The sequence below is a fragment of the Papaver somniferum genome, chromosome 1 (assembly GCF_003573695.1).
Source record: "Papaver somniferum cultivar HN1 chromosome 1, ASM357369v1, whole genome shotgun sequence".
NCBI lineage: Eukaryota > Viridiplantae > Streptophyta > Magnoliopsida > Ranunculales > Papaveraceae > Papaver > Papaver somniferum.
Genome location: NC_039358.1, coordinates 229,700,872 through 229,845,050, shown reverse-complemented (window position 1 = coordinate 229,845,050; position 144,179 = coordinate 229,700,872). Strand labels below are relative to the sequence as shown.

The following is a 144,179-nucleotide window of genomic DNA, read 5'->3' as shown; positions in this document are numbered from 1 at the left end:
CCATGTCAGCCGCGCCACTGTGTCAATGGAAAACCATGCCAGCCATATCTTTGCGCCAAGGCATGCCAACCATGCCAGCCGCACCACTGTGTCAATGGAAAACCATGTCAGCCACATCTTCGCGCCAAGGCATGCCAACCATGCCAGCCGGACCATTGTGCTAATGGCAAACCATGCCAGTCACATTTACCGCGCCAAGGCATGCCAGCCATGCTGGCCGCACCATGCGCCAATGGCATGCCAAACCCTTAGCCCTAGCCATGCTGGCCGCACCATGCGCCAATGGTATGCCAAACCCTTGGCCCTACCATGTCAAGTCGTCCAAACCCGTGGCCCCACTATGCCAAGCCATCCGCACCATTTTGCCTTGGCCCCACTATGCCACGTCGTCCGCACCATTCTGCCTTGGCCCCACTATGCCACGCCGTACGCACCATTCTGACTTAGCCCCACTATGCCAAGCCGTTCGCACCATTCTGCCTTGGCCCCACCATGCCAAGCCGTCCAAACCCTTGGCCCCACTATGCCAAGCCGTCCACGCCATTTGCCTTGGCCCTACCATGCCAGCCTTCCCTATGCGGCTACCAAAACGAAGGCGTGCGACGATCAACGGACACCCTTCAATCCTAGATGCAAATCCTAGCCGTCCAAGGTCGCCAGAAAATGCATAGTAACCGTTGGCCCAAAACCCTAGTTTTGGCCACGCCAAACCGCGCCAAGCCATGCCATGCCAAATGTGTTAATGGCATGCCAACCACCTTTCCGCGCCATACCATGTCGGCCTTCCCTATGCAGCTACCAAAACGAAGGCGTGCGACGATCAATGGCCACCCTTCAATCCTATATGCAAATCCTAGTCGTCCAAGTTCTCTAGACAACGCATGGTAACCTTTGGCCCAAAACCCTAGTTTTGGCCACGCCAAACCGCGCCAAGGCATGCCATGCCACATGTGCCAATAGCATGCCAACCACCTTACCGCCCATACCATGCCATCCTTCCCTATGCGGCTACCAAAACGAAGGAGTGTGACGAACAAAGTCCACCCTTCAATCCTAGACACAAATCCTAGCCGTCCAATGTCGCCAGAAAACGCATGGTAACTTTTGTCCCAAAATCCTAGTTTTGGCCACGCCAAACCGCGCCAAGGCATGCCATGCCACATGTACCAATGGCATGCCAACCACCTTGCGGCGCCATCCCATGCCGGCCTTCCATATGCGACTGGTGTGATGATAAAGATGCACACAAAACACTTGCAAGTATACAAGGTCAAGATTTGTAATAAAAGGGTGAATAGGGGTTTGTCCACAGGGAGAGGAGCATATAAGAAGTTTTCCTAGGCTAATAAGAGTGGCAATGCACTATGGCAGGCAAGGTTTCAGGCATACAAACAAGAATGCAAGGTAAAGCAATAGAGAAACAGGCTAAGAACCACAGCAGGGAAAGATAACAGACAAGGAACCAAGGCTTGGAAAGTAAAGCAGCAAAGAAACAGCCAAGAAAAGCAGCAAATAACCAAGGCTTGGCAGCCAAGGGCAGGGTGAGGATTATGCACTGACTTCAGTGCACAAAAGCTACAAGGTGCAAGAAAATGAAAGGCAAGAAAAGTAACTGAAATACAAGCATACAGGACTGAAAAATAAAAGTGACAGAGAGGGAATTGGTGGGTAAGACAAGGCTTATGATCCACCTTGTGTCCTAATCAAGTGACATGTTTCTAGGTTGTGTTCATTCCTAAGCATACAACTAGAAATGGAAGAACACCAACTTGCTCACTAGTCTACCCCTAGCATTGGCTGTCTTTTGACAGTACAGCCAATCACAGGCTCTATGAACATTGGCATCTCTCATTTGCACAATCAAAACACAGCAACAGGAAGTAACTATCCTAGCTCATTCACACTTGACAGTGCACAAGGCTTCACTGAGCCTTGGCCTGAAGCTGATTAGCTCATGCTAACCATGAGTAAAACATTCACATTCATCATATGATATAAATTAAACACAAATTGCAACATATCAGATAACTACAAACAGAAGCAATTTTCAACTGTCACTGATAAGCACTGAAATTTGAAATGCATTAAAATTTAGCTCAATTCTCTACTGGCTAGTCCAGAGAGGTATACAGTGTCCTCTACATACTTCATATGACATCAATTTATACCCCATTACCCAATTAGGGTTTTCCCCAATTTTTCCCCAAAATCAGTAGAACTAGGGTTTGGTGAAATTGATTTACCTACTGTTGATGAGATACTTGCTCCATCTCGTCGACCCAATCTTCTCCTGCTTCTTCTCGTTCCTCTCGAGCTCCAACTGATGCTTTAATCATCATTTATATCCCCAATTTCTCACCTAGGGTTTCAGGCAGAGAGATGAGAAATTGAGGTTATTAGTGATGCTAAAGAGATGGTACGTGATGGGTTTAGGTAGAATAGAGTTGGGGAGAAATTAGTGGAGTGATTTGGGGTGAGGTGGTGGTGATGGAGACGGACATGGTGGTGGTACGGGGCATGGCGGTTCTGCAGAGGGGGTGATGGAGGAGATGGTTCGAAGGAGAAAGGGAAGGGTGCGTTTGTTTGAGGTGTAGGTGCTCGGTCGCTAGGGTGTGAGGCGAGTGTATCGAGTTTGATGATCTGCGACGCTGAGCCGTGGGATAGGGAGATGAAAGATCAATCGGACGGTGAGATGAAGTGAAGCTTGTAGCGACCGCTGGATTTTTTTATACAACGAAGTTAACGACTCTAGATGGGGTTAGGTGTTGTAGTGTAAGGCGGAGATATCAAACGTTGATGAACAGCAAGGGAGCGACCGTTGGATTCAACTACCATCTAATCTGAAGGCTTGGAATTTCAGCGCTGTGGTGCTTGGCAGAGACTTCAGATTTTGATGCTCTATGAAGGAGCGACCGTTGGATGCTTCTGAGAACTGATCTGACGGCTGAGAACGGAGGCGCTTTTGTGTGTAGAAAATGAGGTTGTGCGCACCATTCTTCGCGGCTTCCTTGCGTAATTTCTCCTGGCTTTTCACTACTTTTCTGCTCTTTTCGCTCCGCGACTCATCCGAACTTTATTTATTACCTAAAAATGCAAAATTAATTAATAAAAATATTTATTCTTGAAAACAATGAAAATACAGAATATGGGATAAAATGTAGAATTAATGCACAAAAGGTGAGTTAAAATGCCAACAAAAAGGGATAAATATATACAATATTTGGCACTCATCAAATACCCCCAAACCTGAATTTTACTTGTCCTCAAGTAAAACAAAACTAAGGAAATCCTAACTATACCACTGTCGCTGGTCTCTCGAATGCATTTAGCGTATGCACTAAGCCTTTTAAACCACTAAGTGTCCCTAGTGGACGAGTTGAAGTCTCGTGAAGGTTTGCTTAGAACGTACCTACAAAGTTCTAGGTCAAAATATAAGCTCAGATTCCATCAAACGTGACATGTGCAAAACAGTTAAGCTCACAGCAAAATGGAGATGTCAATCTAGCTATCGAAGGCACAATCCTAGCACTGATAACAAATAAGGACATGTGATAAGAGTGTAAAGTGTATCTACACATGTGTAAAGAAATATCTGAAGTCATGACTACTAATCACCAAGAGATAGTTTCTCAGGCTAAGAACTGAGGTCGAAATCTAGCTAGTTGTCCGGACTTTACGAGAATTGTGAATGAGTTGGAGGTATTTCACAATTTCTCGCGTTGTACATCAATGGCATACACCCTTCCTTGCTTATTACAATGAAACAACAAAAAATGACTATTTACATGACTCTTATTTACATTGACTACTCTCTTTTTATTTTTGGAACAAGAGATGATGGAATTGAACAAATACTCGATTTTTTTTTTTTTTTTTTTTTGGTATTTTTCTGATTTTGCATCAAACTCTGGAACATCTCCTCTAGGGTGGACAATCTCTTGTCTGTATTGTGTTGAGGATATGATTGTTGTTGAGAGTTTGATTGTTGTTGAGGGTTTCTCGGGTGTTGATAACCTTGATTGTTCTGATATCCCTGATTGTTTTGATAGCTCTGATTGGGTAGAGATGGTCCTCCTTGAGTGGGTCCTTTTGACCATGAAAAGTTAGGGTGGTTTCTCCATCCTGGATTGTAGGTCTGTGAATAAGGGTTATGCTCTGGTTTCTGAAACATGGCATGTGCCTGTTCAAGCCTAGACTCCTGGACTGCAAGCAACTCTGGACAATTTTGGAATTGATGGTTGGGGTCGTTACAAGCAGCACAAACAGATGAAGCGACATGTTCTCGGAGAGTAGTGGTGGAAGGTTTTGAATTTTTATGTAGTTCTAACTCTTCTAATCTCCTAACTATTGATGCCATGTTTGCCCTACCCTCAAAATCCGCTTCAATCCTAAAAGCCTTTGCTTCGGATGTAGTCTTTCTGGTTTCACGGATGGATTCCCACTGTTGCGTCTTTTCAGCTACTTCAATTAAGAAGTCCCAAGACGCGTCAGCAGTTTTATCTACGAATAGACCATTACACATCGACTCAACCGTTGTTCGGGTGGACACATCTAGACCTTCATACAAAATTTGCACAAGTCTCCATTTTTCAAAACCATGATGGGGACATTGGAGCAATAATTCATTGAATCTCTCCAGGTATCTAGCTAAGGTCTCACCTTCTAATTGCACAAAGCTATTCAGACTTTGACGAATTGTCGCAGTCTTGTGGTTCGGGAAAAACTTTTTGAAAAACTCCTTTGTGAGGTCATCCCATGTCATGATGGATTGAGGCTGTAAAGCATAGAGCCAGGCCTTTGCCTTATCTTTCAGGGAGAAAGGAAAAAGCCTTAACTTCAGGGTTTCGTCGGTCATTTGAGTGAAACGCAGAGTTCCACAAATTTCCTCGAATTCTCTCACGTGGTGGTACGGATTTTCATTCTCAACACCTCTAAAAATAGGAAGCATCTGTATTGTGCTAGATTTCAGCTCATAATGGCCATTAGCCTCGGGTAGCAAAATACAAGAAGGTTGACTGGCTCTAGTTGGGTACATATAATCCTTGAGAGTACGGGGTTCTCCCATTGTTTCTGGTTGATCTGGACTGTCTCCCTCAGAACTTAGAATTTCGATAGGTTCGTCTGGGTTAATTCTAACAAGTCTGTTTGTCTGGTCTCTGTAGGTCACAATCATGTCCTAGTAGGTACCTTAACTAACATGTTGGTCAGACAGAGCAATCGGAAACAATTTGGCCCACAAGGGTTATGAAGATTTGGTTTTGAATGGGTTTTGGTTTAAAGAAGGGGTTTTGTTTTTGGTTTAAAAGATTTGGGCTTTGGAAAAAGAAATTTTTGAACTAAACCTAGCATAAATTATCACAACTCATAAAAGAAAATAAAAACAATAATAATTAAAACAAGCCCATAAAAGAAAAAAGAAAAATAAAAGAAAAATAAAGAAAAAAAAAAAAAATTATTACAATCCCAAATATAAAAAAAAGAAAAAGAAAATAAAAAATTATTACAATCTCAAAATAAATAATTAAATAAATTATTACAAGCCCAAATTTGAATTTAAATGAGGCCCAAGTGGGTTAACTCATGGGTTAGGCTTACTTGTTTTTGGAGGGAAGCCCAAAAATAGGCTTTTAGTCCCCTTTTTAGTTGCACAGCCCAGTTGGGCTTTAGGATCGTCCTAGCAGCTCACGTCCAAGCCCAGCAGCAGCAGGTGTAGCAGAGCCCAGCAGCAGCAGCAACGGAGCCCAGCTGAAGCAGCGAAGCCCAAGAGCAGAAGTTGCAAGCCCAGCAGAAGTTGAGGTTACTGAGCCCAGCTCAGTTGGTTCAAGCTCAGTTCAGAGGTTGCAAGCCCAGCAGCAGAGAGTTGGCTTTGGCTTTGGCTTTGGCAGCAGCAGCAACAGCAGCAGCTGCACAGCAACAGCACCAGTAGCAGCACTTGCAGCAGCAGCTAGGCAGCTTCAGTTGGCAGCAGTTGGCAGCAAGTTGGCAGAAGCAACAGCAACAGCAGCTTGGCAGCAGCAGCTCCACACCAGCAGCAGCAGCAGCTTCAGCAACACTTGCACTTGCAGCAGCTTCAGCAACACTTGCAGCAGCTTCAGCAACACTTGCAGCAGCACATTGAAAACTTCAAAAAGATGGCAGCCAGCTCCCCGGCAGCGGCGCCAAAAACTTGGTGTGATGATAAAGATGCACACAAAACACTTGCAAGTATACAAGGTCAAGATTTGTAATAAAAGGGTGAGTAGGGGTTTGTCCACAGGGAGAGGAGCATATAAGAAGTTTTCCTAGGCTAATAAGAGTGGCAATGCACTATGGCAGGCAAGGTTTCAGGCATACAAACAAGAATGCAAGGTAAAGCAATAGAGAAACAGGCTAAGAACCACAGCAGGGAAAGATAACAGACAAGGAACCAAGGCTTGGAAAGTAAAGCAGCAAAGAAACAGCCAAGAAAAGCAGCAAATAACCAAGGCTTGGCAGCCAAGGGCAGGGTGAGGATTATGCACTGACTTCAGTGCACAAAAGCTACAAGGTGCAAGAAAATGAAAGGCAAGAAAAGTAACTGAAATACAAGCATACAGGACTGAAAAATAAAAGTGACAGAGAGGGAATTGGTGGGTAAGCCAAGGCTTATGATCCACCTTGTGTCCTAATCAAGTGACATGTTTCTAGGTTGTGTTCATTCCTAAGCATACAACTAGAAATGGAAGAACACCAACTTGCTCACTAGTCTACCCCTAGCATTGGCTGTCTTTTGACAGTACAGCCAATCACAGGCTCTATGAACATTGGCATCTCTCATTTGCACAATCAAAACACAGCAACGGGAAGTAACTATCCTAGCTCATTCACACTTGACAGTGCACAAGGCTTCACTAAGCCTTGGCCTGAAGCTGATTAGCTCATGCTAACCATGAGTAAAACATTCACATTCATCATATGATATAAATTAAACACAAATTGCAACATATCAGATAACTACAAACAGAAGCAATTTTCAACTGTCACTGATAAGCACTGAAATTTGAAATGCATTAAAATTTAGCTCAATTCTCTACTGGCTAGTCCAGAGAGGTATACAGTGTCCTCTACATACTTCATATGACATCAATTTATACCCCATTACCCAATTAGGGTTTTCCCCAATTTTTCCCCAAAATCAGTAGAACTAGGGTTTGGTGAAATTGATTTACCTATTGTTGATGAGATACTCGCTCCATCTCGTCGACCCAATCTTCTCCTGCTTCTTCTCGTTCCTCTCGAGCTCCAATTGATGCTTTAATCATCATTTATATCCCCAATTTCTCACCTAGGGTTTCAGGCAGAGAGATGAGAAATTGAGGAGATTAGTTGATGTAAAACGTGATAGTGATGATGGGTATAGGTAGAGTGATTTGGGGAGAAAATAGTGGAGTGATTTGGGGTGAGGTGGTGGTGATGGAGACGGACATGGTGGTGGTACGGGGCATGGCGGTTCTGCAGAGGGGGTGATGGAGGAGATGGTTCGAAGGAGAAAGGGAAGGGTGCGTTTGTTTGAGGTGTAGGTGCTCGGTCGCTAGGGTGTGAGGCGAGTGTATCGAGTTTGATGATCTGCGACGCTGAGCCGTGGGATAGGGAGATGAAAGATCAATCGGACGGTGAGATGAAGTGAAGCTTGTAGCGACCGCTGGATTTTTTTATACAACGAAGTTAACGACTCTAGATGGGGTTAGGTGTTGTAGTGTAAGGCGGAGATATCAAACGTTGATGAACAGCAAGGGAGCGACCGTTGGATTCAACTACCATCTAATCTGAAGGCTTGGAATTTCAGCGCTGTGGTGCTTGGCAGAGACTTCAGATTTTGATGCTCTATGAAGGAGCGACCGTTGGATGCTTCTGAGAACTGATCTGACGGCTGAGAACGGAGGCGCTTTTGTGTGTAGAAAATGAGGTTGTGCGCACCATTCTTCGCGGCTTCCTTGCGTAATTTCTCCCGGCTTTTCACTACTTTTCTGCTCTTTTCGCTCCGCGACTCATCCGAACTTTATTTATTACCTAAAAATGCAAAATTAATTAATAAAAATATTTATTCTTGAAAACAATGAAAATACAGAATATGGGATAAAATGTAGAATTAATGCACAAAAGGTGAGTTAAAATGCCAACAAAAAGGGATAAATATATACAATATTTGGCACTCATCAACGACTACAAAAATGAAGGCGTGCGATGATCAACGATCACCCTTCAATCCTAGATGCAAATCCTAGCCGTCCAAGGTCGCCAGACAACGCATGGTAACCTTTGGCCCAAAAACCTAGTTTTAGCCACGCCAAACTACGCCAAGGCATGCCATGCCACATGTGCCAATGGCATGCCAACCACCTTGCCGCGCCACGCCATACCGGCCTTCCCTATGCGGATGCCAAAACGAAGGCCTGCAACGATCATCGACCACCTTTTCATCGAAGATGCATATCTTAGCCGTCCAAGGTTACCATCTAACGCATGACAACTTTTGGCCCTATTTTGGTCGCGCCTAAACAAAGGCAAAACCCTAACTTTTGTCCGCGCCTAAACCAGGCCATATTAAAGCCATACCGAGCAGGCTTTCATGCCACTGGCTACCAAATGAAGGGTTGCAATAATCAAGGCTACCTCTCCTCTTAAGATGCAAAATCTCGACCGTCAAAGGTCACCAAGCCGACAAGTCTCCCAAGCTCGACTTTCCAGACGACAACAACATGTTATATGTTTTCCATGAAAACACTCGAGACATCAACGCATGTCACAAACTGGGGGATGCTCATTGGGTATTGGTTTGGCGGTTTATAGCGTGCGGCGTACACTACGCCCGTTATAAGAAAGTATCATAAGGATGAGGCGGTTAGTAAATACAGGGAGTAATGGAGAAACGCTTTCTTTTATGGAACATCAATTCCATGCGTTACCGGTTACCACCTCCTCCCATTTATTCACTCGTTTTGCATTTCTTAATGAGACAAGAGTACGTTTCACTTCGACTTATATAAATAGGCATTACCTATTTTTACCGAACAACAAGTTCAGGTCAGGAGCATACAACACTAAGAAAACATTTGATAGCTTTCCATCTGTTAGCTTCCCACTTTCTGATACAAGTTGTAGAAAACAACTACTCTTCCAGAATCAACTGTTCTGGTCTCAACATTTTCTTCGCTTCCCTCCCCAAAACCAACCCTTCTCCTTCACTTTGTGACCGAAGCAAGTCTGGAACGGCCATTTATTGGTTTAGGCCGGATTTGTACAGATTGATCTCTCGAATCTAAAGTACTCCCTTGCAGTACATTGTTTAGGGTTTAAATTCGTTTCTCACCCACACACCTGAAATTACCAAAATCAGCAGAATTCGTTTTCACCCTCAAACAATTGGCGACCACAGTGGGAGATCAATCTCTCGGTTGCACTATCGATTTCCAAATTTCCGATATCACCTTTCACTTCCAACTCCAACATGGTGAAACTCAGATCCGGACCAGCTGCCGAGAACACCAACACATAATCTGTCCCTGGTGTTAACACTACTTCCAACATCATCACTACGCCACCTACTAACCCCAGTAATACCGAAACCACTCCTTCAGGTGTAACAATGTCGATCACTAGGGCCAGAGCCGCTGCCACCTCTAATGTCCATGCGCAACTTGCTAATCCTTGCAGTAATGAAAGCGCTCTTTCAGGCGTTACGCCACCAGTCACCAGGGCCAGATCTGCCGCTACCTCTCCTAACGCTTCGTCAAGCATGGCACCTCCAACCGCCACTAAGACTCCAACTACCCCACCAACGGGACGAGAAACCGGAGGAACCAGAGGAAGCCGACCCTATATCACCATCGTTGATTTAATGGAACGACAAGAGGTTCTCGCTAGAGCCCAGACGAATATGGTTTCGACACATAAAGAAGTACTCGTCTTCCTCAAAGACCTGACAGAGTTGGTGCCGCGTGAGTCACGCCCTCCAGAGCCGATTAGAAACGCCTCCAACACCCCCGACGCTAGCACCTCGGCGGAACGCGTCTCCGGGAACGAGGAGATTCGTGTCAGAACCCCATTAGAAATAAGTCAGCCGTCCAATTTTGTCACACGAGAGGATCTGGAGCAACTTCTCCGGAATCGAATCAATAATGATGAAATAGACATGCATCAGCATCAACCTCCTTACCCACCTGAAATACAAAGGATTCCTCTTCCAAGAAGATACTTCTCTCCTCAATTCACCCTATACGACGGCGCCGGAAATGCACGTGAACATGTCTCTCGCTTCTTGGAGTCCCTAGGATAACATGAATACAATCACGTTCTTCATCTGAGGGAGTTTTCGAAATAGCTTACCGGAAGAGCGTACACATGGTACAACAACATCGCGCCAAACAGCATCCCCAACTGGGATGGCATGGTTACCACATTTTACAAGAAATACTTCTTTGTGTCTGAAAAAGTTACCTTCTCCGACCTAGGAAGGATGTACCAACGGGACAACGAACATCCAAATGATTTCGTTAAGAGATTCAGGGTTCAAGCACTAGATCGTCATGACCCAAACGTGACCAAGCAATAACTGGTGAATTCATGCATCAACGGTATGGTTCCCACTTACCGCGCTTTGCTAGAGAACCTGCGTTTCCAGACATTCTCTGAGCTCCATGAAGCTGCCAGGCGATCAACAACGACAACACCAGCATTATTAGAAAGAGCTAGACCAACCAGAGCCGAAGATGTACGCGAAACTCGCGGGAATAGACGTCTCATCTAGAAGCAGTACAATACTGTTCCCTCCTCTGTGAGCGTAGTAAACGAGGGAGGAAAAAGGAAGGCTCCATCTGCAGACCAGCAGCCTAAACGCGAAGCACCAGGAAGACGAGCAACTCCGCCACGTAAAGCCGCCGCTAAAGCTCCCATGCATCATCACGAAGCTGAAGGAAATACCCTGGATTTCCCGTTTCCCATTGAGAAGGTGATCGATCTCTTAGAAGCATGGATTCAAGATGATGTTATCAGACTACCACCTCCCAGACGCCCACCGAGTGACGCCGAGATGACAAACCCCAAATACTGCCACTACCACAGATTTTTTCACCACCCAACCAGTGATTGCAACAGACTGAAGCATATCTTCAAAGAAAAGATAGAAGCAGGGGAACTTCAACTAGGAAACGATGGAGTACATCGAGACCCACTTCCGCTGAGGAATTGTGGAGTCTCTGGGGACTCCGTGCACGAGACTATGTGATCCATGATGCAGCACGTATGCGAAATTCTCTACCTTTCTAAGGTACAGCGCCAAGATATCTTCACGGCTCTCAATCGTGTCGTGTCGGGCAAGCGTCTTTTTCCCTCCACGGAAGACACACCAAGAGCCCACGCTCTCTCAGCGAGCGGAATCGAAAAGGACAACTGGGGACTGCTGACCCTGTCCTATTTAAGAGGTATTGAATTCGACAACATGCTAATCGACACGGCCTCTGACTTCAACATTGTTACTTTCAAGACTCTGAAATCTGCGATATTTACGAAACAAGAGGCTACCCGTTCCCCATCCGTGATTAAGAACCCGGGAGGGGAAGCCTTGAACACGTACGACTACATTATCCTCGAGATCAAGGTGGGAGACGCTTTAGCGCGTAGAAAATTCCACATTGTCAAAGAACTGGGTTACGACATGATATTAGGGCACGTGTGGGTACTCGACAACCAGGCGGAATTAGGAACATCCCCTCTACCGATGTCAACGCCCCAAAGAATCTCCAACAAATCGTCCCGCGTGCTGCTGCATCGACGAGTTACTGATGGAACCCGGACACCTGGAGATTACCTGTTGGCGCTAACTCATAGATTCCAAACGCAAGTAAGTCTGGTCGAACGATCTTCTTTACAACCAGTCATTTCTTCCCCTATTATGTGATGGAGACTCAGCACGATTACTGGCACGGAAGCTGTCAAGAGATTTGAGTGGGGCGTTGGGACATTCAAACGCTTTTCAAAGAATTTGGAAGCTGTCATCGAAACTAACGAGACCAAGATTCAAACGGTTGCACAACACCCGAAATCGTTTCAAATCGGAGATATGGTGATCAAAGTGAACTTGTTTCAAGTCGGTAAGATGACGGTGAAGATAGATGCTCGGACCGATTCACCCAAAGAAAAACAAGACGAGCCATATCTGGTGGCAGGCGTCCTTTTGGGAGGTTATTTGCAAGCTCATCAACACAGAAAAGCTGGGAGGAGTAATAATTCACTCGCGATGGCTCAAGCTTTTCAATCCCTAAAACGCTGTACTACCCTCTTCCAGCACTCTCCTTTTAGTATTTTCTTCAGCAATTTATCCTTCCGCTTGATATTTGTATTTCCCCAAGATGAATGCACCATTTGTATTCTTCTTTAGGATTTCGTTTTTATTCAAAAATGCATACATTTCTTTCTGAATGAGTTTTCAAATCTCAGAAAAATATACCAAATAAATCCCAAATCATTGAGAAGCCATTAACCATCCAATCACAACCAGAAACACCAACTCATTCTAAGGGAAGGCTTGGGTCTTTCAAAAATGAGAAGTTTTTATTCAAAGACAGAAACCTTAACTAGTCGCCGCGAATACAAGGAAGGTAAAAAAAAAAGTCTGCAAAACGTCAGGACAACTAAACGAAGAATGGAAACAATGAAGAAGAAGAAGCTAGTCATAGAAAGCTAATGTGTGAATTGCCAATGCTTCGGTCAAAGCTTTTTCAAACACTTTCCCCAACAATCTTTCAGACAGCAAAGGTTCCATCCGGAAGCCACATCAACAATAGAAGCCTCAACATCCCACCCAGAAGTCTTCTCAGCAGAACATCATCCGTCTGTTTACCAACATCTGCCTCGGCAACCAACCCTGCGTATGCCACCACTACTTCTCCAATGCCACCGACAACAGTTTCGTCGTCTTCTCCAAAAGTTGTTTCAGTTTCATCAACCGCGACATCATCATCTTCCTCGGAAGTCTCCCCATGAGAAGAAGACTGGTTTTGGTCGGCTCCAAAGTTTCTCCCCGAAAAATTGGAGACATGTCGGTCAGTGGAAGATCCCATTATGCGCTACAAAACCAGAGAAAGGATAAAGGATAGACACGATTTCAGAACGACCTGAGCAAATGAAGGATTCAAGATCATCTCTTATAACCAGCAAAGTGATGAAGTCCCGAAAAGGGAAGCCTCCTACTAGCCGCGGATTGAGGCGTGATATCAGATTCTAATAAAATCGCTTTCTACTAGCGAGGTAAATTAGGGTTTGGTGAGAAAACGTGGAAGTACATGTTTAATACACGCTTGCCCGCATTTGTTACTCTCTGCCGCCAGCACCGAGACTTGGAAAAAAAAAAAGACCGACAAGGTGACGTGAGGAGAAGGAATAACGCCCCCTTTCTACGGGCATAACACTTGCTGGGTTTTGAATAAGGCAAGGACTTCCTATTTGAGTCAAGTAAGGAAAAGAGGCAACCGGGCCCGCGAAGAAAAATCACCATGCCAAGAGCACCCACGCCATTGCCTTGGCCCCACACGCCAAACTGCGCATGCTTTGCCTCACCAAACCGTGTCATTCCTTGCACCACCGTCCGCGCATGCTTTACCTCACCAAACCGTGTCATGCCTTGCACCACCGTCCGCACATGCTTTGCCTCACCAAACTGTGTCATGCCTTGCGCCATCATGCCGCGCCATGACTTGCCGCACCAACACCAACAAACTCGCCAAGCCAGCGTCACGATCTTCTCTAACCCAGCCAAGGTGATGCATGGCCAGACTAAGCCAGCAATTTTCATCTCACCACTCCCGGTCTGCACCACTAGTACAATTTATGCAAGGCTGCCAACACGGGAAGTACAAACTCTCTTTATCTCTCGAAAAAGGTTAGTCAGACTTTCCTGACCATCTTATCATGACTTGTTTTTTCGATTTTTTGTCCTAGCCTGTCACCATCTTTTGCTTACCTCGCAACAATGCTCCTGTTCCGAGCTAAGAAGGGGACTTAATGTTGATGGTGGTTTTTAGCTTAGGGTTAAAATCGTAAAATTGTACATCCGACATGACTTCACTATGACCATTAGCACATTTATTGAATCAATCAGCATGCTTACGTAAGAATTACCGGGGTACCTTTTTTTTACATGAGTCATGTTCCACGACAAAACCTTTAATATTGACTAACATCATCCATGCCAAACCATATTTCTCATGCTATCGGGCCAAGGCATGCCAACGATGCCAGCCGCACCACTGTGCCAATGGCAAACCATGCCAGCCACATCTCCGCGCCAAGGCATGCCAACCATGCCAGCTGCACCATTGTGCCAATGGCAAACCATGCCAGCCACATCTCCGCGCCAAGGCATGCCAACCGTGCCAGCCGCACCACTGTCCAATGGCAAACCATGCCAACCACATCTCCGCGCCAAGGCATGCTAACCGTGCCAGCCACACCACTGTGCCAATGGAAAACCATGCCAGCCACATCTCCACGTCAAGGCATGCCAACCATGCCAGCCGCACCACTGTGCCAATGGCAAACCATGCCATCCACACTTTCGCGCCAAGGCATGCCAACCATGGCAGCCGCACCACTGTGCCAATGGCAAACCATGCCATCCACATCTTCGCGCCAAGGCATGCCAACCACATCTTCGCACCAAGGAATGCCAACCATGGTAGCCGCACCACTGTGCCAATGGCAAACCATGCCAGCCACGTTTACTGCGCCAAGGCATGCCAGCAATGCTGGCCGCACCATGCGCCAATGGCATGCCAAACCCATGGCCCTACCATGCCAAGCCGTCTACACCTTTGGCCCCAATATGCCAAGCCTTCCCCACCATTCTGCCTTGGCCCCACTATGCCACGCCGTCCGCACCATTCTGCCTTGGCCCCACTATGCCACGCCGTCCGCACCATTCTGTCTTGGCCCCACTATGCCAAGTCGTTCGCACCATTCTGCCTTGGCCCCACCATGCCAAGCCGTCCAAACCCTTGGCCCCACTATGCCAAGCCGTCCGTGTCATTTGCCTTGGCCCTACCATGCCGGCCTTCCCTATACGGCTACCAAAACGAAGGCGTGCGACGATCAACGGCCACCCTTCAATCCTAGATGCAAATCCTAGCCGTCCAAGGTCGCCAGACAACGCATGTTAACCTTTGGCCCAAAATCCTAGTTTTGGCCATGCCAAACCGCGGAAAGGCATGCCATGCCACATGTGCCGATGGCATGCCAACCACCTTGCTGCGCCATACCATACCGGCCTTCCCTATGCGGCTACCAAAACGAAGGCGTGCGACGATCAACGGCCACCCTTCAATCCTAGATGCAAATCCTAGCCGTCCAAGGTCGCCAGAAAACGCATGGTAACCTTTGGCCCAAAACCCTAGTTTTGGCCACGCCAAACCGCGTTAAGGCATGTCATGCTACATGTGCCAATGGCATGCCAACCACCTTTCCGGGCCACGCGATACCGACCTTCCCTATGCGGATGCCAAAACGAAGGCCTGCAACGATCAACGACCACCTTTTCATCTAAGACGAAGATCTTAGCCGTCCAAGGTTACCAGCTAACGCATGACAACTTTTGGCGCTAGTTTGGTCGCGCCTAAACAAAGCCAAAACCCTAACTTTTGTCCGCGCCTAAACCAGGTCATATTAAAGCCATACCGATCAGGCTTTCATCCCACTGGATGCCAAACGAAGGGTTGCAATAATCAAGGCTACCTCTCCTCTTAAGATGCAAAATCTCGACCGTCGAAGGTCACCAAGCCGGCAAGTCTCCCAAGCTCGACTTGCCGGACGACAACAACATGCTACATTTTTTCCATGAAAACACTCGAGACATCAACGCATGTCACAAACTGGGGGATGCTCATTGGGTATTGGTTTGGTGGTTTACAGTGTGCGGCGTACACTACGCCCGTTATAAGAAAGTATCATAAGGATGAGGCGGTTAGAAAATACAGGGAGTAATGGTGAAAAGCTTTCTGTTATGGAACAACAATTCCGGGCATTACCGGTTACCACTCCTCCCATTTACTCACCCGTTTTCCAATTCTTAATGAGACCAGAGTACGTTTCACTTCGAATTGTATAAATAGGAATTACCTATTTCCACCGAACAACATGTAGGATCAGAATATCGCAGCAATAATGCCTCAGCGAAATTATTAACAACACAACACAACAGTGTCGCAGAACAACTTCAAAAACCAAATAATAAACGACGTCAGCTAAATCATAAGAAAAATGTGATGGTCCTGCGAAAATTAGGGAGTTTGCGAGATTAACATTTGTAAGGTTGCAAGAATGTCGCAAGCCATATCCGAAAATAAAGGACAGATTAGCTGTCATCCACTATGTAATTCCCTATAAATAGTCGTTCAGTTGTAAAGGAAAAGAGAGAGATCTTTTATGAGTGAGAGGCAAGTAAATAGGAGAGTGAAAATCTAGAGAAGTTAAAAGATTCTTGATTCCTTTATCTTTTCTTGTAAGATTGTTCAAAGATTCATCAATAAAATTAAGATTGTTAATCCAAAAATGAGTTGAATGTTAATGAAATCTTGTGAGGGGTGTAGTGTAGGATTTCCTGCAACTACATAATGGCGCTAGAAACAGGGATGAGGGTTGAAGATTGAAGATTTTTCTAGAAAAAGTTGAAGATTAATATTGTGATTTATTAGAATTGAAGGTAACTGGTGAAAAAACTTACATAATGTCTTACAATTTGTTAGTATTGAAATAATGGCTAGAAGTAGAAATGTATCGGAACAACCGACAACTGCTAGAAGAAGAAGTAAAAGACTTGCTGGAAGGGAGAGAAGTGAAATGGAAGAATCTAGTAGAAGGAGAAATAATGGAGAAAATCAAGTTCAACCGCCAATTCAGCAAACACTGGTACAAAATGGAACAACAGATTATGATAGTGTGAGTATACACACTTGGCAATCAAATTCAGCAGAAGAAGTAGAAGAAGAGCAGCAAACTAGAAACCATTGACAGGTAGAGAGAAATCAAGAAGTAGATGAAGGAATAATTCATGGAGATGAGGAAATTGGAGCGTTAGAAACGTTGAGACGAAGAATACATGAAAAAAGAAGAGCTGAGGCAGAAAAACATGCAAATCTAACAAGGCAAAATCACGAATTGAGGATGGAAAATATGAGACTACAAAGTAGAAAATCGAGAAGTACTACAAGATCATATTCAAGATCCACTAGAAGAGAGATGAGGCGAAACTCACCCATAGTTAATGCTGGAAATAATAGTCGAGAAGAAATACCAAATCCTAATGAAGAACATCGCGAAGATAGAGAAAGGACTGATGATCGTTACGTTCCACAAAATGAAACTTTTGATGATAGGAAAAATGATAGAAATCAAGAGATGGACAACATCAGGGACAAAATAATCAAGCTGGCGAAGGGAATCGAGAGGAAGGAAGGAGAATTTTACATGAGAGAGAAGCTCAAAGAAATCAACAAACGATTGAAGAGGAAATTGAAAGACACTATGCTGAATAAGCACGTTTAACTTGCGAACGTGAAAGATTGAGAGCGGAAATGGAAGAACAAGAGCTTCAGGAGACAATTTTCCAGAATAATCAAGACAATCGAGAAAGAAGGAGTACACAAAACCGGAATAACGGAAATCTCAATGAAGAGTATGATAGAGTACAGAGGAGGGCTGAAAGACAATGAATGGAATTGATAAGAAATGAACAAAATAATAGAGGGGAAAATGAGAGACATCATTATATGCGAATTCAAGATATATATGAGGAAGAGAATCGCAGGAGAAGACGAGATGGGGATGATTAAAAAGAAATGTATAATTTCTCAAGAGAAGAAAGACATGAACGTAGAAGAAGGGAGGCGAAATTAAAGAGACAAATGGATCAAAATTCAGACGTAAATGGACAAATCTTAAAAGAATTGTAAGAAATGAGAGGAATGCTGAACAATAGTGGAGAAGTAGGAAGAAGACAATTAGATGAAGCTATAGAGGAAGTTGCGAAAACTCTATTTACAAGAAAAGTACAACTAGGAGGAATACCCCCGAAATGAAATTTTCCTGCATTAACCACTATTTTTGATGGAACAACTTGTGCAATTCAACACATTAAAGCCTATGTGAGGTGCATGCTACAATGGGAAAATCATGATGCCGTATTATGAAAGTATTTTGCATCCAGCCTAACAGGGGAGGCGTTAAAATGGTTCGAAGGTTTACCAAAGAATACAATAACATCCTTCAATCATTTGCAGACTACATTCCTGGGGGCATATATAAGTAACAATTCTTCGCGACCTGGTATTGAAGACGTGTTTGGATTAAAACAAAGGATTGACGAAAGTTTGAAGCACCTAACTAGAAGATGGAGGACTATGTGTAGCGAAATGGATGGCCGTGTGGATAAGAAATATCTTATCTTATCATTTATCAATGCTATGTTTGCAACCAATCTATTGTATATCCAAATTTTCGGAGTCAAGAATAGGATCACAATGACTGAATTGCGAGAACTTCAGAAAGAATATATTGCTCTAGAGGAAAGGAAAAATGAAATGGAGTCATACCCGGTTGCGAACACCAGTTCACAAACAGCGAATGCAAGCTTATTACCCAAACTAATAAACACAGTGGCGAGCACTTCGCAAGTACAACAAGAAAAGGTGACGGGCAACAATCAACAGAAACTGGTGGCTATGGGAAGCCGATATCAAGAGGAGTATGAAAGATAATGAAATTTCTACAATCGTGGTGGAAATAACAAGATTCAAAGACTCGATCAGACGCAAGAAACTTATGGAGGTCAAAGACAAAACTATAATAGAGGACAAGGAGGTCACAAGGTAGTATGGGAAGAAATCAAGATGCCACCTCTAAATGCAAGTGTGGATAAAATATGGGAAGCAATAATTTTTATGGAGAATATACCAACACCATGGAACATGGGAATGAAACCACCTCCAAACCACAGAAGTCATGAGTTTTGTTGTTATCATCATTTTCATGGACATACTACAAATGATTGCAAAAATATAAAAAGAATTATTCTGAGAATGATAGATCAAGGAAAACTAAACCACTTTTTGGTAGAGCACCCACAATCTCAACCATTGCCGCCACCACCACCAGAGCATCACAGAGTAAACACGGTGAAAAAGAAGGAAACATTCTTCATAGAAGTTGGTGCAAAAGCAAAGAATCTATTCTGTCACTCTATTGTACATTCATACAAGACAATTGAAGATTTTCATGACAATGTTTTGAGTAGAGTGTTCGCAAGATACAATGATGGAAGAGAAATTATGAACATTGCGAAAATCTCGCCACTAGAGGAATGGCAGAAACAGACTATTTCTTTTACCGCAGAAGAAGTCCCGAAGGTGGAGATGTACATGACAATCCATAGGTGGTAAAATTAGAAATTAATCCAAAACCGCAAGAAGATGATAATGATGAAGCTGAAGATTCATGGGCAATTAATAGGATTCTAATCGATACTGGAAGCTCTGTGAACATCTTATTTTATCATACTTATAAAACTATGGGAGGAAGAGATGATGATCTTATACCATCAACATATAAGATATATGGTTTTAATGGTACTGCCAACAAGCCTAAAGGGGAGGTTACTATGCGAATTCCATTGAAGGGAATATCTTCTGAAATCTTGTTATGTGTCGTTGACGTAGAATCACCCTACAATGAATTAATTGGTCGACCTTGGCTACATGGGATTCTAGGTGTAGCTTCAACTTTCCACCAGTGCATCAAATTCCCTCACCCCAGCGGTGTAGGAATCATAAAAGGATATTGGGTTGAAGGAAAGAAATGTTACGAAACTGAGGTAGAATCCTGCGAAGGAAGAGCAAACAAAAGGAAAGTTGGCGACGCAAGATCAAAGAGACACAAAGAAGTGAGAGATTGATGGTGGATGCAATCGAACGAAAAGAAGAAGAAATGTTGCGAAATTAATGCTAGCTCAGAATAAGAAATGGTGAACATACCACTACCAAGGAAGCAGTAGCAGTAAATAACAAAGAAGCAGAGAATGGAAAAGGTAATAAAAATAAGAAATGTATGAATGATTGATTTGTTGCGACACTCTCGAAACAAATAAAATCCTCAAAAATACATTTTAGTGAATGACAAAATTAAGATTGCGAAATGCAAATACGATATGATGATATGCGAGAATCTCGCAGAGATAATGAATTCTACAAAAGACAATCAGAGAACAATCACAAAAGAGAAAGGGTAGAACCTTTATTGCGTACACCCTAGTTCGCGAATACAATTTCTCAAGAGGAAAATGTAAGACCTAAAGTACGTCATATAAGGGGGTACCTGTTAAATGGCTCAGGGAAAGGCTACACCGCCACCGGAACCTGAGTCATGGATATTTGGAGTCAATAAAGCCCATCAGGGAGAGGCACCTTGGATTCTCAGCTTAAGCATATGACTTAGGTTGGGCGACTAAGGTAATAAGGACTCTCCTAAGGAGTACAGAATCTGACCAAGGCTCCGAGGTACACGGTTGAGTCAAGAGTGCCAGGGGAGTCTGGAGCGTACCTTGCCATTCTTGACAAGTCTTGGATTATACTGCACTCGGCCCGAAGAAAACCCCACTTAGGGTGCAGTCTCGTAACCATAAACCCTATAGGTAAAAGGGATAAGAGGCTGCGAAAACAACTGGTTATTGTTAAGACCGGATGGGAGGAGCCAACCTTGTATGGTAGAGGTACGCCTCCTTGAAAGGGAAACCAGAGGGAAGATAACGGCGGCACCCTCCATTAGGGAGCTGATAAGTGTCTTAAGACGCAAATGTCTTGAGGATTTTTACTCGTAAGGGTATTAAGGCTTGTCATATTTGTGCGAAAATCCTGAAGAGGCAATAATACTAAAGAGAGAGATAAGACGAGATCAATGGGTTTTCGCATGAAAGTGCGAAGACGTCCTGCGATTTCGTCGCAAGACGGCAATGTAATGGGGATTTATTTTCGCAAGAATATTTAGGCCTGTGATATTGTCGCAACATTCCTGAAAAGTCAATAATACAAAAGAAAAAGTTAAAGCAAGATCAATGGGTTTTTGCATGAAAGTGCAAGGACGTCCTACGATTTTGTCGCAATGACAAGGGGTGGCATGATAAGACCTTTAACTAGGAAGGAAAAATAAGACCACACAAAAATGAAATTTTAAGAAAGAATCAAAATTCACTTCGCATATGATTGCGAAATTATACAGAAACAACTGCGAAGCTGAGGCACAAAATAAGAGAAATCTGCAAAATCTCTCATTTGGATACAAATAACAGAGGCAAGTATGGGAATGAATGAAATCAAAAAATGTTATTTGTCTCCACAAGATAAATTTACGCAGAAAGTTAAAAATTTATGATTATGTTGATTAACCATATTTCAAGGAAGAATTATCTTAATGAATGCATGTCAAAATAAAAGAAACTTATATATTAAGGAATATGGGGAACCAAGAGAATTCGCAAATATACAAAAAGAATGAATAAATGTACAAGTATTACAGAAGATCAAAAAAAGAAACAAAGACTACTCTTTGTTGATCCATCATCATCTTCATCAGATTTGCTCTCTTCTTCGTCTGCATGAGAACCTTTATCTCCATCAGAACCTTCATCACCATCAGATTCTTTATCATCAGCTTCGCTATCAGAGATGGTTAGACTAGGAATGTTCTTTGGGATCTCCTCCAAGAGACAAGCATAATCAGAGTGAGGAATATTATGGTCATCACAAACCATTTGAATAGTTTGATTGCGAAAATGCAGAACGTTGTTCTCAAAGTTCGCAACAGTGATCTTGATTTGATTCTTTAGTCTAGAATATTTGTCGTTGCGAGAAGAAAGATTCTTTGCGAGTTCCTCTTTTTCAGCTTCAAGTTCCTCAACTCTTTGGCGATATCTACTTTCAGATTCTGCGAAGCATATAGCAATTAATCAGTAACTTGATAAAAACTCGTGAAAAACCAAAGATTAATTAAGGAAAGCAGTTAATGAACTTCTCTCTCAGAAATCATATCTCTAATCAAGGTTGTATGCTTAACTTGGAGACTAACATTTACACCTAAATATTTTCTGGCATGTCTAAGATTTTCGCAGCCCAAGCGAATTAATCCTCATTATTTATAAGGAGACGAGAACGAATTTGGTTTTCTCTCTCGTTAAGCACGGAATTTTGGCGGTTAGCTTCATCCCGTTCAAGTTGAACTTTAAGAAGAATTTCTTGGAATTTCTCCAAAGTCTCAGCACCTTATCATCTATGAGACCTCTAATTTTGGTTCTTAGCTCATTGATTTTCTCTTTAAAATTAAGAAAGAAACGCTTAAATTGATTGGCTAAGCCTAAACTAGATCTATGGTCAATCTCTAATAGGCGAAATTTGGATCTCAGTTCATTCGGAGAAAGGGATGAAATTTTATCATTTGAGAAACTATTTAAAGATTTATTAATATGCTCAAGAAGGGTGTCATTATCCAAGGCATTAGGAAATTTACGAAGAACGGTAGCTTCATCAGAAAGACCATAAATGTCTGCAAAAAGGATCAATCAAATAAGATAAAACAACAGGATGAATGAATGAAGGGAAAGGATAAAAGTAACATACCATAGAGTTAATTATTAGCTTGCTGAAGACTAGAGATTTTATTCTTGTACGAAGAAGAATCAATTTATAGTTGTTTGTTCTTCTCGCGAAGACCTTTGACTTCAGCTTCCAGTTCCTCATTCTTTGTACGAAATTGAAGATTCTTTTTTTCAAGAATTTCGCGTCTCCTCTCCAGATCTGAGGAAACAGCGAAAGAAGCTTTTCCAACCTGCGAGAAAATGTAAAAAGTATTAAACTAGAAAGAGATTTTGATTTACAATAATGAAGAAGTAAAAAGACGAAAGTATACCATACTATTAAGAGAATGCAGGAAGTTGGGAGTCACCGATTTAGAAACTCCGCGAAGAGAACTATCACCATCCAATAAAGAAACATCGCAAATAGTGGCGAGAGCTTTGCAGGTATTATCAAGTTGACTATCTCCCATTCCTTGCCAAGAATCAGAAAAGATGCCAGAGAGCTTAGCCATAGAATATTCAGATGGAGAATCTTCATTTGCAGAAGGGTCACCATTATCCTCATCATCCTCATCACTCTAGGAGTTTTCATGAGAAGGAATATTTGAAGGAGAGGAAGAACGGATTTTTCTCTTCTTTGAAGGAGGAGCAATTGGTTTTTCCCTGCAAAGAGCACCTTTGCCTTTATCAGAAGTCTTCGCAACATTGGTAGGCTCTTCTATTTCAGTGATAACCTTCACACACAAATAGAAATAAGAAATAGAGGCAACAATATATTGTTTAAAATCATAAGAGAATATTTCTTACCTCATCTGTGTATGAACGAAGAGCTAACAAGGTATTAGCCTTCCCAGTCCTGTGGTAGTTATCTTTCAGTTTCTGGATCTGTAGAATGTCGCAAGAATCAACGAACAAAAGGATAAAGATAAATAAAAAAATTTAAAGTGGGCGAAACTCGAAGAAACATAACTATTTATTCTTATCGGGCCAAGAGAATACCCAAGGTTGATAAGTAGCGAGATTCTCAGGAAGAACATTTGACCCAGCAATGTAAGGTCCTTTCAGCATCAAAGGAAAAACGCACCATTTATCATCTTTGGATTGGAGAGGGGTTGCGTTCTTACCAGAGTTCCAAACAATGTCATGCATGAGTATTTTATCTTCATCAATATTATCTTTCCTTTTCAAACGAACACCCCAGCGAGTATTCTCTTTATTCATGGAGATCAATTCATAATTCTCAAAGAAACTCGCTACTGTGTATTTTTCAGCGATTATCTCTAAGTCTGCGAATTTAGGATCCATAAGTTCTTTAGAGTAGATATATCCTTTACCAGCACCACGGTTAGCGAACTCCAACATTAAACGGATGCAATCTCCACTTAATTGAAAGATAGCTCGCGAGAAGTCTGGATGAGCGGGAATCTCATAAAATAAAGGAATGTCAGGGTCATAAAGAGGAATGGGGAGACCTGCGAGAATTTTACCCAGCGAAAGTATGATTATCTGATCACCACAGTGTTGATCAGAAAAAAGTTAAATAGAAAGAATTGATTTGGCACTTGCACCAGGAATGGTAGAAAGTGTAAAACCTCTCTCGTCGAGATCTTTTTGGATTTCCTTAAAAGTTTTCTCATTCTTTTGACCGCTTGGAGGCATATCTGAATATAGAGTATGAAAATGAATCAAAAGTAAAAAGATTGAAGAGGGAAGAATTATAGTAGCAGAACTTACGGAAGAACAATAGAGTTGCAGAGATGAGAGAGTAAAAAGAGAAGAGAAAATAAAAAGAAAATGGAAAGAAGAGTAAGAAGAATATATAAAGAAGATTTTTTTTACTCGAAGAAATAAACACCATTAATGCGAAAAGACGTGAGCGGTTGAAAAGCAGCGGTTACAGAAGACGTGTCAAGAAATAGATAGAAGAAAGGATACGTGTGATAAATGCAGAATATGAAGAGATGGACAGCTGCGGCATTTCTCACATCGTTTTCTACTTCGCAGAGAAGATATGATCGATAAGAGGCAAGATGTAGGATCAGAATCTCGCAACAATAATGCCTCAGTGAAATTATTAACAACACAACACAACAGTGTCGCAAAACAACTTCAGAAACGAAATAATAAACACGTCAGCTAAATCATGAGAAAAATGTGATGGTCCTGCAAAAATTAGGGAGTTTGCGAGATTAACATTTGTAATGTTGCGAGAATTTCGCAAGCCATATCCAAAAATAAAGGACAGATTAGCTGTCATCCACTATGTAATTCCCTATAAATAGCCGTTCAGTTGTAAAGGAAAAGAGAGAGATCTTTTCTGAGTGAGAAGCAAGTAAATAGGAGAGAGAAAATCTAGAGCAGTGGTTATTCTTGATTCTTTTATCTTTTCTTGTAAGATTGTTCAAAGATTCATCAATAAAATTAAGATTGTTAATCCAAAAATGAGTTGAATGTTAATGAAATCTTGTGACGGGTGTAGTGTAGGATTTCCTGCAACTACACAACAAGTTCAGGTGAGGAGCATACAACACTCAGAAAACATTTGCTAGCTTTCCATCTATTAGCTTCCCACTTTCTGATACAAGTCGTAGAAAACAACCACTCTTCCAGAATCAACTGTTCTGGTCTCAACATTTTCTTCGTTTCCCTCCCCAAAACCAACCCTTCTCCTTCACTTTGTGACCGAAGCAAATTTGGAACAGTCGTTTCTTGGTTTAGGCCGTATTTGTACAGATTGATCTCTCGAATCTAAATTACTCCCTTGCAGTACATTGTTTAGGGGTTTAAATTCGTTTCTCACCCACACACCCGAAATTACCAGAATCAGCAGAAACCGTTTTCACCCTCAAACAACTATAAAACAGATTTCATTCAGAAATGAACTCCTGATAAAAACCTATACAAATTAGACTTCATTCCAGAAATGAACTCCATATAAAAACCTAAAAAAACAGACTTCATTCCAGAAATGAACTTCATATAAAACCTATACAAATCATACTTCATTCCAGAAATGAATTCCATATAAAAACCTATACAAATCAGACTTCATTCCAGAAATGAACTCCATATAAAAACCTAAAAAAACAGACTTCATTCCAGAAATGAACTCCATATAAAAACCTAAAAAAACAGTTCATTCCAGAAATGAACTCCATATAAAAACCTAAAAAAAAAACAGAGTTCATTCCAGAAATGAACTTCATACAAAAACCTAAAAAAACAGACTTCATTTATGGAATGAACTGCAGCATCATCATCTTCGTCGTCTTCAACAGCAGCAGAAATAAATTCTTCGTCATTCAACAGCAGCAGCAACATCGAAAATCTTCTTCATCATCTTCGTTTCAATCTTCATCTTCTTTGACAGCAGCAACAATAGCAGATCTTCATCTTTTTCATCATCTTCAAAAGCAGCAGCAGGAAAAAATGACGAAAAAATGAAAAATCATCGTCGTCTTCATCATCATCATCTTCATCTTCTTCATCATCAACAGCAACAGCATAGACAAAAAAGTGAAGAAAAAATCATTAAAAAATCGTCTTCATCATCTCCACCATCTTCAACAGCAAACAACAACAAACACAAAGAAAAAAACATACAAATCTTCATCGTTTCATCATCATCTTCATCTTAACACACCATCGTAAACAGTAGTAGAAGGAAGAAGAAGAAGAAGAAGAAGAAGAAGAAAAAAAAAAGTAAATCTAGAAGAAGAAAAAAAGGAGGTGAGAGAAAATAAATCTGAAAATTATTCTCTTCTCTCCTAATAATGAGTATATATATGGTCCCCATTAAAAGGGTATTTCTGCCACTACCATTTGAAAATTACATCATCCGTGATGTCACCCTAGGACCAAACTATAATATATTTTAACAAAAAGGACCAAACAGATAGTTGACTCAGTCAACTGGACTAGACTCTCTCTAATATATTATTCCTAGGACCATATGGTATTTCCTACTTTGAATATAGGCCCAAATCATATATAGTATCCGGGACCATTGATAATAAAGAACGCGAAATTGGGGGATAAAAAAAGCAATTGGGGGATATTGATTACTTCCCCCAACCCATGGTGTGTGCTAAGAGGTGATTTTTGGGTATGAAAAATACTAAAATACCCTTTGATTAATTAAAAAACATTATGAAAAGACCATTATACCCTTTATCCTAAAACATAAAAATCAAATAACCAAAACATATCCCCCATTCCCTCAATTCACTACCGGCACTCTTAGGGTTAGGTTTTGAAAAAAAAAATCATTGTTCTTCATCGATTCTTCGTCGATTCAAAAATTTCTTCGTCGATTAACCTACCTGAATCATAAACAATACCTCCACGAAGGAAAACAAATGCCCAATCGAACTCAAAATCGATTGCTCAACAAAAACAGGAACAAAGAATTGCTAAGATTGCTCAAGTGCAAGAAGAAGAAGATTCGGAGAATCAACCTCTCGCAACCATTGCTTCTGTGAGAAGGTAAGTGATTTTAAACTACTTTATGAGTGTTTAAATCGATTTATATCAATGGGTTTAAGTTAGAATCGCGAACCCTAACTGAAACAGTTGAGTTTCAGTGAGTACCGGCACTGAAATATGTATTATCCGGTGCCGGTTTTGTGTTCCGGCATTCAATCTTGGATGAATGCAATGCCGTTTCCAACCCCAGATTCACTTAAAACTGAATTTCCTATACCGGCATAGAATTTGGGTCGAAGTCTATGCCGGTTTTTAGTGCCGGCAGTCTTTAATAATAATTCGTGTATGCCGGTAGTGGACTTAAAACATACAGGAGAGTATATGAATTTGTCACCAGTACCGGCATAGATTTTGGGTTGCATTATATGCCGGTTTTGGGTACCGACATTATTTTGTAATAATTCGAGCATGCCTGTAGTGGACTTAAAACATACAGGAAAACTTGAGAATTTTTCACCTATACCGACACAACTTTTAGGTTGATTTGTTTGTCGGTACAAAGTTACGGCATGGAATTGATTTATTTCGAGAGTGCCGGTAGTAGTCTTTTGATATCCAGGAGAATTACATATGACTGCCGGCATTCTCGATAGTCAATGTTCACTGCCGGAACATTTAACCAACATGGTTAGTTTAAGTAAGTCAATGCTGGTACAAAAACTGAAAGTGAGTTGTCTCACATTCATTTCGTGTGCTTATGATATAGGTCAAAAGCCAAGGAAGCTAGAAAAAGAAAAACTAAAGATGCGGTCCTAAGAGAATAAGGAAGGACGGTCTTGATACTCCTCAATCTCTCCCTCCTCGAGGGAAAGATGAAGGTCGCAAAAAGCGTTTGGGGGCTGAGACAAGAGGGATAATTTGGGAGAGTGGTGGTGACCGTAGTCGAGTTGTAATCCATGAGCACGATGATCAATATGAGCAAGATGAAGAGGAAAGTGAGGATGAAGATAATGTGGTTCCTCCAAGTCAATTAGCAAGCCAAAGCGGAGTAGGTGGGCCAAGTCAACAACCAACACAAGGCAATGGCAAGAAGGGAAAAGGAAAAGTGAAAGTTAAAGGTTCCCACCTTCCTCATATTAATGACATGATACCTGACCTTGAACGTGGTAGAATTTGGGGTGAAGCTCCGGAACCGAAAACACTATTTGGATACAAGCACTTGTAGGCTCGTACTATCTATCAAACCTATGTAAGCATTTTTTATCTTGTGCATATGTATTGTTGTCTATTTATGTAAAATATCTTAATTGTATTGTCTCCTAATTGTAGGATCATGAGAAGGTTGTGCGTGTTTGACGAAACCAAGCCGCGGATTGTTGGAAATTGTCCGAGGAATGTGAAGAGGTCCAACAAACAGTAATGGATTCTGGTCTATATACTTTGGTTGAAAATTATGTGAAGCCTGATTCCGTGACTGTCAATTGCTTCGTCGAAAGGTATCATGGTGAAACCGATACCATGCACTTCCCTTTTGGGGAGATGACCTTCATCCCTGAAGATGCTTAGAACATTCTAGGCTTGAGTATTATCGGAAAATCAATTGCATAAGGAGTTGAGTCTCTGGACCTAGAATGGTCGAAGTTGCACGCTCTGACTAACAAGTTGTTTGGTTGGGACTACAAAACTTCTGTGGAGAGCTTTTATGAATCCACGTCTGGTAAGACAAAGACAATCAAGTTGACGCTGCTTAAGAAGAAGTTTGAAAACACAAAGCAAAGAAGTTTGGAGGATGGATGGGACCCTAAACAAATTCGTTATACTGCCGCTGCATACCTGTTATACATCTTGGGCACTACGGTTTTCCCTGACACTAATGGCAACATGGTTAGTGTGAACTACCTTCAGTACTTGGTTCCGTTGGAAGATGTCTATAGGTATTCTTGGGGCACCGCGTTAATGGCACATTTGATGACGGAGATGAGAAGGGCCTCTAAGGCTAAAACCAACCAATTTGTCAGGAATTTCACTCTACTGCAGGTAATTTTGTTTTTAAACTTATGTTATTATGTATATTGTTCACATGTATCCTTATCGTGAACTTGGAAACAAAACTTATTGCTTCACCTTGGAATAGGTGTGGGCTTATGAACACTTCCAAACCTTGTTCAAGGACTGGACCTCCTTGAAGATCAAAGACCTTCCGAACCCGATACGCCTATAGCTAAGAGATACGAGTTCAACAATACTCCGAAGCCCGGTAACATGGGTCGGCTGATCGATATGAGATTTGCTTTAGGCGCGATGAGTACCAAAGATGTTGTGTTCGACCCTTACAAGGAGGTTAGAGGAAACCACCAAGTTTTGAGGTTTGGTAACGTTGCATTCTACCATGGGTCGTTGTTCCACCCAAAAGGATACGTTATGGCCAATCCTACAAATGTGATGTGCCAACTTGGATATAAGAAATTATCACATTTCGAGAAGGACTCTTTTCAACGTTTTGTTTTTGAACTTTCTCGGTGCTTTTCAACTCCTAATCGGTTGCATGTAGAGTATGATCCAAAACTGGATCCAACAGATTGGAGGGATAGGGAACCACGTCGTTTGGTAGATATTAGTCAGTGGGATAAGTGGGAGATTGCGGAAAACGGTGATGAGGTTGATGCCGACTACATGGAAGATTACCTGCAATGGTCACGTCCTTTTGTCGTCCGCTCGGATGACGTCCAAGTTCCACCCCGGAAACACCCTCCTGTTCCAACTCCCGCACAGGCACCACCTACGATCTCCCAACTTAATAAGACCGTTGGATTGCTAGTAAGTATTGTTAATTACTTAGTCGTTTAACGTACACATAATCTTATATTAGCATATATATACTAATTATGTGTTGTATGTATGAAACTAGCGGCGTCGGCTTGTCAAGTTGAGGAAGCCGTTATGTTGCAAGTACGATGAAGGAGAGGGGCTATCCAATGAAGAAGTGGAGGAAGTCGTGGAGAAGCTTGATAAAACTGAAGAAACCGACCCTAGTGCAAGAGATTGGTTCGGGGAAATTAAGAAGAAACCGGCACAAAAGAAGCAAAATACCAAGTGATTAACTATTTAGTTGTGTTTCTTTTTCTGGATGGTGGTTGTTACGTCTTGAACAATTACAAACTTGTTTTCGTTTGTACCTCATGGTTAACTCTTTAGTTGTTTGTCTTGCTTTTAGTTTATGTTACCTGGATTAAGAACATTTAAGAAGAATCCAGTTGTTTGGTTTATGTTGAACATGTTTAGATTTCTAGTGTTTGCTTTATGTTGAACCTGTTTAGATTTCTAGTGAAATGTTATTTTTGCAAGATTTATTTACGACTGCTGCCGGCATAGAAAAGCTTAGGTTCAACAACGCCGGTACTCGTTCCGGCATGCACGGAAATTATAGTTCATTGCCGGTTCCTCATACCGGCAATGAAATGTTTTATAAAACCATACCTGAACTAGAAGATTAAAAATTTCATGTTCTTGTATAGAAATTGGAAGGTACCGGCATAATCGTTTTTCTAACATCTATGTCGGTTTTATGATTTTTTCCAAATTTTCATAGTTGATGATAGACACATTTTTTGTGTCCGAATTGTCCTCACTGTCTCTATTGTTAGTGCTTGATTTTGTACTTATTATGGTGTTTTTATGTTTGTGTAGGTGTTTTTGGAGAAAATACACTTGTGTAGAAAAGTTGCTCAAAAAGTGCTATTTGGACCCCGGAAGAATTAATAAGGGCACCTCAATTACTAAGGGGCATCCCATTTCGAGGGCAGTACTAATGGCACCCCATCAGAGGATAAGGGGAGGTCATCTTCAAGAATTCAAATAATGTGCTTTGGCGGGAAAACTGGTTCTCTTCTGGCAGAATTAGGGTTTGCTTTTTGGATCGGTTTTAATGAGACTTAAACCCTGAAATTGATTTGGGTTGTTCCAATGGGATCAACAGGGATGCTAATGGAGTTCGTTTCAAACAGAATTGGATGGAATCACTGATTTGAGTGATACAGGGCAAGTATTGGGTGTTATTATCAGAATTGCTGGAAGTGATTTGGGAAGGCTTTGGTCGAAGTTTTTCATTGGATTGGGTGTGATTATCCTGTTACGACTTAATAGGGATGGTACATGTGTTGGAATCAATTGTGTTTGGTTAGAACGTTGAGTTTGAAGAAACAGAGAGTCTCGGGTTTTTCTTCTTCTTTCCCGAGTTCAACTGAGGATGGCACGAGTTGTTAGGTGTTCCACTTGAATTGGAAACGTGTTTAGAGCGTGTAAGATTTAAATAAGGAGAGTTCTATGGCCAGCAGACGCGTAAAGAACCTAAACAGGGAAATTATTCTCATGTTACTGTCGTGAAGAATAATGAATTAATTGAAGATATTCTCGAAGATTTCATGGGCCTGCCGAGTTTAAAGAGAGCAAATGACATCAGAGAGAGGATGGAGAGTCAGGGGATAGAATAGAGTAGCACAGAGTCGAAAAATCAAGCTGCAGAGAAATCTGCAGCAGCAGCAGCAGAAAAATACTGAAGAACACGAAGAACAGACTGATAAAGACAGTCGTTAAAAACTGTCGTTCATGCTACAGTGACAACGACACAAGCAAGGCAGACTTATTTGCTACAGAGTTTGCGACACAGAATCGTGGGTATTAGAGCAACAGTAACAGTGACACATCCTCTGTATCGTTCTTTGGTTTGTAACAAATATAATTGTTACAAACCCGGTTTTGAATTATTTCTCCCTTTTCATCATTTGTAAACACCCTTTGAGCAATAATAATGATTTTTGAGCGTATTTCCAACAAAATGATGAGCTAAACCCTATCACTGGGACAACGGAGGAAGCAACTTTTCATGATTGTGGTAAATGAATTAATTCTTTTATTGACTTTTTGCATAGATTTAATTGCTTTATGATTTCTATTAATTATTTGTTATTTTGTTAGATGCTGCATGCTTAGTTTTAAATACTTTAGATGTGTCATGCTTTTAACTTACAAATAATATTTTACGAAATCTATTTTTGTCAAAGAAGTAGAGTCACAACTTCTTTTGTTTGAGCTATATTGTCTAGAGTTAATGACTGAACCATAACAATATGAAAAGTAGTGGAATCCCGCGTCTCAGCGTCTCTTCATCTTGTGACAAATTGTGTATATATATTTTTCCTTATTTTCTTTATTAAGTCTTAAAACAAATTCTCAACAAATCTGAGTGAACGAATCATATTACTACAACATCATTGAAAAATACGATCAATTTTTGGCGCCGCAGACACGGATTTGTTTATAAATTCGTTTTTAGGTTTTATTTTATTTGTTCTTTTTTTACGCGTTTTGGTATTTTTGTTTGCTTTCAGATTTGGAGCTAAGCTAAAGAAAAGGGGAGAAAGTGCTGAAAAGAAAGGCAAAGCAAAAAAAGGAAAGAAAAGAGAAATCCAAAAGGAGTGAAGAAGAAGATTTTGTATATTATTTTATTTTATTTTTTTTAGAAATTGTAATTAGGGTTATATTTTTGTAATCTTTTATTTTTGGACCTTTTTTTTTCTTTTTGGACTTTTATTTTTGGACAATGGACATTTTTTTTTTTAAACCCTACGGAAGGGTAGTTTCAAATATAAACTGCACAGGGAAAGACGGCGATTACGATATCGCCTCGGCCCCTCGGGTTCGTACATGACATAGAAGTTGTGGCCCGAGTCGACTTCAACAGTTCATCCCCCGTCTGGAACGGGAGGTAAGAATTATAAACACCCACGAATCCCCTGTCAGCGGGTTTACTGGATGATTTTGTATGCGTATATGTTGAGGACCTGAAATCGGATTTAATTTTCTAGTAAAGGGCAAGGCCTGGAAAAATCAAGATAAGGACTCGGATTTCATGACTGTTTCCTTCTTTCCCGCCTTAGGAACACGTAACCTACGCGAACCTAAGCTTAAAATACTGACTAGAACGAGACCGATAGGGTAACGAGCTTAATAGGAAAGTCATTCGAAAAATATTGGTTACTCTTTTAAGCATACTTCAAAGTTCATGATGGTTTCTGTTAGTTGAATGCGTGACTGCGCCGCCTTGTAATGCGGTGAGGCCTTGGGTATCAAAGCTCCACGCAGCTTCCCTCGCCTCTATTCAACTTACTTTGACTCGGACTGATTCCAGAGGGGTTTGCTTAAATTGTAACGAATTCCCTTTCGAAGGATTAGAAGCTGGTATAGAAACAATCTAAGTGGAGCCATCATGCTTTTTGTTTACTAGATAAAATAGGCTTGTTGTGGTCGAGTCCGCCTTCTTTGTGCTTGTTTAGAATCCCCTTGAAGTTAGGATCTCGAACTGGTATTATAATAGCCATCACAATGAATATGAATATCCAACTGAACAATATGGACATCACTCTTTTTATGACCATAGTGTGAATAGTGGTTGGGAATGCTAACCTTTCGAAGGTTGTGGGTCATACCCTGGTGAGCCCAATTACTATCCACACGTGCATCATTCTTACGAGCAAGAAGATTATAGTACTAGTTCTTCGTCTCTAGAGGATACAATCAAACTATTGAAAAGTAGTCCTTTTTATGATCCGTCTGTTCCTATTTCTCCTTTAGAAGAGTCCCTCAGGAAGTTAGCTGAGTCGACGCGTAAGTTAGCTGAGACGAATAGTATAATTATAGACGAAAGAACTACAATAATGAGTGAACTTTCTTTAAAAGACCACCTCAAGCGGATAGCTGAGACGAACGAAAGAATTGCTTGAAATTACTTGAATTTCCAATATAGTGTATCCAATAATACCCTTGAGAATGAAGATAGTTATTTTCATAATCAAGATAACGAGGTTAGAATTGGTAGCACTACTTGTTTTGATGAGGTTCGATCTTTTTCATGTTATTATGATGAGGATAGTGTTGATGGAGAATCATACTTATGTAGGAATAGTGATCAGGAAATGGTTACTCCAATTGAGATTTACAATGATAATATTATTTATAATTCAAATCCAAATAATTTTAATAATTATTCACCTATTCAAAAGGACGAGGATTTGACTAGAGAAACCCTCGGTTTAGACGATGTAGAATTTCATGTTTACAAAGCCGATAATGATTTAGAGGAACGAGTTTATTCTGATAATAATGTTTTAGAGTCTAGCGATTTAGAAACAATAATCTTACACGAAGAAGATGAACTCGTAGAGCTATTAAATATGAGTGAGGATGCATCACCTGAGTATAACCTAAAAGAAGCAATTGACCATTTTCAGGATTCTGATGATCTAGAAATTGTAGTTAGTCTATCTAGAGACACCCAAAACTCTAAGTTTGGGGGTGATTATCATTCTCCCTGTGTTTTACCTTTAACTCTTAGAAAGTCCCCTCGTGTAGGACTTGACATTTGTGCCTCAACCATCTTACAAGATTATCTCCATACACGTTTTCCCGAACCTAGTAATGTCTAAAAAGAAGCTCAGTTGCTAGAAACCCATCCTCTGGTTGATGTGGTTAACCCAGACTATGATACCAAGATTGACTTTGTTTTCCCACCAAAAAATTTTCTTCTAATTGTGGGAACATATGATTTTCAGATGTGTCGGTTATTAAGTTTTGAGACTAAACCTAATTACTTTAGGATATTAGGGTCGACACATTTTATTAAGAATGACCATTATTATGGTCAACTTTGTGAGTCAAATCTAATTGACTTAGAGGATCCCCAATTATTCAGGTTGATGTTATGTGCTTCTAAGTTCTTAGTTGAGTTTTTCCAGACTCTAATACCTGAACTGGATCTTAGCTTTGAGGAAATCCAACCGATGAAAACCTTTTATTTAGACCCTTTTATAGAGCATGAACCTGAACCACAACTAGATGTAGTTGTCTTAAGCAAGGGTATGTTCAGTATCTTCTTGGTATGTTGCAGTTTCCTCTTCTTGTGGGTAATACTTTTTGATCCAGATGACCCACAATTATTTCGGCTACTGTTATATGATTCTACGAGGTGACTAATTCTTCCAATGTCTGGCTGAAGACTTTAAACTTAGCGCTTCTTGGGAGGTAACCCATGCTCATGCAACACGGTAATATCTTTCCTTAACTCTTTTCCTTCAAGTGGTAACAGTTTCTCCTTGTTCATGCTTTTAATTTTATCTTTAGAACATTGAGGACAATGTTAGATTTAAGTTTGGGGGTATGGGAGAAACTTTTTAGTTGCAGTATAAATAAACTCCAGAGCCTAGAAATTTATGCCAATTAAGGATAGCACTAACCTATCTAAGTGGATGGAAACATCTTGGTTGTAGGAGCTGAGGAACCAATCTGATTAGATGGAAACATCTAAAGAGTCTATTCATAAAAGCATAGAGCTCAGGTGTTAGAATTAAAAAAAAAACATGGTAGTTTCGCCATATCTCGTTGAATCCTAATCCTTCTGTTTTTTATTTTTTTAAGTGATTTCGTGGGGCAGACGATTCAAGTTGTTACCATTGCTAGGGTGAAATAGGGTGATTGAGATACCAAAAAAAAAAAAAAGACCAGACCAGACCATCAGACCAACCGGAATAAATTCAATAAAGTCGACCACTTGTGCCCTTGTATATGCCAGTTGTGTTGACCTAGAGTTAGGTTTATCGACCACTGGTCCCCTTGTATATGCCAGTTGTGTTGATATTAGTCAGACCAGTATCTCAGTCCATTAGGATAGGTCCATCTTGGCAGAGGCCTTCAGACAGATATGGGAAACACTGTTCACTTTAAACCATCTATCTTTTCTCTTTATCCATCTTCTTAATCTTTCCATGTGATTGGTTGACTTCGGTTATGATGTAGAGAAACTATCTGAGTAGAGCTCTGTCACTTTATATGAATTTTAGTATGCTTGAGTGCAAACTCGTGTACATCAATTGGAATTTCGCATCTGGGTACTTCCTTCTGTAGTCAATAGGTATGCCAACCAAGGAGATTCTTTAGTGCCTTCCAAGGTTCTGCATAGATAGGTAGGGTCTGGAGTAAAGGTTTTGTGGGTACACCTCTGGTAAACCCTCCCGAGACTATAACTCGGTCACTAGGGCCACCTACTGAGTTTGAATTTTCTTTTCTAGAATAAAGTTGCTCGAGAACTAGCAAATAATAAGTTTGGGGGTATTTGATAGACACATTTTTTGTGTCCGAATTGTCCTCAGTGTCTCTATTGTTAGTGCTTGATTTTGTACTTATTATGGAGTTTTTATGTTTGTGTAGGTGTTTTTGGAGAAATACACTTGTGTAGAAAAGTTGCTCAAAAAGTGTTATTTGGACCCCGGAAGAATTACTAAGGGGCACCTCAATTACTAAGGGGCATACCATTTCCAGGGCAGTACTAATGGCACCCCATCATAGGATAAGGGGAGGTCATCTTCAAGAATTCAAATACTGTGCTTTGGCGGGAAAATTGGTTCTCTTCTGGCAGAATTAGGGTTTGCTTTTTGGATCGGTTTTAATGAAACTTAAACCCTGAAATTGATTTGGCTTGTTCCAATGGGCTCAACAGGGATGCTAATGGAGTTTGTTTCAAACAGAATTGGCTGGAATCACTGATTTGAGTGACACGGGGCAAGTATTGGGTGTTATTATCGGAATTGCTGGAAGTGATTTGGGAAGGCTTTGGTCGGAGTTTTTCATTGGATTGGGGTGTGATTATCCTGTTACGACTTAACAGGGATGATACGTGTGTTGGAATCGATTGTGTTTGGTTAGAACGTTGAGTTTGAAGAAACAGAGAGTCTCGGGTTTTCCTTCTTCTTTCCCGAGTTCAACCGAGGATGGCACGAGTTGTTAGGTGTTCCACTTGAATTGGAAACGTGTTTAGAGCGTGTAAGATTTAAATAAGGAGAGTTCTATGGCCAGCAGACGCGTAAAGAACCTAAACAGGGAAATTATTCTCATGTTACTGTCGTGAAGAATAATGAATTAATTGAAGATATTCTCGAAGATTTCATGGGCCTGCCGAGTTTAAAGAGAGCAAATGACATCAGAGAGAGGATGGAGAGTCAGGGGATAGAATAGAGTAGCACAGAGTCGAAAAATCAAGCTGCAGAGAAATCTGCAGCAGCAGCAGCAGAAAAATACTGAAGAACACGAAGAACAGACTGATAAAGACAGTCGTTAAAAACTGTCGTTCATGCTACAGTGACAACGACACAAGCAAGGCAGACTTATTTGCTACAGAGTTTGCGACACAGAATCGTGGGTATTAGAGCAACAGTAACAGTGACACATCCTCTGTATCGTTCTTTGGTTTGTAACAAATATAATTGTTAAAAACCCGGTTTTGAATTATTTCTCCCTTTTCATCATTTGTAAACACCCTTTGAGCAATAATAATGATTTTTGAGCGTGTTTCCAACAAAATGATGAGCTAAACCCTATCACTGGGACAACGGAGGAAGCAACTTTTCATGATTGTGGTAAATGAATTAATTCTTTTATTGACTTTTTGCATAGATTTAATTGCTTTATGATTTCTATTAATTATTTGTTATTTTGTTAGATGCTGCATGCTTAGTTTTAAATACTTTAGATGTGTCATGCTTTTAACTTACAAATAATATTTTACGAAATCTATTTTTGTCAAAGAAGTAGAGTCACAACTTCTTTTGTTTGAGCTATATTGTCTAGAGGTAATGACTGAACCATAACAATATGAAAAGTAGTGGAATCCCGCGTCTCAGCGTCTCTTCATCTTGTGACAAATTGTGTATATATATTTTTCCTTATTTTCTTTATTAAGTCTTAAAACAAATTCTCAACAAATCTGAGTGAACGAATCATATTACTACAACATCATTGAAAAATACGATCAATTTTTGGCGCCGCCGACACGGATTTGTTTATAAATTCGTTTTTAGGTTTTATTTTATTTGTTCTTTTTTACGCGTTTTGGTATTTTTGTTTGCTTTCAGATTTGGAGCTAAGCTAAAGAAAAGGGGAGAAAGTGCTGAAAAGAAAGGCAAAGCAAAAAAAGGAAAGAAAAGAGAAATCCAAAAGGAGTGAAGAAGAAGATTTTGTATATTATTTTATTTTATTTTTTTTAGAAATTGTAATTAGGGTTATATTTTTGTAATCTTTTATTTTTGGACCTTTTTTTTTTGTTTTTGGACTTTTATTTTTGGACATTGGACATTTTTTTTTAAACCCTACGGAAGGGTAGTTTCAAATATAAACTGCACAGGGAAAGACGGCGATTACGATATCGCCTCGGCCCCTCGGGTTCGTACATGACATAGGAGTTGTGGCCCGAGTCGACTTCAACAGTTCATCCCCCGTCTGGAACGGGAGGTAAGAATTATAAACACCCACGAATCCCCTGTCAGCGGGTTTACTGGATGATTTTGTATGCGTATATGTTGAGGACCTGAAATCGGATTTAATTTTCTAGTAAAGGGCAAGGCCTGGAAAAATCAAGATAAGGACTCGGATTTCATGACTGTTTCCTTCTTGCCCGCCTTAGGAACACGTAACCTACGCGAACCTAAGCTTAAAATACTGACTAGAACGAGACCGATAGGGTAACGAGCTTAATAGGAAAGTCATTCGAAAAATATTGGTTACTCTTTTAAGCATACTTCAAAGTTCATGATGGTTTCTGTTAGTTGAATGCGTGACTGCGCCGCCTTGTAATGCGGTGAGGCCTTGGGTATCAAAGCTCCACGCAGCTTCCCTCGCCTCTATTCAACTTACTTTGACTCGGACTGATTCCAGAGGGGTTTGCTTAAATTGTAACGAATTCCCTTTCGAAGGATTAGAAGCTGGTATAGAAACAATCTAAGTGGAGCCATCATGCTTTTTGTTTACTAGATAAAATAGGCTTGTTGTGGTCGAGTCCGCCTTCTTTGTGCTTGTTTAGAATCCCCTTGAAGTTAGGATCTCGAACTGGTATTATAATAGCCATCACAATGAATATGAATATCCAACTGAACAATATGGACATCACTCTTTTTATGACCATAGTGTGAATAGTGGTTGGGAATGCTAACCTTTCGAAGGTTATGGGTCATACCCTGGTGAGCCCAATTACTATCCACACGTGCATCATTCTTACGATCAAGAAGATTATATTACTAGTTCTTCGTCTCTAGAGGATACAATCAAACTATTGAAAAGTAGTCCTTTTTATGATCCGTTTGTTCCTATTTCTCCTTTAGAAGAGTCCCTCAGGAAGTTAGCTGAGTCGACGCGTAAGTTAGCTGAGACGAATAGTATAATTATAGACGAAAGAACTACAATAATGAGTGAACTTTCTTTAAAAGACCACCTCAAGCGGATAGCTGAGACGAACGAAAGAATTGCTTGAAATTACTTGAATTTCCAATATAGTGTATCCAATAATACCCTTGAGAATGAAGATAGTTATTTTCATAATCAAGATAACGAGGTTAGAATTGGTAGCACTACTTGTTTTGATGAGGTTCGATCTTTTTCATGTTATTATGATGAGGATAGTGTTGATGGAGAATCATACTTATGTAGGAATAGTGATCAGGAAATGGTTACTCCAATTGAGATTTACAATGATAATATTATTTATAATTCAAATCCAAATAATTTTAATAATTATTCACCTATTCAAAAGGACGAGGATTTGACTAGAGAAACCCTCGGTTTAGACGATGTAGAATTTCATGTTTACAAAGCCGATAATGATTTAGAGGAACGAGTTTATTCTGATAATAATGTTTTAGAGTCTAGCGATTTAGAAACAATAATCTTACACGAAGAAGATGAACTCGTAGAGCTATTAAATATGAGTGAGGATGCATCACCTGAGTATAACCTAAAAGAAGCAATTGACCATTTTCAGGATTCTGATGATCTAGAAATTGTAGTTAGTCTATCTAGAGACACCCAAAACTCTAAGTTTGGGGGTGATTATCATTCTCCCTGTGTTTTACCTTTAACTCTTAGAAAGTCCCCTCGTGTAGGACTTGACATTTGTGCCTCAACCATCTTACAAGATTATCTCCATACACGTTTTCCCGAACCTAGTAATGTCCAAAAAGAAGCTCAGTTGCTAGAAACCCATCCTCTGGTTGATGTGGTTAACCCAGACTATGATACCAAGATTGACTTTGTTTTCCCACCAAAAAATTTTCTTCTAATTGTGGGAACATATGATTTTCAGATGTGTCGGTTATTAAGTTTTGAGACTAAACCTAATTACTTTAGGATATTAGGGTCGACACATTTTATTAAGAATGACCATTATTATGGTCAACTTTGTGAGTCAAATCTAATTGACTTAGAGGATCCCCAATTATTCAGGTTGATGTTATGTGCTTCTAAGTTCTTAGTTGAGTTTTTCCAGACTCTAATACCTGAACTGGATCTTAGCTTTGAGGAAATCCAACCGATGAAAACCTTTTATTTAGACCCTTTTATAGAGCATGAACCTGAACCACAACTAGATGTAGTTGTCTTAAGCAAGGGTATGTTCAGTATCTTCTTGGTATGTTGCAGTTTCCTCTTCTTGTGGGTAATACTTTTTGATCCAGATGACCCACAATTATTCCGGCTACTGTTATATGATTCTACGAGGTGACTAATTCTTCCAATGTCTGGCTGAAGACTTTAAACTTAGCGCTTCTTGGGAGGTAACCCATGCTCATGCAACACGGTAATATCTTTCCTTAACTCTTTTCCTTCAAGTGGTAACAGTTTCTCCTTGTTCATGCTTTTAATTTTATCTTTAGAACATTGAGGACAATGTTAGATTTAAGTTTGGGGGTATGGGAGAAACTTTTTAGTTGCAGTATAAATAAACTCCAGAGCCTAGAAATTTATGCCAATTAAGGATAGCACTAACCTATCTAAGTAGATGGAAACATCTTGGTTGTAGGAGCTGAGGAACCAATCTGATTAGATGGAAACATCTAAAGAGTCTATTCATAAAAGCATAGAGCTCAGGTGTTAGAATTAAAAAAAAAACATGGTAGTTTCGCCATATCTCGTTGAATCCTAATCCTTCTGTTTTTTGTTTTTTTAAGTGATTTCGTGGGGCAGACGATTCAAGTTGTTACCATTGCTAGGGTGAAATAGGGTGATTGAGATACCAAAAAAAAAAAAAAAGACCAGACCAGACCATCAGACCAACCGGAATAAATTCAATAAAGTCGACCACTTGTGCCCTTGTATATGCCAGTTGTGTTGACCTAGAGTTAGGTTTATCGACCACTGGTCCCCTTGTATATGCCAGTTGTGTTGATATTAGTCAGACCAGTATATCTCAGTCCATTAGGATAGGTCCATCTTGGCAGAGGCCTTCAGACAGATATGGGAAACACTGTTCACTTTAAACCATCTATCTTTTCTCTTTATCCATCTTCTTAATCTTTCCATGTGATTGGTTGACTTCGGTTATGATGTAGAGAAACTATCTGAGTAGAGCTCTGTCACTTTATATGAATTTTAGTATGCTTGAGTGCAAACTCGTGTACATCAATTGGAATTTCGCATCTGGGTACTTCCTTCTGTAGTCAATAGGTATGCCAACCAAGGAGATTCTTTAGTGCCTTCCAAGGTTCTGCATAGATAGGTAGGGTCTGGAGTAAAGGTTTTATGGGTACACCTCTTTTCTAGAATAAATTTGCTCGAGAACTAGCAAATAATAAGTTTGGGGGTATTTGATAGACACATTTTTTGTGTCCGAATTGTCCTCAGTGTCTCTATTGTTAGTGCTTGATTTTGTACTTATTATGGAGTTTTTATGTTTGTGTAGGTGTTTTTGGAAAAATACACTTGTGTAGAAAAGTTGCTCAAAAAGTGTTATTTGGACCCCGGAAGAATTACTAAGGGGCACCTCAATTACTAAGGGGCATACCATTTCCAGGGCAGTACTAATGGCACCCCATCATAGGATAAGGGGAGGTCATCTTCAAGAATTCAAATACTGTGCTTTGGCGGGAAAATTGGTTCTCTTCTGGCAGAATTAGGGTTTGCTTTTTGGATCGGTTTTAATGAAACTTAAACCCTGAAATTGATTTGGCTTGTTCCAATGGGCTCAACAGGGATGCTAATGGAGTTTGTTTCAAACAGAATTGGCTGGAATCACTGATTTGAGTGACACGGGGCAAGTATTGGGTGTTATTATCGGAATTGCTGGAAGTGATTTGGGAAGGCTTTGGTCGGAGTTTTTCATTGGATTGGGGTGTGATTATCCTGTTACGACTTAACAGGGATGATACGTGTGTTGGAATCGATTGTGTTTGGTTAGAACGTTGAGTTTGAAGAAACAGAGAGTCTCGGGTTTTCCTTCTTCTTTCCCGAGTTCAACCGAGGATGGCACGAGTTGTTAGGTGTTCCACTTGAATTGGAAACGTGTTTAGAGCGTGTAATATTTAAATAAGGAGAGTTCTATGGCCAGCAGACGCGTAAAGAACCTAAACAGGGAAATTATTCTCATGTTATTATCGTGAAGAATAATGAATTAATTGAAGATATTCTCGAAGATTTCATGGGCCTGTCGAGTTTAAAGAGAGCAGCTGACATCAGAGAGAGGATGGAGATTTAGGGGATAGAATAGAGCACCACAGATTCGAAAAATCAAGTTGCAGCGAAATATGCAGCAGCAGCAGAAAAATACTGAAGAACACGAAGAACAGACTGATAAAGACAGTCGTTAAAAACTGTCGTTCATGCCACAGTGACAGCGACACAAGCAATGCAGACTTATTTGCTACAGAGTTTGCGACACAGAATCGTGGGTCTTAGAGCAATAGTAACAGTGACACAACCTCTGTATCGTTCTTTGGTTTGCAACAAATATAATTGTTACAAACCCGGTTTTGAATTATTTCTCCATTTTCATCATTTGTAAACACCCTTTGAGTAATAATAATGATTTTTGAGCGTGTTTCCAACAACATGATGAGCTATATTGTATAGAGTTAATGGCTGAACCATAAAAATATGAAAAGTAGTGGAATCTCGCGTCTCAGCGTCTCTTCATCTTATGACAAATTGTGTATATATATTTTTCCTTATTTTCTTTATTAAGTCTTAAAACAAATTCTGAACAAATCTGAGTGAACGAATCATCTTACTACAACATCATTGAAAAATACGATCAGTTGACAGAAAACCGGCACTGTAAGCTTGGTTGCTTCTATGCCGGCACTCTGCTAGTTTTGAGTGTAAATCCATTTCAAACACTCTTTTATTTCATTCCTAAGTAGTCTATTACATTGGATTTGAAACTTTAAATTAAAACATGCTAACAAACATAGAATGGATTACATCTGGTTAAAGATTATCTATTTCCATCCCTTTTCAAAAATTGTGGAACCTTTGAGCATTTCCCGAATTTGTTCGAAGACATCGTCCGGGATGGGGGTGTCAAGGATCATCTTAATTGGTTCTTCTTCTCTTTCAACATATTCCTTTCCCTTCATATAACACCCATCGATAGGCTTGCATTTCCCTTGTGGTTTTCTCTTGACTCTTCTAGTTCAACAACTTTGTCAAACCATTGAAACTCATCGCACTTTGGGTGATTCAAACACCTTAGAAACATTCTTCCATTTTCAGCATCATCATTTTTTGCAATCCAAAATCGGAGTGTCCCATCACAGCTTCTACACTTTGAATAAATAAAAGGACAGTCCATGGCTAGATGAGAAGGTGACTTGCAAATTTGACACTTGCAATGATGACTCTGTAAGAGAAGATTATATTAGTTATGCGTCATAGTAGTGAAGATTATATTGTTAGTAATGTTTAATCTACTTACTTTGCAAATAGAGCTAGATGATGAATCTCCCATCCCTTGTGAAGCTTTAACCGTGCTTGCTTTCTTGAGAGAATGATTTTTTTTATTTGATGGGTGGTTTGTGTAGATTTATCCCAAGGAATGGGGAGTATTATATAGAAATGAATCACCAACGGTCTTATTTTTCAAAAAACTAGCATTTTTTTTTTTAATCTCACAAACGCCGGTGGAGTCACTATTACAGATCCAATGGCGGTTCCCTGTAACGGCATTGATTATTGTTGTAAAACATGCCGGTAATGGTTGCATATTTGGCCCAATCTCTGTAAAGAAATTCCCTCAACAACTCGTAAGTATCTTTATGATTAATTCGACATAATCTACTCGTTTGCAAATTTTATGTAACAAACAAAGTTTGTATCCGCTGCATCTGGTGCAGTAGGACAGCTTGTTGGCCAATTTGCAAAGTTGATGGGTTGTTATGTTGTTGGAAGTGCCGGATCCAAAGAAAAGGCGAGAATATCTATGATACAACGTAAAATGTCTTTGCTCTTTCAACTGAGTTCTCAACTCCTGACATACTTTTCTTGTTTGATGAAACTTCAGGTTGATTTGTTGAAGAACAAGTTTGGTTTGATGATGCTTTCAACTATAAAGAAGAGCCTGACTTGACTGCAACTTTGAAGAGGTCCGCTTCTACATTTATTCTGTGGGAATTTTTATTAGTACCATAAATCGTCATAGTTTAAACATTTTCTTGCTTTTGCTGCTTTCTTCATATCTTTGTTTACTATGTTCGGATCACGTAGTTATTGTCCGGGGACCAAAACGAAGTTCAATTACCAGTGTTTCCGACTCCTAATTTGTCTGAACACTGGTGTGCGCTTTTGTCTAATCTGTTTCAGGTACTTCCCCAAGGGAATTGATATTTACTTTGAGAATGTGGGTGGAAAGATGCTCGAAGCTGTCCTCCCAAATATGGCTCTCCATGGTAGAATCTCAGTTTGTGGAATGATTTCACAGTACAATCTTGAGCAGCCTGACGGGGTTCACAACTTATTTCTTCTTATATTGAAACGTGTTCATATGGAAGGATTTATTGTTACAGACCACTATCACCTTTACCCGAAATTCATGGAAATGATGAAGCAGCATTTCAAGGAAGGGAAATTAGTTTACGTTGAAGATACAGTGGAAGGTCTTGAGAGTGCTCCTGCTGCACTGATAGGTCTTTATACTGGCCGAAGCATAGGGAAGCAGGTAGTCCGAGTCGCTCATGAATGATTACTTTGTGTGTGAGTCCATATTAACCTAAGACTGGATTTTACCATGAGAACAACCACTATGTCGTGAACCAAGTTGCAGTTGATCTTATTATGGTAAATAGTGTCAGCCAATGGCATAGTACCTAACTACTGATTTCTACTATACAATTTAGTTATGGGCCTTATCTTCCTCCTCATTTTTTTTTGTCACTAAACCACCTGTATGCACGAAATCTCTGCTCTCGGCGGGGTGAATTTGCAGTAGAATCCCTGGTCCTGTCTTAGCAAGTACATATACTGCAGTGGTAAGGCATCGGTGATGATACCAGTGACCTGAGTTCGATTTTTTTTTAAATAATACAGATACTCTGCAGTATTAATATGTACTCCCTCCGTTACTTTTAATAGGCTGATTTTGTTTTTAGAAAAATTTAAGGAAATTAAGAGAACTAATCATTGAAAGTAGTTCTCATGACACTTGTAAATAAAAAAAGTGAAGTCAAATGGTCCCCATGACATCTTTCAGCGAAAAATGATCCCATAAAATTGAAGTAACATTTGACATTCCCAATTAGAAAACAGTCTATTTTTTTGAAATATTTATTTATAGAAACCAACCTATTAAAAAGTACGGGAGGGATTTGGTTGTGGTGTTTTCGGATAGGAACGTGTAGTACATGACTGACAAGAAATGGAAAATTTCTGAAATCAAATCTGCAATCCTGATTGCTCATAATATGCTATGCTATATGACCCAAAATCCGCTGACCTAAAATTTTCAGCATTATCCAAAATTAACAATTGCCGAGCAAAATGTTTATGCTTGTGACTTTTACGATTGATTTGTGGTTTTGGTATCCAAACCCTCCCTCTTATCTCAGCTTCATCTACTTAAAACTTATTAGTGTAACTGCAAATCTGAGAAACACGATACATAGGTAAAAAGACAAACGTACCGAAACGTTACAAACTGAAGGCTGCTATATTGCCACGTTACCACATTCATTTTTCTCACTCCCTAGCCCCTTCTCTCCCAACCGGCGAAAACCCCAAGAAGACAACTCCCCAAAAATTTCATCTTTCTGCTTAAATTGGGTTTTTTTACAATCAAATCCAGAAACCCAGAGAAGAAAAGATGATTGTTTTAGCTAGAAAGAAGAGCACGACCTGGATGCGGCTTTGAAAAAGGTTGGAATTTTGAATATTTGATTTTGTGCTCTTGATCTGTTTGTTTGAATAACGAATAGCCTGAGACTGACTTTTATTCCCTCGGAAAACATCATTTATATCTTTAATCAGAAGCCCCAGTTTCTGTTTCTGTTCAGCCATCACGAATTTACAAGCATTAGTGTCTACAATTTCTAATTTGTTTGAATTTAAGTGCGTTTCCAAGTTTCACAATTGAAGTTCTCCCACTACTAATTGGTAATTAACAATTCCTGATCTTGTTTTAAGTACTAAACTGGAGTATAAGCGGTTCTAATATGTGGTTAATCTGTTTTAGTGCAGGGTGCGGAGCTATAAACTAAGATGGTTCATTCTGCAAAACCCAAATAGTTACAGACAATCCTTACTTCATATGCAGTGAGCCTATTTAACAAAAGGTTTGTGAGGTTTCTTGAATTATTACGTGTCTTGGTTTAGACCGCAAATGTAAATGTCGTCGATCACTTGATTCCCTATTTTCTAAATCAATAGTGCTTTCCGATTCACAGAAGCATTAATGATAAAAATGAGCCCCTTACCCTATCTTGTTAACTTATTCATTCCCCTGTCTGGTCCACCATCTTAAACTTAAAACCAAGGTACAAACAAAACAGCGTTTGCACCGGCACGTTACAAATAAAGAGCTATTGTATACACTTGCTATCACCACATTCCTCCTGCTCACCTCTTTCTCCCAAACCCACCAAAGAGAGTAAGGAAAGTAAGGGGTTTAACAGTCCAAAATACAAAGAATTTTAGTTAGAGAGACAAACTAGAATGGGAAATGGAGATGAAATGAGTAATAAAAGAATCATTTTTAGAGATTACATATCTGGGTTTCCTAAAGAATCAGATATGGTACCAACCACTGATGCAATTAAGTCGAAAGTCCCAGAGGGATCAAATTCAGTTCTTTTGAAGAATCTTTATTTATCTTGTGATCCTTATATGAGAGGTAGAATGGCGTCTGATAGCTATATTCCTGCTTTTATACTTAAGAATTTGCTGGAAAATATGCATAATTAGCCTTTGGAAGCCAATCAGCAAGCGGGGCAGATGTCCCACTAAAAGAGTAGGTTGATTTGCTGTAACTTGTCTTGGTTTAACGGCTAGTGGTGATGGGTCTTGCTAATACCTCTGAAGTTTGATATTTAGATTTCATACATTTATACATTCAGTCGGTTGGTTCTCTATTGTTTAGGTCTCCATTGTTTTGATTGCATTTAAGTCATTCCATATGTATGGAACATAGGGATTTTGCTAAAATACCTGAATCCGGAGGGATGCCTATGTGCAACTATTATTATATCCAGTAGAGGAGTTGTCTGACATTCTTTTTGTTTTCTACTGGATGCGCACTTTCAATGAAGTTCTTAATTGCATTATGAATTTGTTGATATTTTCTTTTTGTTGTTACCATATCTTAGATAATTCTTAAGATGAGATAATTTTCTGTCCTATATGTGATACTACAATAAGTTCATGTGGTAGTAAAAATGCTTTCATTTAGTAGTTCAATTTCGTAATAAAAAAAACCCGTAGAGGACTAGATTAACCCTCATTTTTCCTCTTTGGGTGATGAAAATTTGGATACGTGAAACTTAGGGTGAAACGGAAATCTCACTTTCTAGAATTCCATATTTATTTCTATTCTAGAATGTAAAGGTATGGTTCTGTATGAATTTGGACCCTAAAAAGATTGTCTTTTTCCTTATCAGATAACTATGTTATGATTGTTTCATCTTGATACAAGGACTTAAACTTATTCAAAAGATTTTTCCTTTAATTAGTCCTGATCTGTGAACAATTACTTTGCCCACTAATTGCATGTTGGTCAACCGTTTTTCGTTTTGTCGGGAAAGTTGTCATGTGTGTTTGCTAGTGGTATTAGTATGGTAATGCAGTCAGATCGGTTATGGGTGTTGCTTATGCAGGTTGCATACTTAATACCCTGCACAAGTAAATCTTGTCCTGCATAGTGTTGATTGTCAAAGTTGGATCTATATGGCAAGTGCATTTGTTGTTTATGGAAGCCGAATGTCCTAGGTTGTATATTGTTATATCTGCAATGGGCCATACTTTCATATTAGCAGTCTATCATACTTTTTACTTTCTACTCACTGCTCTGTCATCAAAGTCCTTACATTTCCCTCCTTTTTCTCTGTTATGTGAAGCCAATCATTGGACATGCTGTTTCCGAAGTGTTAGATTCTGGAAACCCAAACTTCAAGCAAGGTGATTATGTGTGGGGGCTTGTTGGATGGGAGCAGTACAGTCTCATCGAAAACCCTCACCCTATGGCCCTAACAAAGATAGACTACACTGACGTACCTCTTTCCTATTACACTGGAATCCTTGGTAAGTTGGTAATTAATTGAATTCCGATGCTTTGCCACAATTATCTCCTGTCTGAAAGAAACTGTGATTACTAACAGCTCTTGTGATACATTTTCATGGTTTGGTTTTTAAGTAACAAGTTTGATGATTCCTGTTGCATCCTAGGTATGCCCGGATTGACTGCTTATATTGGGTTCAATGAGCTTACTTCTCCTAAAAAGGGAGAATATGTATATGTCTCGGCTGCATCAGGTGCAGTTGGACAGCTTGTTGGCCAATTTGCCAAGTTGATGGGTTGTTATGTTGTTGGGAGTGCGGGATCCAAAGAAAAGGTGAGAATATGGTACACCTAATTGCCCTTTACATCAAAAAAATCTCTATACTTTTTAACCTAGTGCTCCATTGATAATTATCTTTTTCTTGTGTGATGAAACGTCAGGTTGATTTGTTGAAGAACAAGTTTGGATTTGATGATGCTTTCAACTATAAAGAAGAGCATGACTTTGCTGCAACATTGAAAAGGTCTGAATCCAAATATATTCTGTGGGACTTTTTATTAGTACCATTAATCATATTAGTTTGAACCCTTTTCCTTCCTTTGATTTATTCGTATCTTTGTTTATTATATTCAGATCACATAGTTATTGTCTGACCAAAACGAAGTGCAATTACCAGTGTTTCCAGCTCCTGATTCGTCTGAATATACCGATGTGCGCTTTTATCTATTCTGTTTCAGGTACTTCCCTAAGGGAATCGATATCTACTTTGAGAATGTGGGTGGAATGATGCTCGAAGCTGTCCTCCCGAATATGGCTCTCCATGGTAGAATCTCGGTTTGTGGAATGATTTCACAATACAATCTTGAGCAGCCTGACGGGGTTCACAACTTGTTTCTTCTTGTCGTGAAACGTGTTCGTATGGAAGGGTTTCTTATTTCAGATTACCAACACCTTTACCCGAAGTTCTTGGAAATGATGAAGCAGTATTTCATGGGAGGAAAGTTAGTTTACGTTGAAGATACAGTGGAAGGTCTTGAGAGTGCTCCTGCTGCATTGGTAGGTCTTTTTAGTGGCCGCAACGTTGGGAAGCAGGTAGTCCGAGTTGCCCATGAATGATTACTTTTTATGTGAGATGTATTTTATCGTTAGAATGGATTTTAGCTTGAGGTCAACCAATATGAAACGAAATTCGCCTCAGTTGTCAATACTACTTCTTTTCTTTCTTTCTTTCTTATTTCTGCATAATTTGCGTGGCTCATTCTTCATCCTGTCTTTTCTTTGTTTCTCGCAAACCCATCTGTCAGTGAGTGCACAAATTATCTGCTCATGCTGGAGTGAATTTGCAGGGGATAAGAGTTATCCCTTATCCCAACTTCCGCTCCGCATAACCTGTTAGTGTAAATCTGAAAAACACGATACGTAGGTAAAAAAACGGATGTACCGATACGTTATAACTGAAGGCTCCGATATTGACACGTTACCACATTCATTTTTCCTCGCTCCCTCCCAGGCGGCTGAAACGCCAACACTGAAAGCTCCACAAAAATTTCAATTTTCTGCTAACAATCTAGAAACCCAGAGAAGAAAAAGTGGCAAACAAATGATACTTTTGGATTTAAAGAAGAGCACGACCTTGGGCGCAGCTTTTGAGAAGGTTTGTAACCATTTTCTTGTTTGCGCCTTTGATATGTTTGTTTAAATGACCAATAGCCTGATTGACGCTACTTCCCTCGGAAAATATCATTTATCTCTTTAATTGGAAACCCATTTTGTATCAGTGTTTTCAGTTCCTAATGTGTTTGAATTCAATTGTGATGTCAAAGGGATGCACAAAAATATCAGGTCATGTCGGAGTGCTTTTGCAAGTTTCACAAATTCTGCGACTAATTGCTATCTAACAATTCCTGATCTTGTCTTAAGTTCCAAACAGGAAGTACCTTCTGTTCTAATATGTGGTCGAACTGTTTTAGTGTAGGTTGCGGAGCTAAGCTAAAATGGTTCATTCACATGATAAACGCACCCTAATAGTTTATTCCAGTTGGTAAGAATATCTTCAATCAATCAGTTGTTCTTATCCTAAAATTTAATATAAAGACAATCCTCAGGAAGTCGTTGACATTACATACCCGAAGAAACTCCCGAAAGTGAAAACCGTGATTAATTGAAGAGAGTAATTAAAGTTAGAGAATCATCAATCAGTTTCAGAAACCCATTGATCTGTTCTGTTATAGAGAAAGAGAAAAAATGGCAACCGGAGATGAAGTTAGTAACAAGCAAATTATTTTTAGAGATTACATATCTGGGTTTCCAAAAGAAACGGATATGATACTAAGTACAACTGGAACAATTAGATTGAAAGTTCCGGAAGGATCAAATTCTGTTCTGTTGAAGAATCTTTACTTATCTTGTGATCCTTATATGAGAGGTAGGATGACCCAGTCAGATAGTTATGTTGCTGCTTTTACTCCTGGAAAAGTAAGACTCTTATCTCACAGTTGTTTTTCAATGTCCAATTTTGGGTGTCTTTGAGGATTGTCTTTATAAGTAAAGATTAGTATCTAATTCGTTTCACTTCATTTGAGTGATATAATTATATATGAATGAATTTGGACCACAAAAACAACGCCACTTTCTGTGTCGAACAACTATGTTAATGACTATTTCGTCTCGATACAAGGGCCAAAATTTTATCTGAAAACCTTTTTGCTTGACATTAGTACTATTAGGCATGATGTGTGAACTAATCCTTTAACACCAGTTGCATGTTGCCAATGCCATGTTGGTCAATCTTGTTGGTTTTGGAATGCATTCCGTAGAAGTTACATACCCTGCTCATGGTTGTCCAGCTTAGCTCTTCATTGTCTTGGATCTACAATGCCAGATCCGTTCCGTCTGTATCTACGATGGATTGTATATAGAATTCTATTTAGGGATTTTTAACAAACTGCCACACTTGCAAATCCCGATTCAAGAAAATGCCACCGTTTTTTTCAAAGTTCATTAAATGCCACAACCGTTAGATATTCCGTCAGGACCCACTAACTCGGTCTATAATCATTGAAAAAGTCAATACAACGTGTCAACATTACCTAACTACCCTTGAATTCGTGTTGGTCCAAACTCGACAATGACTCACACTATTAGGTCGATTTGAATCAGTCACAAGAAGCAACATTACCTAACTACACTTGAATTCTCTTTCTCTTTCCTTAATTCTCTTCCTTCTCCTTCTTCTTTTTCTCCGGCGTTCCAGAGATGAAATCTCTGTTGAGAAAACCTTGCAGAAAATTAGTGAAACCAATCAACCGAGTGTGGTGCTGATGAGTTCATAGTTGGGTTTGGTTAGAATCCACGATTGAGTTGAAGCGAAGTGTTTCTGTGAAGGTTAGAGTTTGATGTTGAGTTTATTTGGAATTGATAAGCTAAACGGGATGTTAACAGATGAAGATCAAAGGGTTATTGCTAAATTGAAGTTGTAGTATTGTCTTGAAGAAGAATTGAGATGTTAATGAAATTGTGAAGAAATTAGGGTTCCTGAAATGAATTTCGAGATTCAATTAAGGGTGAATAAGAAGGAATTAAAGGATGGGTTGAATAGATTGGAAGATTTTGATCGATGAATTGAGTTTGATTGAGAGAATAGAATATTTGGGAATTGAATTAGGGTTGGTTAAGAACTGATGTTGATGGATGAACTGAATTGAGGGTTTAGATGATTAATTGGAGGTGGGTTTGATCTGAATTGAGAGTCACGGTTGGAGACTAGCTTAAGTTCAATAGTTAGAGTTTGTATTTGGAACTCAGATGAATTATGAAGTTATCTGGGATGAACTGGCTGGTGCTTGAGTAAATGAGTTTGAGGTAATTGTTCTTCTCTATGAATTTTGTTTAAGTTATGCAGTTTTGTTGTTAAATTTATGGACGTATCTATAGACAGTGAATTGAGATGGATAAGATGAGTATGGTGGTTATGACATGAAGCCATGATTACAGTTTAGAATTTAGGGTTTGAATGTATGTTGTTGGTGTTGTCTATGCAGATGGAAGCACTGGTGGAATTGAGATTTAACAGAAGGAAAGACAAATTTGAAGCTCCTGTTGTTGTTGACTGATCGAATGGACATTAAGCTCACTGCCATGGAATGAATGGGTCTGTGAGAAAGAGGGGTTTTGAGTTGAGGTAGTGATTCATAGGCATGGTCCTAGTAGTGTTGTGAGATGATTGTGCTGTGAATGTGTTTGAGTTTGAGTTATGGGTTGCAGAGAAGAATTTAGGGCTCAAGATAGAAATTGAATGTGTTTGTGTTAGATTGAATCATTGCAGGGACACGATAAGTTTATTGGATGTTAGAGAACTGAAAAGAATGAAGCAGCGATGGAAGTATAGATGAATGTTAGGAATTTGCAGGGAAAATGGCTGAAATTTGCCTGAGAAAAGCGCAGAAAACAGCTGAAACTCGATCTAATCTTTGTTATGTTGAATCAACTCGGTACCGGCGATGGCTTATTCTGGTTAGCGCGATGACCGATCCAACCAGCCAACTCAGACCGGCAATGACTTACACTGTTCAAAATAAGGAATGGGTTTGGTGAGTTGGTGACAGATTTGAGGGTGTATATGTCTTTTACTAAGCTGGATAAATGCCACCTATGCACTAACTGATGGCAACAATTTTTTTGGATGGAAAAGGTCAAACGTGTGGCATTAAATAAACTCTGAAAAAAACGGTGGCATTTTCTTAAACTGCAAATTGGAAGTGTGGCACTTTATTAAAATCCCCTTCTATTTACTATTTATGCTTTGTCAGTAAAGTCTTTTTGTGGTCCTTCATCTCTTTTTTTGGGGGGTTGACATTTTAAATATGTGCAGCCAATCACTGGATATGCTGTTTCCGAAGTGTTAGACTCGGGAAACCCAAACTTCGAGAAAGGTGATTATGTGTGGGGGTTTGCTGGATGGGAGCAGTACAGTCTCATCGAGAACCCTCACCCTATGTCCCTAATGAAAATAAGCTACACGGACGTTCCTCTTTCATATTATACAGGAATCCTTGGTAAGTTGTTAGTTAACTGAATACCCATAATTTATATCTGATGTCTTAAAGAAACTGTAAACTTTAACAGCTGATTGCATATGCTTTCATGATTGTTAGGTTACTAGTTTGTTGATTCTTCTCTGTATGTTACATTGTTGCACTCTAGGTATGACCGGTATGACTGCTTATGTTGGGTTCAATGTGCTTGCTTCTCCTAAAAAGGGAGAATCTGTATATGTATCTGCTGCATCTGGTGCAGTTGGACAGATGGTTGGCCAATTTGCAAAAATCATGGGTTGTTATGTTGTTGGAAGTGCCGGATCTAAAGAAAAGGTGAGTGTATGATGCACCTAATTCTCACCTGGACACAAAAGAAGTTTAAACTCTTGCAACTCAGTGCTCTATTGATGATTATCATTGTCTTGTTTGATGAAATTTCAGGTTGATTTATTGAAGAGCAAGTTTGGATTTGATGATGCTTTTAATTATAAAGAAGAGCCTGACTGGACTGCAACTTTAAAAAGGTCTGAATTTGCATTTTATTTTGTAGAAATTTTTGATAGTACCATTAATCAGATAAGTTGATAACCATATTCTCACTTTTGGTTTGTTCATATCTTTGTTTACATTAACCCCACGTGGAGAGTGTCATTCGTATCTTTTAGTTGAAACTATAATTTAATTTCGTATAAACTTCTCAATAATTTTTAACATCTCAATAATTCAACTACCAGTTTTTACCAACGCCTAATTTTTTGTGCACGTATGTCTTTAATGTATTATTAGGTTATTCCCTAAGGGAGTCCATATCTACTTTGAGAATGTGGGTGGAAAGATGCTTGAGGCTGTCCTCCCAAATATGGTTGTCCATGGTAGGATCCCTGTTTGTGGAATGATTTCACAGTACAATCTTCAGCAACATGATGGGGTTCACAACTTAACTCAACTTCTCAAGAAACGTGTTCGTATGGAAGGGTTTAACGTTTCAGACCATTTTAACCTTTACCCAGAGTTCATGGAACTGATGAAGCAGTATTTCATGGATGAAAAGTTAGTTTATGTTGAAGATATGGTGGAAGGTCTTGAAAGTGCTCCGGCTGCGTTAATTGGTCTTTTTACTGGCCAAAATGTTGGGAAGCAGGTTGTTAAAGTTTCTCATGAATGATTTACTTCTTATATGTGAAATTTATTTCTCCTTGGACTAGACTCTACTCTGGTTAATAATTGTACTTTGTGTGTGGTCAATGAACTCTTGCAGATTCCTCATTCTAAAGCAGCTATGATGCTTGGCCTAAAAAAGTTTAGAATTGAATATTCAAGGCACTGCCTTGGGACGAAAATCCTTCACATCCCCCTACCTATTGTCCACCACGGTTATCCCCATGACGGTAATGAACCATGACTGTTTAGTCGGTACCCACTGTGGGCCTCTAAGGTTTCACCACGTCGGGAAACCGAGGTTACGTTCATCTCCAACCGGCATGTTTTCGTAGAAGTAAATTCAATGAAACATCCTATTTAAGATAACTTCATTTACTTACATCTTTAGATTAGCGTGATTGATAATACTAGCAAGAACATAAATTATAGTGATGATAGACAATCGCACACGGCACAAAGATTACGTGGTTCACCTACCCTTTGTAGTTTACATCCATAGTATCACCCCGAAATCTTTCATTATGATAACAAGTTAATACATCGATAAAATCAGCTAGTGATAACCAACTTAGAAACAAGAAGACATATTACAAAGAGTTTACTTCTTCGTTTGTTCTTCTTTTTCCATAAACCTCCATCGTTGTGGTTGCTTCAACTTTAGATAAGAACATGAAAAACATCATGAATTCCACCTTCTCCCTTATAAACCCTTGAAATCTTAGATTTCTCTTATACTCGCTCTTTGTACGAGTCACTCTTTTCACCTTGAATTTGTCCATCGCCAACTATTGTAGGAAACAATAGTTATGACCCTTACCCTTTGTCAAGAGGTTTGCTAAGAGGATAATTTCCGTTCACCATATAAGCCCTCTTGTAGTAAATACGTCCTTGCTCCCCAAGTTTTAGAGAATTTCTAAGAATAGGCCCATGCCTTAACTAGGAAACCATATTACTTAAGAAACACCCCAAGTTATGTTCCCTGAAACTCCGCAACCATCTTCACCGAACAAAACCCCAACATTCACCACCTTTTCTGACGTGACCGCCGTCTCCACTCCAACAAGGAAGTGAATTTTTTAACACCTTACACAAGACCATCCTATTGAACATCATCACTAGCACGGATCAAAGTTGTCTTATACCTTGAGCTTGAACCACCACCTAAGCCAAATTACCCTTTGCACTTGCACCATCGGAATAGCTATCTTGTCGATCTTCTAGCATCACCAAAAAAAAACTTCTTCATATAATTTATACAAGTTTCTGCATCAACTTGTATCAAACTACTTTGTCTCCATGATCACTCATTATTCCACCTTGTAGAATACTTTTTCTTCGAATGTCTAGCACTTAACATTGTTTGAACTGAGCCATCAAACAATTCCAGGAGGATTTCACCAACTCCAGTAACCAACAATCGTGAGTCATCCTCCGTGTAGGCAAAACAGGCTACAATATTTATATGTTGTGTATGAACGATTGTCACTCAGCACCAAGGTAGTCAATTTCGGCCATCTCGGCCGAAATTCCGCCGAAATTTCCCTTTTCGGCTCGTAACATAGCGGAATACGAAATTCCGGTGATACGAAAAGTTACCGGAAAACTCGGTTATATCGGTCAAAATTCCACCGATTTTACCCCCGAGATAGGGTGTTTTAGTAATTTAACCTAACTAATCCTAATATCTATTCCACCGATTCACTCTTCTTCACTTCGTTTCTTCTTCACTTCGTTTCTTCTTCAGTCTTTGACTCTCTCTCACATAATCGAAGCAAGGTATGTTAATCGAAGCAAGATTAGGGTTTGTGGTGTTAATCGAAGCTAGATTTATATATTTTGACTTTTGAGAACTTTTCTATCATATTGTGAGTTCTTTTGATGTTAATCTGAGATTAGGGTTTTGAATTTCAATTGAAGCTTTCTTTGTTTAATTACTGAATTTGTTTTTCATGGGTTCTTTTTGATTTGTCATGGGTTCTTGTTGATTTGCTGGTGAGGTCATTAAATTTTGAGTTCACTTCATAGTTGTGACAGTGTTTGATGCATGTTAGGGTTCTTGTTGATTTGCTTTAGTAATGAAGAATTGGGTGTTCGGTTTCCTCAGGTAGCAGTATTAACTGCTGGTTAAGCTCAAGAAGTATTTAATTTTGCTTTGGGTGGCTCAAGTAATAGTCTTCTTTCAGCTGGATGCAAATCTGAGGTAGGCATCCATTCTATGCTTCTCTCAGGTAGTAATGTGGTTGAGGTGATGTTTGTGTCATTATCTGATATCAATTTATAGACTATACATCGATGTTCATAAGTAGAGTTTTATTAGGCAATGGTAATAATTTTGTCCTAATAATTGGTTGTATTAGCCAGTGGTGTACCAAGTTCAGTTGGCTCCCAATTGTAAGAAAGTTCAGTTGGGTAATAGAGTTTGCTTATTGTTCTCATAATTTCAATTTGACATGAATTTCAGGTTGTGATTATGGATTCTTCTAATGCATCCAATTCTAATAAATCAAACACTACATGTGGTTCAATACTCCCTCAATCTTCTAGTCTGACTCAAACAAGAGATCCAGCATGGAAATGGGCTACATGCAAAGATCCTGCATTTCCGATGAAACTAAGTTGTACGCTTTGTAACAAAGAAATGCGTGGTGGTGGAATTACTAGGCTTAAGCAGCATATCACACAAGTCAAAGGGAATGTTTCATCATGTATGAAAGCAACAGTTGAAACTATAAATGAAATTAGACAAAATGACAGTATAAAGAAGTTAAAGAAAGCTCACAGGGATAACGTTGATGCTATGTATCGTCGCACACAATCTGATGAGAAGTCTAATGCTGATACTGATGATGAGGACCATGAGGTACAAGAAGTTGAAAAGAATTTTAATGTGGGAAGTAGTAGTCAAGTAGTTGTTCAGAGTCAGAGTAAAAGAAAATTCAAGAGCCAAAGTAGTTCTAGGGGTCCAATGGATTTACTCATGCAGACAGACCACCAGAAAACTCAGCAAGCCACTCTTGACAGAAACAGTTCAGCGAAAGAGAAGTTAAATAAAGATGCATTGAAAAGCATTTCAGCTTGGATGACTGAGAACTCTATATCTTTTAATATTGTTCGATGTCCAAGTTTCCAACAAATGATCTATGCAATTGGTGAATATGGTAAATCTATGCCCGCGCCATCTTACCATCAGATTCGCACAAATCTTTTCAAGGACCAGTTAGCAGAAACAAAGAAGTTTGTTGATACATTTAGGATACATTGGAAGAGGTATGGATGTTCTATTATGTCCGATGGTTGGACAGATGGGAAAAAGCGACATCTTATTAACTTTTTGGTGAATTGCCCGAAAGGGTCAGTTTTCTTGAAGTCTGTAGATGCGTCAAACAGAACTAATGATGCTGATTTCATACGTGAGCTTGTAAAGGAGGTAATTGAAGATGTCGGGAAAGAAAATGTGGTTCAATTCATTACTGAAAATGGTTCAAATTCTACACTATTGAATCTTATGAAATGGATAGTGATCCAAAGTACATAGAAATCAAAAGAGGACTTCATACAGCAATGCAAAGGCTTATACCCAATGAAGATGAACTTGATGCTGCTACGGGTGAATTGAGAAAGTATGCTGATGCTGTTAGGATCTTGGGAACTCCGCCTTGCAAAAGAAGAAGAAATAAGGATCAACCTCGTAAGCTTGTTTGTTCTTTAAGTTTAAAGTTTGACTACATTTGTGTTAGATAGATTTTATAACTACTTTGTTTATATTTATAACAGATGAATGGTGGATTACATTTGGAGGAATCGATGCGCCAAACCTACAAAAATTTGCAATCAGAGTATTGAGTCTTACTTATTCTTCTTCCCCATGTGAGCGAAACTGGAGCACATTTCAAAATGTAAGTATTCTAATCTTTTACACTGATTAGTAATATTCTGAATATGCACGAACCATGCAATTCCAGTACCTATATTTTGAATTAATTGATTGTGGAGTGTTGTATTACTGTTAAGACTTGACCATAACTCATTTCCCTTAAGTGCTCTGTATAGTAGGTCGATTGAACTAGGAACATAACATGCCTGTATACCCCTATGTTCTTATGACAACAAGCAACAAAAAAATTAGCATGTGCTTACTATTAAGTATTTTAGTTGAATTACTTACTTATCTTATGTATTTTAGTTGCACTCGAAAAAACGAAATCGCATAACGCAACAGAAATTGAATGATAGTGTTTTTATCCAGTATAATAAGAAATTGCAGCGTCGTTACCTAGAAATCCAACAATATAACGATAATGATAAAGTTAATGATCCTATTTTTCTGGAGGAGCATGATGAAAATGATGAATGGTTGGAGTTACGAAATTTGAATGACTTGGAGGTTCATGGTGATTATGTAACTTTTTATGATTTGCAAGAGATAGTTAGTGAAGAACGTGGGACTGTTGGTAGTAAAGGTGCCAGTAGTTCTCTAAGTAAGTCTACGTATCCAACTAACTCATAGTATGATGGATATGATACTGATGACTTGATGTTGGACACTCAAAATGGGCTACTCGGTGGTGTCGGGAATGATGGAGTTACTTTAGATGATGATATCTATGATGAATCAAATTATATTGATTAGAATTGTAATATCCTTGTTGTTCCTTTACTTTGTACACATTTTGTAACGTTTACTTAGAGCGTGAGACTACTTTTCTTGGTTGTGCAATCATGATACATTCTTGATAACCTCTGGAACTGGCTGTGGATGTGAAATGCTTCCAATTTTATTTGTGAATGGAATTAATTGTTACTAATAGTCTTTCAGAACTCTGGCCTCAGCACAATTTCTCATCAATCCATATGAGAGTTAGTGTTTACGCCTGGTAATTGAACCTGGAAACAAACACTTCTTATTATAAAAGTTGGACCCGAAATTACACCGAAATTTGAAAACGGAATCTCCCCGAGACAACGTTGTACCAGTGTCTCGCTCGGGAAAGAGATAAACCGGAATCCGAAATTAACTACCTTGCTCAGCACCACCGTGATTCAAAAGATTCTCTTGGAAATATTTGCAGACGCCAAATTGTACCTGCGAACGATCTTCTCTTGTAAAGAAAAACTACTTCAACATGAATCATACTCACATCAAGCAAAGTTGTCGAATCTTTCTTGATATCATCCTCTTTTTTTTCGACCTTGATTTACTCATCATCTTCACAAACTAGATCATTCCTCTACGAACCAAGACTTTCTCTTCTTTGAAATTAAACCTCTTTTCAAATTACCAATCACTAGAATCTCTATCCACCTTCACCGCACTACTTGTTGGAAAACCGAGGTTATCTTCATCTCAAACCATCATATTACATAGAAGTAAAAACATCTCACTTTAGATAACTTAACTCAAATCCTTTACTTGCATATTTAGACTAACATGATTGATAATACTAGCATGAATACAAAGTATAAATAATCACACACGACACAAAGATTTGTATGCCACGACTAAAACCACACCGAGAATCTTTCATTATCATAACAAGTTATTACGTCGACACACTTCCTATGATCAACTAGTTATATAACCCACTAGTGATAAACGACTTAGAAACAACAAGACATATTACCAAAAGTTTACCTGTTTGGTTGTTCTTCTTATTCCATAAAACTCAACCGTCGTGGTTGATTTTACTTTAGACAAGAACATCATGAATTCTAGATTCTCCCATATGAACCATATAAATCCTAAATTTCTCCTATACCCACTCTTTCTAAAAGTCATTCTTTTCACCTAGATTTTGTCAATCACACCAATCATTGTAGGACACAATAGTTGTGAGCCTCACCCCTTGTCAAGAGGATTTCTAAGAGGATGATTTTTGTTCACCATATAAGTTCTCTTTTATAGTAAATACATCCTTTCTCCCCAAGTCTTAGATAACTTCTAATAATAGGCTTGTGCCTTAATTAGGATACCAAAACTTGCAACCACATAACTTATGAAACACCTCAAGTTACGTTCCGTAAAAGAACCATCTTCACAGAAGAAAACTCGAACACGTCATTCCAAGATAAAGGGTTTAGATGGATCCCATTTTATTATGGAAAAAATTGGGGGGGTGATAGTAAGGGACATGTAGCAATTAGGAATCATCTTCACAGAAGAAAATCCCAACACACCATTCCAAGATAAAAGGTTTAGATGGAAGTCATTTTGTTAAGGACGAAAATGGGGTATGATAGTAGGGGACATGTAGCGTTTCTGGCCTAAAGATGTGTTTGATCATTCAGCTCTTCTAGGCTATCCCTTGCATAAATAATAATGGAGGAAAGATATGTGAATCAAAAGGATGTTTTCTCTCTTGAGAAAGTAGAGTTCATTAGGGTTGTTTGGTCGCCATCGTCCTTGTACTGGATAAACGACATTCAACTAATTTATCTATCATTTGTAACTTTTATATTTTTTTTATAAGTATTATCAGAGGTAATCATTTTTATCCTAATTAGTTAAACACCTATTGTAATTCAAGAGCAGAAAGAATTCAACTGACTTCCGTTTTTACATTGTTCATTGTCATATCATGTGGAAACAATATTGTTAGTCGTTCACGCATTTGTTGTTTGTGCCCCCACCGTAGTTATATATAGATGTTTATATATGTATGTAATTCGAATAATATGAATTTTGTGGTAAGTTTTGAACCAGTTAAGTTGATAACAATGCAATTACCATTTTTGTTATGCTAGATATCTTTAATTTAAATGGGAAATTTATGTTCAGACTGAAAATACTTGATAATGTTTATGTGATACAACATATACCACATATATTGTTATATGAAATTACAACTATTCAGTTAATACCTTACTGAAACAAAAATTTGGGTTACTTTATCTGTTGAAAACGAATTGTTATTATCTTTAACAGCAGAATCATTTGTTGATAACTTATTCTATTGGAAATCTAGTTTTCCTAGAATATATTGTTGCAAATTTGAAATTTGCATGCGTATAATTGGACCAATAGTGTGTGTTGAAGTTCTTGCCATTTTTAGCAACGAAGAGCCTACATATGAAGCAGCAAGCAAGGTTGTAGCTCGTCCCTCGTCTTGGCGCAATTTCTTTTTGAAGATTAATATTATGGGATGTTGAATCTGAGAATTCTCGAAACACAAGAGAAACGATAATGTAATAGTAAAAACTTCGTTCCGTGGTTACAAAATTGATTATGAACGGGAGCATGCCGGCTGAAACCATATCGGCGTAATCACCATGATATCCGAAACGTAGATATAAAATGAACGTGGTAAAACATCCGCTTTCCAAACATGATATAGTTAACCAAAGACATAGGAAGTATCAAATAGGTAACGGACCTGTCTGATAATGTTTCTTGATAAGGTGACTATGATACGCATAATACCGATAGAAGTACCATAGAGCGTCAATATTGTACTCATGGTTCTCTTGTTCGACATATGTGATATCAAATTTTAAAGTGCTCATATTATCAATATGTTTATTATCAAAATATAGTGATCAAGTTAATTAATTCTCTCTTCACATTATACTAGCACAATAGTAATTAAACATCAAAATAATTTTGTGTAGTTAAATATCAATTCAAGCACATTTCACCACATAGCATTCTTGTTGCACTAGTTAATGAAAGATACTTTGTACCTCACTCCATATAACTTTCGTATACTAGTGTTATATTTTCAACCGAAGGCGTAAGTATTCAAATAATTTGGAAATCACTATAGAAATTGCTCATATACAGTTATTAACTAATTAATATGTGATTCACGACTATTGATATTACACAAAACACATATTATCAACGTGATCTGTAGCACAATGCATAATTGATACACAACTGATTCAATATCTCATTATTCGTTAGAGATGTGATACAACACTCCATTTTTCTACTTGCTCTTATTTTGTTTCATGAGTGTTATATTTCAACAAAATTGAAATCTCAAGTATGTTACAGATAAATGTACTCACTAGTACCAATTTCTCATGTTATATTCAAAGTGACAAAGTACCATTACAAATGGTTCTAAGATCTCGCACTAATCTAGAGCTTTGACACGGTTATTAATAATCTGGAAAAACATGCGCAATGTTATTGCAAATACCATATATCACAAATTACAATTCCATGTCATAAAATTAAATATGAGTTTTGGAACTACAAACTCCATTTGAATCATCATTTCAAGAAAAATGGTTACTCCGGGAAAAATAATTTAGTCAATACCACTTTTCCGCCCGTCAGAATTTTTCAATGTTTATCAGTTTCGTAAAATATCTAAACAAAACTCTTAGAACTATAAAAATTCTATAATTTGGTGTGGGTTATTATCAAGATACCTACCATATTCGGTTAAAAGGACTCTCATAAGCTAAGAGATTCGTCGAAAATCTACAGCTGACAAAAAACTCAATTTTTTTTCACTCCATAGCTAACATTCTTAGATTTCCATTGTACTATCAACATTAACGATTCACAAATCAATCATTCACTTTCGATTATTACGTTTTATAATGTCTTAATTAAGATTGTTGGATGTAATAATAAAAAATGAGAGAAAATTAAATGAACAAAAGTTATTGATATTTAGATCATTTGTAATGAAAGCGATTTGATGAAACGGATGAGCTCCACAAATCTTCGCAACATGAAAAAATTGGAAAAAATAAAGTGAGTTACGTGTTCAACATGTTGTCTTCAAGACATTAGCGTCCAGCTATACTTAAAAGTAATGCTATAGCCCTCTAGAGTTGCTCAACTTGAGCCTGACAACTCTAGGAAAAACCTCAAGGAAAATTTCAAAAGCTTCGTAAAAATATTAAAACCATTGTTTGTTTGTTTTTAGGTCTTTCTAAAAAAAATAGAGAAATCCTTTTTTCGATGCAGGACTAAGGTTGGGAAATCTTGTTTTGATAATCTCTTGTAAAGTGGGAACTATTTTAGGAGAATAGAGAAAGATAAGAGGAATGTGAAGAACAATCTTATTAGGAGATTAAAATAGAAGCATTACATAGTATCCTTCATATACAACCCTAGGAATCTAGTTGGTCCGCACATACATGGGTCGTAGGACCTGTAACACTCTCCCTTGTGTGGTTCAATAACAAAACAAAACTTTATACACAGTGCTTCACATATATAGTTCTTCAAATGTCGTTCTCCTTGATGACTTGTGTCGAAGTACATTGCCTCATTAAAACTTTGATAAGGAAAACCCAGTGGGACAAAACCTTGGTACAACTCTTCACATGTAATACTTCACATGTTGTCTCGTACTTTACATGTAGTTCATCACATGCAATACAATCTTAAAAGACTGATGAGCCTAAGTTAATTGCCTCGTTAAAACTTTGTCAAGGAGAACCCAAAGGGATAAAACCCGAACTAAAGAAAAAAAGTACAATATTAATTAAACTTAGAACATAGTTGGATGTGTATACGTTGCCTCATTAAAAACCTTGTCGAGTAACAAAACCCTGTGGGAAAAAGTAACCTCGGTGAAAGAAAATATATTTCAACACACCATTAGATGCTCCCCCTGATGTCAGACAATTTTCATTAGTCTAATGCAGTCAAAAGGAGTTTATCACACTGTACTTTGGTGACTTCAATGTTTATAAGACCATGTTGTTGATTATGGAAGTTACGTTGCTTAACAGACTATCCTGTTTCATTTCTTTGATTCAGATATTTTCAGTAATATCAAAGCGATCTTTATGTCTTCAACGTTCAATATACTTGATGTTTTTAGTGTTGTCTCGCTAAAAACCTTGTCGAGTAACAAAACCATTTGGGAAAAACTATTCTCGATCGAAGGGAAGAAGAGTACAACACAGCTTCAATTTCGAAGTAAAATATGTCGACATCATATCCTTGGATCCCTCCCTGATATCGGCATCTCGCCCTGATTACTTTCAGAGTTGTTCCAGACAGTTCCTTTGGTCATGTACTTTTCGAAACTGAATTTCGGTAATGACATAGAACATAGTCCACCATATCTCCCCCTGATTACTTTCGATGGAGAAGAGATTATCGTTCCTTCATAATCAACAACTTTTGAATTGCACTTTCATTAGCATTCCTTTTAATGTCTTTGCAGGGATAAAACACATTTATGTCAATAGTTACTTTTAAGTACATGATTACATTCACTATACCATTCCAATGACGTTGCGTTGGCGCTGAGCTATATCTATCTAACAAGTTCACTGAGGATGTAACATTTAGCCGAGTACATTATGTTAAGTACAATAATGCGTCTATTATACTTAGATGAGGAAGGTTCGTCTCCCGACACAACTTCGTCATCTTCCTTTAGAATAATTGGTCATTTATGTACATTTGAAACTCAACTAACCATGGGAGTGCTAGCAGGATGCATGTCCTTGTTAAATTGTCTGAAAATGGACATATACAAACTGGTGGAATAATATACCACAAGCTCGGTTTTCTAGTTCATAACATAGATAAGAACGAGATTTCCCCGGATTTTCATCTCAAATTCATATTTTAAATAGCTTGTAAGATCTCTTATTCCATTAAGAGTACTTATCATGTCCATATCGTTGACATAGATAGTTATAATTCTGAATCAAGAACTTATTTAATACACATGGCACAAAACCGTACTTGTTTATCCCTCCCCAATTCACTTAGACGGGTATACAACATCCGCCTGATTGTTTAAGTCAATAAGTGAGTGTTCCAGTACAACTGCAAACACACTCTGTGGTTTAGAGTCATTCGACTTGGGAAGCAAAAGGCCATCATGCACTTTTACAAATATCTTCTATCTCTTGATTCTTTCAGAGATACGTAACAACCACATACATATGTTGCATTTCAAGTCTTTTTTGAAATTACCAAGCTAACTAAGTAGCGAAACACTATAAAGTTCATTACAAGAGAACATTTCCAGGATTTATGAGAAACCTCGCGCCACAAGGCGAGTCTTTATACTTTAAGACTGCTTTCATCTCATTATGCTTTGTGACAAATTAATCATGTATGTCCCACAGGCTTTATACTAGGTTGGCTAGCACTACCACACCAAATACCCGTATATTTGCCAAAGAGCTAAGTTCTACCTGGATTGTGTAGACCAAATATGTTATTTATTTGAAATTAATCAAAATAAAGCATGGTTCGATCTCATTGTGCACTACTTCTGGAGCAACTATTTATGGATTATACCATCACTGTGCATGCATGATTCTTCCATTGACTCATGTGCATTCTCATAATCCGTCAGGATTTCATTTTTCTCTAGAATCATTTAAAACTTCGAAGCGTCCTCCAGTATTGATTCATGGACATAGTCAGAGACAATCAAATGAGATGATTTCATTAATGATACAAATTAGGTTGTGCCTTACTCATCTATTTTCTTTCTATGTGCGCATTTATCGAACCTTCTGGTCTCTCAATATTCCTTTATGGATCCACGGCCTCAACTACACTTCCACCAAGTGTAGTTGTAACACCTTAGTCTATGGTGTACCCCATACTGAGGATTTCTAACCTTGCAGGAGTATTTGCAGCTGATATGTGTGATCTTGTCACTTTAGCGACATCAGTGTACATTCTGAAAATCGATTATTCTTTGTCACTTCATATTTACATTTGTGGAGTACAAGAACACTGTCTCATATTTACACAGTGTTCTTATCTCCCCCTAACGACAGGAACACTGTCTCATTAAAATTACAACCCGCAAATCTAGCGGTAAGAGATCTCCTGCCAAAGGTTTTAAAAATGCGGATAATTGTTGGGAACTCATTTCCAACATAACTACTTAACAGTTTTGAGGACCCATCATAGTACGATGTGGAATCATAATGGCACATGTATAGTGCAACCAAAATTGCGTAAGAACACGAAGGTCAAGCTTAAATCCAGTTACCAACTGGTACGCAAAAAAAAAGGTTAACTAATATTGGGGTCTAAAAACGAATTAAGTAAAGATGCGCATAATATTGCATATCCCCAAAGCAATTAAAGGTAGGTTAGTACGCATAACCTATTCCTTAGACACCATCTGTAACTTTTGATGGTAGCCTCCACGAGACCATTGGGTATAAGATGCTCAATATTGATCTTATTAAACATGCAATATTAATCAAGACCTTTTGATGTAATTCTCTAGCATTCACATGGGTGGTGAGCCTTTTCACTTTGCATTGTGTAATATGTGCTAGAAGTTTTCAAACGCAAATTTCTTGGGAACTATAACTAGTCCAAAATGTCAAAACATTCACCAGATCCATAAGTCACTTTAATGGTCTGCATTCTGCATGAATATTATTCTAAATTTCACCTTGTTATCTTTGTAATATGGATTGTTTACCGTTTGCATCTTAGGATGGTCTCGATTCAGTTTTACTGAAGACTTTGTAAAATGAGTGATATGCTCTCTTACCTAAAAGCATAATGGGATAGGGGAGGGGGGTTGTGCATATAATACTTTAGAAAACACTTATTGAGAGATAGTGTCGTTACTTCGCATTCTGTCAATCTTTTTCCCGTTGTCTCGTCCACTCAAACACAATGATGTACGTATGAGTCCTTTCAAAACGAAACATCATGTCACAACCAAAGTGCCTTTATGGTCATGTCAAAGTCTGTATGATCCAATTTCCAACATTGCATCGTCGGAGTCAATAGGGATTCAATAATCCAAATTAATACTATAGTGAATTTACATTTCACTAAATTGACTCATTAGTTTCTCTAAAGTATGTGTTCCTTTCAAATACATTAGAGACCATAAAAGATGAAATCAATTATATTCTCATCACAGTCAGGTTCCACATGATATCCATTTGCATGGGTTTCTTTGGAATTTAACAAGGTGTAATTATCTCTCGGCACATGTAGAGATTTTGTGATGTCTTTGTTCTATCTTGAAAACAAATTTTGAACAGTGCTTCTTTCAATGATCCAATCCTCGTAGTCACATTATAAGGAAATAGTTCAACAACTAGTTTGAATTCCTTAAGCTGGTGGGAAAAAAACAATATCTATCAGAAATTGAGTCAGATATTAAATAAGTGGTGTGTCCTTATTAGTAACAAAAGTGAGATTCAACTCAATTACTTTAGAGTGAATATATGTTACGTTTCATCCGTATATATCTCAAGTACTTTAGAGAATTTATGTTTCTTGGGAATCGTGTACTTTTCATTCCATAAGCGCAGATATTGGATCTAGTTCAATTAAATAGTAAATTCTCCAGGCAAAGTTCTTATTGTCATCAAAGTTGATGTTTAATTATGACCTTCCTATTGAAATTGGTTGCTACTACGGTACCCACATTATATTGCTTGTACCAATACCGGTAAGAAGATTTATTCCTAACTCTTTGGTGTGAGCTAGAATTACATCTTAGCTTCGTCTCGTGTTCAATTGATACCTGTACTTTGGTGTCATTACTGCTGGGAAAAAAAATACATTTTTGTCTCAAGATATATATGTCCCTTTTCACATGCTTTATATGAGTCGGTACGTTTAACCCTCATTACTTCGGGGTTCTTTCCATTTTCAATTTTTGCTACATTAAGCTTAATTTGAGAAATTTCTTTATCTCAACAGGCCAAGAGAATCTCACTATACATGTCAACCACGTAGTTTAGGTTGAATATATTACTAAAGATAGTTCTCTTGTTGTCATACTTCAACATATACTGGTTCGTTAATATCATGGATGAAGTAGAGAAATGGAAATTTTATGACTCATATCATCTTTTGTGAGTTCTTCCACAAAAATTGTAATACGTGTGATTTTATTTGCAACTATTTTGAAACTACTGGCTCTTTAATAGTCTAGCACGTGGATTACATTCCACGAAACACTCAAATTTGGGGAGACAATATCAAATATGCAATAATGGTCCAAGTACTTCTAAACCCCAAATAAATACATTGGAGTTGGTACAACCAATTGAACAAAAGACACCATTCAACTACAGCCAAATATCATATTTAAGAGAATAAAATAGTATTAAGACTAAAATTCTTAATGATCGAGATCAACCGTCATAATTTAAATAGACCATTATATAATGTGGACTTATCTTAAGACAAAATAAACAAAACTAGGCATGTTCTAATAAACAAACAAATAGGCCTAGTAAGTAATCAACGTAAAAATCCACATTATAGTTACATACCTTAGACTTTGGTTCCCGCTGTATATAGCCTGAACAGAAACAGCCTTGGTCGTGCGCCACCTAAAACAAGACAGGGACAGGGACGCCAGGACTGGCCTGGGAACGGGACTAGACTGGATCGGCTGGGTTGGAACGGGACTGGATCGGCCGGGTTGGAACGGAACTGGATCGGGAGCACGGATACTGATAGCAGGATACCGATACCGGGATACTGATACGAGGATTCGTCAATTTTTGAAAAATGGGGATACGTAGGGATACGTGTATTTATTAAAGTTACTTAATTTTATAATAGTTTATTTTAGTAAAAAGAATTACATAAAACAAAAAAATTCTTAAATACTTTAATGGAATATTAAAATAAAACAGATAAAAGTTTCCTAACATCAGGTTCACCCATCGCTCATCAATATTGTCTTCATCAAACAACACCGCTTTTTGTCGTGGCTCGTCAAGTGAAAGATTTGCAACTTCAAGTTCTCTCACACCGTCTAATGTATCAAATTTATCTTCACTGATATCCTACATTCTACTTTCTCCTTTCGTATAATTTTCACTTTTTCGTGAAAGGAGATGAATATTACTGTAAGCAAACAATAAATCCTCAGCACGTTGGGGTACAATCTTGTTTTTCTTCGTTGAATAGATAAAATTATATCGATTTAACTGCTGGTATGTACATACTAAATCCCGATTATATTGTATGTGAAAAAGAAAAAGAAAAAAACACAGGGAAGAAGAAAGAAAAATAGGAGAAAGTAGATCCAACTTAGCTCATTCTATTCCAACAAGATTCCTAGGGTTGTATGTAAAGGAAACTATGTAATGCTTCTATTCTAATCTCCTAATAAGATTATTTTTCACCTTCCTCCTATCTTTCTCTATTCTCCTATAACATGTTATCATGCACGATGCTATCCGCAGAGTTAGATTGGATCAATTGATTTTTATTTTCTATTCTACAAGGATGATTTAAATCAATGCAGTTATGCAATTATCGTTAAGCTAATGTTGAAATCGCCGCACATCCATGGGTCGTAGGCCGTGTAACAGGAACTAGCCAACGTGGGACTTAAAATAGAAATTAGGTTTCACCTAACTACCACCCTCACTTTACCTGTACACCACCCACGGTTTAAAAACACAATAGTTGTAGACCTAATAAAAAGTGGATAATGAAAATACACCCTTTCTACACCGGCTACCGCCCTAATACAGTGATACCTATTAAGCCATTAAACCACTAACGACAACTATAATCAACCGCGTATGCATATAACTATTTATGAATTTTGGTTACAAAGTTTTCAAATCATGTTACATTCAAATTAAGAAGGCGCTACTGTTTGTTCGTATAATGGAATCAAATAAGTTTCACAAGAATGCATTAGAGTTTTTCGAAATGGAATATAATCAAATTTTAATTTATCTATTTTAAAAATCGAAATCTAGTTGACCAAAATAAAATGCCTGGCTTTATTTTTAAAACTTAAATCGTGATTAAGATTAAAATTAAACTGATGTTATACACAATTATCGAGTTATGTTATATTTAGTAAATCGAAGGTGGGGAAGGCGGCGATGGCCATTACAGGCTGTAGCTATAATCGTGTTAGGAGACAATTAATGAGGAAGGTGGGTTTTTTATTACCCACTTCAAGTTAGGTAGAAAAATATTTTGTTCTCTGACGCGAGTGATATTTAGGTAAAACCAAAATTTATTCACACAATAAAACAAAATAAAAAGCCAAAACTTATAAGTGGCCAATAGGTTAAGAGCTCGAACCCCGTAACAGTGATTTTATTTATTTTAATAAAAGTTCCAAAACTCGTTTTTCGTTATTGTTTTCCAACAAGTATTGCTCCATAAGGGTTATCGAGGGTGTACAATACTATCGTAGAACTTACTTTTCAAAATTCATTAAGTCGAAAACCTAGAAATAGTTTGGAAACACAATTTTAAAATGACTTTTTGGAGAATTTTTCTTCAGCTTTTTAACAGAGTTGTATCCAAGTTAGTTTCTGCTCCGCGTAAGAGCAATTCCAATGGATAAGACAAACCAACCAATTTTCCGGTTATACACTTACAAAGGGACTGGCAAACCGCTAAAACGGATGGACGAACCCCCAAATACAATGGTTTGTCCATCGTCGTCTCAGGTTTAGTCGAAAAAATAGGGTCCCACTACTTGAACGAAATATTTGTTTATACAATATAATGGGGTCCGCTAATTAAATTTGTCTATTGACCATAGCGAAATGTTTAGAGCAAGTCTTATAGTGGAATCCATCCATCTTCCACACCACCTCAGTACTTGGAATTGTGGATGGAAGCGCAAGTGTAATGGTGGAATAGTAGAAACGCTATTCTTAATAGAGCTAAAAAAACGCAATTAAGAATGAAGCTTTTTTTTCAGCCGTTAGATTTCAACAATTCATTTTAAATCTACGGATACAAAAAAAACGCAATTATTAATGGCGTTTTTTTAGCGTCAATCTTATTTGCGTTTAGCGCTACTCTTATTGGCGTTTAGATGGATTCCATGAATCCATCAAACTATGGAATCCTCCTTGGATTTTTTGTGGAAAACCCCAACTTGAAAGCCAGTAGACTCGACATTCCATGGTTTTTTCACACTTGGAATAGGTTGGATTCCACCATAAGACTTACTCTTAGAAATTGCGGGTCCCATTGGAGTTGCTCAACGTAAATCCGAAAAAATACGGTGTACAAAGAGAAGAAAACGTATGTACTGATACGCTACAAACTGGAGGCTGTTATATTCACACGTTACCACATTCAGCCGCCGAACACAAACCCGGAGAAAAAATAGTGGGAGAATGGATGATGCTTTTGGATGTAAAGAAGAGCACGACCTGTCAGCAGCTTTCTGGAAAGGTTATGCATTTATCTTGTCGGAATTTTGATTAGTAGAGACTGTAGAGTTCATCGTACTTGTCCAAACCATTTTCTTGGTTATGCGCCGTTGATGTGTTTGTTTAAATGACCAATAGCCTCACTGACGCTTATTCCCTCGGGAAATATCATTTTATCTCTTTAATTTGACAGCCCAGTTTCATACATATTGCAAGTATCAAATGATTCAAATCACTTGGTTTCTGCTCCACCATCACAAATTAAAAGTATTAATGTTTTGAATTTCTAATTTGTTGTTTCTATTTAAGTGTCATGTGCTCTTTATTCCAGTCTGCTTCAGGTAACACACACTCATCAAATGGATGCACAAAATATCAGCTCATGTCACAAAATCATGTTCTTATGCGGCTAATTGGTATTTTACTGATCTTAACTACCTAACTGGAGTATCCACTGTTCCAATGTGGTCAAACTTTTCGAGTGCAGGTTGCGGAGCTAAGCTATGACGCAGTACCCAAAATAGTCAGCGTTGATCTTCCATATGCGATGAACTTATCTAACAAAAGGTGTGTGAGGTTTCTTTTCCATTTGATTCTAGCACCTCTTTGTACCGCTTGACGTCATTGCACATGCCACCAAAATTTTTGTCTAATAATACGTAAATGAGTATATGAATTCCTGTACATGTTTTTCATTTTGGTTAGATAGATAGTTTAATTATGATATCTGAATTATTAAAGCATCAGTGCTACCGTCAGTGCTTCCCAGGTGGACACTCCTTTATAATGAGTGCCCACAGGACAAAACCATCCTAATAGTTAATTCCAATCTGTTAAGGATCTTCCTTTAACCAAATCGTGGTTTTCTTTTCCTGAAATTTGATTAAACAGCTAATAAGAAGTCATTTGACTCATTGTCATTACACTTATTTACGGAAAATTCATAAACCACAGAAAGAAACAATTTGCAATTAGTTGAAGAGGGTAGTGAAACTTACAAACTTGCAATCAGATTTCATAAACCCATTACACGGTTCACTTTTAGAGAAAGAGAAAAAATGGCAAATGGAGATGAAGTTAGTAACAATCAAATTTTATTTAGAGATTACATTTCTGGGTTTCCAAAAGAAACAGATATGATACTAAGTACATCAGCTACCATTAAATTGAAAGTTCCTGAAGGATCAAATTCTGTTTTGTTGAAGAATCTTTACTTATCTTGTGATCCTTATATGAGATGCAGAATGACCCAATCTGACAGTTATGTTGCTGCTTTTACTCCTGGTTCAGTAAGAATCTTACCTCACAGTTGTATTTGGTTGTTTATGCTTTGAGATTTGCTAATTGCTTCCTCTTTTTTCTGATAATAATAATCTTTTGTTCAATTTTGTGATGTTTATAGTAAGTTCTTTGGGCAGTCAAAATGTCTAATCAATTATGGTTTGTATAGTACCTAATGGTAATTCCTACTTGTGATTTTGGTAGTTCATTATATAGCGTCCATTAGTATTCCTCTTCTGGTGATGATAATATGGATATGAGACATCAAGTAAGGGATAAAACTGAAAACCCATATTTTAGAATTTCAAATTAGATAGTCGAATGATTCTTAATTTCTTATGCTAGAAATAGTTAAAATTGTTGTCTTTGGTTTGGAGGACTTAGGAGTATGGATATTCAATTACTTAAAAAAAAGAACTTAGAATGTAAACAGACAAAATTTCCTTTCTTATCTTTGACGAGAAACCGTGTCTGAATTTCTCGAATGACATGATCTGTATGAATTTGAATCATACAAATACTGTGTTATATCCTACCAGATAACTGTGGTATCATTATTTGGTCCTAATTTTGATAAGACTGAGAGAGTTGCATTCCTGGTTGACTGGTTCAGTAAGACTCTTATATTACATTTCTTGTTATACCTTTGAAAACACGTATTTTACTACTTTAGTTCTTTTGATTGATCATAATTTCATTTTCTATCTCAGACAACTTGGTATGATTGTTTAGTCTTGATATACTAAAGTAAAGTTTTTTGGAAAACCTTTTTGCTTGACATTAATATTACTAGACATGATGTGTGGGTAAATCTAGATTTTCTCACTAGTTGCCTGTTGGTCAATGTTTTTGCCCTGTCATGGTGGAAAGTATGGTTCGGTAAGGCATTTCGCGGTTATAGGCCCTATAGGGGTGGCCAGTAAGTTTCATACTTGCATTCCAGGTTGCATACCCTGCACAAGCAAATGGTTGTCCTTCTTAGTTCTTCATTGTCCCAGATTAAAATGGCACATCCATTCCTTGTGTATCAGAGCTGGACACCGTAGCTCACTGCTCTGTCAGTGAAGATCTTTTACTTCCTACTCTTTTTTTCTTTGTGAATTGGGGTTGACAGTTTTAATATTTGCAGCCAATCACTGGATATGCCGTTTCCGAAGTCTTAGATTCGGGAAACCCAAACTTCGAGAAAGGTGATTATGTCTGGGGATTTGCTGGATGGGAGCAGTACAGCCTCATCAAGAACCCTGATCCTTCGTCCCTAAGGAAAATAAACTACACTGATGTACCTCTTTCATATTACACGGGAATCCTGGGTAAGTTGTTGGTTAACTGAATTCCCATAGTTTATTTTTGATTTCTTAATGAAACCTAGTTTATTGATTAGTTTCAAGTTCAGTTTAGTAAGTAGTAAGTTTGGCGAATACTCTCTATGTTCCGTTGTTGCATCCTAGGTATGCCTGGTATGACTGCTTATGTTGGGTTCAATGTGCTTGCTTCTCCTAAAAAGGGAGAATCTGTATATGTATCGGCTGCATCTGGTGCAGTTGGACAGATTGTTGGTCAATTTGCAAAGATGATGGGTTGTTATGTTGTTGGAAGTGCCGGATCAAATGAAAAGGTAAGAAAATGATGCACCTAATTGTCTCCATACATTAAGAACGTGAAACCTTTTAACTCTTTCAAGTGAGTGCTCAATTGATGATTATCTTTTCTTGTTTGATTTCACTTCAGGTTGATTTGTTGAAGAACAAGTTTGGATATGATGATGCTTTTAATTATAAAGAAGAGGCAGACTTGACTGCAACTTTAGAAAGGTCTGAATTCGCATTTATTCCGTGAGAATTTTAATCTAGATTATACTTTTGCTTTCTCCAGATCTTTGTTTACCATAACCCATATCTTGATGCTAACACCCGATATAGATTGTTATTCATCTCCTTTAATTGAAACTCTAGTTTCATATAACTCTCTTAAGAATTTATAACTTGTACTACAAATTGTACAGCATCAGATCACCTAGTTTTTCCAACTCCTAATTTGGTATGCGCATTTTAGGTACTTTCCTAAGGGGATTGATATTTACTTTGAGAATGTGGGTGGAAAAATGCTCGAGGCTGTGCTCCCAAATATGGCTGTCCATGGTAGAATCCCTGTTTGTGGAATGATTTCACAGTACAATCTTCAGAAACCCGATGGGGTTCACAACTTAACACAACCTGTCCTGAAACGTGTTCGTATGGAAGGGTTCAATGTTTCAGATCACTTTCACCTTTACCCAGAGTTCATGGAATTGATGAAGCAGTATTTCAAAGATGAAAAGTTAACTTATGTTGAAGATATGGTGGAAGGTCTTGAGAGTGCTCCTGCTGCGTTAATTGGTCTCTTTACCGGCCAAAACATCGGGAAACAGGTAGTCAAAGTTGCTCATGAATGATAAACTTCATAGGGTGTGAACCAGATGGCAGTTGCTGTTAATACCCCTAGTAAGTGATTAGCTAGTGAATTGTGTTATCCATGAAATAGTTTTCCTTTTCTACTCTTTTGTTGTTATCCGTGTGGTAAAGTCACCGGGTGATGATAACAGTGACCTGAGTTCGAAACTTTGTCCTTGTGGTCCCTTGTAGTTTCCATCTTCTTTCAACAAATTTCTCATCCTTCACCCATCCAATCATTTGTTTTGCAAACTTACCTGACAAATTCATGGTCTCGTCTTAAAGTACCAGTAGTGCTGCAAATTGATCGAGAAATCAGTTCCAGCATCCGAAATATGCTTCATGAATCTGCATCAAGCCCGGATCCAAAATTTGCACGATGAAGAAAGAATCAACAACAAAAACATAAAAGTTGCGGAACCAGATAAAAAAAAATAGGAAAAAATTAAAAAGAAAAAGAAAAAGTAACTGTCCAAGCCCGGGTTCGAACCGGAGACCTTTTGCGTGTAAAGCAAACGTGATAACCACTACACCACTCAGACATGATCTTTAGATGCTGGACATCAAATTTTACTTAATCTGTAAAGGAACTAACCGGGCGGGTTCCTACACACCGTCCCATTAATACTAATGAATATCATATAGTATCATATAATTATCTGTTCTATTGTTCTATACATTCAATCAAGGAAGAGAGTACAAAAAGGAGAACAAAAGGATACAAGGAAACATACGGTCTCCAAATGCAAGAGGACAGATTGATACTAGAACAAGTACATCATGTATTTGGAAATCATGGTTGGATAGTGAGTATTCTGTGGGAGTGCACTATGACCACGCACTATAGTTATCCAGAAGGAGAGTTGTGTTTTTTGACCTAGAAAAAATAAACACAAGAATTAGTTGTTACTTGGCTGAGAGATTCCATAGGAAGATAACAGGTGTGATTGTAGTCCCAGCAAATCCTCCAAATTTGCACTCAATTGTGGACATTATAGATGTAAGGAACGATCACTATATGAAGTCACTGAGGATCAATATAACAAGTGGTGGAAGAAGAAGAGTGTTGGACTTTATCTCATTGAGTCATACCATTCAGAAAACGTCGATGAGATAGCAGTGGCCAGAACAGTTGTTCCTCCCTATTTGTTTCCTAATCAACCGCCTCTTAACCTGATGTCGCAGACATGTACTTATGGCACACTGAATGACCCCCTGTCATAACTGCCGGAAATAAATTTCACTTTACCACTTTCCAATGAAGCCGGCGTAGAACAACCAATACCAGTCCCAAGGCTTCCTTGTCCGTATAACTTTCGCCAGATGGGTTAGACAATGGTAAGTACATTTATATTATTTGTTTGCATTTTCATTTTAAGTTTCTTGAATATTTAACTAAATCTCTCTACTGTATACTAGAAGGAGGATTGTTATAGGTTTATGGAACAACAATATTGTTCATTCGAGCTTGGAGATCGTCGAGTCGTATGGAATGAGACATTGCGTCGAGCTACAACTTCGTGTTCCTCATCTGGCAGATCTTCTTCTTCTTCAATGCCATATGTGTTTTCCCAACATCCAAACAATCCAGGAGATCTTTCATTGGATAGTATATATACACATTGGCTTTCAAATCAAGATTATTACCGTCCTACGCGTGAAGATGGAGCTACTACATCACAAGATCAACAACAACATCACCAAAGCAATGAATTTACCGATACGTTGATGGATGAAAGCATTCCTAACGTTGTTTATGATACTCAGTACACCCAACAACCCCGTCATTTCTTTTGATTGAATGAAAGTGTACTTGTAGTGTTTATGAAAACATATGGATTGTTATTTTTTTTTCACGGAGTGTTATTTCTTTTTTATGGAAGGTTGCGTGTTTTAAGTGCTTTTTCTTTTATGGAGTGTCTTAATTTTTATGGTTGATTTATATTTTAAATGCCTTTTTGTATACATTTAATTTTAATGTACATTTTTAATTTCTTCAAAAACCATTGTAGCCTTGTTTTGCAATGTAATGAAAGAATTCCTTAGTTTGGTAAATTTTCAAATTTTGAAACAAATAACCGTTGGAACAAATTGTCAAACATTTCGCAATTCAAAATTTGAAAACATAACCGTTGGTGGTGTAAACTAGGTGTAGGGAAAAAAGGGAACATTTTAAAATTTGAAATTTGAAAAAAATAGCCGTTGGTGGAGTAAATTAGGTGTAGGAAAAAAAAAGGCCAAACTCGTGTTGTGTCGTATGGTTCAGCGCCGAGGTACTACGCAATTTCATAGAGGGTTGAATGGTTCAGTGCAAATATCCTGAAATATTCCTTCCAGCTGAACCATTCAGCGAAAAGGTGATTTTTGTTGTGCTGAACCATTCAGCGAAACTATCTCGCTACTAGTTCACATGCAAGCAAATGCTAGGAGAGAGAACTAGTGTTAACAACACTTTGTTTTTAACTGCAATGATTTTTGGCTAATCTAGCCGCCAAATCTATTCCATAGGACTTAGTCTTAGCAATAATAAATAATCTTATGAGTTTATTAAAATTAATAAATAATCTTATGAGTTGAGTTGTTTACCGGGAAAGGACTTAAAAAAGGGTGATTTCCCGGTCATTTACTCTTTCGGCTTCAAAATTCCAAAAGCGACATTTTAGACTTTTAGCAACGGTATCATACCTTTTTTACCCTCCAGAGTATACTTTTCGTAACAATTCTGGTCAAACGAGGACTCATTAAGACCAGCAAACGTACAACAAACATATTGTTGATCGTTTGACTGCGTAACATCGAGTCCGGTGGACTGACCCAAATACGCGGGTGCACTCCTACTGGGCACTCGAATAACGCATTATTAACCGTTGACTGCATAGTGACTGGTCAATATTTCGAACGCACCATTAATGTACTCCAAAACTTGTTCTTACTGCAATGATCATGCAGTCGTGTATGTCATATTTTCAAAGACATGAATGATTCTTTTGTCATGTTTTTCCCTTTTGGTCACGTGTGTTGGTTTTAGAATTTTGCAGTATGTTTGTCATATACGCGGAAGTAGACCATTTTTTAAGTCTTCTTCCGGCAAAATTCTCTTATGAGTTTTCCGTACATGTATATGAGGTGTTTTTCATTTGTGCCAGATACATAGTTAATTATTATAGTCTCTTAATTATTAAAGCCTCGGGGCTAGCATCAGTGCTTCTCTGGTAGATACTCCTATAATGAGTGTCCACACGACGAAACCATCATAATATTTGATTCCAATCTGGTACGAATCTTCCTTTTATTAAGGTTTTTCCTATTTTCCATCCACATTAATTCCTATCCCTAATTATATGTATTATCCATTTGAATTCTCCTAAATCTTAAATCCAACTTTTGATTTTTTATATACACCCAACAGTAAGATCATCCAACAACAACTCGATAAAAACTACTATATTAGTTTTTAGCCGTTTTTTTACGGAGGGGTTTTCCAGGCGACAGAATGCGATCTCCCTTTGATCTCTTCTTCTCGTCTCATTACCCTCATTCTCTTCTCCTCCGTCAGCTGAGCATTTCGATACCACTCTTGTCTGTTCCGCCATTACATTATTGGTGTTGCTTTCTCCTAGGTTTTTAAGAGTTTTTTAGGGTTTTATGATGCCTAGAACTAACGCTGCTTTGAAATCTTCTTCACTTGCTGTGACTGCTACCCCGGTGCTTGCCGTAGAGACGTTGTTTCTGGTGGCAGGGTTATTTGTTTCAATGTCCTTTTAAGGGGTTGGATGGGTGCAAAAATGACGTTGGTGGGAAAGGTCTTTTGAAGGTGTATTTGTTCAACCATTTAAAAAACCTTCATTACAAAAGGGATGGAGGAATCGACAGATGTCGTGAGAGGTTACACAGATGCAATGACGTTTACCATGCTTGGGAGCTTACACAGCAACAGCTGGAGAGTTGGCTTTGTACTCGCTGTATGCACATTTACGCCCTGGGGAAGAAGTGTCACTACGGGAAAAATATACATCTACAACTGGAGATTTACAACACTTCGCTATACATCGTAGAAAGTCCTATGTTTTACAACTGGTTTCAAAGGAAGAGTTGTTGTATATCATCACTACCAACCCTTAGGAACAAGGGGTTGCGCTAAGAAAACAAACGACAACTCCTTTAGCAAAACAGTTGTGACGACATTTAGGTATAACAACTTTGTTTCATAAGTGTAGTGACTTAGCCTATCACAATTCTCACAAGTGTTGTTGAAGAACACAAAAATATGATAATGAAAAATACGTTAGAGGGGAGATTCGAACATGAACCTAATGCATGGATGTCTAGCTCATCAACCATCCTTACAGTTCACAAGTTTAGGTTTTTTTTTTTTTAATAGAAACGTATAACAACACTTATAAGTGTTGTTGAAGTTAAAATATAGAATGTGGGAAAAAATGAGGTTTGGGGGATTCTCATTTCTGCTAAATTTTTCTCACTTCTGCTAAAAATTATTTTGGTCTCCGGTTCTACTAAATTTTTCTCACTTATGCTAAAAACTATTTTCTCTAACACCCCCCACTAAATTCTAGAAATTTAGGCTTTTTGAGATTGGGTAGAAATATCCAAAAGAGGGTTTTTTAAGGTTTCAGAGAATATTCTGATGGAATCTTACATGTAAAAGGTTCATCTTTACAAATTTTTAAGGTTTCGTAGAATATTCTGAATGAATCTTATCTGTAAATGGATGGATTCGTCGTTCTTACCAAACTTTTGACTTATAGTAGTTCACTCATGGCCAGGATCTATCTGGGAGCCTGTTATGCATACAATATGCAGAAATAGGGTTTGTTTAAGGTTTCGTAGAATATTCTGAAGGAATCTTACCTGTAAATGGATGGGTTCGTCGTTCTTACCAAGTTTTTGACTTATACTAGTCCACTCACGGCCATGTTTTGATCTCGGAACCTGGTATGCATACAATATGCAGAAATAGGGTTTGTTTAAGGTTTCGTAGAATATTACAAAGGAATCTTACCTGTAAATGGATGGATTCATCGTTCTTACCAAGTTTCTGATTTAGAGTAGTCAACTCGCGGCCAGGTTTCGATCTCGGATCCTGGTATGCATACAATATGCAGAAGTAGGGTTTGTTTAAGGTTTCTTAGAATATTCCGAAGGAATTTTACCTGTAAATGGATGGATTCATCGTTCTTACCAAGTTTTTGACTTGTAGTAGTCAACTCCCGGCCAGGTTTCGATCTCGGAACCTGGTATGCATACAATATGCAGAAATAGGGTTTGTTTAAGGTTTCGTTGAATATTCTGAAGGAATCTTACCTGTAAATGGATGTATTCCTCGTTCTTACCAAGTTTTTGACTTAGACTAGTCAACTCGCGGCCAGGTTTCGATCTCGGATCCTGGTTTGCATACAATATGCAGAAATAGGGTTTGTTTAAGGTTTCGTAGAATATTCCGAAGGAATCTTACCTGTAAATGGATGGATTCGTCGTTCTTACCAAGTTTCTAACTTAGAGTAGTCAACTCACGGCCAGGTTTTGATCTCGGAGCCTGGTATGCATACAATATGCAGAAATAGGGTTTGTTTAATGTTTCGTAGAATATTCCGAAGGAATCTTACCTGTAAATGGATGGATTCGTCGTTCTTACCAAGTTTCTGACTTATAGTAGTCCACTCCCGTCCAGGTTTCGATCTCAGAGCCTGGTATGCATACAATATGCAAAAATATATTTTGTTTAAGGTTTCATAGAATATTCCGAAGGAATCTTACCTGTAAATGGATGGATTCATCGTTCTTACCAAGTTTTGTGTGTGTTTAAGGTTTCGTAGAATATTTCCATGGAATCTTACCAGTAAATGGTTGGATTCATCGTTTTTGTGCACTTTGAAACTTCTTGGTTCATAGTTTGTAAGTCGTTATACCGAACTTGAAGTTTGAATCGACACTGAGCTTCATTTTCATCAATTTCGATGATGTATCATGCTAATTTTGAAGTCAGAACTCTCTCAGAGCTTCGTGGTTCATAGATTATATGCCATTATACAAATTTTGAAGTTCGAATCGACATTGAGCTTCATATTTATCGATTTTGATGATGTATCATGCTGAGTTTGAAGTCAGAACCCTCTCAGAGCTTCTTGGTTCACATGTGAACATTTGGACGCGCATGAGACTGCTTCTTCTTCAGTTTCTATCCACTGTATTGATGATCCTATTAGTATCATTGTTCCATCTACACCTGAGGTTGAAGTTCCCACTCATACGCTGTGTCTTGAGTTATTGAACACTGTGTTTCTAGCTCAGATACCTACTATCCCGAGCATTCCATCAAAGTGCAGACTACACTTTGCACGTACGTTTAAAACTATTTTGCAGGGAGTAGTTGCCAGGCCTGGTGAATTAGCAACTTGGTTACAACTCTTGTTGTTTCCTATTTGCACCCTCCATGTTTCCGAGTCCTGTCAAGAAGATACGGCTAGCACAAGGAAGAAGATGCATGTTAAATCGGTTAACCGTGCACTAAGGTTATGGTCTGAGCCCAACGGGTGTGTTTTTTTACTTCAGGAAGTACTCGTGCAACATGAAGAAAGGAAGACTGCTCTTGACAAGACAAAGAAGAAAGCCAAACCAGAGGATAAGGAGGCCACCGGCTTGAGATTATGTAGGAGTAAGCTCAAGAATGGGTTGTATGCTGCCGCAATTCGTACTCTTACCTCGAGTGGAGTTGCACCGAATAACGATGATACCTTAGATGAATTGCGAAGCAAACACCCCACTGTTGGTCGGCCATCTATTCCATCTTCTCTCCCTCATGACGCAATGATAGCTTCTACTGAGCTTGTAATGAGTAGGTTGAGGAGTTTTCCTAGGGGGACATCTTGTGGAAGAGATGGATTCCGTGCGCAACATCTTTTGGACGCGCTTAGCGGGCCTGCTGCAGTTTTATCAGATGATCTACTTGTGTCCATCACTGACGTGGTCAACTTGTGGCTTTCAGGCTCTTGTCCTTCCATTTTGGGAGAATTTGTAGCCAGTGCTCCTCTCACCCCACTCATCAAGCCGGGCGGTGGTCTACGCCCCAATGTTGTTGGGACAATTTGGAGAAGACTCGTCTCTAAATGTGTTGCTTCCTATGTTATCCAAGAGATGAATTCTTACTTGGGTGATTTCCAGTTTGATGTGGGAGCTGAATGCGGGAGGGGGGGGATGGCCATGATTGCAGAGGTACGTAATCTATGTCCCTTTATATCCCGATGGGTTGAGTTTTACTACTCTTCTCCGGCACGCCTATATTACATGGATCATATGCTTTCGTCTGCACAAGGAGTGCAACAAGGTGACCCTTTGGGGCCACTTTTGTTTTCTCTTACTCTCCACCTCTTAATCTTGAGCATCGCCAAACTGTGTGATCTAGAACTGCAGGCCTGGTATCTGGATGATGGTACCGTGATTGGTGACACTATGATGGTTGCGAAGGCACTTCAGATTATACAGGAGGAAGGTGTTGCTAGAGGGTTGTTTTTGAACATTAAAAAGACAGAATTATTCTGGCCCTCCCCGGATCCTAGAGCAGTCTATGAAGGTGTGTTCCCATTCGATATAAGCAGGCCAGAGAAAGGGGTTAAGCTGTTAGGAGCTCCAGTTAGTCTTGATGCCCAATTTAATGCCGATTTGGTTGTGAAAAGAGTGCTTAAAACTGTGGACCTTATTGATGCAGTAGAAAAACTTGAAGATTAGTGTGATACTTTGTTATAGACTTGGTATTCCCCTATTTGAGTTGGCCAGCACATGTCCATTTTGCAACAGAGAGATGGACATTTTTGGTAATCATGTTGTGCATTGTGCGAATGAAGTTGGACTAAAGTTTCGACATGATTTGGTGCGTGATACGATTGTTGACATGTGTTATCGAGCTGGGGTACTGGCAGGTAAGGAGGTGGATTTGGGTCTCCTTGCTAATAATGACACTTCTCTGAGACCAGCGGATATTCTGGTACTTAGTTGGGATAATGGTCGAGATGTTTGCTTGGATGTGACTATTGTCTTGCCCTTTGCTGGAGTTAATAGTCGCAATTTGGAGTTGGGACAGGCCATCAAGGATGCTGTTATTCGTAAGAATACCAAGTATCTAGAAAAGTGCACCTCCCAAGGTTATGGTTTTCAAGCCTTAGCTTTTACTATTCTTGGTGAGCTTGAGGTCGAAACCATGGACTTCATTAAACGTCTTCGCAATTACATGGCTAGCCATGATGCTAATGTGCATATGGGAGAGTTCCTCTTCCATAGGTTAAGTGTGGTAGTACGGAAAGGGGTTGGAGCCCAGCTTGTGACTAGGCTCCCAACAAGCTTCTTGTCTGATGTAAATCCTTTAGATGAATTTTGTATCTAAATATTTAAGTCTTACAAATGATCCAAAAAAATTAAAATAAAATAAAAAAGAAAAACCTAAATCACAGATTACTTTTTTTTTCTCCACCACCGACTGCTCCATCTCCATAATCCACCGCCACCTTCGATCATTTCTTCTTTATTTTGTTTCTAATTTTTAGTTTTCTATCAAAAGATGCCTCCTAAGAAAGCAGCGAATGCTAAAGTTAAATTAAAACCCCAAACCAGGTAAAAACTAAACATAATCGTAATTTATCTGAATGTATAATTGGCTCGATTTTGAACGATTCCCCGATCTTAAACAAATTTGTCACATAGTTGCAGGCATGCTTAATTGGCCTGACTGGTGCTGGTTATAGTCGTCCAAAACTGGACGTCTAATGGTGGTTGCAGTTGTCTTGAATCATAGATGCTATATCATCGAAGATAAAGAAGGAATGGGTGTAGTGTACGATGGAGGCTAAATAATTAATTGACCATGAACAGAGTTGGTAATGATATCGAAATTAAGGAGAGCTAAAGTGCTAGCTGATGTATTCGGGGATACTGGTGGCCTGTTGTCCAACTTGTCTCTTTTTGGAGATTCAGTTTGTACAGCCGTTACTAGACGAGGCATATGTAATCTTTTAGGAGCTAGTACAGACTTAATGATAATGGATTAGATATTTAACAAGTGATTGTATAATTAGTTGTCAGTATTGTTTAATGAAAAATAGGAGATTGATGAAGAAGAAGGCAGATGAAAGTAATAAGAATCACAGTCAACGGGAACAATTAGATTGAAAGTTCCAGAAGGATCAGATTCAAGAATCTTTACTTATCTTGTGATCCTTATATTGGCAGCTGAATGACCAATACCAATAGTTATATATATTGCTCCATTTACTCCTGGATTGGTAAGATTTTTGTATTTCTCGTTTTATAACTACCAAAATTAATCAAATGATGAGATTGGAATATCAAGTAAGCGTTCATTTAAGGAACTTTGATTCAGTCGTGGAAAATCCGTGTTTTATTGATGCAGTCAGTTATGAATTATGATCCAGAAATCAGTTCCAGCAACCAAAATATGCTTCATGAATCTGCATCATTAATCTAAAGCTACCAGTCAGCCACCATGACAAACTAGTGTTCCGTGAATCGAGATCCAAAATTTGCACGATGATTTAAAATCTTCCGCATTAGCCAAGTAAGTATTAACAACAACAAAAATAAAAGTTGCGTGACCAGATAAAAAAATAAGGAGAACAAAAAAAAAAAAAGATGAATGTCCAAGCCCGGGTTCGAACCGGAGACCTTTTGCGTGTAAAGCAAACGTGATAACCACTACAACACTCAGACATGATCTGTCGAGGATATTAAATTTTACTTGTCCCGTAAAGGAACTATGATGTTAAAATCAAAATTTCAATTTCCGTTCCATTAATACTAACGAATATCATATAGTATCATATAATTATCTGTTCTGTTGTTTTATTGATTGTTAACCAAAAAATCAAATAGAATGATTCAAATTCGTTATCAACTTACAACATGTCACATATGGTTGTTAGTAAAAACAGTATCTAAAATTTTAGCAAGTCCTCCACTAATTAGACCTAAAAAAGAACAAACTAAAGAAAAGATTTAGCTTCATAAATTTCGAAAAACCATCAAAAGAAATAGTACACAATCAAATGAGTTTGCCATCTTGCTTGATTGTTATAAGTAAAATTACGAAATAACCCTTTTCTTATTGAAACGTATAATATATTATCCGTTCTAATACATGCTATCACAAATCCTTTTCGTTCAAAGGTTATTAGCCGATAAGGTATTCACATTTGACATCAGTTCTAATAATTTTACATACCAAGCCGGAGGGAAAGGGGATATATGGTTATCTATTAACATGCCTACTCTTAGGCAATAAAAAATAAATAGTATTACCTTTTGTTCTAAAACAAGTCTCCTAGGGAAATTCTTACATGATGGGCAAATCGTTGCATTTTGATTTCACTATGGACTGATCAAAAGATAAAAATGGATGGGTAAATGGGAGAATTTATTGGTTTACCCATTGTGGTGCAACAAGAGACGTGTATTTCTAAGACGTACAGTTCAACCCTAACCGCCAACGACCTCATCTAAGTCGCGCGTCCAAACTTAGACCGCCGACGGTGCTACGATATACGCACGGCCTAGTTTTCTCACTGATGAACATATCTGATATGTTCCATCTAACGGCTCATTGTGAGTTCTCTATAAATTCTCGGTTTCCTTCATTTCGATCACACATTCTTTATAAAATCTCAACAATCATGGTGACCCTCTCACAAAAATCACAACAAAAATCTACTAGAGTTCGTGATGTCAAGTTTACGATGGATGAAGATGAATATATTTGCAGGTTTTATGTGTCCTTTACAGTAGATCAAGTCAATGGTTGCTAACAACAGGGGCTACATTTTTTCAAAATATTTTTGTAAAATTTCATGAAGGAACCGGTAACATCAATTCTCGTGATCCCGAAGGATTTTGTCATCGTTTTCATGCAATTAGAAAAGACGTTGCTGAATATGTAGCTTTTATCATGCAAATATTCTGATGCAAACAAAAAACGGTGAAGGTGAACCAGATATGGAACAAAGATGCCGAGAAGAGTGGCAAAAATCCCACAAAGGTGGTTTCCAATACGAAAGTTGTTTCAACATTCTTAGGAAACTTAAAAAGTCTAATCCATACATGTTGGAGGGTAATCAAATGCCAATAAAATCACCATATGAGCCAATTTCGCAGGATTTTCATAATGATGTAGTTGTTTCCTTACCGTAAGGAAATGCATCTCCACATGTTGGGTCTCCGAGTAGTCACGAACAACATACTACCAATCTAGATGTTAATACCATTGTCAAAAGAAGAAGAGAATTGGATCAGAAAGCTGGAAAAGCAGTGAGAGACGCGACCAAAAGAGCAGCAGAAGGAGGTTCAAACGAGTTCAACTATTATGAGTACAAGGAGATAAAGCATCAATTAGAACACCATATGAACATATTGGAGCATGGTGTTAGACTGTTAGGGAAATTTCGAAAAAGTCGTCTTTCGTGAGACACTGAGGCTTTAACAAGAACAAACTACTCTCATGAACACTTCAATAATGAATTCATGACAACTTAGGTTGTGGGAGCAGGAAGTGGATAAGGTGGACTTAACGACAACTGAATGAATGACAATACATACAATCTGCGGAATTTGAGGATGACGATGTTGATGTCTCAAAGGAAGATGAAGATGAATATCGTCTTGAAAACTAAACTTAGTGGTTAAACTTACTTCAATGTAATGGTTTAGTTTAACTTAGTTTTTAACGTAATATTTATGCAAAAGTAAATATATATTGTATTTTAACTCATCACTTAATGTAATTAGTCTCACTACATTACATCTTATTTCAAAGTATATAAACTATTTAAAATATAATTAAAATAAAATAACTTTACGTATAAAAATATGTATATGGCTGTCTTATGATGACCGGGCGTAGCTCCACTTCTAGCCCAAAGGTGTGCAATTAGATCTTCCCGTAGCTGTCCATAAAGGTCACGGTTCTAAATTTGTGAGTGGTAAGTCTATATCCTCTTACAGGACGACCATGGTATAATACAAGCCTTGGCCTCAAATCTTCGTGTGGATAACTAGTCCAGGTAGGGTTACGTCTGATTTCCTCAATGACCATGGTATGCGGAATTATGCAAATTAATGTAATCTTGGTCATTTCTTGATGGCGCACTTACTTTTATAAATTGCAAAAGCACGTTCAACATCCTTTGTTGTTTGTTAAAATACTTAATATCCTTCGAAGTCGTTGGTCCAAAGCCGTTCTGACTATAGGCTTGAACAAAAATTGACCATTCTAGATAAATCACATCTGCCAGATGATACCCATGAATGTGGTCATGACAGTTGACGGTGAAAATATGATGTGGGTCTAGTCCATGCTTAAGACTTTCAAACAATAATGATTTATATATATGTGCAAAACGTTGATATTATTTTGTGAACCGGGGTTCAAAAGAAAAAATGCCAAATCCAAGAATCATAAGTAGCTGAAGCTTCCAATATTACAATTGGTTTTGGATATTGATCCTTATATTGACCTGCCCATTCAACTAGACACGAACGCCACCTCCAATTCATGCAATCAAGACTACCTTGCATTCCTGGAAAACCCCTAGTTGTGTTTTTAGCGATGATTCTATAGACATCTATCTAAGTAGGGTTTCTTAAGAAAGTTGGACCAAAATGCTCGATTTTTTTTGCGCAAAACATTTTGAGATACCTAAATGCGGTTGTTTTGTCCATAAAAATGTACTCATATGTGGAATCCGCTGGTACCCGGAGGGTTGTGGTAACCTTTATTTAGGACTAAAGCCTCGTACATGTCGTGCAATAAAGGTTGTATCTGAAAAAACTCAACAATAATCCTTTGAGTCAAGTTGCAGCCCATACGAAATCAACGTAGAAAATCTTCATCCAAATACACATATAATCATGCATCATCTTGTAGTGGTAAAAATGTCGATCACGCTACGCCCATCTTCTATACATAACATCTAGTGGCTCTAAAGGCTTTCGTATCATTCCTAAATGTAATTGCAAGATAAAATTTCTCCACTTTCTATCCTCAGTTGCGTCTTCATCCATTTGATGCAAAATATTTACACACATTTACTGCTCTTCTTCATACAAGGTTTCATCCATTTCCCTATCTTTGTCAAAAGAACTAAAATCAGGATTCATGGTTGAAATTGAAAGTGATTGAAATTAAGAGAAAATTAATTGGATGAAAGAATGTTGTGATGTTGAAGGATGAAATTAAATAGTATATGTTAGGGATAAAAAATAGTTGTTCCGGTGATCATTGAAAAAGTAATCGTTGACGGCCTTGGTTAACCCGCCAGCGGCTGAGGTGAAACCACCAACGACTTATCTTCGCATGCACGGTCCACTTTCAGCCGAGCGTCTCATTATCAGCCACCAACTTTGTTTTACCATAGTGAAAAATCCACTTTGCCTACTGTCACAAACCGAAATCGTAGCTTTCAATTACCTTGGGACATGAGGACATAGTCATGTGGCATACCAAACAATTTTATTTGGCCATTCCCATATAAATTTGCCCTTAAATAATTGAAGGCTGGCTTTCAGAAAAAAACCTATTATTGGGGCTTCATATTTCAATAGAGGGGCTTCACATAGATTCATAGTGACTAAAAAATTGGTTATGCGGTGGCTTGATACAATAGCAAATGTCTAAGTTATCCTCCACTTAAAATAAAAACTTAAAACTAAAATCAAAACCTAAATCTAGTTCCTCCTCTTATTCTCAACTTCAATTGAAATCTTTATAATCATAAATCATGGGATAGTATGGTTAAATTGGTTAAAATATGATAAATATTATGGTTGCAGATTCACTTACGATTGGGTTTGTTACTGTAAATAATTTACGGTTGGGTTCGTCTTTTATTAAACCTAACCGTAAAAAAAATCTCAACTACAATTTTTTTTAGAAAAATTTTACATGGTTTATAGTGGGTTTCTTTTTTATTCTAAATAAATTAACTGTAAAAAATCTTATGCATTATAATTTATGGTTCATGGGAAAATAAATAAAGATTTGTTAAGATTTAGATTAGTCTTATATAAATATAAATAGGGAAAGTCCAGATTTGTTGAGATTTTGTAGCAAAGGATAAACCAGTATAGAGATTTACCCACTTCCTATTCATGCGGGACCAAGTATTTATTTTTGAATTTCCCTGAAGAAGCCGACCAAAATCTTCTGTTACCAAACGAAATTTTCTTTAATCAACCACGTTAAATATTTTTGTTCTTCGAAGATGATTTGTGACTGCCAGAATCTCTACTCTTATTTCTCCCAACATTAGGTGGCGTGTACATGTAGGATACTATTTCATAGTAAATTTGTATTAGTTCTTTTAGCAGTCGATTAAACTCAACGGCTAAGATACATGAAGTTAGTATCGAAACAAAAATGACATAAAACCCTTACGTACATTAGAAGTTTATTGTTCATAGATAGAATTAGTAAAGTTACTGCTTCTATGGTCAGTACCGGGAAGCATTTTTCCTAAGAGCCCTCCATGAGCTATTTCAGAAAAAAACTATTCAATACCAGGTATGCTTCCTGTAAAGGATATATCACCATATTAATCCCCAAGGTGATTTTCGAAGTATCCCTACTACACTTTGGGTATACATCCATCTGTTAAGTGGTGGCCTTTGTTTCTGATCAAAGGAATGGCTTCCTTATTCTTTCTGTTAAACAACATTTGTGCTTGTTTTTGTATCATAAGATTGTTGGAGTTTTGACCAAACATACCAAAACACCAAAAGTTCATAGTGAAGCATCAATTAGAAAACTATTCTTTACAATAACATAAGACTACAGGGTATGGTGAATCTAGATCAAATAACTAAATGATGATGAAGTAAAAATTAACAAAGCCAGAATTATTCCATATCTTTCTACTATTGTTCTTGTTTGATTACGAGTACTATAGTTTAGGTTTTCACCAACATCCATCTATAAAGGTATCTAGTGTGATTTGTGACAGTGGTGGAGCCAGCCCACGGCAAGGGTGGGCAGTTGCCTATCCTGCTGGGCTGGCTTCCAAGCCTAATTTTCCCCAACTTTAATGAATAATAAGAAGCCCAAGCCTTTTTATACCTTATTGCCTTCCCATAGCAAAATTCTTGCCTTCCCATAGCAAAATTCTTGCCTCCGTCCTGATTTGTGAGAAAGAAAACGAAGGGGTAATTCAAAGAAGAGGAAATATTTTGTTCACTCAATCAAAATATCAGAAGTATATTTTCTTATATACGAGAGAATCCACAACTTGTATCTTAGCTGTTAAAGTTTAATTGATGGCTAATAAAATTCACGAAAATGGGTCATTTGTCCAAATATTTTTAAATCACGGTTCAAATGGACGAGTAAAAAATAGTTTGGGTGAAATGGCCAAAAAAAAAGAATATTAATCCTAATTAAAATTTAAAAAATAGCAAAGATGAAACTGGATACATCTTGTGTAAATTAAAAATAAGAAAAAATATTTGAAAATGGGCACGATGAAACTGGTTACATCCTGCCTATTTTTACATTTTTGTCCATTTAAACAGTATCAAAATATAACTGTCTATTTCATCCAGGAATTATTGATTTTGGTCTTTTTAACCAATTTTGTGTAAAATTTAACTGACCTGTGGTTTTATTCGGTGAAATTTATCAATTGAAATATAGTCTTTATGTGATAGACTCACAAAAATTAGCATTTGCAGCTGTGTTTTGGTAGAGTAAAATTCTCAAATACAAAGAGAAACTTTTACGATTGGAAATATAACAACCAAGCCGTAAATAAATCTGCGGTTGATTTTTTTTTTTGTTACCCAACCGTAAATGGTTTTCTTTTAGGAATGCGTTTCTCCCAATTTTCCTTACCTTAGATACGGTTGGGACTTCATCGTTACCTAACTGTAATTTCCTTGATTACGGCAGGGACATCATCCTTACCTAACCGTAAATTTGTCTCTGTCCTACTAGATGCGTGATAGGCTGATATATTGACACGTTATCACATTCGTTTTACTCGCCCACTCCCTTCTCCCACCCAAGCGGCCAAAACCCCAAGAAGAAAACTCCACAAAAATTGGGAGTTTTACAATGAAATTCAGAAACCCAGAGAATAAAAATTGCTGGATGATGAGTTTGGCTATGAAGAAGAACATGAATCGGCTGCAGCTTTTAAAAGGTTTGAATCTACACTATTGAACCCTAGTTTCATATTAATCCCTCAATTTATTTCATATTAATCCCTCAATTTATTTGCACTACTAGTTCAAATTGCAAGCATCAAATCACTTGGGTTTCTGTCCAGCAATCACAATATATAAGTATCAGTGTTTTCATTTTAAGTGTCATGTTCTTCTGCGACTGTTGGTATGTAATGATTCTTGATCTTGTCTTCAATACCAACTGCCGCAGCCGCCGTTCTAATTTGTGGTCAGACTTTTCAATAGCAGGTTTCGGAGCTAAGCTATGACAAAATAGTCAGCAGCCGCCGAACCTTGATCTCCCATATGCAATCAACCTATTTAACAAAAGGTCTGTGAGGTTTCTTTTCTATTTGATGCTAGCACCTCTTTATACTGACGTCACTGCACATGCCACCAATTTTGTTTAGCAATAATCAAAGATAATTAATAAACAAGTATACGAATTTTCCGTACATATGAAAGACCAAATATATTTAGAGACTACATTTCTGGGTTTCCAAAAGAAACAGATATGATACTGAGTACAACGGGAACAATTAGATTGAAAGTTCCAGAAGGATCCAATTCTATTCTGTTAAAGAATCTTTACTTATCATGTGATCCAGTGGCGGAACTAGACATTGGATATAGGGATGGCCGGAGCTTTTTTCAGGGCTTGCTTAAGAATAAAACTCATAGACCAATTGTGGCCCAACTTAAAAAAGGCTTTGAAAAAAATGACTTTTTCTCTTGTTAGGGCTGGCTTAAGCTAGCCCTAGTCACAAGGTAGTTCCGCCCCTGATGTGATCCTTATATGAGAGCAAGAATGACCATATCTGACAGTTATTATCTGACAGTTATCTTCCTGAATTTGTTCCTGGTTCGGTAAGATACTCATTCCACACTTGTTTCTTAAGGTGTTTTATGCTTTGAAATTTGCAGTTTTGTTTCTTTTTTTGGTTTAGATAATGATCGAATATTGGTACTTACTTCAAATGTTTAATAAATCTTGTGATTTTGGTGATGTATGATGACAACGTGGATAAGAGACATCAAGTAATGGGATAAACTGAAAACCCATACTTTAGAATCCAATTAATAATAGTAGAATGATTCTTATGTTGGCAATAGTTAAAAAATGTTTTGAAGGAGTGTTATTCTAAAATGTAGAAATTCCTTTCCCATCTTTGACGAAATAGTATAAATCGGTGTTTACAGTGACATGGGTCTGTATGAAGTTGGATCTTAAACAAATAACTATCGTATGATTATTTGGTCTTAGTTTTACTTAAACTGATAGTTGCAATCCTGCTTTTACTCCTGGTTTAGTAGGACTCTTATGGCACATTTCCTTTATACCTTTGATGAAAAGATAATGTTTTTGGATCTTTAAAACAATGTCATTATCTGGATCAGACAACTATTGTATGATTGTTTCGTCTCGAATCTCGATGTAATAACTTAAAATTTATCTGGCAATTTGAATATGTGCAGCCAATCACCGGGTTTGCCGTTTCCGAAGTGCTAGATTCAGGGAACCCGAACTTCAAGAAAGGTGATTATGTGTGGGGGTTTTCTGGATGGGAGCAGTACAGTCTCATCGATAACCCTCATCCTGCGTCCCTGATAAAAATCGACTACACTGATGTGTCTCTTTCATATTATACTGGAATCCTTGGTAAGTTTTTGGTAACTAAATTCTGTTGTCCTAAAGAAATTGTGAAATTCAACAGTTGATTTCTTACAAATTTGATGATGTCTTTGTGTTACATTGCTGCATCCTAGGTATGCCCGGTCTGACTGCTTATGCTGGGTTTAATAAGCTTGCTTCTCCTAAAAAAGGAGAATCCATATATGTATCGGCTGCATCTGGTGCCGTTGGCCAGCTTGTTGGTCAATTTGCGCAGTTGATGGGTTGTTATGTTGTTGGAAGTGCTGGATCCAAAGAAAAGGTGAGAATACGTGCACCTAATTGTCTCCGTACATAGGACAACAGAACTTTAAACTGAGTGATCTACTTATGTTTAATAAGCTTCCAACTGATTGATCTACTTATGTTTGTCTTGTTTGACTTCACTTCAGGTTGATTTGTTGAAGAACAAGTTTGGATTTGATGATGCTTTTAATTATAAAGAAGAGGCAGACTTGACTGCAACTTTAAAAAGGTCCGAATTCGTATTTATTCTGTGGGAATTTCTAATAGTACCATTAATCAGATAACTTGTAACCATTTTCTTCCTTTTGCATAGTTCATGTCTCTGTTTAGGTACATAACCCATATTTTGATACTAACACTCCATGAGAATGTCATTCGTCTACTTTAGTTTATACAAATTGCAAAGCATCAGATCACGTAGTTTATGTCGGATCAAACAAAATTCAAGTGCCAGTTTTTCCAACTCCTAAATTCCGTGTGCATGTTTGTCTATTCTGTTTTAGGTATTTCCCCAAGGGAATCGACATCTACTTCGAAAATGTGGGTGGAAAGATGCTCGAGGCTGTCCTCCAAAATATGGCTGTCCATGGTAGAATCACTGTGTGTGGAATGATTTCACAGTACAATCTTGAGAATTCCGAAGGGGTTCACAACTTAACACAGCTTGTCCTGAAACGTGTTCGGATGGAAGGATTGAACGTTTCAGATCACTATCACCTTTACCCAGAGTTCATGGAACTGATGAAGCAGTATTTCAAAGATGAAAAGTTAACTTATGTTGAACATATGGTGGAAGGTCTTGAGAGTGCTCCTGCTGCGTTAATTGGTCTTTTTACCGGCCAAAACATCGGGAAACAGGTATTCAAAGTTTCTCATGAATGATTTAGACTTCCTCCTAGGAGGATGTGAAGTTTGTGAACCAGATGGCAATTGCTGTTAATACCCCTAATAGGTTCCTAGCTAGTGAATTGTGTTATCCATGAAATAGTTTTTGTTTTTTACTCTTTTTTGTCATCAGGGACGGAGCCAGAAATATTTTTCAGGGGAGGCTAATTAGGCAAAACACAAATTCAAGGGAGGCTAACTAACAAGTTTTTCTTCTAAATAACAGAAATTCCTAAGAGAAACAGGGGAGGCGGGGGCCACCCCTGAACTACACTAGCTCCGTCCCTGGTTGTCATCTGTCTGTTAAAGTCATTGCGTGATACCAGTGATCTGAGTTTGAAACTTGTCAGGACCAAATTCTTTACCGATTAAAAAGTCGGAGTGGTCCAGTTCTTGTTGTGTCTTGTAGGTTGCATCTTGTTTCAATAAACTTCTCATCCTTTACCCCATCTATCATTTGTTTTGCAAACTTACCTGACAAATTCATGGTACCAGTAGTGTGCTGCAATACCGAATCTGCACTGTGACCCAGAAATCAGTTCCAGCATCCTAAATATGCTTCATGAATCTGATATAGGATCCAAAATTTGCACGATGAAGTAAGAATCAACCAGATAAAAAAAAGTAGTAGGAAAAAAAAAAGAAAAAAAATAAATGTCCAAGCCTGGGTTCGAATCGGAGACCTTTTGCGTGTAAAGCAAACGTGGTGACCACTACACCACGCAGACATGATCTGTACAAATTGGATATGGAATTTTACTTGATCTTTAGAAACTAACCGGGACCGGTATCTTCCGTTCTAGTAGTTATATTCCGGATATTGGTTAAGTTCCAATGGATGTTATAAGTTCAATATCCGTTCCATTAATACTAAATCAGATAGTATCATGGGGTAATTTGCCTTTCCTCCCCAGAAAAAATTATAATTTGAGTTACGTCCTCTGTAGAGAATAAAAATAAATCAACAAAACCTCTTTTCGTTACATATTCCTTCCAATCCTAATTAGCTTAGTCAGCCGCTTTGTACGGGTGGACTAAAATATACACGCGTTGCTTAGCTGTCGGAAAACACCCTCGTCTTCTCAATTTCCGTCTTCTTCATTATTTCTTAAAAGAATAAATCACTTTCTTCCTTAAACCATCAGCAGCGGCCATGGATGGGCGATTAGTAGTTCGATAAGGGTTTGACTCCGAGAAGAGAGGGTAAATCAACTGCTGCTACTGCTTCCATTGATACAATTGTTGAAATTCAGAAAGAGAAATCAAATCGATCAAACTGAGAAGGATTCAAAGCTTGTTATCAAATTAGAACTGAGAAACCATATTGAAGAATGGGAAAGAAAGAGATATCGTTTTTATCTTAGTTGTCTTCTTCTTTTATCTCCGTCAACGTCGTTCTTCATAAGAATAGGCAAAACAAAATTCTGAACATGGGTTATGTTTAAACTCGAGTTTCCTACGAGTTATGAGAAGTTTGGATGAACTATACTTGGATTTGGGGAAAATGTGTTGTACTTGGATTTGGAATTGGTAAATCAGTTGATACTTAAGAATTTGTTGACAAAAATTGAAATTTCAATTCCAAGTACCGTGATTTGCAGCTTTAATCTTTAACCCATCAAACCCATTTTATAAATGGGCGATCTAAAAACACAAACACCATTCATATTAGAGAAGATTCATACGGGTTTGGTGATATTGATTCTGCAATAGCTTGGTTGGGTTCTTGATTGAAAAATTAGGGTGGATAAATGGAGTTCGGGGTTTGAATGGCAGTGAAGATGTGGAGGAAATTAGGGATTAGAAGATAGTTTTTACTGCCACTGTGAATTGATATATCTGGTGTCGTTGAAATTAGAACATGGGTTCGATTTGAATCTGAAATCGGTAACATAATTGTTTGAGTCATGATTGATGGATCAGAATTCTAAGGTTTGGATTTACAGTTGAATACAATAATTGAAACAATACCAGGTTTAGATGCAGCAACAAGAACGATTGAAAACAAGGTTTCTGAGATTAATTTTTGGGTTACTACGATGTCCAACTGTCCAAGGTAAGATCTGCCAATTTGAAATTTAGAGTTCATTTATGGTGGCCGCTGAAACCACTAGTTCCGGTCACGGTTTTGATAGAAACAGAAAATATAAGGGTATTTTTGGAAACTCAAGGTACACGTGTATATTTTAGTCCACCTGTACAAAGCTGTTTACTCAGCTAACTAGCATTGGATGGAATATCTAAAAAGTTGTTTACTCAGCTAACTAGCATTGGATGGAATATCTAACGAAAGAAGATTTTACTAATTTAATCTCTCTAGGTGAGATAACTCAAATTATAATCTTTATCATGGGAGGAAACGCAAACTACCCCTAATATCATATAATTATTTGTTATGTTGTTCTATAGGTTGTTAACCAAAAAATCAAATAGAATGATTCAAATTCGTTATCATCTCACTCTTGTATCCACAACATGTCACATATGGTTTTTAGTAGCTATAATATTTGAAATTTTAGCAAGTCATCCAATAATTAGACCTAAAAAAAACAAATTAAAGCAACGACTTTGCTTCATAAAAGAAACAGTACACGATCAATGAGTTTGCCATCTAGCTTGATTATTATAAGTAAAATTACGAAATAACCCTTTTCTTATTGGAACATATAATATATTATCCGTTCTAATACATGCTATCACAAATCCATTTCGTTAAAAAGATATTAGCCGATAAGATATCCGCATTTGACATCCATTCTAATAATTTTTATACCGAGTCGGAGGGAAAGGGATATATGATTATCCAATAAAAAATAAAAAATATTAATTTTTGTTCGAAAACAAGTCTCTTAGGGAAATTCTTACACGAGGGGCAAATTTTGTCGATTTTGATCCCACTATGGACTGATCAAAAGAGAAAAATGGATGGGTAAATGGGAAAATTTATTTGTTTACCCATTGCGGTGTAACAAGAGCCGTGTATTTCTTCTTCAAACGACGCATCGTTCAACCCTGACCTCCAGCGGCCTCATCTAAGACGCGCGTCCAAACTTAGGCCACCGGAGGTGCTACAAAATCCGCGCGTCCTAGTTTGCCCACTAGCGAATATATATGATATGTTCAATCTAAGGGCTCCTTTTGAGTTCTCTATAAATTCTCAGTTTTCTTTCATTTCGATCACACATTCTCTACAAAATCTCAACAATCATGGCAACCCTCTCACAACAATCACAACAAAAATCTACCAGAGTTCGTGATATCAAGTTTACGATGGATGAAGATGAATATATTTGCAGGTTTTATGTGTTCTTTACAGTAGATCAAGTCAATGGTCTCCAGTAACAAGGGGCTACATTTTTTCAAAATGTTTTTGATAAATTTCATGAAGAAACCGGTAACATCAATTCTCGTGATCCCGAAGGGTTTTCTCATCGTTTTCATACAATTAGAAAAGACGTTGGTGAATATGTAGCTTTTATCATGCAAATGCTATGATGCAAAAAAAAAAAAAAAGCGGTGAATGTGATCCAGATATGGAACAAAGATGCCGAGAAGAGCGGAAAAAATCCAACAAAGGTGGTTTCCAAGGCGAAAGTTGTTTCAACATTCTGAGGAAACTTAACAAATTTAATCCATACATTGGAAGGTAATCAAGTGCCAGTAAAATCACCATATGATCCAATTTCGCATGATTTTCAGAATGGTGTAGTTGTTTCCTCAATGTAAGAAAATGCATCTCCACATGCTGGGTCTCCGAATAGTCACGAACAACATACTACCAATTTGGATGTTAATACCAATGTCAAAAAAAGGAAGAGAAGGCGATCAGAAAGATGGAAAAGCAGTGAGAGACGGGGCCAAAAGAGCAGCAGAAAGAGGATCAAACGAGTTCAACTATTATGAGTACAAGGAAATCGAGCGTCAGGTAGAACACCAAAAGAACAGATCAGAGCATGGTTTTAGACTATTAGGGAAACTTTGAAAAAATCGTCTTTCGCGAGAACGACATTACAGAGGGTTTAACAAGAACAAACTACTCTCATGAACACTTCAATAATTAATTCATGACAACTTTGGTTGTGGGAGAAAAAAGTGGATAAGGTGGAACGACAACTGAATGAACCACTATACCCACAGTCTGCGCACTTTAAGGACGACAATGTCGATGTCTCAATAGAAGAGGAAGATAAATACCGCCTTGATTAAATATACTAGATAATTTTATTTTAATTATGGTAGTTAAGTTTTTATATTTGAAAAATAAATTTAGTGGTTAAGCTTATTTAAAGGTAACATTTTAATTTAACTTAGTTTTTAATGTAATATTTATGCAAAAGTAAATATATATTGGCTTTTAACTAATCACTTAATTTAGTTAGTATCACTACATCACATCTTATTTCAAAGTACATAAATTACTTAAAAAATAATCAAAATAAAAAAACATTTAAGTAAAAAAAAACATTTATCTGATTGTTTTTTGATGACCGGGCATAGATCCACTTTTATCCCAAAGGTGTGCAAGTTAGATCTTCCCTTAGATGTCCGCATAGGCCACGATTCTAAATTATGTCGGTGGTAAGTCTATATTACGGGACGACCATGGTACAATATAAGCTTTGGCCTCAAATATTCGTATGGATAACTAGTCCATGTGGGGTTACGTATGGTTTCCTTAATGACCATGTTATGCAGAATTATGTAAATTAATGTAATTTTGTTCATTTTTTGATGCGCACTTTCTTTTAAAAATTCCAAAAGCGCGTTCAACATCCTTTCTCAGAGCCATTTGTTGTCTGTTAAAATACTTAACATCCTTCGAAGTCGTTGGTCCAAAATCGGTCTGACTGTATGCTTGAATAAAAATTGACCATTCTGGATAAATCCCATCAACCAGATAATACCCATGAGTCTGGTCATGACAGTTGATGGTGAAAATATAGTGTGGGTCCAGTCCATGCTTAAGACTTTCAAATAATGATGATTTATATATGCAAAACGTTGATATCATTTTGTGAACCGGGGTTCAAAAAAAAATGCCAAATCCAACAATCATAAGCAACCGAAGCTTCCAATATTACAGTTGGTTTTGGATAGTGACGCTTATATTGACCCGCCCATTCAACTAGACACGAACACCACGTCCAATACATGCAATCAAGACTACCTTGCATTCCTGGAAAACCCCTAGTTGTGTTTTTAGCCATGATTCTATCAACATCTATCTGAGTAGGTTTCCGTAAAATGTTGGCCAAAATGCTCGACTGTTGTTGCGCAAAAAATTTTGTGATACCTAAATGTGTTTTTTTTGTCCAAAAAGATGTACTCATATGTAGAATCCGTTGGTACCCAATAACATAATAATCGGAGGGTTGTAGTAACCTTTTATTTAGGACTAAAGCCTCATATATGTCGTGCAATAAAGGTTGTATCTGATCGACAAAACTCAACAATATTCTTTAGAGTCAAGTTGCAGCTCATATGAAATCGACGTTGTAAATCTGCATCTGAATATGCACATATAATCATGCATCATCTTGTAGTGGTAAAAATATCGATATCGCCAAGTCCATCTTTTAATCATAACTTCTGGTGGCTCTAAAGGCTTTGGTATCATTCCTGAATGTAACTGCAAGATAAAATTTCTCCGCTTTCTATCCTCAGTTGCGTCTTTATCCATTTGATGCAAAATATTTACATACATTTACTGCTCTTCTTCATACAAGGTTCCATCCATTTCCATATATTTGTCAAAAGAACTAAAATCAAGATTCAAGGTTGAAAATTGAAAGAGATTGAAATTGAGAGAAACTGAGAGAAAATTGGTTGGATAAAAAAAATGTTGTGATTTTGGAGGATGAAATTAAGTAGTATGTATTGAGGAGAAAAATAGCCGTTCTGGTGACTATTAGAAAAGTAGTTGTAGACGGCCTTGGCTACCCGCAAGCGGCTGAGGCAAAGACGCAAGGGCTTATCTTCGCCCGCGCGCTCCATTTTCAGTCGCGCGTCTCATCATCGGCCACCAACTTCGTTTTTCGATAGTGAAATGTTCTCTTCGTTTTACAGTTTTACACACCCGCTTTTAATTTCCTTGAAACATGAGTCCAAATCTGTTCACACTCCTCTAACGACTGTATGTTTCACATATTTTTATGATTGGTTAATTATTTAGCTGATGGCCCCATTACCTTCCATGTTTAGAATCACGACCCTCATTACATAACTCCCTAAATTAAATCAAGGGTAGATATTGAAATGTGAAATGTACACTCGTCGAGGAGTGTGCACGAATTCACACTCAACATGCATGAGAACACTAAGTAACATCTAATCACGTGGCATACCAAACAATTTTATTAGGATTTTTGTTATAAGGAAAATCATTTAAGGGGAAAGCTGTCCTCGGTCCGTGAGATTGGACTTTTGGTCAATGGGGTGAAATAGAAAGGGGATGGGTACTCTTACACCATGTTTGTTTACTACTGACTTATCTGAGTCGTCTGGATCTGAGTGAAATCACCTAAGTCATCTGGATCTGTCTCGATATGTTTGTTTTGAGTCAGATCTGATTCATCTGACTTAAATGTGAGTCAATGGTTTAGTCCCATGAATCAGGGATATTTCATTACCTGACTCAAACGGGTCTGAGTCAGGGTTATGTCTGAGTCAGAGGTTGAGTCAGATCTGACTCAATATAGAAAACAAACGGTCTGACTGCTGACTCGGTGCGAATCAGAAGTTGACTCAGACCCATACGACGAGTCAGCTACAAACAAACCATCACTGCCCCATATGCCACCTCTAAAAGTAATAGACACTGTCTATTACTTTAATAAAACTATTTTTTCTATAAACCGCAAAGCATCGTATCACCTACTTTTTGTCCAACCAAACCAAAATTTAAGTACCAGTTACTCCTAATTTTGTGTGCATTTTGTCTTTAGGTATTTCCCTAAGGGTATCGATATCTACTTTGAGAATGTGGGTGGAAAAATGCTCGACGCTGTCCTCCAAAATATGGCTGTCCGTGGTAGAATCACTCTGTGTGGAATGACAATCTTGAGAAGTCCGAAGGGGTTCACAACTTAACACAGCTTGTCCTGAAACGTGTTCGTATGGAAGGATTGAACGTTTCAGATCACTATCACCTTTACCCAGAGTTCATGGAACTGATGAAGCAGTATTTTCACGGATGAAAAGTTATCTTATGTTGAAGATATGGTGGAAGGTCCTGAGAGTGCTCCTGCTGCATTAATAGGTCTTTTTACCGGCCAAAAGATCGGGAAACAGGTAGTCAAAGTTTCTCATGAATGATTTACTCCATCTGTGAAATTTACTTCTCCTTGGTCTACTCGGAGGACAAGTATGATGTGAACCAGATGGCAGTTGCTGTTAATATGGTGAAAACACCAGTGGCCTACGGCTCATAAAGTGCCTAGCTAGTGAATTGTATCATCCATGAAATAGTTTCTCTTTTTCTTCTTTGTTGTTTTGCTGTAATTTCTGTGGTCCAGTCCTTGTGGTCTCTTGTAGTTTCCTTCTTCTTTCAATAAATTTTTGCTTTACGGACTTCACCTATTTATCATTTGTTTTGCAAACTCACCTGACCGGATAAATTGGATGTCAGGTTACAAGTCAAGGTCTCGTTTTAAGTACAACCAGTACTGCAATACTGCGGTTTCAAGATGTAATGGAAAGTATTTTCCTGCAGTCTGTGCAGCAAAGCTAACACGGCCCGGGACTTCATTCTGCAGTACCAAAATATTAACCAACGATTCCCCGTTTGCGATGAACTTCTGTTGTACGAGGTCTTGACGCGTAATGGTCTCGACAGGTCCACAAATTTGATTCTTTGGAGGGGTTTTCACTCTTTAACTTTTAAGTTTCTTGACTATAGTGGCGCTGTAACCCCCATGATATTCTCTAAAGTCTAACACCCCCAAAAAGAAGAGCCAAATGAAGAGTCTGATAAAATTGGATGACAGTTGAGTGACGGAACTAAACAAAAGAAAATAAAGGGATCTTTAGTTGGTGGTGATGGGAAATTGAAACTCTTGGAGGCATTAAAGAGTCAAATACTGAAATACACGTATATATAATGAGTGATTGTGTTTATATTGCTGCTTCAACGGTTGTAAGGTTGCATTCTTCATCCTTAATTAGGATTGTGGCATGCTCATGCACGCTTCCTACTAAAACCAAATTAAATAATCAACTCAAGTATCACATGGACATGTCTCAAAGAAGGTCACAAAGAATATCAATATTCCCGACAAACAACCAATATAAGAGGCATTCTAAAGAAAACTTTTGAATAAAAAATTTCTTTCCGTTTTAGAAAAATGCTACTTTAATTTTTTTAATTTGGAGATAATAAAAATTTACTATCTTTCGTTTAGGTAAGAACAACAACATGAAAGTATCATTGACAACATGAAAAATATCAGTTTTCCTGAAATAGAAGTAAGCTGTCTTCCTAGTTAATGGCTCTTGCTCTTGCTCTGTACTAGCTGGAGATGAATAAGCTGTCTTCCTAGTTAATGGCTTGCGTCTTAAAAGAAGGTTGTCACTATTGAAAAACATGGGAAATTTACATGATGGGGTACAGACCATTGACGTATAGTTGACCACCAATAGGTAGCTACATATCTATAGTTTAGCTTTGTATTCACGCAACAAATAATAAAGATCCCTCCACTAACACAAAAACAAATAAAATTCTCATTCCAATTTCCACAATAAGAAAATACACAAAACATTCACAAAAAGAAGTATAAAGACTTGCAAAAAGTGAAACCACTGTGATTAACCCACCATTTTGACAAAAGTGACCACCATGGTTGGCCACTCACACTAGTGCTCTCATTGCCTCTCTAATGCCTGCTAGTGGTCTTCTTCAACCATTCACTACCACTCCTTTCTACTAAATGATCAAATACACCATGAAATAAGAGAGAAAAAAACATATTGAATGGATGATCAGAAAAGATGGAAAAAGAAGAAGCAAATTCTAGTAAACCAGTTGTTAGTAGTATTACATCTGGTCTTGGTGGTGGTGATAGGTTGAAAAGAGATGAATGGAGTGAAGGAGCAGTTTCATGTTTACTTGATGCATATGAAACCAAATGGGTACTGCGGAATCGAGCTAAACTCAAAGGTCATGATTGGGAAGATGTAGCACGTCATGTATCTTCAAGAGCTAACTCAACAAAAGCACCAAAAACACAAACACAGTGTAAAAACAAGATTGAATCCATGAAGAAACGGTATCGATCTGAATCGTCTTCGAACGATCCTTCTTCTTGGCCGTTATTTCAACGTCTCGATCTTTTGCTTCGTTGTAGGACAGCAACAACAACATCACCAACAGATAATTGTCCTACTTCTTCCACTACTGCTACTGCTACAATTCTTAATGCTCCTCTTCTTCTTCTTGACCCGCCACCAGCAGCGCCACAACCACCACCGCCGCCGCCACCACCATTGGTCGTCCCTATTCATTCTCTTCCTCATCCAAATATTGGCGGAAGTTTCCTAGACTCTCATGAATCAAACGATGCCGTCCGCGAGGCAAGCAAGGTAATACAATGTCATAATATTGGATTTTTGCTATTTTTCTTCCACACTAGTCTGCAAATTCAGTTTCATTTAATAAACTTGTTATTGTTATGTATCATCTAGGAAGATGATTTGAGAGCCAAGAAGATAGTCGAGAACGGTTCAGCAAAGACATCCATGGAAACGGGGAGTACTAGTGGGAGCACACCAGTTTCTGAGACAATCAAAGAGAAATTGAAGATGAAGGAAATTAAGCTTGAGAAGAATAAAAAGAAGAGGAATAAGAGACGGCGCGGGCGAGGTGAAGAATGGGAAGTGGCAGAGAGTATTAGATGGTTAGCAGAGGTAGTAATGAGATCAGAGCAAGCAAGGATGGAGACAATGAAAGAAGTAGAGAAGATGAGAATGGAAGCAGAGGCTAAGAAAGGTGAAATGGATCTTAAAAGAACTGAAATCATGGCAAATACACAGTTGCAAATCGCTAAGATATTAGCAAGTAATGGTAAAGATATTGATTCTTCATTGAGAATCGGAAGAAGTTAACCGGAAAAATACCATGATCTTTATTTTTGGTCTACAAATAATTTGGTGCCCACCGGTTTCAAACTCACTCACACGAATTTACCACTCTATTACAGTGACATCGACTTACTATATTTCGGTTTATCTGTTAATTAGAAAGTTATGTATGATTCTATAATTTTTGCACCTTATATCAAATACTCTATCAGTTCATCTCATCATCAAGCAACTTATGAAACTACATTAAGATAATCTGTTAGTACTGCGGCATTTTCTCCTGTAGTGTGGTCAAACTGGGTTGACCATGGTCAATCTTTTCTTCGCTTAACTCACCAAGCGGTCTCGTCACTTCGTTGTTATCAACCTTATTCACTTATGTAAATACCTGGTGGCTTCTCTTCACGGGCATACCAAGTTACCAACACATCACTCAACCTCAAGTCCCCAACTTGATGACTTTTTTTTTGCAAGGCAAAGGTTACGATGTTTTATTGATAAATATAAAAGAGTATTACAAAGATTAAAGTATCCAGATACAGTTTATATTCAGTTACGTTTTTCCTTCTAGAATAACCTTCCAGTGGGTAATAAGTTGACTGAATTGTATAAATCTAAACCAATTTGAGGTTGAAACTAGGGCTGTCAACGGGTCCGGGTCCTCTCGGGTAGTACATGGCCCAGAACCGGACCCGACATATCAGCGTCGGTTCCGGGTCCTACCGGTTCCGGGGCCGGTTCCATAATGTGTTGGCCCAGAACCGGACCCGGTAAAGGTCACGGGTAATCACCGGGTCCGGGTACCCATCGGATAAAAACACAAACTTATATCAGATTATCAGTTATATGACTTCCCAAGTGACCATCTTTAACATACATACAAAAGTAGAGTAAACTTGAGCTTAGAATCCTTAGATTAGGAAAATCAAAGTTACTTTCCTAGCTATAAGTAAGAATCTGCCATTATATATGATAAATATTAAATACAAAAGTTGGCAGACATGTTTTTAGCCGATAACTGCTCCATCAGTAGATTCAGTACCTGCCCTAATGGCTATAGTCTGTCGTATTATAACCACAAAAGTTGACAGACATATCATTCTATAAACTGTAGAAGCCCCAAAAGATAAATGCGTTTTTCCTTCACAAGTACATATACAAAAAAGAAGGATGTAGTTCGCGCACTTCGCATGTTCTTTGGCTATGCCTATATAATATATATGTACCAAAAAGAAGTTCCAACCATCATATTTCCAATTGTTCCTGCAAGAGAAACAAAAACAGTTGATCATATTCCCAATTGACCAAAAAGAAGTAACCATATCACAATCAAAGACCTTGCCTGTGATTTAGTAATTTGCTCCATAAATCTTCTCTATTAGTATTATTCATTAGGGTTATCTGATCATACGTATGCAAGAAAACTATGAAATGCTGAAGTAATTCAGAGGGTCATTGTAGCAAAATATGTAAGAGGATGATTGAAAATGAATATACATATATACACAGTAACAAGTTTCTTGTTTCTACTCTTTTCATGCACTTTATCTTGTTTTTTTTTCTACCTTTATTTACTTTATCTCATCTAATTGGAGACCTGGGTACAGGGTGCATATTCCAAGGTTAGCTGGTTATTTTACCTTAAATTGATAGTCAGTCAGTTAGACAATGTGCGATGTTGCATCATCATCGTCTGACTCGAGCTCCTCCATTGCCTCCAAAAGAGTCTGAAGTGAAGTACTACCTAACCCATATCCCTCATCTAACACAATAAAATAGTTAGTTGACGTACAAGAACCATAGTAAATGAATCACTAACTAAAATTGATATAATAGCAAACATGAATTGAATATGTTACTTACTCTTCAGCATACTTCTTATTCAATCTTGTGTGCATATCAGAGCTTCAATTGTTTCTGGAAGCATTGAAGAACGAAATTTATCTACAACTCTACCACTGGTGCTGAAAACAGATTCAGAAGCCACCGATGACGCATGAATTGCTAATATATCACGAGTTATCACTGCTACAATTGGATACATTGGTCCATGAAATTTCCACCACCCCAAAACATCAAAACTAGAATCATTCAGATCAATACCACTTCCTTTTCTAATAGGGTGAACATCAGCTGATAGGTATTGCTCTAGATCTGTGCGAACAACGTCATGTTGTGAACTTTCTTCCAGAAATTCCGTCAAACCTTTCCTTCTAGAAGTAAAAGAACTTTGAGAAGATAAAGTACTACCACTACTACCAACTGAATCTTCCATGTTCACTTGATTTGTCGAAATGTTTGCTGAGTATACATGAGCTGAAAAAGCATAATGTGTTGCATATTCATTATACAATCTTTTCAAGACTTCCATAACTTCTAACTTCTTCTCCTCGCTGTTACCAGGATATATTAATGGGAAATAGTAATCCAATAATTTCATTTTAAACCGAGGATCTAAAATGGAAGCTATTGCAAATGTTTTACTAGTAAGTTGCCAATATCTTTCAAACTTTTTCATCATATTCACTGCCATTTTTGAGATTAATGCATCATCGGAATCACACCACTCACGAAGTTCTAAATACAAAGAACAAGCAGTATCAAAATAACGATTAACTGTCACGTATGACGTACCTGAAAAGAGAATGGTGACTTCATAAAAGACCTTCAAGCAGATTGAAAGACTACTTGCATTATTCCAGTCTTCACTCGTTGGAGCAACATTAAGAAAATCAGGTTCAATCTTCCCGAACCGGTTAAATGCTTCCCGAAATAGAAGTGCTGTTTCAAGCATCAGATAGGTAGAATTCAACCTTGTATCAACGTCTTGAATCAACTTTTTATCAGGAGCATTGACTTGCAAGCAAACTTATTTAAATTTTTGTTGTCTTTGTGGTGAACCTCTAATAAATTTCACTGAATTTCTAATTTTCTGTATTTCTTCTTTAATTTGCAGCATCCCATGATCAACAATAATGGCAACTACATGAGCAGAACATCGAACATGGAATAATTCCCCATCCAAAAGTAATCCATTATCTGGTTTTAGCTGAGAAAGAAGTTCACTTACCACGACTTTGTTAGTTGAAGCATTATCCAGCGTAATTGAAGCTATCTTCCTATCTATATTCCACTTGTACAACTGCTCCATCAGTACCTTTGCAATGTTAACTCCTGTGTGTTGCACATCCACAACGTTAAAAGATAAAATTCTCTTCTGAATCTTCCATTCTTCATCAACATAGTGAGCTGTCAAAGCCATATAACCTCTATTCTGAGTGGTACAAGTCCACATATCAGTAGTAAGGCTTATGCGACTCTGTACCTTACTAAAAATATCGTACAAATGCTTCTTTTCCATTTGATAAATCTTTATGCAGTCTGACTTCGTAGTGTTCCGCTTCACAAGTTTAATATTGGGTTGTAATGAAGTCAGCACCCTTCTAAAACCAATGTACTCTACAAATGAGAAAGGGAGTTCATGCAAGATAATCATTCTTGCAATACAATCACGAGTTACTTCTTGGTTAAACTTAAAGTTGTAAGCAGCTACTGACCCATCTTGTGTTTCACTAGCTTTCAAGAACATTTGGTTAATTTGCTGTTGTGCTCCTTTGTACGCCATACAACTATTTAGATGTTTCCTCAAACTGCTTGTCCCATTTTTGCTCTCCGCACCAATATTCCTCTTGCAGTGCTTGCATTCTCCGTGTGTTTTACCTTTTATCAATACCTCTTGAAATTCATCCCAATACTTTGAGGTTCTTTTGCGTTTACGTGTAGGTGACGGAACCACATCTGTTGTTGCGGCTTCTATATGATCAGAATCAGAATCACCAGTATCACTTGACTCACTGGCTACAATTTCTACTTTTTTCGGCTCTGCTGAGTTTACAACTTTACTCTTCTTTGCAGCCTTCGAAACGGAAGCTTTAGGAGGCGGCATACACGGGGATTTCGAAACGGTAACTTTAGTCTTCTTTACAGGAACACAATGATCACCAACACTACTTCCTGTTTGACTTTTCATGTTGCCTCTGCAAGGAAAACCCAACAAACATCTGCATCAGCCTATCAGGTGTCATAAAGTAATCCATAACAAATTTTCAGAATCATAAAAAATTTCCCATTCACCAGTAATTCAAAATCACTAAAGTAACACCCAATACTGCAAATTAAAAAATTCTTTCCTCTTGAGTAAGAAGAAACAAAAGGGGTAAATTCAAAACATCCATTCACCATTCACAGATTCAATAATAACATAAACAAACAAATTAAAACCTAAAATATCCAATTTCATAGACAAAATGTTACCATAATCATCATCATAATAATCCATGTTTTCAAAATCCCCAAATTCATGAAACCCTAAAACGAAAACATAACTCATAACAAAGAAACCCTAAAAACAATATAATAATAACCTGAAGAGAGGATCGATGAACCACCAATCAATCAATCAACGTTCTGCATAACATCATCAGTAGTAAACTTGGTACCCTTATCTTTATCAGCAGCAGCTCTACCTTTGGCCTTACGAGTTACGATCCAAGAGCGACTTCCTATCCTTATCAAGTCTGAGCTTAGTAATAACAGTATAACACACTTTGAATCTTTGATGGATTAAGTGATTAACGCCAACATTAACAGTAGATCGGATTCATCGGAATGGGTGGTGAAAGCTCTAACTACTTCTGCAGGCAGAGGCAGGAGAAGAAAGTATATCGGAATGGGGGCGAGCTTCTCATCCTTTCCTTATATATGACCTAATTTCGCTGGGGATTTTACAAAATTAACCTTTATGAAATACCCGAATACCCGCGGGTACCCGACGGGTAGGATCCTGATGGACCCGTTCATAAACGGGTATATATGGGTAATTACCCGCCGGGTCCAAAATGGTTAATGGGTCCAATTTAAGGACCCGGAACCGGACCCGAATCCATCGGTTCCGGTTCCGGACCCGGGTAATGGGTACCCATTGACAGCCCTAGTTGAAACCCATAAGAAGATTGTGCTTTTGATCTCATCAATGGTCACTGATGCATCTCGTCCTCTATTTCTTGCCATCACCCTTTGATTTCTTTCTTTCCAGATCACCCATATAATGGCAAAAATTATGAGTGGCCATATCTTTCTTCCTCTTCTTTGTTTCCATGCCAACAATTGTTGTTTCATATCTTTGCCTTGTTCCCAATTCTGATTGTAGCCTTTTATGTAATAATTCCATATTTCCATGGAAACGGGGAGTACTAGTGGGAGCACACCAGTTTCTGAGACAATCAAAGAGAAATTGAAGATGAAGGAAATTAAGCTCGAGAAGAATAAAAAGAAGAGGAATAAGAGACGGCGTGGCCGAGGCGAGGATTGGGAAGTTGCAGAAAGTATTACGTGCATACAAAGTTACCAACACATCACTCAACCTCAAGTCCCCCAACTTCTTTGTGGTGCTCGTGTAAAAACAAACCCACAAGTGAAATGGCAGCCCATTACGACTTTACGTAAATGTTAGCCCAATTAATTAAGAAGCATATTACGAGGCTTACGCATTTTCTTTTTGAGGATGTTATAAACGTCTATTTATATGTTAATAATATCTAGGGTAAATACCGTTTATTATTGGGATGTCCTTGTGTCTATCCCTATAAATAGAGACTGCAATATTTGTTTGTTTTCAGCATCGAATAAGAATTCTCCTTCTCTTTTTCTATTTCTCTATCTTTCACACTAGGTAATAGACACGTTGCTATTTTTTTTCCTCTAAACCTTAATAAAAAAAATTCCATTAGTTTTTCTTTTGTATATTTCTTTTTTGAACAAAGAATCTTTCTAGGTTTATTGTTTTGATTTTTGTAATCAAATCGATTATCTAACAAAGAGAGAACATACGCTGATTTACATATATCTAATCAAATAGGTAATTTTAATTTTTGTATATTTTAATTTTGTCTGTATATCATGATTTATTTATTTTTGTATATTTTTATTTTTATCTGATATCAATGAGTTTTTTTTTTAATAAAAACGAGATATCAATTAATGACCATCCGACAATACTCCCTCCGTTCCAATTTACTTGATGTTTTAGGGGTTTTTTTGTGTTCGAAAATAGATGAGGGTTTAAGTATTTTTTCCAAATTCTCACTGATTTACCCTTGCTTTGGAATCACAGCATACCATTAATTCTCATTAGAATCAACAGGTAAATGATTATTCCAAGGATTTGGATGAAATTTTGTTTATCCCAAGTAAATTACAATGAGATTCGTAATATACATTAAATTTAAAAACTAAAAACTAGGTGGTTTAAACTTTTAAGAAGTTATTAATATGGGTAGATTTGGAAAAAATTTATTCTCTCTATTGTTTCTTAAACTGCGTGAAAAATTCTATAACATCAAATAAATCGGAACGGAGAGAGTAGTATTTTGAATTGGTATAAGACGGTTTTTTTTTTAGTTCTGCTCAAAATTACTGTTATGCTATTGATGGGTCTCTTTGATGAATATTATGTATGCACACATTTTTACCTAACTATGGTAGCGAGTGTCACTACTATACAAGAGAAGATTGATGGATTATTAATTATTTTCTTCTTCTTCTGTTTCATGTACGTTTTAAATCTGAAGCAATATTTCCTACTTTCGAATCAATTGAAAGTCGGTGGAAATTTACTTTCGTATATGTTAACTCTTTTTACTATTTTGTCCTACATGACAGTAATATCATATGTTTACCCGTTCGGAAGTTAGTGGGTATATAAGATTCGTGACGTTCTTTTTATCTTCACTCTGCCAAATTTATTGGATTTAAAGGGAGTATTCTATATACTGATCTTTTTATTTATTTTTTATTCATATTCAGATCATGTCGACTCTTTCGAAGATGAACTTTAAATTCCTTGACATATCCGAAAAAAATTATTTGTCTTGGATTCCAGATGCAGAGGTAGATCTGGGTGCTAGCTCATTTGATAAGACCATTACTAAGGGAAATAAAGGGTCCCAAGAAGATCGCTCAAAAGCATTGATTTTTATTCGTCATCACTTAGACAAAGGTTTGAAGTCCCGATATCTTACGGTGAAAAATCCGTACACTTTGTGGACAGAGCTGAAAAATAGGTTTGACCATCAAGAAACGGTCATCCTTCCAAGAGATGGATATGAGTGGATGCACCTCCGTTTACAAGACTTTAAAAGTGTGAGTGAATATAACTCGGTTTATTTCAGATTGTTCATCTCTTAAAACTATACGGAGAAACAACTACTGATGCTGATCTTTTGGAGAAGACTTACTCCACCTTTCATGCTTCAATAACAGTATCTGGAAAGACAGTTTAAGAAATACTCCAAGCTTATCTCTTCCTTCTAGTAGTTGAGCATCAAAGTCACCTATCAGGTTCAATAGATGCTCCAGAGATGAACGCTACAGAAAGTCGTGGCAATGCTAATGAAAGCCGTAGGAAAAGACACGGACGTTGGTCAGGTCATAAAAAGCCCAACAACAAGAAAAAGGCTGGTAATAATCCCCATCATCATAAAGGGAAGAAGAATGTGTTCCCAAAATACAAAGGCAAAAGCTTGCAAAGCCTTTCGAAGCATCATTAATCTGTCTGTCACCGTTGTGGTTCACCAGGGCACTGGGAAAATGTTTGACGTACTGTAAGGCACCTTGTTGATTTTTATCAGGTGTCTATTAAAGAAAAGGAAAAGAAGGATGAAACCAATTTTGCCCAATATGACATACCAATGGATATTGCCTATCTTGACATTTCTGATTTCAAGAATGATGGAAATGAGTTGGAAGACATGGATTCCTTCCTCAAGGATATCTGATTTTTTTTTTCTTTTTTACGATCAATTCTTTTAAGTAGATTGAGTAGTAGTTTGGTTTGAATAAGTGACAACGTTTTGTCATAGTTTTTTTTCCAGAGATTGTTTTTCTCATAGGAAGTTGATTTTAATGTGTTAGTTATTGATATTCTCTTTAATAGTGAAATTATTTTCTTAGTAATGGAGAATAAATACTAAGAAAATAATTTCATTACTAAAGAGAATATCAATAACTAACACATTAAAATCAACTTCCTAAAAGAAAAATAACCTATGGAAAACAAAATGACAAAACATTGCCACTTATTCAAACCAAACACTACTCAATCTACTAAAAAGAACTGATCAGAAAAAAAAAACTCATGTATCCTTGAGGAAGGAATCCATGTCTTCAGACTCATTTCCATCATTCTTGAAATCAGAAATATCGAGATGGGAAATATCCATTGGTATATCATATTGGGAAAAACTGGTTTCATCTTTCTTTTCCATTTCTTTAATAGATGCCTGATAAAGATTAACAAGGTGCCTTGCAGTACAGCAAATATTTTCCCAATGCGCTGGTGAACCACAACGGTGACAAGAAGATTCATGATGCTTTGAACGGCTTTGCGAGCTTTTGCCTTTGTGTTTTGGGAACACATTCTTCTTCTCCTTCAGATGATGGGATTATTACCAGCCTTCTTCTTGTTGTTGGGCTTTTTAGGATCCAACCGACGTCCATGTCCTTTCCCACGGATTTCATTAGCATTGCCACGACTTTCTGTAGCGTTCATCTCTAGAGAATCTATTGAACCTGTTAGGTGACTTTGATGGTTCTTGAGTAATAACTCATTATTTTGCTCAGCTACTGGAAGGAAAGAGATAAGCTCGGAGCATTTCTTAAACTTCCTTTCAGGATATCCTAATTGAATCACATGTTGTGAGTCATCCTAAAACTTCTGATCCCAGTGTTTCTAAACTTTGGCATGACCATTTGGGTCATCCGAGATCAACTATGATGCGTCGAGTTATTGAAAACTCATATGAACATCCTGTAAATAGACTAAAAGTCTTATAATTTAATGATTGTCCATGCATCTCTTGTTAACAAGAAGCTTTTCTTATTCCTAAACACCTTTGTAAACAAATGGATGCTCATCTTTGTATATTTTGGTGAGGTGAAACTTTAGACCCAAAAGACAAGAAATTGCACCTGCTTGGTTGGGATATTTTATGTTCCCCCAAGGCTGAAGGTGGCTTGGGTTTTAGAAAGGCTGAGTTAAATAATTTGGCAATGCTGGCAAGGAATGCTTGGAGGATTTTAGAAAATCCTGACTGCTTGCTAGCTACTGTTCTTAACGCTAATACTTTCTTAGAACTGATTTCTTGAATGCTAAGAGTACTAGTAAGTGCTCTTGGACTTGGAAGTGTTTGCATGCCATAAAAGAACTATTTAAGCCTTTAATTTCTTGGATAGTAGGGTATGGTCAATTTATTGACCCATGGTGTGATAAATGGATATCCACTATGGGTTCTACTACACCCAACCCTCTAGTCCCCCCTGATCCTAGTATTAAAGTGTCTTATTTTATTGATTCACAAACCAGAAGTTGGGATGTGCCTAGACTTAACACGCACTTTGATAATGCTTCTGTTCAGAAGATTATCACCATTCCCTAAATTTTCCTACTTGGGGATCAGAGGCCTTAGGCCCTCCCCTTGTAAAAACCTTTGGAAGTGTATTTGGAAAGTCAGAGTTCCTTACAGAATCCAAGTTTTTGTCTAGAGAGCAGCTAGAAATGATCTTCCTGTCAGAACTATTCTTCATACTAGAATGCCCATGCATAGTGTCGATTGTCCTAGGTGTACTGATCCTTATGAATCTATTATGCATGCTTTGGTCCTTTGCCCCTTTGCTAGCAGAATCTGGTTTATCTCTGATTTAAACCCATGCATGGTGTGGATACCCAGTTTTTTTTGAAAACAATGCTTTCATTGACTGGCTTTTTTTTTGGTTAACTGACCCTCTTACTAAACTTTTTGAGGAAGATCAAAGCCTGTTTGTTGTTATCCTATGGTCTATTTGGACTAGTAGGAATAATTTTATTTTCCAAAACATTACTGAAAGTCATACTACCGTCCTAGCTAGTGCTAGAGCTATGCTCCTTACTAGGAAAACTAGTTTTACAGTTTATACTACCATCTCTGTCAGTATTTGTGATAAATGGATGCCCCCCTCTTTTGGTTGGATTGAATGAAATACTGATGGTGCCTTTGATGTTACTTATGGAGAAAATGGAGTAGGGTATGTGATGCGTGATTTCTCAAGAAAAGCAACATTTTGTGCCTCATTAGTCTTTGAAGTTCATTCTGCTGAGGAAGCTGAAGCCAGAGCCATCTGGGAAGTCTTGAAGAAAGCTCTAGAGCAACAGTTTACTCATATCATTTTTGAAAGTGATGCGAACGCCCTCATTAACCAATTTTAAGCTGGCAATTTTGACGGAAACTCGTGTACGGATGCTATTTTTAAGGATATTCAACTTTTTTCTTCTAAGTTAGTTGCTTGTATTTTTAGTTTTCAACCTCGGATTTGTAACTCTGTATCTCATGAGCTAGATTTATGGGCTAAGAAAAACAATTCTTCTACGCACTAGTCTGCCCCTCCTGTTTGGCTCTTACCAACAGTTGAGGAGGATCATTAGCCTTGTTGAAGGCCTTTGATTATTAAAAAAAAAAGGAAAATTAATTATTTCCATCATTGATGAAAGTTGGCATCGAATCACCTAATTTTCTGCAACGAATTCAAGGTGATATATTTGGACTTCACCCTTCGTGTGGACCATTTCGTTATTTTACGGTTCTTATTGATGCTTCAACACGATGGTCACATGTTTGCTTACTTTTGACTCGTACTATTGTATTTGCAAGACTTCTTGCACAAATTATTAAGTTACGAGCTCAGTTTCCAGATTTTCCTATTAAAACTATTTGTCTTGATAATGCTGGGAATTACCTCTAAAATATTTAATGAATATTGCATGTCAATTAGTAGGCGTTTAGTTTCTTCCTCTAATCCGTCAACTGAAAAACTAGAAGAAGTTGAGGTGTTGAAACTGAAATTCAAATCATAAGTTCAACAAAATGAAGAATCGACTCTTGAAATGAATAATAATAGATATTTTCTGTAACATGTTTCTGATTTTATTGTTTCTGATTGATAGAATAGGTTTAACCATAAAAAAATAACATTTTTTTTGTGACTACGAAGTGAAATTAGGATTAAATTGGTACGAATTAGCAGTGCTCACGAACAGTTCGAATTATATGTTTATTTCAATTATCACGCGAACCTAGTTTAATATATTTAGCGAACTGCAAGTTCGGCTGATTAGATAATATGAAAATAGGGTCGAACCATACAGTAAGGTAAAAGATATTTATGGATATTTAAGTTTTTTAGCCGATACGAAAATTGGATTTATTAGTCAAAACTTATGATTAATTTCTCAGGGTGTTTATGTATGTAAGGTTCGACTGATAATTAAGTTTATAAGCCGAACTCATTATTTTAAAATGGTTCGGATGATTATTTATTTAGTTTATATGTTGAACCTTTGATTTGTATTTTTTTCTCATGATAGAGTTCGACCAATAAGTATTATTTTTCGAATCATCCGAACTATTTATTTTTCTATCTCAAGTTTGTTGTCAATATTAGGTGACCAAAACTATGTCTTGATTTCTAATTTACTAAGTCAAGTTTCGGATAGCTTAGAATAGTAGTTGAGTATCAGAGATCACCTTTGAAGATTGAAGATTGATAAAGACATTTGGATAACTTCTACGTCAGGTATGTGAAGACTAAACCATTCTATTTTACTTACCATACCATTTTTCTATCTATTGACAATATTTCGTATGACTTAACAATGAGGATATTTTGATTCAAGCTTGTCTTGTTAAAAATATTGAAATATGATTTAGTGATTGGATGTTCAAAGGTCCTTAACAATATTAGTTCTATAAATTAGTTTGTGGATCAATTGAAAATTTCCCATGAAAATGATTATATCACTTCAGAATGTTTCAAACATCAAAAGAGAGCAATATATGGACTTACTGAATTTTTATTCAGGGTAGGTTGGAGAACTTAGTTTGCAAACCACGGATATATGAGATTCGCAAATACATAAAAGTTTTCGAACCTGTTCGCAAACCACAAGTCCAGTTTGGAACAACTCACGAACTCGGTTGGTAAACCATAGTGAACTGAATTTTATAGGTTTGATTAATTGGCTAGCAATTGACCAAACCGATTCAAGAACCAAGATCAACTGAGTTTGGTAGTCTATTAGGATTGGCTATTCTTGTTGGACAAACGTATCACCCTGACTCGTGAGCAATCCTTACGGTTGGCGAAACGTTGTACCAACTTTCTCGACAATGTTTAACAGATGCTCAAAGACTTATTATTTTAATATGCTTAGCATTTCTAGAACTCTCTTAAAAACTTCTAAGACTTCGTTGATTTATTAAACACATATGTGTTTGAATCATGATTAATTTATTAGGTGTTTAAATGAACATCAAGTAGCTTTTAGTGCTTTTAGTTCTTTCTTTAAAGTTCTCTTCATTTTAGACTTTGTGATTCCTCAAGATAGATATCTAAAGACTGATCTTAGTTGAACTTTCGACGATTTTTCTTGAGAGGTGGTTAAAACTCTAGAATGCTCTCCGGGAGTTGTAAGTTTCGTATTTGTTAGGTTTGCTAGCTTTTTATTGCAAACATATTTCCACACCTTGATCTTTGATCTAAAAGGAAATCAAATAGGATTATCTGTTATAGGAAGATTGGTATACCAAAAGACTTCACTTCGGCTGAAGTAACTCTTAGGATGTAAAGGACGTTAGCTGAAGGAGTCAAGTGTGTAGACACTTTGCGAGGTTCAAGAGGCCTAAGGAGCACAACTGTAACTGAATCGCTTGGATGGTGGATTTGGGATAGTGGATTCGGTCTCAACTACATTCTAGTTTAAAGTCTGATAGTAGGATGGTGACTTTAGCAGCTACAGTGTGGTTTTCAACATGGACGAGGTCCCGGGGTTTTTCTGTTATTGAGGTTTCCTCGTTAGCAAAAAATTTGGTGTCTTGTATTTTTCCTTTTCAACATTATATTGTTTATCTTTATAATTGGATTTACACAGGGTAGATACATCCTCTTAACTGTAATCGATTACGAGACTATATTCTTTTAGAATTTGTATCTTGAATGATCGATGATAAGTTTAATCACATGGAAATTCCGATTAAATTATTTGCATACGATTAGATTGATCTTGGATATTGACTTTTGGGATCATCCAAGTATTCTGCTTAACAATCAGGTTCACGAACCTTATGTCTATATATATATACTAATTGAGTAGAGGTTGAGATATTAAGTCTATACATATTTTCAAGAATCATTAAGTTGGTATACTTGCAATTGTGTTAGGTTTTGCCTATACAGGTTGTCGAACAAAAAAGTTGATGTATTTGGCATAGGGCTGCACACGGGTCGGGTTGGGTCGGGTTTGGCCTCACCCGTCACCCAACCCACTGATGGTGGGTAACAGAAGTTGTCACCCGCAACCAGCCCAACATTACAATGGGTCGATTTTCACCCGACCCACATTACGGTGGGTTGGATCGGGTGGGTGGTGGGTTACCCACCATAAAATACAATGAACATTACATTAAGAACCCAATTGAAATAAGCCAACCCAAAATAAATCTTAGGAAACAAAACCCTAATTAGTATTTACAAATTACAATGATTCCTAGTCTCACCTTTGGTTGTTGGTTTACTGGTGACGATGTTGATTGATTGCTGCTGGTAATGCTGTGATTTGATTTACAAAGCGAATAGAAAATGAAAAAATAAACTGAGCCTCTGAGACTGCCATTGAAGGGAACTGATTGAAGACTCTTCAGTGAAGAGAAGCTACCGATGATTAGGTTTAGGCATTATATATTATCACTTCAATGGATGTGGTTCATCTAGGATAGGTAATCTAAGGGTTAGCATTAATTTAGAAATATTTAGGTGGGTGAGTGGGTTGGGTCGGGTGAGGGAAGTTGTCACCCACAATCGACCCACCATACGATGGGTTTTGATGTTGTGACCCATAGTCGACCCGCTCCTAAATGGGTTGGGTCGGGTGCGGGTAATTTCAGGCGGATGTGGGTTGGGTTGATGGGTTGAGTCGGTTTTGTGCAGCCCTAATTTGGCATCCCCTGCGTTTTCAGTTTTGATTATAGTTTGTAATAAAATTATGTTCCTATTTTCATTTTATTCTACATCCCGAATAAAAAATACTCGGAATGATTTAAGCATAGTTCATTTAATTTCAAAATTCCAAACTCGATATGAATCAGTTATTATATAACTTTATAGTACGAAAAGGTCTTATCTTACATGGCTTGCATGGTCTCAGTATTTTTACCTGACATAGACGACCGAACATGTTTTTAGGGCAGCTGAAATAGTCGAGGCTGCCTCCAGTCCAAGCTGTCCGACATTAACCCAGTTTACATCCCTAAAAAAAGTAGTATACCTATGGGTTTTACTTACATACTATGAATCTTAATGGTGGGCTACCCATATAATAAAAAAAATAAATGGTCCAGAGATAAGTTTTCCCATATAATAATAAGAGATTTTTTATGGATCATGGTTTTTTTGGGGACCATGGTCTTATTAGGCCAACCTCCCTATATTTATAAGGGGTGTCCCAAAATTAAGTAAATACCCATTTACCCTTTACTTTAATTTAAATTAAAACTAACTTAATAACTATATAAATCTAATCATATACTCCTACATCTAATCTAAATGAATTTATTAACTAAAATCAAAATCAAATCAAAATCAAAAGAGCAATCGAAAATTTTTAGTTTTGAAAAAAAGTTTATTCTCTTCTTCTTTTCTGTTTCCTTGACGTTCCTCGTTCGATTGAAAAACCCATCAATCTTTTTAATTCGTTTTTGGGTAGGAAAATTGAGTAGAAATCATCAAAATATGGTTTAAATAGATGTTAAAGTGGCATGTTCGGTTAGGAATAGTTTAAAAAAAACTAGTTTTGTAACCGAACATTCTGAAACAAAGAACACGGAGAACACTTCAGTTATCACGAATTTAATTTTTCATAACCGAACTCCGAGTTCGGTTGGTTCGCAAAAAATTCTAAAACTAGTTAGTAACCGAACTCTACCCATAATACAAAAAAAAAGTAACCGAACTGCGTTATTTTTCCTACTATGTTGAGTTATGATATAACCGAACTTTACCTACCTTGTTCGGTTGGTTCGCAAAAATTTATAAAACTATCTAGTAACCGAACTCTACTTATATTCCAAAAAGAATTTTTTTCCAATGTAACCGAACTGTGTTATTTTGCCTACTATGTTGAGTTTCAATTTAACCGAACTTGTTCCACTATGTTCGGTTTTTTCGCAAAAAATCTTGACAAACCGAACTCTTCACTAATTGCATACATGTGGAGTTCGGTTAGATATGTTGTTGGGTTAAAGTTTGCGAACCAACCGAACATTACTCTGTAAGTCCTATAAACAAAGTTCAGTAACCTGCGTGTATGGAAAAGGTAACCGAACAACTAAAAACCTCCATTAAAGAACGAGTTCGGTAACCGGCGTATATGGAAAAGGTAACCGAACTACACTTTCAGATGAGTTCGGTAACCTGTTTTTCACATAAGGTAACCGAACAAGCCCAAATCTACCCTAAAAATTTACAGTTTTTTGAAAATTTGGAGCAATTCAACCAACATTATCTAAGTTTGAAACATACCTGGGTACCCAAATACTCTTCCTTCGGTTGTGGTTGGTAAAATCCTTTGTTTTTCATGTTTTCCTTCTTCATCTTCTCCAACTTTACTCTCTCAATAATTCTGCTTCTTTTTTAAAAAAAAAAGTCATCTGATTTTTTAATCTCATTAATTATCTTTAACTTAATCATTTTACTAATCACTACGCTAACTATTATTAACACTAACTAATCATTACATAAAAATTAATCAAGAGGATAATTTAAGTATTAATATAAATATCTAGATAAGGGGTGACCTAGATTTACTTCTAATGTCTTTATCTAAAATAAAACCCCAAAATAACCATGGTCCCAAAAAAACAACCGTTCATAATAACCTATATAATATTATAAAGTTTAAAGTATTAATATAATAATGTTTAAATTTCAGTTAGGAGTCATAATGTAATAATATAATAATCTATATAATAGTATAAAGTTTAAAGTATTAAATTTAATAATCTTTAAACTATTGTTAGGAGTCAGAACAAACTCACATTATTTGATAAAGTCGTAGTGGGCGTTTTTTCTATGCACGTTGGCGAACATTGTTTGGGCGAAAGTTTCCGGCTCAAACGCCATCCAACGCGCGTCTGTTCTTCCATCTCACTCAACAAACCAACAAACTTTATGTTGTTCATTTCATAGGAACTGCTCTTAGATAGTAAATCTGGAAGACCTTTATCCAAATATTTTTATAATGACAAATTCGCCTTCACAATATTAGTATTAGTGTTAGTTAACACTAATAATTAGTTGTTAATAATTTTGATTAGTGATCAATGTTAATGATTAGTGATTAGGATAATTAAGTTATAAAACTTTTTGTTGATAAATTGGGGGAAGAAAAAATGTTTGATTTTTTTTTTTTTTGAGAAGGAGAAAGGGAAGAAGGGGAAGTTTTGATTCAAGTAATCTCAATGGATGATGAGGGAAAGCCTTCATATAGAAAAGGTAGAAAAATACACATCAACTACAACAATGATCCAGAAATGGCTGATTTCTTAGATTATGGGAATGATTTTACCCAAACTCAAATTCAAACTCATAATGATGATCTTTATGAGCCAAATCCATAATATGAATACACCGGATGAGAAACCCAATGCCAACAATACACAAGTATACTTCTAGTATTTCACCCAAGTTCGGTGAAGTATAGATACTTTCAGCTTGAAATTATTAGCCGAACCTAATCGGTATGCTAAAGAAGATGAACAGTTCGGCTTACTCGAAATACAATAGTTGTTGGCCGAACTTATATTTTGTAACTTCAGGTCTACTTGTTAAATGTTCGGCTAATAAGAAATTTCATTATAAACCGAACCTTGTCCATAGAGTTCTGTCAAAAACATAAGTGAGGGTTCGGTTGTTACTCTAAATATCGTATTAGTCGAACCATATATCCTTCCAAGTTCGGCTCATATTCAAAAAATCATATCGGCCGAACATGTTACTGATTTTCCAAAAACACTTAAGTTCATACACATTTAGGGGTTAGGCTTTTCATTACCTATGTTTTCAATTGTGAGGCCTTTCTTAGGATAAGTCAACCAAAAGACATGAAAATGACTAAAAGTGCTAAGAAAGTGAAGTCTACTGATGGAGAATACTAAGTTCCAAATTCAAATCATTAAAATCAAGCAGATCTTATCTTCATATTCAAGAGACTGAAAATACGAAGACAGTGCAAAAAGAATGAGGTCATTCCGACATCGGACGAAGAAGTTACGGCCAAAACAAGATCGAAAGACCTGAGTTTACGGAGAGAATTTAAGCTGATAACTCATCAGCACGAGCCAGACAAACCCGGAACCTACGAATCAAGATTTTAGAAGTGTTTACAGAGAGATGTTCGACTTGAAAGTGATCTAATCGAGTCAGCCAAACCTGACAACCACCTGGGTAAATGTCACTTCTCAGGTTCGGTCGGGAAAGGTTAGCAAGGTATTAGCCGAACCTGGCACTGTTCTGTGACATGTTTAGTCATGAAATTGACTTCTATCTCAAGGAAATACGGTCCCGAAAGGATTATAAATCCTAACTTTGAGAACATTTTATATAAAGACATCTAAAGCCCTAAGAAGAGATCTTTCAATCTTTATCATGTCTCTGCACCACATTTTATCATTCATATATATTATCTTCCACATCATAAAGAAGACATCCAAAACCTAGAACGACATACATCAATTTTGAGAAGAAAAATCTAGTTAGAGGTTCAACCTATAAACCAAATAACGGACTAGTTGAACCATTTTAAATCAGTTGAACCTGACTTATTTATTGAACCTGGAGAAATAGTGTCAGGTTCGGCTAATAATTCCACTTTCTAATCAACCGAACCTCACAACTTCAATGATTTATATATAAATACTAGAAATATCGGCTATCCCCTTCAACTTCACATTACATGTCTTCGTCCGAGTGTTAACATCGTCGTCAGTATTCCTTCGGAAACAGCCTACTATATCACCCACTACCAAGTGATCTTACTTGGTAATTGTAATAGATTATACTAACTTTCATGCAAATAAGAAGTCTTGATTTGTAATTTACCGGAGACGGTGATAGTGATGCACTGATACCCATGTAATGATCAAAATAGTAGAATTCTGAAACTACACAAACTGCAAGTGTTATGAATCATGGCGCCTCAAAATAGTCAGATATCTTACTCAATTTTTGCACAAATAATTTATGCAACTTTGGCGTTTGCCAGATAACTCTCAATCAGCCAAGAAACCATTCAAAAGGCAATAAGAAAGGACATACAGATTTTAGATCCGGATGGTAACGATTAAGAAGCACGCCTTGAACGTTCGGCCGTTTAGAATTTATCAAATAAAATTTTAGACAACAAAATTTTGGCACACAAAACAGACATGTCATTCAACCAAAAATTGGAATATGACACGCATCAGCCATATTTTCGGGTCATAGTGCATATCATGAGTCCAATGAGTACATTTTATGTCGGTCGACGAAATTCATTTCATTTTATATCGATCACTGTGGCATCGGCTGATGTTGCTAGAACCTATGTAGGGGCTAATACCGTGCTTTATCTTGTCCCATGGGCCATTTAGTGTTCTTTTAAAGCTTTAGGGTTCAGTAAGATTTGTTCTTTTAAGGCTTTAGGGTTCAGATAAGATTACCTCACTCATGAAAAGCCACCTCTCCAATCAATCCTAGCACTTACGGCGGGGCATAGTCTTGCCCAAGGTTTGAAAAACGGCCGTTTTTTCCGAAAAAAACGTCCGTTATAACGCTCACGCCCATATACCGTGCCCGTGAGGCTCACCAACACGCTTACCTAAATAACACCGATAAATATGAAAAAATGGCGTTATTTAGACCCGTTATAACCGTTTTCACACCTCTGATTACCGTTTTTCTAAAATTAATATTTCAGTTTTTTTCTTCTATATAACATTTTAACACACGTTTTTTACACCGTATTTTCCGTTTTCATACCGGTTAAACTCGTTTTTAAGGAAAAAAATTTGAGTTGGAGAAATTCTTATACAATTTTTAATTTCAAACTTACAACTAAAATTTCATAAATAATCATTAAACACTTCAAATTTTATAAACTTACAATAAGTAACCTAGTGACAGTAGTGCTTGAAATTTTAAACTTAGACAAACCAACTTGTACCGGCATTTTTTTCCGACTTATTCAAGTATTTTTTGTTTTCTCGACGATTCTCAGTTGATTCCTCCTCCTCTTCCTCCGCCTCATATTGGTTCGTGTAATGCATTTGGCTGTCGTAGTTAACAGTGTCGTCATCTTCATAACCATAGTCTTCTTCCTCATTATCATTACGATTATCTACTTCATTATTGATATTAATACTGGAATTATACTCTTCATTAATTCCTCGGGTATCTTCTTCTGGACGATCTTCAGTGTAATGAGAATTGTATATGGGATTTTCATTTTCATGACCTTGTGTATTGTCTCCAAATGTTAGGTTACCAAAGTCATAAACAAAGTTACTCACTGGCAACCTTTGATATGAGATTTCAACTTCTGGATCATGCCATTCGTATGGTGGAGGGAGAGGCTCTGGATTATTAGCTGCTTCCTCTTCCAATTCATTTAACCAATGTTCTTCCTGAGGTAAAACTGGTGTTTCATCATCCCCTGCTATCCAATCAAGCATATTTTCATCTGTCAGCAGGCTATGAACATCGTGGACATCGATGTTATGTCGCTTTGCTTTAGCTTGAACTCTTTGCTGCTCCAATCTTAAATTGTACTGAACATATACCAAATCGTTTATTCTTGACGAAACTAAACGGTTGCGTAGTTTAGTGTGAATTCTTTCAAACACACTCCAATTCCTCTCGGATCCAGACGATGTGTTTGTCTGGCTTAGTATCTTTACCGCAATCCTCTGGAGTGATGGAAACTGAGCACCGTATGACAACCACCAGCTTATAGGATCACCTTGCAGAGCAGCCAATCTTGCTGATGGTGATGCAAATTGGCCTTGCATCATTTGCATTCTTCCCGCCTAAAAATATCAAAAACTGTGAATAGAAATTCATATATATAAAAATTAATAAAAATTCACACCTCTAGCATGCATGTCGCTTGTTCTTGAGGGCTACTAATCATTTTTGATATAACTTCACTGAGACAAATTTGGGGCTGAGAAATTTCATTGTTGATGAGATTGGCTGCTGGGTTGTAGATATAATATGGATTCAGAAAATGCGCTGCAGCATGAAGAGGAGAACTCAACTGATCTTTCCATCGTCGGTTAATCACACCTACAATAGAATTATTTCGAGTTTTACCCAAACCCCTTTCTATAGTTTCCACACATGTAGCAAGTGCATGAAACAAATAACCCATGGTAGGTTTATCTGAATCCAAGAAACGGATCATTTTCAATAAAGGACCAACCATCATGCATGCATTTTGGCATGTGTGCCAAAACATCTCATTCAAAATAATGTTTTTCACATCTTTAGCCGTACGAGTTTTTCCTTCTGGCGAGTTCACAAATTCTTGGTCTACAAAAAGACTCTCGATTGCATTACGTTGATCAATGATACTTTTGATTGCGATAAAATTTGTCGCAAACCTTGTTAAGCCAGGGCGCAATAGATTGCGTCCCCCAGAATGTTGTCTGAATCTAGCAAGAACCCAACCATGATTATAAATAAATTTACTGATTTTTCTAGCTTCTGAAATCACACCTTTAACAAAGGGGAACTTTTCAGTATCTTCCAACATTAAATCCAACATGAGCTGCACAAGGTACCCAAAAAAATGTACCATACTCTATGGCCAATCTCATACCTATTAAAACAAAATGAAAATGAATTAATAATATATAAAAATAAACAACTGTAATTAAATTAAGTTGTAATAGTTACCTGCGGCTTTGAATTGGGATCCTTGATCAGTTACTATTTGAACAATATTTGTCGGACCAATATCTTCTATAACCGGTCTGAACAAACTCATCAAATACTCTGCTGTCAACCGATTATGCTCGATGTCAACGCTTTTCAAAAATGCTCCCATGGCCACTGTAAACTAAGAAGTTTACAATCGTATGGTTATTTTTGTTTTTCCAACCATCTGACATGAGTGTACACCCATACTCTCTCCAATTTTCGTTGGACCGACACCACATCCTTCTGAATCCTTTGTTTTTCCTGCCTTAATAATGGGTTCGACAACTTATAGGAAGACGGAGCTCTGTATGATTTTCCGAAATTTGCAACTGCATTGAATGCCTCGTGGTACTGAGTTGAGTTGGCCACATTGAAGGGAATATCATTAGCATAGAAAAAACGTCCAACAGAAGAATCAACTTTTTCCCGGCATGTTTTACTTCTCCCAAAATTCGCCATGCTAGGTTGAGAATCCCTATTAGTATTATATTGTCCTCCCATATCTACAGACATCCTAGGTGCTTGGTGTGGTGTACGCATTGAAGAACTAGGTATGTCCATAGAGGCCTGTGGACGCTGTGATGTACCTTCTCCGGCATTAGTATTCTTACTTTTTCGTCCAAAAAGGTTCTTCAACTTCGATAACCCGCCCATTTTTTTTGTGTTACCGGCGCTTGTTCTTCTTCATCTATATCATGCACAGGGTTCCACGGTTCATTTTCATACATATCTTGAATTTTGTATCTTCATATTCAGTTTCTGGTACTCGTTGCCGTTTTGCTTTGTTTCTGTCTTGCACCCATACTTTTGCTAAATTTTTAATCTCAGGTGGCACATGCATGCAGGGAGTAATTGTACCTCTTTGTTGTGCCAAATGCATTTTGAAACGCGAAATTCCCGCAGACACTTCTTTTTCACAAAAATTACACTTCAACTTTTTACCATCACTCATTACAGTACAATATGCATGAAAAACATCTCGTTTTGCAGATGTTGATCCTTCCATTATATTCTGTAAGTAGGAAATTTCACATAGCAATAAGTGACATATATAAATACAAGTTAAGTGGACATATTCCATCAATATAAAAATGGTTAGAGTAGCATTATAATTAGAAATCACAAGTTGCATTAGTCATTTACTCAACTTGAATATTAAAAGTTGAAATTAAGGATCGTGTAGCCTCTCATTTTTTCATGATTGAGAACAGGAATACAAACATACCATACATCAATTCATCATGCCATTTTTTTATAAAGAAACAATGATTTTTTACGTGCCAACTGATTCAAGTTGATGGACTATTTAATTATGAATATTAACATTTATTAAAACATTTCTTAAATAAATGATAATAAAATGAACAAAAAATCTATATTTCTTAAAACATTTCTTAGATAAAAATGAAACATTTATTAAGTAAATATACGTTAATAGAATGAAACATTTCTTCACTTAACATTTCTTAAATATTTCTCAAACATCATGAAAGAAAAAAACATCGATATTTCTCAAACATCTATATTCACTACTCTAACATCATGAAAGAAAAAAACGATAATAAATAAATTAATAACGTATTAATAAATTATATCTCTAATTGAATGAAAAATCTACAAAAAATAATTAATATTACCTCTTAAACTTGTATTTGAGAAATTCAAAATGTAAAGCATTCCTTTGAGCAAGAAGCAGAGAACCAGAGAACCAGAGGTATTGATTTCATTTCAATTCTCTTCTTGTCCTTTTAAAGCATTCCTTTGGGCAAGAAGACATAATAGCTAGCAAATTATGGGAATGATTTTACCCAAACTCAAATTCAAACTCATAATGATGATCTTTATGAGCAAATCCATAATATGAATACACCGGGTGAGAAACCCAATGCCAACAATACACAGTATACTTCTAGTATTTCACCCAAGTTCGGTGAAGTATAGATACTTTCAGCTTGAAATTATTAGCCGAACCTAATCGGTATGCTACAGAAGATGAACAGTTCGGCTTACTCGAAATACAATAGTTGTTGGCCGAACTTATATTTTGTAACTTCAGGTCTACTTGTTAAATGTTCGGCTAATAAGAAATTTCATTATAAACCGAACCTTGTCCATAGATTTCTGTCAAAAACATAAGTGAGGGTTCGGTTGTTACTCTAAATATCGTATTAGTCGAACCATATATCCTTCCAAGTTCGGCTCATATTCAAAAAATCATATCGGCCGAACATGTTACTGATTTTCCAAAAAACACTTAAGTTCATACACATTTAGGGGTTAGGCTTTTCATTACCTATGTTTTCAATTGTGAGGCCTTTCTTAGGATAAGTCAACCAAAAGACATGAAAATGACTAAAAGTGTTAAGAAAGTGAAGTCTACTGATGGAGAATACTAAGGTCCAAATTCAAATCATTAAAATCAAGCAGATCTTATCTTCATATTCAAGAGACTGAAAAGACGAAGACAGTGCAAAAAGAATGAGGTCATTCCGACATCGGACGAAGAAGTTACGGCCAAAACAAGATCGAAAGACCTGAGTTTACAGAGAGAATTTCAGCTGATAACTCATCAGCACGAGCCAGACAAACCCGGAACCTACAAATCAAGATTTTAGAAGTGTTTACAGAGAGATGTTCGACTTGAAAGTGATCTAATCGAGTCAGCCAAACCTGACAACCACCTGGGTAAATGTCACTTCTCAGGTTCGGTCGGGAAAGGTTAGCAAGGTATTAGCCGAACCTGGCACTGTTCTGTGACATGTTTAGTCATGAAATTGACTTCTATCTCAAGGAAATACGGTCCCGAAAGGATTATAAATCCTAACTTTGAGAAAATTTTATATAAAGACATCTAAAGCCCTAAGAAGAGATCTTTCAATCTTTATCATGTCTCTGCACCACATTTTATCATTCATATATATTATCTTCCACATCATAAAGAAGACATCCAAAACCTAGAACGACATACATCAATTTTGAGAAGAAAAATCTAGTTAGAGGTTCAACCTATAAACCAAATAACGGACTAGTTGAACCATTTTAAATCAGTTGAACCTGACTTATTTATTGAACCTGGAGAAATAGTGTCAGGTTCGGCTAATAATTCCACTTTCTAATCAACCGAACCTCACAACTTCAATGATTTATATATAAATACTAGAAATATCGGCTGTCCCCTTCAACTTCACATTACATGTCTTCGTCCGAGTGTTAACATCGTCGTCAGTATTCCTTCGGAAACAGCCTACTATATCACCCACTACCAAGTGATCTTACTTGGTAATTGTAATAGATTATACTAACTTTCATGCAAATAAGAAGTCTTGATTTGTAATTTACCGGAGACGGTGATAGTGATGCACTGATACCCATGTAATGATCAAAATAGTAGAATTCTGAAACTACACAAACTGCAAGTGTTATGAATCATGGCGCCTCAAAATAGTCAGATATCTTACTCAATTTTTGCACAAATAATTTATGCAACTTTGGCGTTTGCCAGATAACTCTCAATCAGCCAAGAAACCATTCAAAAGGCAATAAGAAAGGACATACAGATTTTAGATCCGGATGGTAACGATTAAGAAGCACGCCTTGAACGTTCGGCCGTTTAGAATTTATCAAATAAAATTTTAGACAACAAAATTTTGGCACACAAAACAGACATGTCATTCAACCAAAAATTGGAATATGACACGCATCAGCCATATTTTCGGGTCATAGTGCATATCATGAGTCCAATGAGTACATTTTATGTCGGTCGACGAAATTCATTTCATTTTATATCGATCACTGTGGCATCGGCTGATGTTGCTAGAACCTATGTAGGGGCTAATACCGTGCTTTATCTTGTCCCATGGGCCATTTAGTGTTCTTTTAAGGCTTTAGGGTTCAGTAAGATTTGTTCTTTTAAGGCTTTAGGGTTCAGATAAGATTACCTCACTCATGAAAAGCCACCTCTCCAATCAATCCTAGCACTTACGGCGGGGCATAGTCTTGCCCAAGGTTTGAAAAACGGCCGTTTTTTCCGAAAAAAACGTCCGTTATAACGCTCACGCCCATATACCGTGCCCGTGAGGCTCACCAACACGCTTACCTAAATAACACCGATAAATAGGAAAAAATGGCGTTATTTAGACCCGTTATAACCGTTTTCACACCTGTGATTACCGTTTTTCTAAAATTAATATTTCAGTTTTTTTCTTCTATATAACATTTTAACACACGTTTTTTACACCATATTTTCCGTTTTCATACCGGTTAAACTCGTTTTTAAGGAAAAAAATTTGAGTTGGAGAAATTCTTATACAATTTTTAATTTCAAACTTACAACTAAAATTTCATAAATAATCATTAAACACTTCAAATTTTATAAACTTACAATAAGTAACCTAGTGACAGTAGTGCTTGAAATTTTAAACTTAGACAAACCAACTTGTACCGGCATTTTTTTCCGACTTATTCAAGTATTTTCTGTTTTCTCGACGATTCTCAGTTGATTCCTCCTCCTCTTCCTCCGCCTCATATTGGTTCGTGTAATGCATTTGGCTGTCGTAGTTAACAGTGTTGTCATCTTCATAACCATAGTCTTCTTCCTCATTATCATTACGATTATCTACTTCATTATTGATATTAATACTGGAATTATACTCTTCATTAATTCCTCGGGTATCTTCTTCTGGACGATCTTCAGTGTAATGAGAATTGTATATGGGATTTTCATTTTCATGACCTTGTGTATTGTCTCCAAATGTTAGGTTACCAAAGTCATAAACAAAGTTACTCACTGGCAACCTTTGATATGAGATTTCAACTTCTGGATCATGCCATTCGTATGGTGGAGGGAGAGGCTCTGGATTATTAGCTGCTTCCTCTTCCAATTCATTTAACCAATGTTCTTCCTGAGGTAAAACTGGTGTTTCATCATCCCCTGCTATCCAATCAAGCATATTTTCATCTGTCAGCAGGCTATGAACATCGTGGACATCGATGTTATATCGCTTTGCTTTAGCTTGAACTCTTTGCTGCTCCAATCTTAAATTGTACTGAACATATACCAAATCGTTTATTCTTGACGAAACTAAACGGTTGCGTAGTTTAGTGTGAATTCTTTCAAACACACTCCAATTCCTCTCGGATCCAGACGATGTGTTTGTCTGGCTTAGTATCTTTACCGCAATCCTCTGGAGTGATGGAAACTGAGCACCGTATGACAACCACCAGCTTATAGGATCACCTTGCAGAGCAGCCAATCTTGCTGATGGTGATGCAAATTGGCCTTGCATCATTTGCATTCTTCCCGCCTAAAAATATCAAAAACTGTGAATAGAAATTCATGTAATTATGAAATTAATTGTTAATAAAAATTCACACCTCTAGCATGCATGTCGCTTGTTCTTGAGGGCTACTAATTATTTTTTATATAACTTCACTGAGCCAAATTTGGGGCTGAGAAATTTCATTGTTGATGAGATTGGCTGCTGGGTTGTAGATATAATATGGATTCAGAAAATGCGCTGCATCATGAAGAGGAGAACTCAACTGATCTTTCCATCGTCGGTTAATCACACCTACAATAGAATTATTTCGAGTTTTACCCAAACCCCTTTCTATAGTTTCCACACATGTAGCAAGTGCATGAAACAAATAACCCATGGTAGGTTTATCTGAATCCAAGAAACGGATCATTTTCAATAAAGGACCAACCATCATGCATGCATTTTGGCATGTGTGCCAAAACATCTCATTCAAAATAATGTTTTTCGCATCTTTAGCCGTACGAGTTTTTCCTTCTGGCGAGTTCACAAATTCTTGGTCTACAAAAAGACTCTCGATTGCATTACGCTGATCAATGATACTTTTGATTGTGATAAAATTTGTCTCAAACCTTGTTAAGCCAGGGCGCAATAGATTGTGTCCCCCAGAATGTTGTCTGAATCTAGCAAGAACCCAACCATGATTATAAATAAATTTACTGATTTTTCTAGCTTCTGAAATCACACCTTTAACAAAGGGGAACTTTTCAGTATCTTCCAACATTAAATCCAACATGTGAGCTGCACAAGGTACCCAAAAAAATGTACCATACTCTATGGCCAATCTCATACCTATTAAAACAAAATGAGAAATGAATTAATAATATATAAAAATAAACAACTGTAATTAAATTAAGTTGTAATAGTTACCTGCGGCTTTGAATTGGGATCCTTGATCAGTTACTATTTGAACAATATTTGTCGGACCAATATCTTCTATAACCGGTCTGAACAAACTCATCAAATACTCTGCTGTCAACCGATTATGCTCGATGTCAACGCTTTTCAAAAATGTCCCATGGCCACTGTAAACTAAGAAGTTTACAATCGTATGGTTATTTTTGTTTTTCCAACCATCTGACATGAGTGTACACCCATACTCTCTCCAATAATTTCGTTGGACCGACACCACATCCTTCTGAATCCTTTGTTTTTCCTGCCTTAATAATGGGTTCGACAACTTATAGGAAGACGGAGCTGTATGATTTTCCGAAATTTGCAACTGCATTGAATGCCTCGTGGTACTGAGTTGAGTTGGCCACATTGAAGGGAATATCATTAGCATAGAAAAAACGTCCAACAGAAGAATCAACTTTTTCCCGGCATGTTTTACTTCTCCCAAAATTCGCCATGCTAGGTTGAGAATCCCTATTAGTATTATATTGTCCTCCCATATCTACAGACATCCTAGGTGCTTGGTGTGGTGTACGCATTGAAGAACTAGGTATGTCCATAGAGGCCTGTGGACGCTGTGATGTACCTTCTCCGGCATTAGTATTCTTACTTTTTCGTCCAAAAAGGTTCTTCAACTTCGATAACCCGCCCATTTTTTTTGTGTTACCGGCGCTTGTTCTTCTTCATCTATATCATGCACAGGGTTCCACGGTTCATTTTCATACATATCTTGAATTTTGTATCTTCATATTCAGTTTCTGGTACTCGTTGCCGTTTTCTTTGTTTCTGTCTTGCACCCATACTTTTGCTAAATTTTTAATCTCAGGTGGCACATGCATGCAGGGAGTAATTGTACCTCTTTGTTGTGCCAAATGCATTTTGAAACGCGAAATTCCCGCAGACACTTCTTTTTCACAAAAATTACACTTCAACTTTTTACCATCACTCATTACAGTACAATATGCATGAAAAACATCTCGTTTTGCAGATGTTGATCCTTCCATTATATTCTGTAAGTAGGAAATTTCACATAGCAATAAGTGACATATATAAATACAAGTTAAGTGGACATATTCCATCAATAAAAAATGGTTAGAGTAGCATTATAATTAGAAATCACAAGTTGCATTAGTCATTTACTCAACTTGAATATTAAAAGTTGAAATTAAGGATCGTGTAGCCTCTCATTTTTTCATGATTGAGAACAGGAATACAAACATACCATACATCAATTCATCATGCCATTTTTTTATAAAGAAACAATGATTTTTTACGTGCCAACTGATTCAAGTTGATGGACTATTTAATTATGAATATTAACATTTAAAAACTTTCTTAAATAAATGATAATAAAATGAAAAAAAATCTATATTTCTTAAAACATTTCTTAGATAAAAATGAAACATTTATTAAGTAAATATACGTTAATAGAATGAAACATTTCTTCACTTAACATTTCTTAAATATTTCTCAAACATCATGAAAGAAAAAAACATCGATATTTCTCAAACATCTATATTCACTACTCTAACATCATGAAAGAAAAAAACGATAATAAATAAATAATAATAAATTATATCTCTAATTGAATGAAAAATCTACAAAAAATAATTAATATTACCTCTTAAACTTGTATTTGAGAAATTCAAAATGTAAAGCATTCCTTTGAGCAAGAAGCAAAGAACCAGAGAACCAGAGGTATTGATTTCATTTCAATTCTCTTCTTGTCCTTTTAAAGCATTCCTTTGGGCAAGAAGACATAATAGCTAGCAAATTATGGGAATGATTTTACCCAAACTCAAATTCAACTCATAATGATGATCTTTATGAGCCAAATCCATAATATGAATACACCGGGTGAGAAACCCAATGCCAACAATACACAAGTATACTTCTAGTATTTCACCCAAGTTCGGTGAAGTATAGATACTTTCAGCTTGAAATTATTAGCCGAACCTAATCGGTATGCTACAGAAGATGAACAGTTCGGCTTACTCGAAATACAATAGTTGTTGGCCGAACTTATATTTGTAACTTCAGGTCTACTTGTTAATGTTCGGCTAATAAGAAATTTCATTATAAACCGAACCTTGTCCATAGATTCTGTCAAAAACATAAGTGAGGGTTCGGTTGTTACTCTAAATATCGTATTAGTCGAACCATATATCCTTCCAAGTTCGGCTCATATTCAAAAAATCATATCGGCCGAACATGTTACTGATTTTCCAAAAAACACTTAAGTTCATACACATTTAGGGGTTAGGCTTTTCATTACCTATGTTTTCAATTGTGAGGCCTTTCTTAGGATAAGTCAACCAAAAGACATGAAAATGACTAAAAGTGTTAAGAAAGTGAAGTCTACTGATGGAGAATACTAAGGTCCAAATTCAAATCATTAAAATCAAGCAGATCTTATCTTCATATTCAAGAGACTGAAAAACGAAGACAGTGCAAAAAGAATGAGGTCATTCCGACATCGGACGAAGAAGTTACGGCCAAAACAAGATCGAAAGACCTGAGTTTACAGAGAGAATTTCAGCTGATAACTCATCAGCACGAGCCAGACAAACCCGGAACCTAAATCAAGATTTTAGAAGTGTTTACAGAGAGATGTTCGACTTGAAAGTGATCTAATCGAGTCAGCCAAACCTGACAACCACCTGGGTAAATGTCACTTCTCAGGTTCGGTCGGGAAAGGTTAGCAAGGTATTAGCCGAACCTGGCACTGTTCTGTGACATGTTTAGTCATGAAATTGATTCTATCTCAAGGAAATACGGTCCCGAAAGGATTATAAATCCTAACTTTGAGAAAATTTATATAAAGACATCTAAAGCCCTAAGAAGAGATCTTTCAATCTTTATCATGTCTCTGCACCACATTTTATCATTCATATATATTATCTTCCACATCATAAAGAAGACATCCAAAACCTAGAACGACACACATCAATTTTGAGAAGAAAAATCTAGTTAGAGGTTCAACCTATAAACCAAATAACGGACTAGTTGAACCATTTTAAATCAGTTGAACCTGACTTATTTATTGAACCTGGAGAAATAGTGTCAGGTTCGGCTAATAATTCCACTTTCTAATCAACCGAAACTCACAACTTCAATGATTTATATATAAATACTAGAAATATCGGCTATCCCCTTCAACTTCACATTACATGTCTTCGTCCGAGTGTTAACATCATTGTCAGTATTCCTTCGGAAACAGCCTACAATATCACCCACTACCAAGTGATCTTACTTGGTAATTGTAATAGATTATACTAACTTTCATGCAAATAAGAAGTCTTGATTTGTAATTTACCGGAGACGGTGATAGTGATGCACTGATACCCATGTAATGATCAAAATAGTAGAATTCTGAAACTACACAAACTGCAAGTGTTATGAATCATGGCGCCTCAAAATAGTCAGATATCTTACTCAATTTTTGCACAAATAATTTATGCAACTTTGGCGTTTTCCAGATAACTCTCAATCAGCCAAGAAACCATTCAAAAGGAAATAAGAAAGGACATACAGATTTTAGATCCGGATGGTAACGATTAAGAAGCACGCCTTGAACGTTCGGCCGTTTAGAATTTATCAAATAAAATTTTAGACAACAAAATTTTGGCACACAAAACAGACAAGTCATTCAACCAAAAATTGGAATATGACACGCATCAGCCATATTTTTGGTTCATAGTGCATATCATGAGTCCAATGAGTACATTTTATGTCGGTTGACGAAATTCATTTCATTTTATATCGATCACTGTGGCATCGGATGATGTTGCTAGAACCTATGTAGGGGCTAATACCGTGCTTTATCTCGTCCCATGGGCCATTTAGTGTTATTTTAAGGCTTTAGGGTTCAGTAAGATTTGTTCTTTTAAGGCTTTAGGGTTCAGATAAGATTACCTCACTCATGAAAAGCCATCTCTCCAATCAATCCTAGCACTTACGGCGGCGCATAGTCTTGCCTTCTTCCCTAAAGCCTATGCGCCGCCGTAAGTGCTAGGATTGATTGGAGAGGTGGCTTTTCATGAGTGAGGTAATCTTATCTGAACCCTAAAGCCTTAAAAGAACAAATCTTACTGAACCCTAAAGCCTTAAAAGAACACTAAATGGCCCATGGGACGAGATAAAGCACGGTATTAGCCCCTACATAGGTTCTAGCAACATCAGCCGATGCCACAGTGATCGATATAAAATGAAATGAATTTCGTCGACCGACATAAAATGTACTCATTGGACTCATGATATGCACTATGACCCAAAAATATGGCTGATGTGTGTCATATTCCAATTTTTGGTTGAATGACATGTCTGTTTTGTGTGCCAAAATTTTGTTGTCTAAAATTTTATTTGATAAATTCTAAACGGACGAACGTTCAAGGCGTGCTTCTTAATCGTTACCATCCGGATCTAAAATTTGTATGTCCTTTCTTATTGCCTTTTGAATGGTTTCTTGGCTGATTGAGAGTTATCTGGCAAACGCCAAAGTTGCATAAATTATTTGTGCAAAAATTGAGTAAGATATCTGACTATTTTGAGGCGCCATGATTCATAACACTTGCAGTTTGTGTAGTTTCAGAATTCTACTATTTTGATCATTACATGGATATCAGTGCATCACTATCACCGTCTCCGGTAAATTACAAATCAAGACTTCTTATTTGCATGAAAGTTAGTATAATCTATTACAATTACCAAGTAAGATCACTTGGTAGTGGGTGATATTGTAGGCTGTTTCCGAAGGAATACTGACGACGATGTTAACACTCGGACGAAGACATGTAATGTGAAGTTGAAGGGGATAGCCGATATTTCTAGTATTTATATATAAATCATTGAAGTTGTGAGGTTCGGTTGATTAGAAAGTGGAATTATTAGCCGAACCTGACACTATTTCTCCAGGTTCAATAAATAAGTCAGGTTCAACTGATTTAAAATGGTTCAACTAGTCCGTTATTTGGTTTATAGGTTGAACCTCTAACTAGATTTTTCTTCTCAAAATTGATGTGTGTCGTTCTAGGTTTTGGATGTCTTCTTTATGATGTGGAAGATAATATATATGAATGATAAAATGTGGTGCAGAGACATGATAAAGATTGAAAGATCTCTTCTTAGGGCTTTAGATGTCTTTATATAAAATGTTCTCAAAGTTAGGATTTATAATCCTTTCGGGACCGTATTTCCTTGAGATAAAAGTCAATTTCATGACTAAACATGTCACAGAACAGTGCCAGGTTCGGCTAATACCTTGCTAACGTTTCCCGACCGAACCTGAGAAGTGACATTTACCCAGGTGGTTGTCAGGTTTGGCTCACTCGATTAGATCACTTTCAAGTCGAACATCTCTCTGTAAACACTTCTAAAATCTTGATTTGTAGGTTCCGGGTTTGTCTGGCTCGTGCTGATGAGTTATCAGCTGAAATTCTCTCTGTAAACTCAGGTCTTTCGATCTTGTTTTGGCCGTAACTTCTTCGTCCGATGTCGGAATGACCTCATTCTTTTTGCACTGTCTTCGTCTTTTCAGTCTCTTGAATATGAAGATAAGATCTGCTTGATTTTAATGATTTGAATTTGGACCTTAGTATTCTCCATCAGTAGACTTCACTTTCTTAACACTTTTAGTCATTTTCATGTCTTTTGGTTGACTTATCCTAAGAAAGGCCTCACAATTGAAAACATAGGTAATGAAAAGCCTAACCCCTAAATGTGTATGAACTTAAGTGTTTTTTGGAAAATCAGTAACATGTTCGGCCGATATGATTTTTTGAATATGAGCCGAACTTGGAAGGATATATGGTTCGACTAATACGATATTTAGAGTAACAACCGAACCCTCACTTATGTTTTTGACAGAAATCTATGGACAAGGTTCGGTTTATAATGAAATTTCTTATTAGCCGAACATTTAACAAGTAGACCTGAAGTTACAAAATATAAGTTCGGCCAACAACTATTGTATTTCGAGTAAGCCGAACTGTTCATCTTCTGTAGCATACCGATTAGGTTCGGCTAATAATTTCAAGCTGAAAGTATCTATACTTCACCGAACTTGGGTGAAATACTAGAAGTATACTTGTGTATTGTTGGCATTGGGTTTCTCACCCGGTGTATTCATATTATGGATTTTGCTCATAAAGATCATCATTATGAGTTTGAATTTGAGTTTGGGTAAAATCATTCCCATAATTTGCTAGCTATTATGTCTTCTTGCCCAAAGGAATGCTTTAAAAGGACAAGAAGAGAATTGAAATGAAATCAATACCTCTGGTTCTCTGGTTCTCTGCTTCTTGCTCAAAGGAATGCTTTACATTTTGAATTTCTCAAATACAAGTTTAAGAGGTAATATTAATTATTTTTTGTAGATTTTTCATTCAATTATAGATATAATTTATTAATACGTTATTAATTTATTTATTATCGTTTTTTTCTTTCATGATGTTAGAGTAGTGAATATAGATGTTTGAGAAATATCGATGTTTTTTCTTTCATGATGTTTGAGAAATATTTAAGAAATGTTAAGTGAAGAAATGTTTCATTCTATTAACGTATATTTACTTAATAAATGTTTCATTTTTATCTAAGAAATGTTTTAAGAAATATAGATTTTTTGTTCATTTTATTATCATTTATTTAAGAAACGTTTTGATAAATGTTAATATTCATAATTAAATAGTCCATCAACTTGAATCAGTCGGCACGTAAAAAATCATTGTTTCTTTATAAAAAAAATGGCATGATGAATTGATGTATGGTATGTTTGTATTCCTGTTCTCAATCATGAAAAAATGAGAGGCTACACGATCCTTAATTTCAACTTTTAATATTCAAGTTGAGTAAATGACTAATGCAACTTGTGATTTCTAATTATAATGCTACTCTAACCATTTTTATATTGATGGAATATGTCCACTTAACTTGTATTTATATATGTCACTTATTTCTATGTGAAATTTCCTACTTACAGAATATAATGGAAGGATCAACATCTGCAAAACGAGATGTTTTTCATGCATATTGTACTGTAATGAGTGATGGTAAAAAGTTGAAGTGTAATTTTTGGGAAAAAGAAGTGTCTGCGGGAATTTCGCGTTTCAAAATGCATTTGGCACAACAAAGAGGTACAATTACTCCATGCATGCATGTGCCACCTGAGATTAAAAATTTAGCAAAAGTATGGGTGCAAGACAGAAACAAAGCAAAACGGCAACGAGTACCAGAAACTGAATATGAAGATACAGAAATTCAAGATATGTATGAAAATGAATCGTGGAACCCTGTGCATGATATAGATGAAGAAGAACAAGAGCCGGTAACACAAAATAAAATGGGTGGGTTATCGAAGTTGAAGAACCTTTTTGGACGAAAAAGTAAGAATACTAATGCCGGAGAAGGTACATCACAGCGTCCACAGGCCTCTATGGACATACCTAGTTCTTCAATGAGTACACCACACCAAGCACCTAGGATGTCTGTAGATATGGGAGGACAATATAATACTAATAGGGATTCTCAACCTAGCATGGCGAATTTTGGGAGAAGTAAAACATGCCGGGAAAAAGTTGATTCTTCTGTTGGATGTTTTTTCTATGCTAATGATATTCCCTTCAATGTGGCCAACTCAACTCAGTACCACGAGGCATTCAATGCAGTTGCAAATTTCGGAAAATCATACATAGCTCCATATTCCTATAAGTTATCGAACCCATTATTAAGGCAGGAAAAACAAAGGATTCAGAAGGATGTGGTGTCGGTCAAACGAAATTATTGGAGAGAGATGGGTGTACACTCATGTCAGATGGTTGGAAAAACAAAAATAACCATACGATTGTAAACTTCTTAGTTTACAGTGGCCATGGGACAGCATTTTTGAAAAGCGTTGACATCGAGCATAATCGTTTGACAGCAGAGTATTTGATGAGTTTGTTCAGACCGGTTATAGAAGATATTGGTCCGACAAATATTGTTCAAATAGTAACTGATCAAGGATCCCAATTCAAAGCCGCAAGTAACTATTACAACTTAATTTAATTACAGTTGTTTATTTTTATATATTATTAATTCATTTCTCATTTTGTTTTAATAGGTATGAGATTGGCCATAGAGTATGGTACATTTTTTTGGTTACCTTGTGCAGCTCATGTGTTGGATTTAATGTTGGAAGATACTGAAAAGTTCCCCTTTGTTAAAGGTGTGATTTCAGAAGCTAGAAAAATCAGTAAATTTATTTATAATCATGGTTGGGTTCTTGCTAGATTCAGACAACATTCTGGGGGACACAATCTATTGCGCCCTGGCTTAACAAGGTTTGAGACAAATTTTATCACAATCAAAAGTATCATTGATCAGCGTAATGCAATCGAGAGTCTTTTTGTAGACCAAGAATTTGTGAACTCGCCAGAAGGAAAAACTCGTACGGCTAAAGATGTGAAAAACATTATTTTGAATGAGATGTTTTGGCACACATGCCAAAATGCATGCATGATGGTTGGTCCTTTATTGAAAATGATCCGTTTCTTGGATTCAGATAAACCTACCATGGGTTATTTGTTTCATGCACTTGCTACATGTGTGGAAACTATAGAAAGGTGTTTGGGTAAAATTCGAAATAATTCTATTGTAGGTGTGATTAACCGACGATGGAAAGATCAGTTGAGTTCTCCTCTTCATGCTGCAGCGCATTTTCTGAATCCATATTATATCTACAACCCAGCAGCCAATCTCATCAACAATGAAATTTCTCAGCCCCAAATTTGTCTCAGTGAAGTTATATCAAAAATAATTAGTATCCCTCAAGAACAAGCGACATGCATGCTAGAGGTGTGAATTTTTATTAACAATTAATTTCGTAATTATATGAATTTCTATTCACAGTTTTTGATATTTTTAGGCGGGAAGAATGCAAATGATGCAAGGCCAATTTGCATCACCATCAGCAAGATTGGTTGCTCTGCAAGGTGATCCTATAAGCTGGTGGTTGTCATACGGTGCTCAGTTTCCATCACTCCAGAGGATTGCGGTAAAGATAATAAGCCAGACAAACACATCGTTTGAATCCGAGAGGAATTGGAGTGTGTTTGAAAGAATTCACACTAAACTACGCAACTGTTTAGTTTCGTCAAGAATAAACGATTTGGTATATGTTCAGTACAATTTAAGATTGGAGCAGCAAAGAGTTCAAGTTAAAACAAAGCGACATAACATCGATGTCCACGATGTCCATAGCCTGCTGACAGATGAAAATATGCTTGATTGGATAGCAGGGGATGATGAAACACCAGTTTTACCTCAGGAAGAACATTGGTTAAATGAATTGGAAGAGGAAGCAGCTAATAATCCAGAGCCTCTCCCTCCACCATACGAATGGCATGATCCAGAAGTTGAAATATCATATCAAAGGTTGCCAGTGAGTAACTTTGTTTATGACTTTGGTAACCTAACATTTGGAGACAATACACAAGGTCATGAAAATGAAAATCCCATATACAATTCTTATTACAATGAAGATCGTCCAGAAGAAGATACCTGAGGAATTAATGAAGAGTATAATTCCAATATTAATATCAATAATGAAGTAGATAATCGTAATGATAATGAGGAAGAAGACTATGGTTATGAAGATGACGACACTGTTAACTACGACAGCCAAATGCATTACGCGAACCAATATGAGGCGGAGGAAGAGGAGGAGGAATCAACTGAGAATCGTCGAGAAAACAGAAAATACTTGAATAAGTCGGAAAAAAATGCTGGTACAAGTTGGTTTGTCTAAGTTTAAAATTTCAAGCACTACTGTCACTAGGTTACTTATTGTAAGTTTATAAAATTTGAAGTGTTTAATGATTATTTATGAAATTTTAGTTGTAAGTTTGAAATTAAAAATTGTATAAGAATTTCTCCAACTCAAATTTTTTTCCTTAAAAACGGGTTTAACCGGTATGAAAACGGAAAATACGGTGTAAAAAACGTGTGTTAAAATGTTATTTAGAAGAAAAAAACTGAAATATTAATTTTAGAAAAACGGTAATCACAGGTGTGAAAACGGTTATAACGGGTCTAAATAACACCATTTTTTCCTATTTATCGGTGTTATTTAGGTAAGCGTGTTGGTGAGCCTCACGGGCACGGTATATGGGCGTGAGCGTTATAACAGACGTTTTTTCGGAAAAAACGGCCGTTTTTCAAACCTTGCTTCTTCCTCCACCGGTCATCTTCTTCACCACCGCTAATTTCTTCGGTACCACCACCATCGTCACAACTTACCGAATTGGTTATAAATGGAAAATGAGTTTATTGTCTCATATCCTTGGAAGGAGGGATGGAAAATTAGTTGGTTTTTAACTTCACGAATTGGTATGAGCGGAATCGAAAAATGGGTTTTATGGCATTTGAAGACCGAGCTATGATGATCCACCAATTTCCTTTATCAGATCACCCAGCTGACATCTGCATATTTGGAAGAGTAAGTATTCAAAGAACTATTTAGGTCTGTTTTAAAATTACTCCCTCCGTTACTTTTTAATAGGCCAATTATTTTTTTTGAGAAAATTAAGGAAAGTAAGAGAACTAATTATTGAAAGTTGTCTTCTAGACACTTGTCAATAAAAGAAGTGAAGTGAAATGGTCTCCATGACACTTGTCAGCCAAAAAAATAAGTGAAATGGTCCGCATAACACTTGTCATCAAAAGAAGTTAAAAGAAAAGTGGTCCTAGAAAATTAAAGTAGCATTTGACTTTCCCATTTAGAAAACTGGCTTATTTTTTTGAAATATTTATTTATAGAAATTGGCCTATTAAAAAGTAACGATGGAGTAATTTTTAATGACTAATTTTAGTTAATTCCTGTCTCTGAAATGTATGCTCTGATGTCCCGCAACCACCAAATGAGAGTTATATGAGTTTAAAGTGTTTCATTTTTGACATTTAGGTTTAGAAACAAACATGAAAACATGTCCTTTAGTTCCGAGTTTTAATAATGACTTTCCAAAACTAATATTTTCGATTGTGAAGGAATGTGTCTGATTGAATTTTTGAATTGTTACATTAAGGGTATCTTGATGTAGACCAAAATCTTGTAACCAAAATGTTCATATTTAAAACAATGTTGCATCCGAGTTGTGTAGTATTGTGGACGCAACTGGATATCTAACTAAATTTGTTTGCTTCGATTGCCACTTTTAGCACACTTTATTTGCTCAATTATAACTAGAAAAGTATTTGTAAAATGTTCCTTGAACATATACTGTATCACGACTTTTAATTTGGTGCAGGGATGCCTGAAACTTGGGAATGGAATAGCTTCAAAATACCTTACAGATAACTCTTCCTAACATTACGATGCCGCCGAGGACATCAAATTTTAGCTGAAAAAGCCTAAGACTAAGGAGGGTGTTTGTGATGCTGATGAGATAATGGATGAATTCTCGTATGAATCTTGTTGTGTTTGCACCGATATAAGAAAGTTTAAAGTGTTTTTGGTTTCGCCTCATCCTTCGATTTCGTTTCAAGCTTGCAGGATTGCCAGTGATACAGAACTGATTGCAATAATTGCTTCTCCTCTCATTTGTAAGTGTTTTTTTCATTGATTCTGTCTTAATTGTTGCTGTTTACTCGCAGCAGAGATTTATTAGCTGCTCTTTGTAACGAATTTACAATACTTTTAGGAGGCTTCTGACTGTGATCAGCTTTCCCTTGCAGAAGAAAACAAGGTTCTGTTGGTATCAAGGAAACAGCCTTTGTTATTATGACCCCTTAAACTTCAACTCTAGAAATTATTATGGATGGTCATGCGGCTAGCATCCAATATCAGTGGAAGTTGCCTAGACTCACATGAATCAAATGATGCTGCACGCGAGGCAAAGGTAATACAATGTCATAAAATTGGATTTTGCCATTGAGAAGTGTGGTATGATTATGTATCATCTTGGAAGGGAGTTTGAGAGCCAAGAAGATAGTCAAGAACGGGTCTGCAAAGACTTTGATCGAAACGGAGAGCACACCATTTTCTGATACTATAGACGAGAAATTGAAGGTGAAGAAAATTAAGCTTGAGAAGAATAAAAAGAAGAGAAGAGGCCGGGGCGAAGGCTGTGAATTGGCAGAAACTTTTAGATGGTTAGCAGAGGTAGTAACGAGATCAGAGCTA

General features: G+C 37.4%; 7 protein-coding genes, 3 non-coding genes and 1 pseudogene across 18 annotated transcripts; 7 read left to right on the top strand and 4 right to left on the bottom strand.

The window, feature by feature from the left end:
• Window positions 1-44,219: 44,219 nt before the first annotated feature.
• On the top strand, window positions 44,220-45,256 carry LOC113338096 (annotated as a pseudogene).
• Window positions 45,257-45,989: 733 nt separating this feature from the next.
• On the top strand, window positions 45,990-49,860 carry LOC113318530 (2-alkenal reductase (NADP(+)-dependent)-like). Of its 7 annotated transcripts, XM_026566715.1 has the most exons (7): window positions 45,990-46,261; window positions 46,373-46,498; window positions 46,583-46,677; window positions 48,454-48,637; window positions 48,782-48,948; window positions 49,056-49,138; window positions 49,353-49,860. In XM_026566715.1, exons 4-7 carry the CDS (start codon window positions 48,577-48,579, stop codon window positions 49,729-49,731), a joined length of 690 nt encoding a protein of 229 aa, XP_026422500.1. In that variant the 5' UTR covers window positions 45,990-46,261; window positions 46,373-46,498; window positions 46,583-46,677; window positions 48,454-48,576; the 3' UTR covers window positions 49,732-49,860. The 7 variants fall into 7 exon arrangements, with proteins under 7 accessions (XP_026422500.1, XP_026422507.1, XP_026422513.1 ...); XM_026566722.1 differs by lacking the exon at window positions 46,373-46,498; XM_026566728.1 differs by lacking the exon at window positions 46,373-46,498 and having other exon boundaries at window positions 46,578-46,677.
• A 289-nt stretch (window positions 49,861-50,149) lies between these two features.
• LOC113318522 (2-alkenal reductase (NADP(+)-dependent)-like) lies at window positions 50,150-54,853 on the top strand. Of its 3 annotated transcripts, none has more exons than XM_026566693.1 (5): window positions 50,150-50,269; window positions 53,486-53,669; window positions 53,818-53,984; window positions 54,093-54,175; window positions 54,438-54,853. In XM_026566693.1, the coding sequence occupies exons 1-5, from the start codon at window positions 50,216-50,218 to the stop codon at window positions 54,814-54,816; spliced, it is 867 nt and encodes a 288-aa protein (XP_026422478.1). In that variant the 5' UTR covers window positions 50,150-50,215; the 3' UTR covers window positions 54,817-54,853. The 3 variants fall into 3 exon arrangements, with proteins under 3 accessions (XP_026422478.1, XP_026422482.1, XP_026422476.1); XM_026566697.1 differs by lacking the exon at window positions 50,150-50,269 and adding an exon at window positions 50,617-50,656; XM_026566691.1 differs by lacking the exon at window positions 50,150-50,269 and adding an exon at window positions 50,676-51,090.
• A 2,429-nt stretch (window positions 54,854-57,282) lies between these two features.
• Window positions 57,283-58,347, top strand: LOC113271791. Its single transcript, XM_026521711.1, has one exon. The coding sequence runs from the start codon at window positions 57,283-57,285 to the stop codon at window positions 58,345-58,347; it is 1,065 nt and encodes a 354-aa protein (XP_026377496.1).
• Window positions 58,348-72,644: 14,297 nt separating this feature from the next.
• Window positions 72,645-75,843, top strand: LOC113318512 (2-alkenal reductase (NADP(+)-dependent)-like). The gene is made up of 5 exons (XM_026566685.1): window positions 72,645-73,183; window positions 74,305-74,488; window positions 74,627-74,793; window positions 74,907-74,989; window positions 75,231-75,843. The coding sequence occupies exons 1-5, from the start codon at window positions 72,953-72,955 to the stop codon at window positions 75,607-75,609; spliced, it is 1,044 nt and encodes a 347-aa protein (XP_026422470.1). The 5' UTR covers window positions 72,645-72,952; the 3' UTR covers window positions 75,610-75,843.
• Window positions 75,844-76,076: 233 nt separating this feature from the next.
• On the bottom strand, window positions 76,077-76,149 carry TRNAV-UAC. The gene has a single exon. It is a non-coding gene; the product is annotated as a tRNA-Val (tRNA).
• A 7,274-nt stretch (window positions 76,150-83,423) lies between these two features.
• LOC113271782 (2-alkenal reductase (NADP(+)-dependent)-like) lies at window positions 83,424-95,089 on the top strand. Its single transcript, XM_026521700.1, has 8 exons — window positions 83,424-83,972; window positions 84,177-84,229; window positions 92,677-92,704; window positions 93,314-93,497; window positions 93,605-93,771; window positions 93,902-93,984; window positions 94,259-94,613; window positions 94,774-95,089. Exons 1-8 carry the CDS (start codon window positions 83,424-83,426, stop codon window positions 94,810-94,812), a joined length of 1,458 nt encoding a protein of 485 aa, XP_026377485.1. The 3' UTR covers window positions 94,813-95,089.
• On the bottom strand, window positions 85,270-85,342 carry TRNAV-UAC. The gene has a single exon. It is a non-coding gene; the product is annotated as a tRNA-Val (tRNA).
• Window positions 95,090-95,295: 206 nt separating the features above from the next.
• Window positions 95,296-95,368, bottom strand: TRNAV-UAC. The gene has a single exon. It is a non-coding gene; the product is annotated as a tRNA-Val (tRNA).
• An 8,018-nt stretch (window positions 95,369-103,386) lies between these two features.
• LOC113318502 (trihelix transcription factor ASIL2-like) lies at window positions 103,387-104,939 on the top strand. Its single transcript, XM_026566675.1, has 2 exons — window positions 103,387-104,219; window positions 104,322-104,939. Exons 1-2 carry the CDS (start codon window positions 103,629-103,631, stop codon window positions 104,739-104,741), a joined length of 1,011 nt encoding a protein of 336 aa, XP_026422460.1. The 5' UTR covers window positions 103,387-103,628; the 3' UTR covers window positions 104,742-104,939.
• Window positions 104,940-106,479: 1,540 nt separating this feature from the next.
• LOC113271773 (zinc finger BED domain-containing protein RICESLEEPER 2-like) lies at window positions 106,480-107,511 on the bottom strand. The gene is made up of 3 exons (XM_026521689.1): window positions 107,352-107,511; window positions 106,674-107,033; window positions 106,480-106,535 (listed from the first exon to the last, which is right to left on the bottom strand). Exons 1-3 carry the CDS (start codon window positions 107,509-107,511, stop codon window positions 106,480-106,482), a joined length of 576 nt encoding a protein of 191 aa, XP_026377474.1.
• Window positions 107,512-144,179: the final 36,668 nt, after the last annotated feature.

What these genes read in the sequence shown, in the direction of transcription:
- LOC113271782 (XM_026521700.1), top strand. Translation starts at nt 83,424, where the DNA reads ATGGACATTTTTGGTAATCATGTTGTGCATTGTGCGAATGAAGTTGGA. An exon ending in GTGCTGGATCCAAAGAAAAG is followed by an intron (nt 93,772 to 93,901) that starts GTGAGAATACGT and finishes ACTTCACTTCAG; the next exon opens with GTTGATTTGTTGAAGAACAA. An exon ending in TTGACTGCAACTTTAAAAAG is followed by an intron (nt 93,985 to 94,258) that starts GTCCGAATTCGT and finishes ATTCTGTTTTAG; the next exon opens with GTATTTCCCCAAGGGAATCG.
- LOC113318502 (XM_026566675.1), top strand. Translation starts at nt 103,629, where the DNA reads ATGGAAAAAGAAGAAGCAAATTCTAGTAAACCAGTTGTTAGTAGTATT. An exon ending in CCGTCCGCGAGGCAAGCAAG is followed by an intron (nt 104,220 to 104,321) that starts GTAATACAATGT and finishes TGTATCATCTAG; the next exon opens with GAAGATGATTTGAGAGCCAA.
- LOC113318512 (XM_026566685.1), top strand. Translation starts at nt 72,953, where the DNA reads ATGGCAAATGGAGATGAAGTTAGTAACAATCAAATTTTATTTAGAGAT. An exon ending in CTGCTTTTACTCCTGGTTCA is followed by an intron (nt 73,184 to 74,304) that starts GTAAGAATCTTA and finishes TAATATTTGCAG; the next exon opens with CCAATCACTGGATATGCCGT. An exon ending in TTGACTGCAACTTTAGAAAG is followed by an intron (nt 74,990 to 75,230) that starts GTCTGAATTCGC and finishes TGCGCATTTTAG; the next exon opens with GTACTTTCCTAAGGGGATTG.
- LOC113271773 (XM_026521689.1), bottom strand. Translation starts at nt 107,511, where the DNA reads ATGCTTGAAACAGCACTTCTATTTCGGGAAGCATTTAACCGGTTCGGG. An exon ending in AGTCACCATTCTCTTTTCAG is followed by an intron (nt 107,034 to 107,351) that starts GTACGTCATACG and finishes ATGCTTTTTCAG; the next exon opens with CTCATGTATACTCAGCAAAC. An exon ending in ATCTGTTTTCAGCACCAGTG is followed by an intron (nt 106,536 to 106,673) that starts GTAGAGTTGTAG and finishes TATCAATTTTAG; the next exon opens with TTAGTGATTCATTTACTATG.
- LOC113318522 (XM_026566691.1), top strand. Translation starts at nt 50,860, where the DNA reads ATGGCAACCGGAGATGAAGTTAGTAACAAGCAAATTATTTTTAGAGAT. An exon ending in CTGCTTTTACTCCTGGAAAA is followed by an intron (nt 51,091 to 53,485) that starts GTAAGACTCTTA and finishes AAATATGTGCAG; the next exon opens with CCAATCACTGGATATGCTGT. An exon ending in GTGCCGGATCTAAAGAAAAG is followed by an intron (nt 53,985 to 54,092) that starts GTGAGTGTATGA and finishes ATGAAATTTCAG; the next exon opens with GTTGATTTATTGAAGAGCAA.
- LOC113271791 (XM_026521711.1), top strand. Translation starts at nt 57,283, where the DNA reads ATGGATTCTTCTAATGCATCCAATTCTAATAAATCAAACACTACATGT.
- LOC113318530 (XM_026566742.1), top strand. Translation starts at nt 47,057, where the DNA reads ATGGGAAATGGAGATGAAATGAGTAATAAAAGAATCATTTTTAGAGAT. An exon ending in TATATGAGAGGTAGAATGGC is followed by an intron (nt 47,245 to 48,416) that starts GTCTGATAGCTA and finishes CTGTCATCAAAG; the next exon opens with TCCTTACATTTCCCTCCTTT. An exon ending in TTTGCTGCAACATTGAAAAG is followed by an intron (nt 49,139 to 49,352) that starts GTCTGAATCCAA and finishes ATTCTGTTTCAG; the next exon opens with GTACTTCCCTAAGGGAATCG.